This window comes from Sorex araneus, chromosome X, assembly GCF_027595985.1.
Source record: "Sorex araneus isolate mSorAra2 chromosome X, mSorAra2.pri, whole genome shotgun sequence".
Lineage (NCBI taxonomy): Eukaryota > Metazoa > Chordata > Mammalia > Eulipotyphla > Soricidae > Sorex > Sorex araneus.
Window position 1 is genome coordinate 204713745 of NC_073313.1, and position 144179 is coordinate 204857923.

Genomic DNA, 144179 nt, shown 5'->3' on the forward strand with positions numbered 1-144179 from the left:
AGGAGATTCAGTGTGAATGTGGGAAAATGATAAAGAGAAGTTAAAAATTATTTAATTTCTATATTCTTGACTGCTGAAATGTTTCAACTGTTTGAATTTTAGTAACAATCATAATGATTTACCATTTATTCAGTACTTATTAACACGTCAGAGATTTACTCATTTTATGTCATTTGAAGTTCAAAATCATCTACCAAAAAAATAGCTCAGAAGGTACCGAACTCTGTAGAGATTAAATAATGACCTTATCAATCCTTTCACGTGAAATTTGAATCTTGACTAGATTCCAATGGACTTCCTTTAAAACATTGTTGCCTAGCAACAAGTCAATCCTAGTCATTTATCCCAAAGTAGAGGAAAACAACCAATTTCTTCCTAGAAACGAAGCTGGAGGGAGAATTAGAATTTTCCAATAGAATTTCCTCAGCCAGTTTCTGTGACCAGAATAATTATTTAAGCAGTAAAACCTAGAATTAGTCAAAATCAACTTCACATCCGGTATAGGGAGAGACGTTTTCCTGGTTCGAATCACGGGTCCCTTCATTCCCTAGTGAACTCATAAGTCTTTTGGGGCGGCCTCAGGTAGGGCACCAATTCTCGCAGGATGCATTCCCAAGAACCTTCTCGTACTCTGGTTTCTCTTCAGATCGCATAAATCTTTCTCCTTTTACCAAGAAGAATCTTCTCTTCCAACTCAAGATACGCCCCCCCAACCCGCCACTTAAGGCCACAACTTTATAACCAGGCCACGCCGACCTTTTTTCCCCTTCTCTGCCGGCTTAGATGTGGACGATGACAATCCAACTCCTCTAGGTATGGACAACGGCATTCCAGTCTCCATCCCTGCGGTCCACAAAGTAACCGGAGCAAGCGCGTTGCCGACGTGCTTCCGAGGGACATGCGCCCAGTTCGCCGCGCGGACAGCGCCCACAAACGGCCTGGTTTTCCAGACCCCCAGGTCTTCTTCCACCCAGCAATTTGCCCGCAGTCCTGAGCTTGCTCAGGACCCGCCCACGCCGGGCCCCACCCTCCGCCCGCCCCCAAACTCATCGGGCCCCGCCCCCTCGGCCGCTTTCGGGGCCCGTGGCGCACTCTTAGCCCCGCCTCTCGGCCGCGTCCACCACTCACGCCTGCCGCCGCTTCCGGGCAGCACCCCGCCCCCGCTCCGCCCCTCCCCGTCTTCCGGAGCCCGCCCCGCCGCGCCCCGCCTCTCTCCTCCCACTTTGCCCTCAGCGCTCCGCGCCGCCTCGGGCGCGCCGTCTGGTCTCCTGGGCGACGCGGGGTTTCCAGCTCGCGGCTCGAAACACCTTGCGGGACTAGACGTGCGAGCCTTGAAGTCGGCCCTGCGGATAGTCGGCGTGAGCCAACCGCCAGCCGGTAAAAGGCGCCGCGGTTCACCGCCTCTCTGACCCTGCCCCCTGGGTCCCCCGAAACCCCGCTCTGGAGACCCGCACGGTTCTCTTGCCCTCCTGCAGGTTCGGACTTGGGCGCCCCACCTCGGGCGAGGCGGCGCGTGAGCAGGTAGGCTTGGCGCGGCGGCTGCGCGCTGGGCGGGCCGCGTGTCCCGGAGGGCAGCCCTGAGGCGGGGGGGGGCGGGTCGTGCGGCCCGCTGCGGGGCGCTTCCCACGGACGCGTCTACGCCGCCCGTCTTAGACCGAAGGATTCGCGCGCGTGCGCGCGCCCCGCCTAACTCGCCCAGCCCCAGAATACAGAAAGAAAGAAAAGAAGCCCACTAGGAATTTCCGACTTTTTACCCCTGTCGTCGCCTCTGAAAAAAAAAATTTTTTTTTCCAGGTTCAGATATTAACTTTCTTTTTTTTTTTTTTGGCGGGGGGGGGTCACACCCGGCGATGCACAGGGGTTTCTCCTGGCTCAGCACTCAGGAATTTCTCCTGGCGGTGCTCGGGGGACCATATAGGATGCTGGGATTCGAACCTGGGTCGGCCGCGTGCAAGGCAAATGCCCTACCCGCTGTGCTATTGCTCCAGCCCCTCAGATATTAACTTTCTAATGGGAATACCTTAGCTGTCGTGAAACGCCACTTACTCGCCTGACTCGGCTTGCTGTTTTTTTAAAAAAAAAAAATTATTATTATTTGCTTTTTGGGTCACACCCGGCGATGCACAGGGGTTACTCCTGGCTCGTGCACTCAGGAATTACTCCTGGCGGCTCTCAGGGGACCTTATGGGATGCTGGGAATCGAAGCTGGGTGGGCCACGTGCAAGGCAAAAACGCACTACTCGCTGTGCTGTCGCTCCAGTCCACCGGCTTGTTGGGCTTTAGCATAGTTTAGGATATTTGGATGACACTGTCCTAGCCCTTGTTTTCTTTTCTTTTCTTTTCTTTTTTCCGTTTTATTTTTTCCCGCGGGGGTCACACCCACCTATGCTCAGGGGTTACTCCTGGCTCTGCACTGAGGAATTACTCCTGGCGGTGCGCAGGGTACCATATGGAATGCCAGGGATTGAACCCGGGTCAGCCACCTGCAAGGCAAACGCCCTACTCACTGTACTATCGGTCCACCCGAATAAGGTCTTGTCTTCAGGGACTGGAGCCATAGTACAGCGGGGAGGGCATTTGCCTTGCAAATAGCTCACCCGAGTTAGAACCCCACCCCACCCCTACCCACTATGGTCTGCTGAACCCCCAGGGGGGATCCCTGAGTTCAAAAGCAGGAGTAAGCTCTGTGGATTCTGTAGTGTGGGTCCCCAAACTAATAAAAGTCTAGTCTTCAGCCTCCATGGAAATGTTGAAGTTGACTTGAAAACTGCCTAAATTAGGGGTGTGTTGAGTGCTTGAGGACACATGCAGTGTTGGCTGGGGACTAGAACTCTCTTGGAACTAGGGGTGGTGGTGTGGGTTTCACACATACCAGGAAGTGTCAGAAGTGTTCTACCACTGAGCCATATCAGGTCCAGAAGGTCTCTATTTGAGGGGGAGGGGAGGGCTGGAGGCCAAGGATTCTAACTGGGTCCACTGCGTGCAAGGTAAACTCCTTACCCCCCTATACTGTCTTTCCAGCTTTATGTAAGATTTCTATTTTTGAAGTGGTCTGAGTTTATCTAGTCTCTGTAGTCCTGGAAGAACTAGCTGAACTACTTGGAGGCTTGACTTGGCTAAATAAATGTGACATTTATTGTGAAACCTAACAACCTAACGGCAGGCAGTCATGCTTGCATAGTAGGTAGCATTAATCACGTCTTGCTCCCTTGGGCTGTAATAATCATAATACTCTTATTATAATGGTGTCAAGTATGTTAGCCTTTCTTGCTTTCAAGGACCATGAGGAGCTATATTAGCTCCTCTGTTTCAAACGACAAAACAATTCCAGCTGTTTGGCAAAAAGAAAGAAGGAAAATTTTAATGATCCTTGGTAAAGGCAGAATCTGAGATTAGAAACAGGTATTCAATTATTTTCAGAGGTGTCTATTTCTCTTTCTATCGCCCCACCCATCTCTTTTGTCTCCCTGTTTCTTTTGTATATTCTCTTTCACTCTCTGGCCACTTTTTAAAATTTTAATTTATTTCTAATTGAATTACAGTGAGATACACAGTTACAAAGTTGTTCATGATTGGGTTTCAGTCATATAATGTTCCAATACCCATCCCTTCACCAGTGTACGTTTCCCACCACCAATGTCCCCAGTTTCCCTCCAGGCTTCCCCTACACAACAATTCCCCGCCACCCCCCTCATAGAGTGAGGGACACACACTCTATGGCAGACTCTCTCTCCCTCCCTCCCTTTCTCTCTTCCCCTCTCTCCCCTCTTTCTTACTCTCTCTCTTTCTCCCTCCCTCCCTCCCTCTCTCTTTCCCTCTCCATTTCTCTCCCTTCCTCCCTTCCTCCCTCCCTCCCTCTTTTTGGGCCTTCTGGTTTGCAATACAGATACTGAAAGGTTATCAAGTGATTACCTTAACTTTGAACACCTGTCTAAAACAATAATTTCCATCTATTTTTTCATACTGATTCCTTCTCTATCCTAACTGCCCTTCACCCCCCAGACATTCTTGTGGCAAGCTTACAACAGACTTCCCGGGGGCCAGGAGGTCTGGTCAGTGGTTGGTCAGGGGCCAGGAGGTCTGGCCACTTTAAGAGGCAAGAACCATGCCTGCTGGGAGCACAAACCTTCCTACCTTTTTGATGATCCAAAAGTGTCAGACCAAGATAGCATGAGTTTAACTCATTGTTGACTCACTCCTCAGTCCAGTCACTATTAGCCATACTTTTTTAGGGAACAGTATTGATTGTCCTGTGATCATATAGACTGGATCTGCTAACCATATAAGGCAGACAGTGCCTTATATATTTTTTTCTTTTTGGGTCACACCTGGCGATGCACAGGGGTCACTCCTGGCTCTGTACTCAGGAATTACCCCTGGCGGTGCTCAGGGGACCATATGGGATGCTGGGAATCGAACCCGGGTTGACTGCATGCAAGGCAAACGCCCTACCCGCTGTGCTATCACTCCAGCCCCAGGCAGTGCCTTATTTTAAGGATACTTAAAGAAAGTATAATACCTTTGGGGCCGGAGCGATAGCACAGCGGGTAGGGCGTCTGCCTTGCACACGGCCGACCCAGGTTCGATCCCCGGCATCCCATATGGTCCCTCAAGCACGCCAGGGGTAATTCCTGAGTGCAAAGCCAGGAGTAACCCCTGAGCATCGCTGGGTGTGACCCAAAAAGAAAAAAAAAAAAAAAAAAGTATAATACCTGGGAATATAGGGAACCCAGAAAACAGGCTTCAGAGCTGGATTCTGAAAGTGGAAGGTTGTTTGTGGATAGTTCTTTTAATAATAGGTGTTCAACCAATGCTTGTTTTATTTAATTTTAATTACTGTTACCAGATCACCTACTGTCCACTCTTCCCAGTGATTCTGGGAGTGTTAGGTATACAATGCCAGGGATCAAACTCAGGACCTTACACATCCTAGATTTGTGTTATACACTTGAATCGTCTCCTGGAACCAGATATTTTAGTTTTATTTTGAGGGGGGTGGTGTTTGAGTGTTCAGAAATTTTTTCTGGTTATGTGTACAGGAGTGACCTTTAAAGCACCAGGGATTCAAACCCAGGGCCAATTTTAAGTCAAGGCAAGTGCCTTAACCCGTATACTGTCTCTACAACCCCCCAAATACTTGTTTTTAATAGACATCAAATGTTTCATAAAAATTGGCGGCTGAGGCTGGAGCTATAGCACAGCAGGTAGGGCATTTGCCTTGCACGAGGCAGACCCAGGTTCGATTCCCAGCATCCCATATGATTCCCAAAGCACCACCAGGAATAATTCTTTTTTTTTTTTTAATTTATTTATTTTTAATTAGAGAATCACCGTGAGGGTACAGTTACAGATTTATACACTTTTGTGCTTATACTTCCCTCATACAAAGTTTGGAACCCATCCCTTCACCAGTGCCCATTCTCCACCACCCGTAAACCCAGTGTCCCTCCCACCCTCCCCAATCCCATCTCCCCCCCACCCCACCCTGCCACTGTGGCAAGGCATTCCCTTCTGTTTTCTCTCTCTAATTAGCTGTTGTGGTTTGCAATAAAGGTGTTGAGTGGCCTCTGTGCTCAGTCTCTAGCCCTCATTCAGCCCGCAACTCCCTTCCCCCACATGGCCTTCGACTACAATGTAGTTGGTGATCGCTTCTCTGAGTTGACCTTTCCCCGGAACGTGAGGCCAGCCTCGAAGCCATGGAGTCAACCTCCTGGTACTTATTTCTACAGTTCTTGGGTGTTAGTCTCCCACTCTGTTATTCTATATACCATAGATGAGTGCAATCTTTCTATGTCTGTCTCTCTCTTTCTGACTCATTTCACTCAGCATGAAACTTTTCATGCCCATCCACTTGACTACAAAATTCTTTTTTTTTTTTTTTTTTTTTTTTTTTTTTTTTTTTTTTTTTTTTTTTTTGCTTTTTGGGTCACACCCAGCAATGCACAGGGGTTACTCCTGGTTCTACACTCAGGAATTACCCCTGGCGGCGCTCAGGGGACCATATGGGATGCTGGGATTCGAACCTGGGTCAGCCTGGGTCGGCCGCGTGCAAGGCAAGCGCCCTACCCGCTATGCTATTGCTCCAGCCCCAGACTACAAAATTCTTGACCTCCTTTTTTCTAACAACCACCAGGAATAATTCTTGAGTGCATGAGCCAGGAGTAACCCCTGAGCATCGCCGGGTGTGACCCAAAAAACAAACAAACAAAAAAATTGGCGGCTATTATGACAGTGTTTTTCCCATGACCATCAACATGAAGGACATCACAGGGGTTGACTCTTGTTCCAAGAGCCAGACTTGATGGGGTCTTAAAGGCTGAATTAAGTTAATATTGTAACATTAATCTCAGCCATAAAGTGTACCAGGCGTACACCTATATACTGTTTGTTCTGGAGACCAGATCCCAATTTGAATGGGTGCCTCAGGGTAAAGAAGGCACCCATTCAAACTGGGTAAAGAAGGTAATTGAAGTACAGAAGGCCAAAATACTGCTCTTATATCTCTAAGATATGGATAAGCATAAAGACACAGGATATGGAACATTAAAAATGATATTTTTAAAAGCATGCAAATGTCTTTTTATTATTGCTACTATTATTTAATATATTTGGGTTTTGGTTATTGCTTTTGTGTCATACCCATGGTGCTCCAGGCTTAAACCTGTCTCTACTCAGGGGTCACACCTGGCGTGGCTCAGAGCTGGGATTCGAACCAGAGTTGGCCATGTTCAAGTGCCCCACCTGCTGTACTGTTGTTCTGGTCCAATGTGTTTGTTTTTGAAAACTGGTAATACATTCATATGTGTTCAAAGTATAAGAGCTACAGTGAACATAAAATAAAAATCTCTTATCCCAGTCCTGTAACTCTTTTTGTCCTAGAGCCAATCAATACTATCTTTTATTTCTGAAAGTATTTCCCTTCAGTTTTTTTTGTCTTGATAGTTATTTGAAAAATATGTATTACTTGTAATGACTGCACAACTTACAAATCCCTGCTTAACTTTACCTATGTCCTAAATTGATGGGGGGGGGGGGTCATGGATTCAGTGATTCAGTGGTCTTTCTAAACAAGTGTCTTTACTTTAGGGATAATGTATTTTTCAACTCATTCATAATTAAAAGGCCTTAGAACTAGCCTGCTTTTCTCCTTCTTATTTCCCTAAGCAATCTTAAATACATCTTATAGACATCTTCACAGTTTGTTCTTTGATAAAATATCAAGTTGCTACCCCATTTGTCAGGCACTGTGCTACATTACTCATATCATCCTATTTAATATTTACAATGATCCAGTGAAATTAGGATCCATGCCATCCTGTTTTACAGATGGAAGAATAGAAGCCAAAAGAGTTAAGTAACAGCCAAGCTGACATAGAAAGTAGCAGAATAAGAATATGAAGTCTTTTACTCGAGCACCCTAAATTTTGATTATTACTTTTTATTTGCCCCCAAGGAATTTAATTTTATGACAGTAGATTTAATAGACATTTCCTAGAAAGCGGTAAATACAGACCTAGCAGAGCCTGGGTTTCTATTCTAGAGCTAGGAAATTTCTATTCCAGGTTTTTGTTTTTACAGGGTGAAAATGGAAGAATTATATGCACCAGTTCTAGAGTTGGAAAGGAGAGCATGGTTTTGTCTATCCAGACATAGGGTACTCATAAAATTGTGGAAATCTATGGAGTAAAAGTACCTTTCAGGAGAAGTCCTCTTACCTTTCTTTCACTAAACCTTTATTTGCTTCAATTTTGCCTTGTTTGGCTTCTGAACTCTACTGCCTTAGGAAACGAGAAGTAAAGTCTTTTTTTTCCTTAAATTTGGTCTCCTACAGTTAAGTTTCAAAAGGAAAAAGATGTTGTGTTGAGAATATGGTTCAGTGGTAAAGCACATGCCTTGCATGTGTGAGGCCCTTGGTGTGGGGATTGGCGGGGTAGGGTAGAGGGGAACTTTGCTTTTCTAAAAAGGCTTTAGTGTTCAGTGAGTTTCAATGAGGAATAATCAAAATAATATACTTAATGTCTAGTTTGATCAGAGTTCTCTAGAAAGCAAAGAGCTAAGACAAAAGTTTGTATACTACTGCTTTATTCAGGATACAAATCAGTGTGGGGAACATTTAATAGAACACTTATTACAAAACCATGAAGTTTCACATATTGTCCGCCTAATTTTGCCCTCCAGAAATCCCAGTGTATGCACTACTAGTAATTCTAAAAATCTGGCTTGAGACTGTGGCAAGAGAATCATTTAATAAAGGCAGAGAGGACCAAGGAAAAAGCTCTATGGACTTGAGCAACGCACTTCGAACACAGGAGCTCTGGTTCAGTATCTGAGCACTGAGCCAGAAGTATCCCCTAATCACCATTGGTGTGACTCAAAAAACTAAATGAAGTAAACACGGATAACTTGAAGTTGATAATTATATTTTAGGGGCTGGAGTGATAGTAAAGTGGGCATTTGTCTTGCATGCAGCTGGCCAAGGTTTGATCCCTGGTACCACATACGGTTCCCTAAGCCTGCCAGGAGTGATCTCTGAGTGTAGGACCAGGAGTAACACCTGAGTACTACTGGGTCTGTGGTTCACTCAAACAAATAAGGAAACAAAAAGAACTATAGTTTTAAATGTTTTCTTGAATTATTCAGTGGGCTAGCCAAGTATCTCAGGAGTGACACCATGGCACCCTGTGCACGACTTGGGATGCCCAAATAAATACATTCAATAAAAAGTTCCTTTAGATAAAAGCAAAGGTTAATTTTCTTTATTTCTAGGGGAGTTGCAGGAGTTGGAACCCAGGGCCTCATGCATATGAAGCATGAGCTCTAATATTTAGCTATACCTAGCTCCCTCTATTTTCTAAATATTAAAATATTTTATTTAAAATGCTGTATCTTCAAAAAGTCATGGGAAAATTCCATGTTCTGGCTTCAGATACTCCTTAAAGGTTTTTCTCCTTTTTTTGATTTGTTTTTGTTGTTTATTTGTTTGTTTCCTATACAATTGAATTACCTGTGGCAGGTGGCAGGGGATTTGGTTTCTCTGTTATTTTGTTTTGTCTAAGTATGGGAGAAAACTGTAGTGTCTTAGCCATAAGCCAAGCTGAGCTTCTGATTTCTAGTACCATCAGCTCAGGAGGAAAAGGGACTCATTAACCTTTTTCTTGACTATATTTGGATCTAGATTTAGGATTCAAGGGGTAGGTAACATAAAGTTACTTAATGCATCATTTTTCTAACAGCAAAATTATTCCTATGATTCTTTTCACCTAAACTCCCAAGAGATGTAGGGTGGAGAGAAAGGGTTAATTTCTCCAGATTTTTCAAAGCCTAATTCCTATTTCAGAAGAATGAATTTTTACCACTAAGATAGAAAGAATCTTACTAAGAACAAAATGCATACCTAATAGCCATATGACAGACTGAGTTCTGCATTGTTCTACTTTATTTTTTAATTTTTTGGGCCACACTCACCTGTGCTCAGGGCTTACTTTTAGCTCTGTGCTCAGGAACCTAGCAGGGGGTAGGGACCAGATGGAGTTCTAGGAAGCCAACCCGGGTCAGCCACATGCAAGGCAAGTGCCTTACCTACTGTACTACCTCTCCAGCCTCTACATTGCTATATTTATTTATTAATTGATTAATATATTTGGGGGCCACAAGCCACTCAGGGCTTACTTTGGCTCTGCACTCAGGGATCACTCCTGGCAGCCTCAGGACCATCTAGGATGCCAAGGATTGAACCCAGGATGGCAGTGTACAAGGCAAGTGCCCCGCACACTGTACTCTCTCTCTCTCTCTCTCTCTCTCTCTCTCTCTCTCTCTCTCTCTCTCTATCTATCTCTCGCCTGTCTCTACATTGTTTTTTTCTGTATTTATAGAAGTAATTTTAAAGACTTACAAAAAATTTTGTTTTGCAGTAATTATCTAAAGATGAATGCTGTAAAGGTAAGATTATATAAACTACTTAGATTGGTTTAGTTCTACTTTATCATCAATTCATATAATTTTTGAGTAATTCAGTTTAGCATGAAATTATACATTAGATAAAAGAAATGCTTACATAAAGGCTATGACTACGTTATTTCAGTTACTTTAAACTAATACTTTTTTTTATTTGTTTGTTTATTTCTCTTTTAGTTACCAACGTACAGACAGAACAGCAGATTGCTAGAATGTGGTCCAAAGGGTAAATGATTTACTACTTAATTAAAAAGAATATGTTTGACCACCAAATTTGGTCCTTAGTATAAAGAACATAATTTACTGGAATGGTAAAATTGAAAGACTTAAAACTTAATCCTTTATTGTCTGTCTTTCAAAAAATTGCCTACATATTTTCCAATCAGGACTTTTTATCTAGGAAAATCATGACTGAGAGTACACTGAATTTCTTTTTTTTCTCTTTCAGAAAAGCTGATCATTGAACCCAGTGAAGCAATGTCAAAGTAAGACAATGTTTCTGGTTGTACAGCTGGTCTGTCACATACCTTTAAGCCATTAGAACAAGATAATGTAACCATTTATCATCCAACTAAATTTCAGAGGCCAGAAATGCATGAATTAGTACTTCAGCTTTTGCTTTAGTCTAAGCAGTCATTACTTCAATAAAATAATATTTAAAATGAAAAATAAATTTTTATAAAAAGGGAGAGGTATATATAATCTATTTTTTTCAAATGCTGAAGCACCAACTATTATGGATTTTACTGATATAATTGTTTTTGCTCGTTTCTATTTCCCTGAAATTCTTGCTCATTTCTTTCAGAATATTTTTTTCCTTTTTGGGGGGGTAACTGGATTTCCCTATTGGTTCTCTGGCCCTGGAAGATGCTTTTTAACATGTCTCTTGAATTATAAGCTAAGACATTCTTGGAGAAGTAGATTTTAGTTCATTTTGTTGTTAGGTCCATGTTTTGTAACTGTGACTTTTGGGGTGGCATACCTGGCAGTGCTCAAGGGTCACTACTGGTGATGCTCAAGATAACTATAATTAATTTTAAGACCAAATTTAAAAATATACAGTCTGGAGGCCAGGAAGATTATACAGTAGATAAAGTGCTTGCATTGCATGCAGCCAACCTAAGTTTGATCCCTGGAACCACACATGGTCCCCTGAGCCCTGCCAGGAATGATCCCTGAACATAACTCGGAGTGACCCAAAACAAACAAAATATATAAAAATAAAAAAATAAATAAGTAAATATAAGTGAAAATATGCACTTTGCTGAATTCCCACCTGGAATCGCCTGAATTTCATCTGGGGATATTTAATTCCTTTCTTTCTTCCTTTATTTTTCTTTTTTGCTTTTTGGGTCACACCCAGCGATGCTCAGGGGTTACTCCTGGCTCACGCACTCAGAATTACTAATGGCGGTGCTTGGGGGACCATGTGAGATGCTGGGAATTGAACCCAGGTCGGCCGTGTGCAAGGCAAATGCTCTATGCTCTGTACTATCGCTCCAGCTCCTAACTCCTTTCTTTAACTTTACTGCTCTCTTTTCTTTGGAGAGCTGACATTCTCTCTTAAACACATTGCTCTCTTCTTCTGTCTTCCTCATACTCTCTAGATAAAACTCTTTTCATCAAGCACACATACTCAATGTAAACTTACTAGGCAAAGTAAATATATTAGAAGGGAGATTTCATAAATATGCCCAAATACTTATACATATATTAGGGAAGAATCATAATACTAGCTTACCTGTTACTAGCATAAATATTTTTCAGAGTAGATAACTCTAACTTTAGTAGATACTAAATTAAATGCCTTCTACTTACAGTAAAAATTCAAATCTTTCTCAATTTAACTACTTAAACAAAGCTGATATATAATCGTTCTCTTTCTGAAACAGTGGTATTGGGACTGGGAGATAGTACAGCAGTGAAAGTACATGTCTGACATGCTCCCAATTCAGTTTGATTACAACTCCACGTGGTCCTCTGAGCATCACTGGGTACAGCTCTGAAGAGCTCCCCAGCACTGCTTGATGTGGTCCTGAAGGCCCCCCAGCACCAAAGGGGTTGTCCTGGTATTCCCTACACTACAGAGCCTGAGCAGCATCATATCCTTGTCCCCTTGCATTGAACTGACAGCCCAGTTGTCCAAGAATTGCTAGTGTGAGGTCCAGGCCAATTGTACAACAGGTAAGATGTTTGCTTTGCACACAACTGACCCAAATTTGATCCCTGGCACCACATATGATCAACCAAGCCCTGCCAGGAGTGATCATTGAGCACAGGATCAGGGGTTATCCCCAAGCACAACCAGATGTGTCATCCCAGCCTCTCCTCCTCCCCCCAAAAAGAATTGTCAGTGAGATTGTCTAGATTCGAGCACCACTTGGGAGCCCCCAACCCCAAATGGCTAGTAGTATTATTGCCATAAGTAGCATCACTTTCTCAAATGAGGGTCAGTAGATTAAAATTGAAGAGATTTGACTTTTAAACTTCAACGCTTTTTTTTTTTTTTGCTTTTTGGGTCACACCTGGCAATGCACAGGAGTTACTCTTGGCTCTGCACTCAGGAATCACCCCTGGCGGTGCTCAGGGGACCATATGGGATGCTGGGAATCGAACCTGGGTCGGCTGCATGCAAGGCAAAACGCCCTACCCGCCGTGCTATTGCTCCAGCCCCAACTTCGATGCTTTTTTAAGAAAGACTAGAAAATTCACACATAAGGAAGTTATATTTTACCGTTAAAGTAATAATTTAGTTAAGAATTGATTTAAGAGGGTCAGAGAGACATTGCATGAGTAGGGTGCTTGTCTTGTACACCCCTGTTCAATCCCAATGCATACAGTCTGCCAAACCCACTCCAGGAATGATTCCTGAGCACAGAGCCAGAAATAAACTTTGAGCACAACTAGATTTGGCTCAACTCCTCCCTGAAGAAGAATTGATTTAAAACATTCATATAGAAGAAACGCCCAAAGCTAGTTGGTATTCCTTCAATTTTATTCCATTATATTACAGTGGTATGCCAGACATTTATATAATTGATTATTATGTGCTCTATGTAAAAGAATTCTAGATATTCTATAAATTATACAATGAAATGTTAATTGAAATGAGTCAGAAAGAGAGGGACAGACATAGAAAGATTGCACTCATTGTGGAATATCAAGTATCAGAACGGGAGACTAACATCCAAGAATAGTAGAGATAAGGTTTACTCCACGGCTTGGAAGCCAGCCTCAAATGCTGGGGGGAAAGGCAGCTCAGATAGAGTAGGGAACACTAGGTAAAGGATGTTTGGAGGACCTGTGCAGAATGTAGACTATAGATCAAACACAATGGCCACTCAATGCCTCTATTGGAAACTAGAACACCCAAAAGGAAAGAGAGAGCAAAAGGAAATGCCCTGCCAGAGGTGGGGTGAGGAGGGGGGGAATGGAGTGGGGGTGGTAGGAGGGATACTGGGATCATTGGTGGTGGAAAATGGGCACTAGTGGAGGGATGGGTTGTTGGAATATTTCCCCTTTTCCAGCTGCCTTCTGGAGTTTTGTCACAGAAACCTTTTGTCACAGAAACCTAGCTGATCTTTGACCCGCAGATCTAAGGTGCTAGCCAGGCTTGATTTGACATTGTAGATTCCAGGCTCTGGCCCAGCCTGGTCTTTGGGATGTAAATCCGAGTGCTTTCAGCCCAAAGTAGGCTTCAGTTTTGGTTTTGTATCTTCTTTGGGGGGGGGGGGAGCCTAGATTAATGGCCTGCAGATACAAGAGAATTATGTTGCCTCAACATTCTTCCTGTAAGATCTTTTGGTGCCTTTGGTGACGTCAATGTACTGCGCCCTTTGGAAGGGCCATGATCAATAAAAGGGGTTCGGAGAGAAGGTGAGGGGGTGGAAAAGTGTATAGAGGCGGGAAAATGTATAGAGGTGGAAAGTGTATAGGGGCGGAAAGGTGTAGAGAGGACGGAGAGTGTATAGAGGGAAGACTGGAATAAACTGCAAGTGAGACCAACCATCATGGCTCCGTTCCTTCCTTCGCCTGCCACATCTTCGCCATCAACCTCCCCGGGGTGGGGGAAGCGGCTGGAGGCTACCGAACTCGGGTGGCGGGAGAGACAGCTGCTGCCCTAGGCCCTGTGCCTGGCTCGGTGCGGTGAGCGTCCCTTCCCTCGCCCGCGCCCTTTCTTTTTATTTTTATACAATGGGTACTCGATCATTGTATGACTACAACGCAAGCATGAAAGTTTGTAAGTATGTAACTGTACCTCACATACTTGTGATTCACTAATAAATATATATATATATATACATATATACAATGACAAATGGCCCAGTAGAAATAGAATATATCAAATTTGTAAAAGTTATTTATGCTTTTCAATGAAAGGATACTGCATTTTAGCTATATAATTTACTGTAGCATGTTGTGTGTATAACCATATAAAATATAATAATTGTGACCTGGGGCTTATTTTTCATTATTTAACTTTAACATTTAGGAATAAAGTTTCTACAAAAGTTATTGAAAATAAAATCTCTCAAAAGAATATTGATAATAGAGAATCTACAAAGAGTATTGAAAATAAAGATAGAGAAACAAACTTACAATCAAAACTGCGGTCATTTTCCTTAAGAGAAAGCAAAGGTAATTACACTGATTTTATTTGTTTAATTGTGGCTTCTAATTCAGTCATTCTCCATGACCTTTATGGTTCAAGAACTGTATATACCTGAAGCAAATTATGGAAATGATGACCTTTTAAGAATTTGTGGACCAGGTGATTTGATATACAGCCAGTCACAAGATCCATGGGGTACATATTATATACAATAATGAGAATACGGAATTAAATTTTAGGATGAATTGGTTGGAGTGCAGACACTGGTTTGAAGCTGTAATAGTTGACTGGAACCCACAGTTGACATTCTAGTGGGAGAGATAGCCAACTATTAAAAACAAGAAATGAGGTGCTGAAATGATAGTACAGCAGGTATAACATTTACCTTGCATGCAACCAATCTGGGTTTGATCTCTGGCACCCCACACCCTGAGCTCACCAGGAGTGATTCCTTACCAGAGTCAGGAGTAAGCTACAAGTACCCCTGGGTGTGGCCCAAAGACAAAACCAAGAACAAACAAGAAATGAGGGGCCAAAGAGATGGCACATGCCCAGCCTGGGTACAATCCATCCCATATGGTTCCCTGAACACTGCCAGGAGTAATTCCTGTGTGCAGAGTCAGGAATAACCTCTGAGCATCACTCGGTATGGCAGAAAAAAAGAAATGAAAGATCAATGCAAAGGCAACCATAAAGGAAAGGCAATTAGAGGTTAGGATGGCTGCCTTAAAAGGATGAGAGGGCTCCCTGGATCTAGGGACCAGGAAAGTTCTCTCATGAGTTGGTGAATTGAATAAGACCATTCTTTGACATCACATAAAGTCCTTGCTGCCTTATTGTGACCTGGCCTTCCTCTGATGTCATTAGTGGGATGAGTTGGTGAATGGACTGGGAACTAGTTAGAAGATCAGGGTGCTTGTGAGCCGATGGAGACTGGAACTGGAACAGAAGCAGGTAGATGGCCTCAGTGGTCCAATCATCCTACTGGGAGGACTTGATCCTCCCTTTCAATGTAGCATTTTTTGTTTCAGGAGTTTTGCCATTTCTTCTGGTGTGGGTCTCTGTTTTTGTCAGTCTTTTTAGTTTTCATGGATTTTCTCACTGTCTTCTTTCTAGTGTCTTTCTAATGTCTCCGTTATTTATGGCACTCAGGGTCTTATTCCCATCCAAGAAGACCTCTTGCAAGACTTAAGCAGCACTCAGTCTTACAAATAAGGGTGAAGTGAGTCAGTGGGAGACAGGGACTTCCACAGAGCCAAAGGAATTGGCAAGCTCTTCAGTAACTTAGTATTTCCCAAAGAAATGTATTTTAGGAAATACATTGTAAGTGTTTAAATTACTCTAGGAGTATAATGTTACGTGTTAGAAAAATACATGCAACATGATGAAGCAGAAGGATTGGGGAGCTAAACTGACTCTAGGTATATCACTTAATTAAGTATGTGAAGTTGGGCAAGTTATTTAACCTCTTGCTCCCTTAGTTTTCTCTGTGAATGGGGATAAAAGTAGTACATGCTTTATTGAGATATTGAAAGAAATTAGGTTATAAATGTGGAGTTTAGAGTAAGGGCATATAAGTTATAAAATATTGTATTGTTTTTATTAATATATTTCAGTTTCACAGATAGTAATATTAGAACTAGCAAAAAGTCCATGTTAAAGTAGATTTAAAAAATGTTAGTGTGAAAAACACTCCGACATAGCAAAATGGCTGAAGGTAGTGTATTATCAAAGTTTAGAAACTGTGCTAATAGATTGTGCCACTGAGATTTGACCTCTTAAATTGTTCTCTGATCTAGCACTTCCTCTTCACTTTATTTTACCAGAACTTGGTCTATCACGTTTCTCTCCCCTGGCCAGTTTCTTTTTCTTTTTCTTTCTTTTTTTTTTTTTTATTGAATCACCATGTGAAAAGTTACAAAGCTTTCAGGCTTAAGTCTCAGTTACACAATGCTCAAACACCCATCCCTTCACCAGTGCACATATTCCACCACCAAGAACCACAGTAAACCTCCCCCCAACCCCCCCACTCCCCAGTCCCCACCCCGCCTGTGTAGCTGATAAATTTCATTTTACTTTCTCTTTACTTTGATTACATTCAATATTTCAACAAAAAACTCACTATTATTGTTTTGAGTCCCCCCCCCCAAAGTCAGACCTGCTGGAAAGGAAGCATTTGATAATTTATTTTCCGTTGCTGAGAATGAAGAGATATGGGGTCGTGTGGCTATAATAGAAGCCACGAGGTTTTGGATTTCTGTATTTTAGTATTTTAGTAACTAAGTCCAGTGAAATTTCTGCAAGAAGTTGCATCATTGCAAGCTCGTACCTCTCTACTACTTTATATTCCACATATGAGTGCAGTCTTTCTATGTATGTCTCTTTCTTTCTGACTCATTTCACTCAACATGATACTTTCCATGTTGATCCACTTCTATGCAAATTTCATGACTTCATGTTTTCTAACAGCTGCATAGTATTCCATTGTATAGATGTACCAAAGTTTCTTTAACCAGTCATCTGTTCTTGGGCGCTCCGGTTTTTTCCAGATTGTGGCTATTGTAAACAGTGCTGCAATGAACATAGAAATGCAAATGTCATTTCTACTATACTTGTTTGCCTCTCCGGGATATATTCCCAGGAGTGGTATTGCTGGGTCAAATGGTGTTGTGTGAATGTTCGTGCGGTCAGAGACACTTAGATAAGGAATGCGGAAGAAATGTGTTCTTGGAGGGTCTAGGTTCTCTTTGACTCTTAGACAAAGGTAGAGAGCCCCGTGATCTCCTTTTATTGATCATGGTACCTCTAAAGGTTGCAATACATTGACGTCACCAAAGGCATCAAAAGAAGTTACAGGAAGAACATTGAGGCAGTAGAATATGCATTAGTTCCTTGCATCTGCAGGCCAGTAATCTTGGCCTCCAGAAAGAAGATACAAAACCAAAACTTAAACCTTTCTTGGACTAAAAGCACTTGAATTTACCTCCCAAAGACTAGGCTGGGCCAGAGCCTACAATTTACAGTATCAAAGGTCAGGCCTGGCTAACACCATCTGCATGTCTAAGACCAGCCAGGCTTCTGTGGGAGAAGGAAAACTGCTCTTTTCAATATACTGAAATTATTTTTCTGAAGGCAGCTTGAAGGGGGAATATGTTCAGCTTCATCCAAACCAGTCCGGACACACAAGAAATCGTGCCCATTTTCATGAATCCCTATGTTCCTGTCCGTAGTACGGTACAGTACACATGGGCTTGCTCTGATAGCTCAGTCCAGCCCCAACAAAATGGGAACTCAATTTCTAATTTTTTGAGAATCGTCCATATTATTTTCCAAAAGGGCTGAACAAGTCGGCATTCCCACCAGCAGTGAAGAAGAGTCTCTTTCTCCCCACAACCACGCCAACACCGGTTGCCTTTGTTTTTTTGGATGTGGGCCAGTCTCTGTGGTGTGAGATGGTATCTCATTGTTGTTTTGATCTGCATCTCCCTGATGATTAATGATGTTGAGCATTTTCTCATGTGTCTCTCAGCCATTCAGATTTCTTCTTTGGGAAAGTTTCTGTTCATTTCCTCACCCCATTTTTTGATTGGGTCGGCAGTTTTCTTCATGTGGAGTTCAACCAGTGCCTTGTATATCCTTGATATCAACCCCTTATCGGATGGGTATTGGGTAAATATCCTTTCCCATTCTATAGACTCTCGTACTTTGGTCACTGTATCTTTTGAGGTACAGAAGCTTCTAAATTTAAGTTAGTCCCATTTATTTATCTCTTTTTTCACTTGCTTGGTCCCCTGGCCAGTTTCAAGAGCACTCTAACTCAGGGCCACTGCTGCTTTTTCCACTAGAGACCCCCTTTCATGTGGAAAATTTTTATATGACCCCAGGTATTTAGGCATATAAAATAGGTATATAAATCAAACACTGTTAATAAACCATAGCTACTTTAAAACTTTTTTTTAAATTAATGTGAGCCCATATGTGGAGTCACAACCTATAGTTTAAGAGGCTGGAATCTTAACCTTTCTTACCCCTTCAAATAGACTACCCCGCTCTTGTTACTTCAGAAATAGAAAATTGAAAAAGTTGTGTAATCTCTACTTAGATCTAGAATACCTTACATTTATCTTTCTAGGGTTGTATGTGTGTGTGTGTATGTTTGTGTGCGCACATGTGTGTGTGTGTGTGTGTGTGTGTGTGTGTGTAGTGAGGGAACATTATTACTATGTACCCAAGGATTGATATTCCCTGCCTAAGAAGAATTACTTACTTTTCCACCTTTCCAGTCTTGCCTTTTACTCTCCAAGCTATTTAGTATTTGCTGTCCTATAAGAATAATTTGTGGGGCTGGAGCGATAACACAGCGGGTAGGGTGTTTGCCTTGCACGCGGCCGACCCGGGTTCGAATCCCAGCATCCCATATGGTCCCCTGAGCACCGCCAAAAGTAATTCCTGAGTGCAGAGCTAGGAGTAACCTCTGTGCATCGCCAGGTATGACCCAAAAAGCAAAAAAAAAAAAAAAAAAAAGAATAATTTGTGGGGCCAAATATGTAGCTCAGTGGTTGAGCACGTGCCTTGCATATTTGAAGCCTTTATTTCAGTCGCTGGTACCACATGCACACAAAAATTATCAAATATATTTCTCATGACCAGAGAGATTGTATAGGGATTAAAACTCATGCTTTTCACATATAAGGCTGACTGTGTTCATATGGTATATATATTTGTATGATCTCTGGCATCACCAGGTGTGATCCCTGAGCACTACTGGGTATGGCTAAAATAGAAGAAAAGAAATACATTTCTCAAGATAGAATGGATTTATCTATATGTATGTGTTTGTGTGTGTGTGTTTGTGTGTGTGTGTGTGTGTGTGTGTAGAACCAACACCCAGCAATGCTGGGGAGCCAGGGGGCCACTCCTGGTAATTCTCTGCCCAGCAATTTGGGCCTGTGTTTGGACTCAGTGCTGCTATGCTTAGGGCCCAGATGTATTCAGAAGCCACTAGGGCTGCATCCAGTGGTGTCCAGGAGGCTCTCTGGTACCAGGGATCAAACTCAGAACCTTACACATGCCAGGAATGTTCTTGACCCCTTTGAGCTATAGCCCCAAGCCCAAAATGACATTTCATCTTTCTCAAAAGTATACTACTTACATTGTTAATGAGTAGAAAGTAGAAAACTGCCCTACTAATTAATATTTTAAATATCAATCAGTTCACATAACATCAGCTCATTGTTAATGGTTTGGGATTTTTTTCCTCTTTAACTTGACAAGTTTTGTAACCCTTTTTTTATAATGTTTGAAGTATATTTAATTATAAGGGTACAACCAGAACAGAAAGCATACATCCAGTTTGTTATAGATGTGTCTCATGTAGTGAAATGGGGCAAGCATAATTTTACCATTATTTTGTATCCATCCCAAGCATTGTGTTCTATTTACATTCATGCTGTGAATACTTCTTTTAGGAGAGACTTGCATTGCTAAGAGGAAATGTTTTGTAACCGTTTTTGGAAGTGGAAATTAAGTTCATTGCAGTGCTGTTTAGTTATTTTTTTTTGAAGTAACAGATTTTATTCAGAGGTTTCTGAGGGAAGGAGGAAGGATAAGTGGGAGAGAGAATAGTAAGAATAACGCGCTCAAGAGAGAACGTGGGCTTCTCCAAGGGTGGAGAGAGCTCTGCACACATCTTAGCACTGGACACGAAAGCATGAAAGTACACATCTCAAGGGGGGAGATGCGGGCGACACATGTGCTCGGCCACATGGCACAAGCAGCACATGGGCTCAGGCAGCATATGCGCTGTTTAGTTATTTTTAAAAAATGAATAGCTATAGAAGATATATAGTAAACATGTATATTTGATTCATTGTAAGATTTTTCAATAATGAGTAAATTGTGTATAATTATTTTTAGGTGAAATTTGCAAAGATGTTGTCATAGCAGAACAGGAGAAAAATAATGAATATTCCTATCAGGAAGCTGATGTTAAATTGTCTGAATCCATAGATGATGATGAAGATACTGGTGGTGAAGATTATGAAGATGATGGTAACTCTACTAAGGAGACTCATGCTCCACTAGAGTTAATGGCAGAAGTAAGTTTTACTTGTATACTATGACTTTAGATACTTAAAAAATACTGAGGGGCCAGGGAGAGTTCAAAGGCTAGAGCATGTGCTTGCGTGTAGAAGTCCCCACATAAGTCCCTGGCACTGTGTGGGTCATCAAGCCAAGAGTTAGTCTCCAAAGCAACTCAGGTATGGTTCCAAAAAATGCAATGTAAGAAAATACAAAATAAAAGAATATCGGAGGGTCGGAGCAATAGTACAGTGAGTAGGGTGTTTCCCTTGCACGTGGCCAACCCAGGTTCGATTCCCAGCAACCCATATGGTCCCCCGACTGAGCACCGCCAGGAGTAATTTCTGAGTGCAGAGCTAGGAGTAACCTCTGTGCATCGCCAGGTGTGACCCAAAAAGAAAAAAAAAACAAAAAAGACTATAGGGACCAGAGAGTCAGTACAGCAATTAGGGTACTTACTTGTCTTGCACACTGCTGACCCAGGTTCAATCCCAGAACCCCATGTGTTGTCCACACACAGCCAGTGATCCCTGAGCACAGAGTCAGAAATAAGCCCTGAGCATCACGGGTATGACCCAAACATCCCCCCAGAGTAAATTAAACAAACAAAAGGCAGAAACATCTACAGTGTATGACCTTGACTAATGAAAAAGAAAGGGAGTTAAAAGATCCTTGCCCAGATATAGGTGACTTCCATCTCTCCCTGCTTTCACCATTTTAGAAGATTCTGTATTTTATGAAGCAGAAGCAGGAATAAGAGAAGTTTAATTTGGATATAAAACTTATAAGGGGACCAGAGTGATTGTACAGCGGGTAGGGCATTTTCCTTGCACAGAGCTGACCTGGGTTCCATACCAGAAACCCCATATGGTCCCCTAAGAAGCATTGTGAGTGATCCCTGTGCACCAGTAGGTGTGACTGAAAAAAACAACTCAAAAGACTAATCAGTGAATAATCGAAACAAAAGTATAGCAAGTTTTTTTGCATGCAACCAATGTGTTCAATCCCCAGCACCCCAGGTGGTCCTTTGAGTCCTCCAGGAGTGATTTCTGAGACAGAGACAGGAGTAAGCTCTGAACACCGCTGGGTGTGGCCCCAAAGCAACAGCAGCAAAAAATGACTGTCTTTACGAATGCTTTCACATCAGGGCAACAGAAGATGGGTGGAGACCAGTAAGACATGCCCTTACTCATGAGAATTAAGAATCACATATAACTAGAATAATGTAGTTTGTTTTAGTGAAGTTTATGCTAAGAAATATTTATGAAGCTCTCTGAGAACAGGGAATATTTGAGTGACTGATTGAGAAAGAACCAAGAAGAAAGAAATAAAGGAAAGATATTAGAGAAAATCTTAGCTGGAATATTGGAAACTTGAAGAGGAAATGCAGGAATTCATCTGCTAAGCAAAGGGAGGAGGCACTCTTGGCATGTATTAAGGCACAGAAGCCTGAAGCATCACACATAAAAATTGCACCTCAGACTTATTGTTAATTCTTTGAAACAGAAGCTACTTCATTTTTATTTCATATATTGAGGTATCATAGCTTATTTTTGATTAATAAAATATTATACAGGTGGTGTTCAACTTATTTAAATCTGCAGAGATAGAAAGTAAGAGAAATACTTTGTGAACTGCAAAACAAATTATTTATAATAGTATTTTGTGTGTTTGTTTTTCAGCCTAGTATCATAAAGTGAAAAAATTCTCCATTGTACAGTGTGTTAGGTGGCAATAACTTTTTTTGTGACAGCAGAAAATTACTGCGGGTCAGCAGCAGTCCCAAGAATGAAGGTTGAAGCTGCTATATTATGCAATTTCATGTATATAATGAGAACTCCTTTTTGGTTTTCCTTTTTTCTGGAGGGGTCAGGGCACACCAGACTCTGCTCAGGACTTATTCTTGCTTCTGCATCCAGGAGATATTCGTGGTAGTACTTGGGAAGGGCTTGGGCAGTGCTGGGCATTGAACCCAGGTCAGCTGCATGCAAGGCAAGCTCCTTACCTGCTGTAGCACTCTCCAGCCCTGTTATGAAAATAACAAAATATGTTAACTGGATAATTGTACATTCAGACAGTATGGGTGTGCGGGACACGTGTGTTTGGTGTCAGAACTGTTTCCCTGACTGGACGGATGGAGGAACGGGGAATAAAAGAACAGGGGCCGAAGGAACAAATGGGCCACTGGCTGATTGGTAGTCAGGGACCATTTATTTCTCCTTTCTCCTTTTCTTCTCTCTTACAGCATAGTTATATAGAAATCATGAAGGGTGAGGATACACATAGATGGGATTGAACATTATCTTAACAACAAACCGATCTAAAACCCCTCCTTCAGGAGAAGTTGTTCTAGGAGATTAGTTCAGAGACAAAATCTCATATGTAGCTTTAACACTCTAGATTAGTAGGAGGTCCACTCAAGGATGGGATTCCATGTAAGGGCATTTTGCTTTCTCCTTTCCTTAGCTAGTAATCCATTTAAACAATCATATTGAATACTAGTATTTCTAGTCATTTTATATGAACACAGTAAGAGATGTATTAAGCTTAGAAAGTGGCTCTTGCTGGGGACATCTCGCTATATTTCCCAGACTACAGCCCTCAGGCCAGGTTAGTCTTTCCTAACCCCAGTTGAGTCCTTATTCAGTTACTTCTTTTTGGGTCATGACATAGTTCGTTGCATGACTGTGCTCTTAACATATACTTCTTATGGTGTTTAGCCTGTCCCTTTTTGATGCCAGGGTAGCTTACGGCTTGCCTGGGTCTACTCACGTCCCTCCTGGGACCCTCCTTTTGGGGATGTTAGGAAGTAAGGGCAACTGAGGTTTAAGTCAAGTAAATATGATGGATGCCCAGGAGTAAGTATTATTCGGAGTCAGTTAATTCCTATATTACAAAAACATAGCATCAGCTGTCTTCCTGTGTCTGTATAAAAGGGACATTACTAAACCATGCAAAGGACATAGAGGAAAGAGAAAAGCAATATAGGATTTTTAGTGCCTGATGGGCTTGGGTGTGCCTTGGGAGCACTATGGTGAGAGTCCTTAGGGAGGAGAAAGGACAAACCAATGTTATCCAACAGATAATTATAGGATCACTGTATTACTGTATCACTGTCATCCCATTCATTTATTTGCTCGAGCGGATGCCAATAACATCTCCATTTGTCCCTGTCACGTGCTAGTGGAGCCTGATGGTGTATTGAGGACTCTTTCAGGATCAGGGGAATGAAGACCATCGTTACTATTTTTGGCGTATTGAATACACCACAGTTAACTTGCCGTATGGGTGGGATACTCTCGGTAGCTTGCTGGGCTCACTGAGAGGGACAGAGGCTTTTGGGGCAGCCTCTAATTGCCTTTACAGGTGTTCCCAGTCTACCGAATGTTAGCTTGGCATGTTGTAATGATCTGCACACTGACAAACACGCACCTGCCTGTGTCTCTGGGCAGCACCTGGGACATCTGGGGCCTCGGGTTGATCTCCTTGAGGTTAATGGAGTGCGCCCGGAGGTGTTGAGCAGCTGGCAGAGCAGGACTCTGTTGTGGAGGGTCTATGCCAGGTTGAACACCTCTGCCGAGCCCCAGGTCACCTGGTGGTTGGCTGACAGCACCCCACAGTGAGTGAGCCACTGCACGCACTGCAGCCACGGCTCTATGTCCAACGGTGCTGCGACTCTTTGGCCCGGCCGGGGCAGGCGGTGACACTGTGGCCGCCGCGGTGGTTTCTCCATGCCCCGCCGACGCCATTCTGTCCGAATCTTGCAAAACAGCCAGCAATGTCCATCCGGAATCACACATAGAGTTCCAGCAGGGATCACGCGTAGAGTTCCAAGCCTGGCATGCTGAGCCACGTTGTCTAAGGCAAGATTTGGTGAGCTGGGTTCAGGAGAGGGCAAGGGGTTCAGGTGGTGTTGGCGCCATCTTGCCTCCAATCAAATATGGTGTGGTAATTATGGAAAATGAGTAGGGAGTGTCTTATGATGTGTCTGAAAGTACTGAATAAAATCTGCTATCCTTATCGGCCCACGGGTCATGCCTATAATTATAGGACAGCAGGTTTTAGTCAGTACTTTCTGGTCTAATTGTGTAGTGTTTTTTTTTTTTTTTATGTCGGGCATTCACAACCAAAAATGCTCAGGGGTTACTCCTGGCTCTGGACTGAGAAATTATTGGCAGTACTGAGGAACCATATGGGATGCCAGGGGTTGAACTCAGGTCAGCCGTGTGCAAGGCATACTCTTTACCCACTGTACTATCATTCCAGCCCCAGTGTGTGTAGTTTTAAACAAAATTGGTCTCCTAAGAATCAGTTTGTTCTTATTCTTATAATACAATACCTTGATCGGATTAAAAAAATGAACATATTCAGTAATAAGACATTGAATTTCAATTTGTCTTTAAAATGTTTTTCGTAGCTATATATTATTGAACAGTTTTATCAAAATTCAGAATTCAGTTGTTAAGCATCTACTTTAATGTCACAATTAGAGAACGTATTTTAAAAATCCTCGGGGTCTGGAGCCATAGTGCATGGGTAGGTCGCTTGCTTTGGAGCTAGCTGGCCCAGGTTCAGTCCCCAGGACCCTATATGGTCTACTAAGCCTGCCAGGAGTGATCCCTGAGCACAAGGCTAAGAGTAAGCCCTGAGCACTGCCAGGGGTAGCCCAAAAACAAAAACAAAATAAAAAAATCTTGTCTTCAGGAGTCCGAAGAGGTTTGGTTCCCAGGACAGACAGCATATCTTCCTTAAGTACTGACGGGTGATCCCTGAGCAAGACCCATGAGTAATCCCGGAGCATTGCTGGGTATGGCCCCCAAACCAGTAACAGTGAATTTAATAATAAAATAATAAAGTAAAAATCCTGTCCAGCTTAATTTTGGAGGCTTAAGTAGTTTTCATGAAAGTCCATGAGTTTTTTAATTTCAGTATCACTTGTATCACTTGTCGTCCCGTTGATCTTCGATTTGCTTGAGTGGGCGCCAGCAACATCGCCATTCATCCCATTATTTCAGTGGAACCATTTTTAAATTTTTATTGAGCCACCATGAAATACAATTGCAAAGTTTTCATGTTTGATATTCAGCTATACAATGATCGATCACCCATCCTTAAAATAAAAAGTTGCAGGGATGGGGAGATAGTTCAAAGGGCTGGAATGCATGTTTTGCATGCTAAAAACATGGCAGCACTTGATCTATGGAGTACCACCCTTGAGTACTGCACTAGCAGTTGGCCTTGAGCACTTCTGGGTATAACACATAACCCACCCAAAAGAAAAGCTGCAGACCACAGGGAACTTGTATCAATCTCTATGTGAGAGTGGTTGGGATTTTTTTTTTGGTTGGGATTTTTTTGATAATTAATATTATTTAATAATATTTAAGTACTATGTAAGTTTCAAAAGCACGTCATTGCAAACCAACACGTTTATTTTCATTAAATTCACCACTGAAAATTTAATTCGGTCTTTTACCATATATTTCTCCCCTTCTCAATTTACCCACTTACTCTTTCCTACCCATGCCTACCAGTAATTGGTCTTGTAGTCCAAAAGTTTATATGTGTTTTACTTAGTTTATTTGTTTTCTCTATAAATCACGAGTGAAATCATATTTCTTTCTCATTTCTTGTTTTATTTTATTTGGGATCCACATCTGGCTGTTCTCAGGACTTACTCCTGGCCCTGCAGTCAGGGATCACTCCAGGTAGACTCCAGCCCTGTCTTTAATTTATATTTAATGAATTAACCATGTTACTGCAAATAGCTGACTTTTATCATTTTTCTTTTTTTTGTTTTTGCCACACTTGGCAGTACTCAGGCCTTATTCCTGGTTTTGTTCAGAGATCACACTTGGCAGAGCTCAGAAACCGTATCTGGTGCTGGGGATTAAACCCAGGTCAGCTGGGTGCAAGGCAAGCACATTACCTGCTATACTATTCCTCTAGCCCTCCTTTTTCTTTTTTCTGCTGAAATACTGTTCCATGGTGTATACATTACCATTTTTTAAAAACTCATTAATTGAATTTTTTCCCCTATTCTTTGCTTTTGTAAATACTGCTGTAATAGATATGAGTGCATATGTGCCTTGGAATTTACACTTTTGTGCTTGTTGAGTAAATAACCAGAAGTGGTATAACTGGATCATATATCTATTTTTCACTTTTTAAAGAATCTCCATACTGTTTCCATGTTGATGGCACCAGTTTTCATTCCCTCCAACAGTATATCAGGTTCTCTTCTCTATATTTTCCAACACTTATTTCTTATTTTTTGGTTAGTAACCATTCTCAAAGGTGTGAGTTGATAGATAATACTGATTTTGATTTTGATTTCCCTAATTGGTGATCAATAATCTTTTCATGTTTCTCTTCTGTATTCTTCACGCCCACACATTTATTTGGGGGGGGGATGTTCTGGGGCCATGCCCAGCAGTGCTCAGGGCTTACTTCTGGCTCAGTGCTCAGGAATCGGGACAATATGTGGTGTTGGGAATTTAACCAGGTTAGGCACATGTAAGACAAATACCTTATCAACTGTATTATCTGGTCCAGTTGTTGGTTTTTTAATGGAAACAACCTAAGTAGACAATAATAAATAGTTGAGTAAGTTGTAAGTTAATAATACATACTAATTTGATTCATGGAGACAAAAATTATCATAATCAGTGATTTATTTTTAAAAATTGCTGGGACCGAAGCAATAGTTCAGTGGGTAAGGGGTTTCCCTTGCATGTGGTTGATGCAGGTTCAGTCTCTAAGGTTCCCCAAGCAGTGACAGGAATAATTCCTGAGAGCAGAGCCAGGAATAAGCTCTGAACATGGTGAAGGAATAGCCCAGCACCATTCCAATATTACTAAATAATCCTAATGTCTATAAATATGTTTGTAGAAAATCTGTTAAAACTGTATATATGGAGATGTTAAAAATATCTCTGGATGTTGGACATATACATACTTTCTAGTTTGGGACAGAATATTTGACTTTCAATTTTTCTGTATGTGACTGGAGAGAAAGATTATAGCAGGTAAGGTGCTTGTCTTGCATGTGGAATACCCAGTTTAATCTGACACCAGATATGGTCCCCTGGGCACCACCAGGAGTGAACCCTAAGCATAGCTAGATGTTACCTAAGACCCTAAACCATCAAATAAATTTCTGTCTGTAAATATGTGTTCTTTTATCACAAAAATAATGTAATAAAAGTAATACAAGCAAAATAATAAGCAATACTGGGGAAAATTGGATATGCATAATTATAATCTTAAATTTTATTTATTTATTTATTTTTGCTTTTTTGGGTCACACCTGGTGATGTACAGAGGTTACTCCTTGCTTTACAGTCAGGAATTACTCCTGGTGGTGCTCAAGGGACCATATGGGATGCTGGGAATCAAACCTGGGTCTGCTGCTTGCAAGGCCCTGCCCACTGTACTATTACTCCAACCCCATAATCTTAAATTTTAAACTAAATATAAGTTAAAATAGTGGACTTTATAGAAAGTATTGTTAACAAATGGTAGCTAAAGTGTTTATTGTCTTCATTATCTCTGCCAGTTGAATCGACCTACAAGTGTCCAAAATTGTTCAGTCAGCACATACGTATGGTATAGAGGTACCATACATATTCTATATTTCCTTGCTTTCATGAGAGGTCCTTAAATATCCTTGATTGATTATATACTTATTCCTAGGAAACCATGGACGCATATTAAAAGCAGAATAATCATTGGAATATTTTCTAAGGAGTTAAGAGTTGACATGTAATTTCTATCTGAAATTTCTTAATTGAAAATTGTCTTTGTTTTCCAGTTTCTGAGAGCAGAAATGGGTCACGACTACCATCTGGCAAAAAAATTATGTGAAATGAGTAAGTGCAAAATAGTTTTCCATTCCAATCTTCTCTTTGTTACTAAACAAATTCCATACAATATTAGATGACTAGGGAATCTTAAATCTCATGAATTCTCTGTTAGTGTCTTGATTATTCAGTGGTAGCAAGTTAGATTGTTTGTATTAAGGACTAATTTAGACTTCCAGATTAACTTGAGAGGGGTCAATTAAAATAAGTCAAAATCTTTTGTGATAATGGGTTGCAACTTTATGCTTTTAGTCTCAAAGAAAGGGTAAGGTAATGCAGCAAACTTTAATTAGCATACAATTATGCCACAGGTATTTGAGCACCTATATATCCTAAGCACTGTAATAGGAACAAGAAATGCAGATGTCAACAAGACTGATAAGTCCATTTTTACCTAAATGATGAACACATAAATATTGTGTCACAAATGAATAGAAAGTGTTGGGAGGAGGAAGGCCTCACTGCAAGAGAGGTTGAGAAACTCAGTTGTGTGGACATCTGGAGGAAGTGAGACCCTGGCAGGCTGACGGCAAATGTTCTGAGAGGCCGGTAGGAAAGCAGGGAAGGGGTGTGATGGAAAATGAGTAAGAGGCTATAAGCAGGGAATTGTGTGGATTGTGTGCACAATTCAAGGGTCTTTACTTTTGCTCTATGTGAAATGAGAAACTTTTGTCCTGAGGAGTAGGGGTGAGGTGGGGGTGTCATGCCTGTTGGTGACCAGGGGCTACTCAAGTCTTCATGTTTGGACCTCGCTGCTGGAAGTGCTTAAGGACTGTGCAGGGCCTAGGATTTTTGTTTCTTTTTCTAAATTGAACATGCATCTTTTATCTCTATATATTTGTGTAAACATAAATTACATTTTTATATATTATTCATGCATTGCAGGTATCATGTATACCTATTATGTATTATTGTGGGGACATCCTTTTATACATTGTTTAATTCTTTTTTTTTTTTTTTTTTTTTTTTTGCTTTTTGGGTCACACCTGGCAATGCACAGGGGTTTTTCCTGGCTCTGCACTCAGGAACCACTCCTGGCGGTGCTCAGGGGACCATATGGGATGCTGGGAATCAAACCCGGGTCGGCCGTGTGCAAGGCAAACGCCCTACCCGCTGTGCTATCACTCCAGCCCCTACATTGTTTAATTCTTAAAACAATTATGTGAGGACCAAGAAAGAGTTCAAAGTGCTGGAGCACTTACTTTTCATGTAGAAACTGGCTTCAATTCCTGGCACCACATGATCCGCTTAGCACCATCCAGAGAAGCCCCGAGCACCACTAAATATGCTGTGTTCCCCAGCCCCCCAACACACACACACAGCACACAGTATAGTTTTGTGACTTTGGTGTTTTTTTAAATTATCATAATTGATAATTTTGCAGTACTGTCAATGGTAGAGTTTCAAGAACACATTACAATATCATACTGCTACTGTAGTGCCCATTTCCTTCCACCAGTGTCCCAAGGTCTCCCTAGCCCCTTCACTTCACTGTTCCCATCCCACTCCCCATGTCCCACATCTTTGGAGAGATTTTTAAATTTTGTTTTGGGAACCACACCGGACAGTGCTCAGGGCTTATTCCTGGTTCTGTGCTCAGGGATCACTCCTGGTGGTGTCCAGGGGACCATATACAGTGCTGGGGATCTAACTGGGGCCAGTCATGTGCAAGGAAAAAATTATTAACCCACTTTATAGGTAAGGAAACAGACTTGTTGCATTTGTTTTGTTTTGTTTGGGACCATACCCAGCAGTGCTCTTTGGTTACTCCTGGCTCTGCACTCAGGAATTACTCCTGGTAGTGCTTGGGGGACCACATGGGATGCTGGGAACCCAGGTTGGCTACATGCAAGGCAAGCACCCTATCCTCTTCCCTATCACTCCAGCTGGGAAACTGATACTTAGCAGGGATAACTAATTTACACATAAAGCTACTAAGTAGGAAAATTAGGATTCGATCCAATCTGGTTTAAAAGCCTCTGATTTCCTTTCTTTTCGTTCTGTCATTAATCAGCTTCTATTTCCGGTCAAGCAGGCAGAGATTGGAAAAGGGAAACTTCTGGGGTTCAGTCATGCTTAAAATGACTCCTATGGTTGACTAATATTCTTATTTTCTTTACGTGTGTCTAAGGCAATTAATTTTTATGAGAGTGTGGCATTTTTTTCTCACAGAAATGTTTTATAAATTCATTTTCCTGGGGCTGGAGCAATAGCACAGCGGATAGGGTGTTTGCCTTGCACACAGCCGACCCGGGTTTGATTCCCAGCATCCCATATGGTCCCCTGAGCACCGCCAGGAGTAATTCCTGAGTGCATGAGCCAGGAGTAACCCCTGTGCATTGCTGGATGTGACCCAAAAAAAGCAAAAAAAAAATTCATTTTCCTGTGAAAAGTCTCTGGCTTCTGGGCTGTTTGCTTACTGTCATTTATGCCTTTATATCTGTAGGGCTTCCCACCTGGTATCCCAGGTGCCTAGGGATTCTTTTCTTTGTCCTGCATTTTAAAAATTTCTATTGATTTTCCTCCAGAAATTTTATCTGCTGGAAAAGTTTTAAGTTTTATTTTTTCTTGTTTGTTTTTGAGTCACACTGGTGGTGCTCAGGGCTTATTTTTAGATCTGTGTTCAGGAATCATTCCTGAGAGTGCTCGAAGAACACTAGTGCTGTAGGGTACTAGGGATTGAACCCCAGCTAGACGTATATAAGGCAAGTGCCCTTCTAGCTGTATTATCTCTCCAGCCCATAGGCTTAAATTTTGTCTTCTATACAGTTGTTTTATGATCCTAATATTTCCTCAGATGCTCTTCAGCTGCCTCACACAGAACTGCCATCCCTGCTTCATCCCATTTCCTATACCACTGAATTACTGGGAAGGGTTTGTAAATGGCACTGAAAGTTATTTTCTTTAATGGGGGGTTGGGGTCTGCCACATACCAGTCCAGCACCTCACCTCCTGTACTATCTCTTCAGTGCCCAGGTACTCTGCCTGTTTCACCTCATGATTGTGATATCTTTTACTAGTCATTCTTCCTATTTTTTAAAATTATTTTATTTTTTCCCACTATTTAAACATTGTGGTTTGCAAAGTTGTTCATGATGATTCATTACAGGTACTCAATGTTCCAACACTAATCTCACACCTCTGTCACCTTCCCTTCCACCATTATCTTCATTTTCCCATCCACCTCTCAAGCCTGTCTCCTGTAGCAGGCCCACAAAAATTTATTTTATATAGCTTATTCCATTAAATAGCTAATGGAATGATAAAAAAATATTTCAGTGTAATAAAATTCATGAAAATTGTTGTATATTGCCATGGGAACATGAAGTCCTTGTTTAAGCTGTGTTGATAGTTGAGCCTTTTGTGTTAATGTTCTTGTTGATGAGATTGGTTGACTTCTATATTACATTCCCATCCAATCTGGTGTGCTATCACTGGGATGTCAGTAAGTTAGATTTTGAAGATCTTGTGGTCCACGCTCCCAGAAAATCCAGAATATTAAACTGAGCAGTCCAACCTGAGCATGGTGGAGGCTTTGGGGAATGGATGCAGCTGCAGGGGTCTTGTTAGGGTGGGAGCTCACTCACCCCGCTCCTATAACCCCAGAGGTCTCAACCAGGAATGGGTATCTGAGAAATTTTTGCAGCTAGTTGATCTCTTTCAAGATTTATTTATAAATTTCTGGAATAAGGCCAATAGATATGCTTACATGATGGCAGTGGGACGTGACCGTGGCTGCCAGGCTATCTGAAAGTATGGGGAGATAGAGGGACGTCACCCATCCAAGTTCTCAGAAGGCCTGGAGTTTTCAGCCCAAAACCCTCATGTACCTGAAAGTTTTGGTAGATTGGGTTCTTTTTCTTTCTTTTTTTTTTTTTTTAATTTTATTTATTTTTAATTAGAGAATCACCGTGAGGGTACAGTTACAGATTTATACACTTTTGTGCTTATACTTCCCTCATACAAAGTTCGGGAACTCATCCCTTCACCAGTGCCCATTCTCCACCACCCGTAAACCCAGTGTCCCTCCCACCCTCCCCAATCCCATCTCCCCCCCACCCCACCCTGCCACTGTGGCAAGGCATTCCCTTCTGTTCTCTCTCTCTAATTAGCTGTTGTGGTTTGCAATAAAGGTGTTCAGTGGCCGCTGTGCTCAGTCTCTAGCCCTCATTCAGCCCGCAACTCCCTTCCCCCACATGGCCTTCGACTACAATGTAGTTGGTGATCGCTTCTCTGAGTTGACCTTTCCCCGGAACGTGAGGCCAGCCTCGAAGCCATCCTGAGGCAGTGGAGCTCGGCTGGAGTCTTTAGAGCAGTGATGTGGCTGCAGGGTCTTTGGTCCCTCTCCAGGCCTTCACTTACCTTTATATTTTATTTTCCTTATCTCTCTCTGTTCTGTCTCTCTATCTCTGTCTGTCTCTTTCTCTCTCTCTCTCTCTCTCTCTCTCTCTCTCTCTCTCTCTCTCGCTCTCTCTCCCCACTCCCCCTCTGATGATGTTCATGGCCTACCTCTGGCTCTGTGCTCAAGGATCACTTCTTCACTTCTGATAGGGTTCATGGAACCTTTTGGGGTTCCAGAGATTGTACCGGGTTGGCCGTATGCAAGGCAAGTGCTTTGCCTTCTGTACTAATCCTCCAGCCTACCCTACTCCCATTTTCAAAGCAGATACCTTTGTCTACTTAAAACACAATTACGAACAAATCCTGGTAGATTTTGCTTTTGCTTTGAAAATTCTTCCAGCAGTATTTATGCTAACTAACAACAAAAGTAACAAAAATTCTTATTCTATAACAAAATACAAGGGTGTATTAAAAAAAAATAAGTGAAGGCCCAGAGAGAGGCCCTAGTAGGGTCACATTTGTCTATGTGTGAGACTAAAAGCTCAATCTCTGGCCACTACCCACATCACCAGCTATCATCCCAGACACAGACAGGGGTGAATCCAGTCATATCACAACCAAGTATGACCCTAGACATCTCACTGTATCACTGTATCACTGTCATCCCGTTGCTCATCAATTTGCTCGAGCGTGTGCCAGTAACGTCTCCACTCAACCCTGTCATGGACTACACCAACACACGATAGACATCTCAACAACACAAAATTTTCTTTTCTTTTTTTTGTGTGTGTAATTTACATTTAATGGAATAAAAATTATATAGAAACAAATACTTTATATCTCTATATATTCTTTTTTTAATTTTTTTATTAGAGAATCACTGTGATGTACAGTTACAAACTTATGAACTTTTGTGTTTGCATTTTACTCATACAGTGATCCTTACCCATCTATCCACCAGTGCCCATTCACCTCTACCAATGATCCCAATATCCCTCTCACCACACCTACCCCACCCCCCACCACCCCACCCTGCCTCTGTGGCAGGGCATTCCCTTTGTTCTCTCTGCTTTTGGGTGTTGTAGTTTGCAATAGAGGTATTGAGTGGCCATCATGTTCGGTCTATAGTCTACTTTTAATACGTGGCTTTCAACCCGAGTGGATCCTCTTAATATTCTCTACTAGGTGTTCCCTTCTCTGTCTCTGCTGCCTTTTCCCCCAGAATGGGAGGCCAGTTTTCAAGCTGTGGGGCAGACCTCCTAATCCTTATCTCTACAACTCTTGGGGTGTTAGTCTCCCACTATGTTATTTTATATTCCACAGATGAGTGCAATCTTTCTATGTCTGTCCCTCTCTTTCTGACTCATTTCACTTAGTATGATACTTTCCATGTAGATCCACTTATATACAAATTTCATGACTTCATATTTTCTAACAGCTGCATAGTATTCCATTGTGTAGATGTACTAAAGTTTCTTTAACCAGTCATCTGTTTTGGGGCACTCTGGTTTTTTCCAGATTGTGGCTATTGTAAACAGTGCTGCAATGAACATAGAAATGCAAATGCCATCTCTACTATACCTTTTTGCCTCTCCGGGATATATTCCCAGGAGTGATATTGCTGGGTCAAATGGGAGCTTAATTTCTATTTTTTTGAGGATCGTCCATATTGTTTTCCAAAAGGGCTGAACCAGTCGGCATTCCCACCAGCAGTGAAGGAGAGTCCCTTTCTCCCCATATCCACGCCCACAGCGGTTGCTTTAGTTCTTTTGGATGTGGGCCAGTCTCTGTGGTGAACAACACAAAATTTTCTGAGCAGTGTTTTAGGGAAATTTTGAGCTCTTGATCAGAATACCACTAAAAGGAATTGCATAGGAATAATAAATTTATGAAATAATAAATTTATGAAATAAATTAGGATTCCTCTCTGTAAGATTCATAATAATTGGTCAAACACATGACACATTTGTATTTTATCTCTGGCATCATGTATGGTCCTCCACACTGCCTGGAGTGACATGACCCCTAATCACAGAACCAGGAGTAGTCCCTGAGCATAGCAGGTATGGCCCTGTGCCCATTCCCAAATGATTTGAAATAATTATGACCATAATAAAGGTTCTGTAAAATCCTGTAAGTACTCCTTACTGTAAGCTGTATTTACTTGATTAGCTTCATTTAACTCATTTCCCAAATATTATATATTAACTTCATAGGAAAAGAGAAATGTTTTTTTGAGCGGGGAGAGGATCTCTCAGACAACACTCAGTCAGCTGGACCAAACCATTCATGTTTTGGCCTGCCCATGTGGTGTCCCACTGGGCCGCAGTGGTACTGGGCCCTGGGGACACCCAGAGCCTCAACTGGCTGTGCTGACATCTGAGCAGGTGGTGCCAGAGATCAAACTCAGGCCTTAAGCATGCAAAGCACTCTACAGCTCTTTGAGCTATCTCCATCACCCCAAAAAATAGTATGTTAAGGAACAAATTTGAAAAACCTGCTCTAGAAAGAGTTTTATTCTCAGAAAAGAGTTTAGCCTGCTTAATTAATGATAAGCCATATTTTGCTCAAAGTTAACAAAGCATAAAAAGTTGCTTTTATTAGAACCTTGAACTATTCATAAATACCTTTAGGATCCATAAAAGATACAGTCATGCCAACCCAGACTGATATTATATTGGTGGATCAGGAAATGACACTTTTATGTGAAGATGAAAGTCATATGGGGTGGAGGCCCAGTGGGACCTTGCAGACATCACTTGCTGAGTGAGGCAAACAGCACATGATGTTTCAGTGCCCCCTGGGGGCCATCAGGATATTGCTCAGGCCTCGCAGACTTTTTTTTTTTTTTTTTTTTGGTGGTGAGTGGGGGGCGTCACACCCAGCAATGCTCAGGGCTTACTCCTGGTTCTGCACTCAGGAATTACTCCTGGCGGTGCTGGGGGGGGACCATATGGGATGCCAGGGATCGAACCCGGGTCGGCCGCATGCAAGGCAAATGCCCTGTCCGCTGTATTATCGCTCCAGTCCCAGGACTCACATCTTTTGATGCTCCTTTGTGCAGTTGTAAAAAAAGGGTACAGGTTAGAAGAAAACTGCAGAGCAAAATCTTAAATAAGTAAAGGTCTAGAAAGTTCTGTACTGGAATGTATACTCTTGAATAGTGGCAGCTTACCAATAAGTCCCCCAAAATCTATTGACTATAGTCCAAAGGAAAAATACACTTTTACACAAAAAAATCAGCTAAGAGGCATAAGTAGTATTTAAAACAATGGGTCTGATAGAGGAAATTAAGTAGGTGGTGTCAGATGTGAACTATGATATATTTTTTCATAATCAAACACCTTTTCTACTTGAAAACTGATTTTCTATTAAATATGGTGTGTGTGTGTATGTGTGTGTGTGTGTGTGTGTGTGTGTGTGTGTGTGTGTGTGTGTGTGGTGTACTGGGGGTCTAGCCAAGGACCTCACACCAACAAGTCAGGCACATTCTCACTAAGTTTCATCCCTACAGATGAAAAGGGAATTTTCTGTATTTACACTTAGATATACCTAAATTCTCAGTAGTTGGCATTTATCACTTTGTGCATCTTCAGTTAATCTGATTGACACTTTCTGTTTTGTTCTCAGAAATCTGTTGAAATGTTTTGAACATTTGTAACACTCATTCTGTTGTCCATTTGCAGTCCTGATCTATGAACCAGAAAATCCTGAAGCCAAGGAGTTTTTCTCAGTTATTGAAGAAATGTTGCAGATGGGTAAATATTTTTCTCAGCATTACCAATAGTCACTATGATAAAAAAAAAAACATCATCTCAGAAGATTAGAGAATTATATCCCTATGAAGTGGATTAATAAAAGGTTCAGTGGTTGCCTTAGAGGGTATAATGATGCCCACTCGCCCTATCTGAACAAATGTAATATTCCCTTTTTTTGATGGGGCAGGACCACCTAGCAAAGCAGGCTTCCTGGGCACCAGGTACCTTCAGAGGAAACAACATGCTAATCACCCCCACATGTTGAAAGGTTGATACCATGGTCCCAAGGAAAGCCTGATCCCTCTAAATTGCCCTAAATCTCACTAACTTTTACCCTACCTAAGTATGAATAACTTTGATGTTAGTGAAAAAATACTTTTACAGAGAGGTATATTTTAGTTTTTTACTTTATTTGGATTTTTGAGCACACTGGGGCCAAACCCAGAGGTGCTCAGGGAACCAAGCCAGGATGAGCAACATGCAAGGCAGGTGCCTTAAGCCTGGTACTATCACTTTGGCCCCATTCATTTTACTTAAAATACACAAACATGTTTATGCTAGTAGGGATGTCTTTTAGCAAACTTTAGCTCATTTTTTGGTTTCAAGGTATTTCTTTGTAGAGGGAGAAAAAAAGAGAATTAATGATTTTTTAAGGAAAAAGTGGTCCTTGTAATCAAACTCTCTCTGTGGTAGAGAAAACTCAGAGTCCTGAGGAAGGTGATGAAGAGAGTGAAGAGGACAGCAGCAGCGAGAGTGACGAAGAAAGCAGCGAGGACCCCAGCGAAGAAAGCTCTGACGAATGCGAAGACGACTGACCAGACTTGCTGCTGTGCTATAATTGCTGTGTGTTTTCATTACTGCTTGCATGAAAATATAAAGGATTCTGGGATTTTTTTTCATTATTTGATATAGAACTCTCTTGGATTTTTTTTAAATTTTGCTTTGTTTGGCTCCCAAGCAGTGCTCAGGGAGCCCAGGAGACATTCCCAGTGCTATTTGACTCAGCTGTGTGCACCTGAAGATTCAGTGTTCAGGCCAGTAAAGTGCTTCTTGGGCCCAGGGATGTTCAGAGCACCACACAATGCCAAGGATCAAACTTGGGGGTCCCCACATGTGGTGTATGGGCTCTACCCCTTTGAACAAGCTCTGCAACCCTGTCAGAGTTCTCTTGATTTATATCCATATTCTTAGCTTGAACTCCTTAGTATTGAGGTGTTAGATTAGTAAATTACCCAGAGAAGAAAGTAATCACTGAAATCAGTTACATACCACCGTATGCTAGTTACTGTTCAAACAGCTTTTCCCATGTTGATTCAGTCCAGCTACCCCATAGAAGTACTATTTTTGTATTCGACAGACTGAGAAAATGGTCACAGAGGAGAAAGAGGGTAGTTTTTACTGCATCATACAGTTATTGATTGGTCCATGGACATTATAGTCTATAATCAAGACTTTGAGCATCTCCCATAACTACCACTTCAGTCACTTCTATCTCCAGGCCATTCAGCTGTGTTTTATACCACTTGTTTTATGTTCTTTGTAGCATAAATTAGTACCTGATATTATTATTCATTTTTACTTTCCTGCAAAAAGTAGTTTCCTTGAAGCAGAATTTTGTCTTTCTCTGTTACATTCCTAGCAATTGGACAAGTGTGATCAATAATGGGAGAGAGTGTGTGCGCTATATGCACATACACACCAAGTAAAGAGAGGGGTTTTGTTTGGTTTTGGGTCTTGGGCCTCACCTGGCAATGCCCAGGGGTAACTCTTGATTCTCGCACTCCGAAATTATTTCTGATAGGTCTCAGGAGACCATATAGGATGCTTGGGATTGAAACCAGGTCAGCCACATGCAAGGCAAGCACCCTACAGTCAGTATTATTCTCCAGTCCCAAAAGAAGTTATTTTCCTCTGTGAAACATTTATAAGACTTTATATTTTTTTATTGCTCCCTTCCCTTCATTATTATTATTAAAATTATTATTATTATTAAAATAAACTGATTTTATTTTGGGGAAGATATCACATGTAGGGCTGGCTGGAATGCTCTCAGTTTAGGTCTGATGCTCACAGTGGCTCACACATCAGATTGTGGTGTTCACACTCAGCTGCCATGCTGGCCAGCCTTGCATTCTTTCAGCTGTGATGCTTGCCCACATTCTGACCAGAGTCACTCTCCTTTAGTTATGCACGTGCACAATATGGTTGTGCTCACCAGCAGTTACCTCAGTGCTCACACGTGCTCGAAAGTGGTCATATTTCCTGGTGGAATGTGACCAGAAATATCAACTCAGAGCTTTTAGTTGACTTCTTGCTGTCCAAGGACCTCACTCACCCAGCTACGATTTGGCTGGAAATCACTTGTGGGGCCAGGGATTATAGGCAGCTGTCAGGCTCACTCGGTCATGTGACATTGAACACAACCTTATACTTGAAGGCAGATGTTATAAGCTACGAGCTGTTCCTCCAGAATATTCTAATATTAGAATATTAGATATTCTATAATAGTGTCGCGCGCCGCTTCGTCCAGCGAAGAAACACGCAACTCGGAGATCCTTTTGGCTGCGATTTATTCAGGAACTTTCTCATGCGTTAGAGAAGAAATCAGGACCGGGGACGAGGAGGAAGGAGGAAAAGGGGGACGCATGAGGGAGAACCGACTAGCTAGGTGACCTCCCCCCTTATATACCTCTGCTGCCTGCTTACGCCCACGTGTCTGCATCTGATAGGTTAGTTACAGCTTATGGGCGTGGCAAGACATCCTGTTTCCTTATTAGGAGTTGTTTTCGAAGCACGGTGCAATTAACAAGAAACAGGTGTTGTTTACGAAGCATGGTCCCGTGGAGGCTCTCCACATAATAGCCCCTCAATATTCTAATTTTATACTAATAGAATTTAGGCTTTTTTTAAAGGTTTATTTGAGGGACTGATTTGCAGTACTGTTAATGATAGGATTTCATTCATACAGTGTCCCAACACCCACCCTCCACCAAGTGGTTCTAGTTTTAACATGTTGACACCTTCCTGCCATTTGTACTAGTTAAGCCACATTCAAGTGTGAGCCAGCATCAGAATGTTAAAGGAATGGGAAAATTCTGAGGAAGGAAGTCTCACTAAAAAGTCATAGTATCACAGACCATGGAATAATTAAATCTAGGAAGTTCAAGTTTTGTTACACATGAAAGATAATCAGCATCCTTCTGTTCATATCTCCATCCTACTCATACTCCTTAGTGAAGTAAGAATGTCTGCATAGTCCAACGCAGGCCTGTCTATGGTATGTTGTGATAACAACTGAAGAATAACCTGCAGGGTATTTCTATGTTAACTCATTGACTTCACAGTACTTTAAGAACATGTGTTACCACTATCAGAAATTTAATGGGGGATATTCAAAGATAAATGTTAATTAGCGTATTGGAATTCAGATGAGATTAAAGCTGAAAGATAACCAGATCTATTTTACGAAATCCAGTGGAACCTTACCACCCCCACCACGTGTGTGCTCGGGGAAGGGGGGCATGCAGGGCATTGAACCTAGGCCCTTATATGTACACAGGGCAAATGCTTTGCGTCCTGGAGTGTAGAGCTTCATCCCCAGCACTCTAGCAGATTTTCAATCCAGGTTTTATGCATAACTAAATGCTAGAAAATGTTTAATGCAGCAGCGAACAGGCTGTTGATATAAACATTTTAGTTTCAGACTTGCACTTAAAACTCTGTTACACATCACAATAGTGGGAAAGAATCTAGATATCAACAACATGGGCATGTGCAACTGGAATGTAATTCCATAACTATTTTGAGAGCTCAGCAGGTAGAGATTATGGGGGATCAAAACCCAGTTCTGCTCTTAGCCAGGACTTTGTATTGAAATAGAGTGAGGAAGTACAGAGTGCTGAGGAAGCTCTCAGAAGGGGTCCCTAACCCAACCAGCCCCAGCACCCTGGGGAGAGAGAGTGAAGCCTAAACTGATAACTAGGAACAATTCCCACAAGAAGAGAATGTGGACGACTCTGCTATCAGTAGATGTCCCACTGTTAATGCCCAGATAAATTTGAATCCAGCAAGTAAGTAGATACATTGAATAGCAGAATAAAAATGAACCTGTTAGTGACATGAGCCCATCTGAAAGGGTTGGGCAATGGAGGATCCTATGAGCCATGTTTTAAGTGTAAACTTAGAGAAGGAGGCTGTGGAGGAAATTTGAAGAAAACAAGGATTTATTTCAGAAAGAACATTCTAAATGGCCAGATGGGTGTGTGTGGGAGGGGGAATAATGTTTTCTCAAACTCCTAGTCATAATTCATTGATCAATTATGAAATCATTATAGTGATTCACAAATAGGGTTGTTTTTGTTTTTTTGGTTTTTTGGTTTTTTTTTAAAGGAGGGCCCAGAAAGATAGTACAATGAGTAAGACACCTTGCGCTTGGTTGACCTGGATTTGTATTCTTGACACCCCACATGGTCCCCTGAGCTAGCCAGGAGTGATCCCTGAGTGCAGAGCCAGGAGTAAGCCCTGAGCACCACTGCCAGGGAGTTAAAGAACAGGAGGGGGCTGGAGCGGGTAGGGTGTTTGCCTTGCACGTGGCTGACCCGGGTTAGATTCTCAGCATCCCATATGTTCCCCTGAGCACCGCCAAGGGTAATTCCTGAGTGCAGAGCCAGGGGTGACCCCTGTGCATCACCGGGTGTGACCTCCAAAAAAAAGAACAAACAGGAGGATATGTTTTTCATTCAGAAGCTTTGGGTTCTATCCCTGGCACTATATGGTCCCCTGAACACTGCAGAGAGAGATCCCTATACACTATCAGATGTCCCCCGCCCCCCACGCCCGCCCAAACAATGTAGAGAACATCAACATATATTGTAAAAGAGTTAAGGAGTGAGATTTGTTAGAGTACACTGTGTCCTAGATCTTTATGTGAAGGTTAGCTCACTGGAAGTGAAGCAAAGAGTGGAGCAGAACTATGGTGTTACATGGTAATTCTAGCAGCTCAAATTATGGCATTAGCAGAGCTAATAGAGATGCAGTAGAAAGGAGAGACCTTTTGAGAAAAGGGGCAGTGAATTATATGTGGGAGAGAGGTGGAGGGTGAAGAATGACTTCCTATTGGAAAATTCTATGGATAGAGGTGCTAGTCTGAGAAAGGAACACAGAAAGAAAAGCAGATTTGATGGTTCTCCATCAAAGTGGCAGTTTGCTTATAGAAGTTGAGTATGGGAAGGACATTAGTTTTCTGTGACTGCTATAACAAACGGCAAACAGTATGCAACACGCAAACTTTGTTTAGGAGCCACTCCTAGCATCACTCGGCGGGGAGATTCCTGGCTCTGTGTCCAGGGGCCACTCCCAGGTAGTGTTTGGGGGAACATGAAGTACCAAGAATTGAACGCTGGTCTCACATGCAAATCATGCACCCAGTCCATTGAGCTAACTCTCTGGCCCCAACATACAAATTTCTCATAATTCTGGAGGTCAAGCGACCCACAATTCACCTCACTAAACCAAAACCAAGGTGTCAGGGAAACTGAAACCCCGTTCCTTGCCATTTCTATCTTCTAGAGCCCATGTGTGTTTTTACCAGCGCCCTTACCTTCACCTTCAAAACCATTGATGTGTGATCAAGACCTCATACTTAAGCACTCGGATTCTCTCGCTGCTTGGTTGTAGTCTTTGTTAAATTCATGTTTGATAAGTAGTGTGATAAGTAGGTGTTGGACAGTGAGCCAGTTTGGATTCAACAAAGACCACAAAGGGAAAGTGAAACAGTTGACTTCGGGCCTGGAGGAGGCACTGGACATGCCTTAAGGGGCCACACTGGGAGGCAGGTCACAGCAGGGATAGCTGAGGAGCAGCAAGACATGGTGCAACTGCTTGTGTTAGGACCAATGGCAGAGCACTTGTGTCCAGTTAAGGAGCAGTAGTGATAGTATAGAGAATACGGTTCTTGCCTTACACACGGCCAACTTGTGTTCGATCTCCTGCATCCCCTATGGTCCAAGCATCACCAGGAGTGATCCCTGAGCATAGAGCCAGGAATAACTCCTGAGCATCAACAGATGTGGCCAAAAAATAAAAAGTGTCTAGGTTAAGGCCAGTTTGGTCAATTCCACCAGAAATTATGAGTTCAGTATGCTATGCTGGGGACCAGCCCCAGGTGATCAGAGCATTACATAAGACTTACTTTCTTAATAAGTCCTCTGAGAAGAAAGTATGGGGGACCGGGAGTCTAACAGCCTCATACACTGAGACCATCCATTGAACTTTATGCTCAGTATTTATTCCTTAGAACAAGGAATCATTACAGGAAAAAGGGGGCAGGACATTCTATAGTCAGATGCCAATCTATACTAATTAACCTGGCTAAACTCTTTATATATTCAAGGGGTCTGCATTGTGTGACAAACATTTTTGAGCTGCTCTTAATGATTGCTTCCTCTGGGAAAATGAGCAGAGACCAGCAGTCACAAAACACTTCTGGGTATGGCTCCCTCCCCTCAGAAAACTAGTGTTGAAATAATACTACTTTTGCCTTATGTGTCCACAACACTCAAAGTATGAGAAAAGTCCCTAGTGAGAATAGTCAAAGTCCTATCAAATAAAAGTTATGTCAGATAAATGAAGACTTAGTCTCATTTGAAACCCTACTGCTATACTATCTCTCAAGTGTCAAGATTAAATAATTTTAATAATAAATCAAAATTTATTTTGATTTATTATTAATCACTGTCACTATAATCCCATCAATCATTGATTTGTTTGAGGGGGCACCAGTAATGGCTCCATTTGTCTTAGCCCAGCGATTTTAGCAACCTCTCTTTATTCGTCCCAGCAGTGCCGCATTGGAGGCTCTTTCAGGGTAAGGGGAATGAGACCCATCATTGTTACTGTATTTGGCATTTCAAATACACCACGGAGAGCTCGCCAGGCTCTGCCGTGCGGGCAGAATGCTCTGGGTACCTTGCCAGTTCTCTGAAAGGGAGAGCTAGGCTATAAGAGGTTGACAGGCCGCTGATGGGATTACACGGCACCTGGGGCAGTTTGGGTGTGGCTGCCAAGCTATTGGAAAATTGGGGGTCTGAGCAGGCTTGGAGATCTCAGTCCCGGGTTCCGCACACCTGGATTCCTCTTCCATAATGCGTGAGACTTGTCTGAACATGTGGAGAGGGGCCTTGAGCATGGCTGTGGCTGGGTTCCAGAGACTCTGCTCGGGTCAGGGAGGGAAACTCAACCCACCCTGCTCCAAGGATCCCCGGTGAAGATTTATTATTAATACATCAAATAAATATGATGTGATGAAGTTGGAGGTCTCATTTCAATGTACACGGCATCAGGACTGACAAAGAGTTGCCAGGCCAGAGAGATGGCTCAAAGTGCCAAAATACATTATTTGCATGTGGGAGCTCTGGATTTGGTCTAACAGCATAAGAACTGACCCTTTGCATCATGACTAGCTCTCGGTGCAACATTGAGTGTGCTTCCCAGCCCTCAAAAAAAGACTTTCCAGCCCATTTCTTACTATGTGGTCTAGAAAATCCTGAAACTTCTCTGGACAAGTTTTTTTCACCTGCAAAATGGAGACCTTCAGCAATAAGAATTCATACAATGCAAAACTCCTAGTGGTCCCGGCCGCTGGAAGTCACGCCCTCGACCCACCCTCGGCGCCATCTTGCCACAATCCACAGAGAAGTGGCAGGCATTCTGGTGAGCAACGTGGCCCGGACAATGCTCCGGACCCGAATCGGGGCCAGCAACACCGGGGGGCCGGAAGGAGGAGGTGCCGCCAGCACGCCTTCTCCAGATGGAGCCCTGGCGACACTGAGCAGCAACTAACAGGGCTCCAGGATTCGGGACTGGGACACATCCGAGCCGCGCGGCCTGTTCTAAAACCTGAAAACATACAATCTTTTAATGGAAAACTAATTATCAAATGCCTCCTTATTAGGGTTATCTTGTTTGGGGGTATAACTCCCACAACAATAGTGAGTTTTGTGTTGAAATATGGAACATAATCAAGGTGAAGAGAAAATGAAGTGAAATCCATCAGTTATACAGTTGAGGTGGGGGGCGGGGGGTATACCAGGGATCTTGGTGGTGGAATATGGGCACTGGTGAAGGGATGGTGTTTGAATACGGTATAACTGAGACATATACCTGAGAACTCTGTAACTTTCCACATGGTGATAAAATTTAAAAAAAAAATAATAAAAAAAGAATTCATACAATGAACACCCCAGATTATTTTTATGAGGCTTATGTCTCATTCTTATAGCTGCGTTTGTTCATCATGGTTTAAAAGTATGAGACAGTGGGGAGGATTAGATTTTGAATGACTGCATTCATTTGTGGCATGTAAAAGAAAAATAGTATGAGACTAATATCCAAGGTCAAGTAAAACAGGCCAGGAGGACTGGTCAATAGTTGGAATCTACCACAAATGTGGGGAGGGGAGGGCGGGAGGGTGGGACGGAGGATAGATAAGACAGAAGAGACCAGTATGACAATCATAGTTGAAAATTATTACACTGGATAAGAACTGAGTATTGAAAGTAGGTAAAGGGGTATACATGATAACCTTTCAGTATCTGTATTGCAGATGTCCAAAAGGAGAGAGGGAAATGTCCACAATGTCCAAAAGGAGAGAGGGAAAGGGGAGGAAGGAAATAGAGAGGAGAGAGAGAGAGGGAAGGAGAGAAGAAGGAAGAGAAGGAGGAGGGGTAGAAGGAGGAGGAGGAAGGAATAAGGAGAAGGAGAAGGAGAAGAATGTCTGCCATAGAGGCAGGCTGGGTGGGTGGGAATTTGGGGTGGGGTGGGAGGGAAACTTTAGAATTGGTGCTGGGAAATGTACACTAGTGAAGGGATTGGTTTTGGAACACTATGACAGAAACCCAATCATGATCAACTTTGACGTGGGCTATCATAGTGATTCAATTAAAAAACATTTTAATGATAAATAAAAGTATGAGACAGAGATGTCTTAACACCCTGCCTTGCTATTCCATACCACCACCACTGACCACTGCTGGACCAGACTGAACCCATGGTAAGCAACCTGGGGTAGTCCATTCTTTCTGCATATCACTCTGGTACTCCCTGACTTCCTAGGTATAAGAGGTTCAGCTGATTTGTCAGATATTTTTCACTTTCCAAAACAAATGTAACATCACCCCCAAACTCACTGGTCTAGAGTTCCGCTCCACTCCATGGTGCACCATACCCAACATGCAGAGAGTGGAGATGGTCATAGACAGTCCTGCGCTAGGGATGAGGGAGAAAGCTTTACCAGTTCAGATGTTCCCATGCTGTTCAGGGCTTGTTGCCTGTAACTCCAATAAGAAACTGATCGTTACTTAGTCTGCACATTTAAGTTCTACTTGAAGACTCAGATCACATATTGCCAAAAGATCCCTACCTTACCCAAAAGCAAAGAAAATAGAACCTCAGTCCTTTGAAGAAGGTAAGCTAGAATGAGCTCCAGAGAATGACTGCTTTGGGAATATCCCTGACAGTGACTTGCAGATGTTAAAATCTTGGTCATGAATAAATTTTGGTCAGCTCTTCTTTTTCTCCCTGTATTGCCAGGGATAGAATCCAGTGCCTTACACATGCAGGACAAGCTCTTTACCCCTGAGCTACATTTCCAGCCTTATATGTAAGTATTTGGCATGAAGTGGACTGAACTAGAACAGCAATAACAAATCCCTCCTTCCCATTAAGATTCCAGTTTGCTTACTGAGTAACCAGGATTAGGGAAAGAGTTCAGTCTAAAATTGGTATTTGTTATATTCTCCCCTACTAAATTAGAACATTCAAGAACCTTCTCACAAAAGCACCAAGCAACTAAGTCTGAATACAAGGAAGAACTACTGTCAATTGTAAATAACTGAAGATTATTTTTCATGGAAAGAAAAGAATACAATATTACTCCTATGAGACCCATACCACATTATGTTGCAATTGGCAACTCCTAGGAAATTCTTGCTTGCATGGTCCACTCCTTTGGGAAAGCACTGATTTTCTTTTATCTTGGTTTTTGTTGAAAGAACAGACAAAAGGTACAACTTAAAATCTGTCAAAACTGCAGTCAAGAGCTGATAATTCTCTGGTCTCCTGTTTCCTAGTAAAGCCCAATACCCTGGTTCTCTTCCTATGGCTGCCTTTAGGGTGCAGCTCTAGGGAAGGAAATATTTATCCTCATCTTCTTTTTCACCCTATGTGTTCCAAAACACATCTAGTATCATTACTTAGTATTAAAAAGACGAACGAAAACAAGCCCCCCCTCAAAAAAAACCCCCTGATTTATGAAATAAGGCCGAGGAGTATGTATGAAGGAAAAGGCCTGGAGCTTTCCTTCTCAGAAATTGTAATCTATCGCCACCTGGTGGTCGCACTATAGCGCTTGCAACAGCAAGGTGGGCAGAGAATTTGCACATGACCAAATACAAACCACTCTGCCCTCCTTGATTAATTCCTTTAATATTAGCGTATTTCCATCTTCTGAATATCAAGGGGGGTGGACTATTTGATGGTTATTCGAGGAACTCAGCTCTTTAGAAGAAAAGGTGGTAATTTTCGGAGTACTTTCCAGTCTTCTGGCTGGAATTCTGCTTTTCTCTTCACCCTTTTAACCCTTTCCTGTTTCCTGGGAGTGCGGAATGTGGCTGTAAGGAGTGAGGAAAGACTGTAAGGATCTAATGTTTGGGAAGGTAGGCAGCGCGTGTCTAAAGTACCCAAACGCTTAATAAACCTAAGCCTGGTGTAAGGTTAACTCCGCTTTCCACGGCCCTCATCTAAGAAATAGGCATTTAAAAAGCAAGCACTGGGGCTGGAGTGATAGCACAGCGGGTAGGGCGTTTGCCTTGCACGCGGCCGACCCGGGTTCAAATCCCAGCATCCCATATGGTCCCCTGAGCACCGCCAGGAGTAATTTCTGAGTGCAGAGCCAGGAGTAACCCCTGTGCATTGCCAGGTGTGACCCAAAAAAGCAAAAAAAAAAAAAAAGCAAGCACTGCCATTTCTCCCGTTTCTTATTTGGGGGATGCGGTGGGGTGGTGGTGGTGGTGTTATAATTTGGTTACTTAAAGTAGACATAAAGAGTTGGCTGCAAAGAACTTAACACCAGTGGTTCAAAATCATCTTTCCTGGAGCCTAAAACTGTTAAAATGCGTCCCCCAAAATGTTTCTTAATTACTCACCATGATGTGAACCATCTTTTTACTGAAGAAGGGAAAAAAATGTCCCTCTGCAGCCTGTTGGAACACCCTTCCCACCCCTTACTCTGCGCCTGCCTTTTTCCTTTTTTTTTTTTTTTTTTTGGCCGAAACGTACCAAATCCGGTTGGTATATCTCTAAACCTGCCTAGGAAAGAACATTGTGGGCGGAGGGGCGTGTTCCCAAATACCAGGCACCCTTGACCTCTTAAAGGAAGGTAGCCTATGGCTAACAGGGTGGACTGGGGACAGTCTTCAATCCAAATCCCCAACCCCAGGGGAGAGAGCAGGGCCAAGACCCGGCGGATTGCACTCGCCCCCTCCTTCAGCCTCTGGGGGTCACGTTGCTCTTCAAAGCTTCAAAGCTTCAAGCCTTAGACGAAATGCAAACGAAACAGTCAAGCGGATGCCACTCTTTTCCGGGCTACCCCAGGCCACCGCCTCCCGTCCCCGGAGAGGATATCTCTCTTCCACCCCCATGATCCTGAGCATCCTCCCCCGGGAATAATAACAGATAAAAAGAACTGTACGAAAAGGACAAACAAAAACAAGATTCCAAAGGTTCTCAAGAGCCAAAATTCAGTCACAATCACCCTCGGTTTGCAAATCCTGACCGGGGAGGAGAAAAGGGTGGTGAAAAATACCCGCCCCCGCCCCCTACCACGCCGCAACAAGGGAAAACAAACCGCGGTCGGTGCGGGCACAGACGAGGGCGCGGGCAGCTGGGCGGATGGGCTCCGAGCCCGAGCCGGAAAGCACCTACGCGAGGCTTCAGGCCCCGAGCCTGTCCTAGGGCGGGCGCTGTCCGTGGTGCTGAAACCCATGTGCTGAAACGCGTGCCTTCTCCAAACTCAATGCGGAGCTGGATGGATTCCTGGGTCTGGGTTCCTTACTCCCTTTCTCCGCTGAATCCAGGGCTCTGGGTTCGAATGCTACATGGCCTGAAATCAAAGTCAGTAGGCCCCTAATACTGTTATTCCCTCGTCCTAACTGAAAAGCCAATTCTGGGTGCGGTGTTCATGCAAATGCTGGGGCTGGGGGGAGCATAGCATATGGAGAGATAGTATAGTCAGTAGGGCACTTGCCTTGCACGTGTCCAATCCGGATTCGATCCCCATCATCCCATATGGTTCCCTGAGTTCTATCAGGAGTAATTCCTGAGTGCAGAGCCAGGACTAACCCCTGAGCATAACACAGGTGTGGCCTAGAAACAAAGAAAGAAAGAAAAATTCTGGGGCCCCTTGAGAATAGTGCTGCCACATAGTAAGTAGTTAATAAATACTTTCTTGAAAATGAAGGTTGATCAAAAGCTTTTATTTCTTCCTCCTCCCCTCCACAAAGTAAAGGGAGGGAAGGTGTCCATGCCACCAGACAGACTCCCATTTGAGATTCGTATAAGATGTCTCTTTTCAGCGAGATTCTTCTCCTGGTTCAAATATCAGAAATCGGGGGTGTCTTTTGGACACTGGAGTCAGCAAAGAAAGTGGTTGGCTCTTTTCTCTGACAGATGTCACAGGTTGAAGGGAAAGGAATTTTCGTTTGCGGACCATGTTGGATCTGGGAAGAAACTGGGGAGACCGAAGATGAAAAACGAGTGTCTTCCTGGGCCAGCGGACTTGGAGGGGAGCCGGGAGGTGGCACCCTCTCCTACCTTCTCTCCTGGCCTGGCGAGTCTTAAATTCGATTGTTGGTTCAGTTCCCGCCCCCGGGGAAACCTGATTGGTGAAATCATCTCGGGGAAGGGGGCGTGGGTAGGATTCGAGCTCACCTAGGTGTGAACCATAAGATTCCAGCCTCTGAAAGAAGGGGTGCACTGTGCGGTTTGAAGGGACACTTCCTGCCCTGAGCGGGCACGCCCCCTTAGCTCCCGTGGCCCGGACGTTCTGGGTGCTTTTCTATCCTTGAAAGGTGCCCAAGCTCTTGGTGTAAGATGGAGAGGAGAAGGTAACATTTCCTTTAGTATCAAGAGCAAGGTGGTTTTTTCAAATCCCACAGCGAAATTCCGTTTATACTGGCGACACTATATTCACTCATCTCACGCTCTCCCTTATGGAAATTTTCAGCCATTTGTAAGATTTTAGGCATCCACTGTGTCTTGGGGAAAGATGATGAGACGTTCACAGGGGAGGGACGGGGTTCCGGTGGATCGGCGAAGTCACAGACTGTGCCATAAATAACCCATGCCGGCTGCACCGCTACGGGGTCTGCGGGGACAGCGGGGAGCGTCACTGTGAACCAAGTAAATCACTGGTTCCACCGTGTTAACCCCCTACACATAGAAAAACCGACGTTGTCTTGCCTTAAAGAGAAGGAAACGGGGACAGAGGAAAGAACATAAATTGGTGATCAGTGGCAGAGAAACAGCTTGAAGAGACCCGAGTGTCACAGAGCCTGGCCAGGTGTTGGAGGGGGCGCGGGCGGAGCGTCTAGACTCTGGGCGCTTGGCGCCCCCTGCTGGAAAATTTACCGCTATAGCCTTTTCCCGATCTGGGGACTTTTCCCAGCGCAGACAATTCGGTTAACCTGCTTCAAAAAAACGGCAAAGAGAGAATGGTTTTAAAAGCGGAGGGAGGGTCTGGTGGGTCTAGGACAGAGAGGACCGCTCTCTCTCCTTGCAGTCTCCCCTTGCACCTCCCTTGCACCTCCCCAGGGCCGCCTCCGTGCTTGGGTTCCCCGAGTGTGCGGAGCGCGCTCGTGCGTGTTATTAACCTTCAGATGTGATCAATCAAGAGGACTTTCCCTATTACCGAGGGAACCAAAGCTAGGAGGAGGTGACGCCTGGTGGATGGGAGATTGGACCCTTTTCTCTGCCGAAAGGCGCTGGGGAGGTGTGTTCAGGTGAGGTACTTTGGAAGGCCCCGAGATAGATGAGAAAACTGAAAAGAATGAAAAGAGGGAATGCTTGAGTGTCCCCCCCAGCATCTCTACCTCCTCTGCTTCTCCAATAACCCTGGCCCAGGAGAGAGTCAGCGGAGACACGACCCAGAACGCGTTTTCCCCGCAAGGAAGGTCACAGACCTGGGGAAACCGCTGGGAAGGCAAAGTCACGGCTTTCGTCTGCTCAAAGACGTGGGCGAGGGAGGAGGAAAGCCAGTGGGAGGGAAAAGCGCTCAGCGAGGCAGAATTCTTCATAGGAACAATCTTATCGCAACACCCTTCCTATTAAAAAAAAATAGAGCGTGTTGAGTACGTTCTGGATTACTCATAGGGTGCTTTGGGGGAGGTGGGGGGATGTAGGCGCAAAACCGTGATCTGGATGTATAATCGCCCTCTAAAGCCCCGGAGGCGTTCAGGCACCTGCAAAGGAGCCCCGTCGCTTTGCCGACAAACTGCCCCCGCGAGCAGCGGCCTCGTGATTCCCCCCGCCGCGCCGGTCCCCGCCTCCCCACTCCGCCCGCCCCCGCCTCCCCCGAAGCCGAGCTGCCACGGCTCGGGATCACGCTCCTCTCCTCCCTGCGCTCGCGTGCCGGCCGGTGCTCACAGCTGGAAGACAACGCCGAGCAGATTACTGCCGGTGCCAGGGCCCGAGCGAGAGAGCGAGCGGAGCGGAGCTCCCGGCGCGGCGCAGAGCAGCAGCGAGCGTGCCCAGCCGACTGTCACCCAACCGAGGTAGGTTCGGGCTGCGCGGCCGCCGGGACTTGCAGCGGCTCGGACTCGGGGATTGAGCTGCGTCTTTTTCCTCCGCGGGGCTCGGGCAACCTCCTCTCCTCCCCACCCTGGGCTATCGCTCTCCACCCTCCCGAGCCGAGCGCTTCCCGCCCGGCCCGGGTCTCGGCTCGCAAGGAATGAGAAGGCGCAGGCACTCCCGCGCTCTCACTCCGCTCCGACCCACGAGACTCACGCCCCGAGGGCGCCCCGACGCTAAGGCTCCTGCAGAAGTGGGGCGAGAGCGATCCTTCCATCTCACCCTGCGTGTTGCCACCGCGAGCGCAGGTCTCGGCGAAAGGTCCTCGGCTAGCGGCCGCGAGCGGCGCGACTCGGAGCGGTAACCTGTTACTTGCGCACACGCAGCGGCGGGTACCGGCTGCCGTGCGTGGCTGTGCTCCGGCGCGCGCGAGGTTTAATGCAGGCTGCCGGGGAGGGTGCGGAGCCCGCGACGCGAGGGAGATAAAGTGTGGGGTCTTCAATCGACCTAGATGGAATCCCTGGTATCCGTATCTCGGGGACGCCAAGGAGCCAGCGCCGTGCGCCAAGCAGGAGCGCAACGCTCCGAGTCTTGTCCGCCAGCTCCCGCGTGCTAGGCGCAAATCTGTTTCCCCGATGACATCCAACCCCTCTCCTTGCCTTCTGGCCTCCTCTCCCTCTTCGGGTCTATACGGGTTTGACTGGGGAAAGGGGGAGTAATGGTGGTGGTGGTGGTGGTGGAAGTCGGCGATCTTCGAAGGATTGGGTGAAGGGTAACACAGGAACGCGGGCCGAGCTTTGTCCTAGGCTTCGAGAAGGGTGGAACGAGTGGGAAACCAGACTCGCTGCTCGCTGGCTGTCAGGAGCGCAAGGTGACTGGAGTTGTTCCCCGAGCAAACCCGAGGGAGAACGTGAAGATAACAACCCGATTTTCCTCTTACCTTGTCTCACCAAAGCCCGCGTCCCCGGAGCAGTTAGCCTTCTTCTTTCCAGGGAATTAGCCAGACACAACAACGGGAACCAGACACCGAACCAGACGTGCCCGCCCCGTGCGCCCTCCCCCCACCCCCACGGCTGCTGGGAGCCCAATGGGGCTTGTCGCGGCCGGACTGGAAAATTGCTCACTGAGCCTCCTTTGCCCTCCCCAGCCCTGTCTCCCGCACCCGACCGTCCCGCATTAGTCTTGCCCGCCACCCCATACCCCACCGCCTAATCTCACAGCCAGGCGCCCGTCTCCCGGCTGCGCCGCCAGACTGGAGAGCCGCCCCGGGGCTACGTGGACTGCGCCCGAGTCCCCGAGCTTGCGCGCACGTCTCCCCCACCCCCACCTCCGCGGGCGCACCCCGACCCAGCTCGCTGATTGCCCTTGCTCCAGCCTCTCTCCCTAGCTGGGACTAGAGGGGGACGGTCCGCGTTCGCCACCACTACCACCACCTCCTCCCGCAGCTCGGGGCCTCCCGCGCTCCGGACTCCACGCACAGCTCTCGCTTCTCTTTCCAGACTGTTCGGGAGCCCGAGGACCCCCTGATTGCACAGGCCCCGGGACGACCGAGCTGATGGCGTCTTCCACCCCTTCTTCTTCGGCAACCTCCTCCAACGCGGGAGCGGACCCTAACACCGCCAACCTGCGCCCCACAAGTAGGTCTTGTCCCAGTTTCCTAATGAAACGGACTGCAGGAGAAGATGGGGGCGCGGGAGGTGGGGAGACTGCGCTGGCGAAGGGGAAGGGGGAGCGCCGAAAGGATGGAGGCTGAGAGAGCCGGGGCTCTGACCCGGGTCCCGGCCAGAGGTCGTTCCATTATCGAGGGTGTTGGAGGACGCCTGGACGCCGCCGGAGAAGGGGGAGACGCGGGGGGGCGGTGACCGGAGACCTCTGTTTGGGGGCTTTGTTACGGGGGAGGGGCAGGAAGCGAGACTGTTGTTTTTGTTGTGTTGGGCGCGGGTTTCCTTGCTAGGTGAGGCGACGCGGGTCCCGGTGAGAGGAGTCCCAGCGGGGAAGAGAGTTTTTCCGTCTCGGGTTTTCGTTGAGCCCAGATCTGACCCCTCCTCTTCCCCCCTGTGCTGTACTCTAAGTCTGTAATCAGCGAAAATTTAGACGTTAATTGCAGCTTTTAGAAAACTCGAAGTCCCTAATTGCCCCAAATTTGCTTCGAGCTATTGAGGGAGAAGCCAAGGGCGAGAAAGGTGCATTTAACGGTTTGAAGCTAAGCCTCGACATTTTCAGGCAATTAATTACATCTCAGAGACAAAAAAAAAAAAAAAAAGAGGGCGGCATCCTGCGTGTGAGCGATGGAAATCAGGAGGGAAGAGAGCACCTTTCTCCGGGAAGACTTGTTAGCAGCTGGCACGTCTGGAGAAAAGGGTGGGGGGAAGACCAAATCAGTGGGGGCTGCTGCTCCATCCCAGCCGAGTGCGCTGCTCAACTCATTTCCAGACGGTGTTTAAGTCAGATTGATTTTATACCTCTCTGGGAGAGCCTGTGAATTGTTTCGTTTTTCCCCTCAACCATTTGAATTGAAATATTACCATTTAAACATTACCATCACCACGCCCCTCAAATCTATCAGTTCCAGATAGTAATGGCTCCAAAATTTCTATCTGAGGGGCTCAGGGGTGGGAGAAGGTTTAAAAGGAAGGCTTTTGGCTGCGCTTTTATGGCACTTTGCACATGCTTGAAAAAAATGTCCAATTGTTCCCATCAATAAAGCCAGGGGCCATTATCTGTAAACCCCTCCTCCACTTGCTGCCCCAGACTCTTCCACCCCACCCCAGGCCTGGTCTTACTTGAATCTTTAGGCAGCATTCCAGTTCCCTGGGCAGACCCTTCTCCATCCCAGCCCCCTTGGAGCTAGAATTATGCACACAACAAAGGGACTCTGGAGAACCATCAGCCTGAGCAGTGGAGAAGCCGGGCGCACTGGTCTCTGAAACAGGCTGAAAGAAAGGTGAGGCTGGCTCGCTTTGTCTGGTCTTGTTGGATTTATTTTTCCAGTCCTATCCAAAAGCCCCAACCCGTCTTCTTACCACCACCACCACCACCTTTGTTTTTCTACCAGACTGATCTGTGAGGCCCCTTGCATAAGACTTGAGTCTTCCTACCTGCCACCCTCCCCTCCCCCCCCCCCCCCGCCATCAATCAAGCTACTGCCAGGCATGAAGCACAGGTACCCAACCTGGCACCCAGATCCAGCTTAGAGCTTGAAGGTGGGACACTAAAGTCAAGGACCCACCCAGCCTGTGGAACAATGAGGCCTGAGGCCACTGTGCTGAGCTGCTCTGACCTGTCTCCCACCAGCTCCTATCCTGGGCGGGGGGACACGCCCTCACCCACCTAGCGGGTCCAGCTTCTCCTGCACCTTCTGAAGTCCGGGGTGATGTGGGGGGTAGCCTATCTCTAGCCCCACAATTTTACTTGAGTCTCTTCCTCCAGCAACCTACCTCCTTGTCCTTAGCCATGGCCATTCCATCTCTTCTCTCCTGCTCTCTCCTTTTCTTCCACCGCTATCCCAGTTTGGCCTCTAAACATCAATGCTTAAACTAAGTGACCTTGGAAAAGTCGCTCCACCTCCTTGAGCGTCAAGCTTTATAATTGCATGGTGAGCCTTAAATGGACACTCTCCTGTCACAAAGTTGTTACTAGGATTTGATGAGATGGTGTTTAATGTGAAAGCACTTTGTCGTATTGGGTGGAAATATCCTTCTATCTTGCCAGATATGAGAAGGATTCAGCTGTCCCAACGGATTTCCTGTCGGTGGCAGTATGGTGACATGCTGTCTCCCTCACGTCGGGCCATTTTTCCCCCCGTGCTGGGGCCCTGTGGTGCCTGGTTTGAATGGATGTCGCTATGCTTATCACTATTGCCTGCGCAGGCTGGATTGAAGGCAAGGGGCACACAACAGGGGTGCTACAGGGGGGATGGGAGTGGCTGAAAGCATATGGTAATAAGTGATCCTAAGGGATATGGATACTGCCCCACTCCCACAAACCTCAGCTCGCCTGTGGGCCCTCAGGCATGAGAGAGCTTTCCACGCTCCTGTTGGAAGTGGATCCCTGAAGGAGGGGTTTGAGAAGAGCCTAGCAGAGAAGGAGCCTGCAGCTGCGTGTGACAGCACTGTGCTGGCCACCCTTCGTTTCACCTGCCTCTGAGATGTCCATGGGAAGAGTTAATAAATGGAGGGGGGGCAAATTGGGAAGAGGGGGCCAGGGATGCAGACTGGGATGATCGCTATTGTCTTCCCTCTCTCCGGTTTCTCCCACTGAAGAGCAGCCATGCGAGCCCGATCATCTAGTCAAAAACTATTTTTCACCCAATTAATTCCTGAACTCTTCAGCGACCCCATTTCATGCCAGTTTATTTTAAGCTGCCACTCGGCTGGAGACCCGCCAAGAAATGATGAGATGTTAGGGCCCCAGATGCCTCTGTGTTCCCTTTCTCCACTGCTGTGGTAGCCTTTCGGGTCTTGGGGGGAACCAAGCGACTGGGTGTGGAGGGTAGGTGCAGGGGAGGGGGGCACCGAGCAGCCTGACTGAGCCCTTCGCATCTGGGTAGTGGCCATGCATGGAGCTGGGTGTGGGCTTCACAGACACTTCTGTGGACCTAAAAGTGGGGACAGCGATGTGATCAAGGTTTAACAACAAGATCTGGCTCTTTAGACTCCTAAGGAAAAAATCGTTCATGAGTAGCAATGGGGGAAGATCCTCCCCCCCACCTCACCCCCATCCTACCCTTTGCCCTGGTTTCAGGGGTCAAGACTCACTGTTCAAACCTCTCTTACTTTCTAGCATATGACACCTGGTGTGGAGTGGCCCATGGATGCACCCGGAAATTGGGGCTCAAGATCTGTGGTGAGTGATAAATCCGCAGGCCTCCGCGCGGCTTGGTTGCAGGTACTGCAGGGTGGGAGTGGGGGCAGAATGGGACGCATTTGGATTGGCCCTAGGCTATCGGGTCTGTTTTTCTGGCATACTTACGGCCAGCCAGACACAGTTCCTCTGCTATCACTCACTGCCACTCCTCTGCCTTGTCCTGGTTCATCAGGAAGGACCAGGTGAACTAGTGCAGGGGCTCCCCCTGTCTGTGCATTAGGGCTTGAGCCTAGCAGCCCCATTCGGCTTTGAGGCTCTTCTTGGCGTTTGCGAGGGGGGATTGGAGTGGGGGGTGGGGGCGCTCTGCCTGCTCGTCGAGAAGATCTAGGTGGAAAAAGGTGGACATGGCCGACTTTCCTGGACAGCGGTCTCAGAGAACGCCATCCATCTGCTCCTTCCTGCTTCTCCCGCGCGCGGCCACTTCAACCACCCGACTTCTGGGGCAACCCCGAGTTTTTGCCCAAACGGACTCCAGTCTCATGCTTCGGGGCTTCCGCGGCCAAGAGAGCGGCTCCGCAGCGGCTGCCGTCAGTGGCCCGGCAGAAGGAGGTGCGGGCAGCCGCCCTGGGGTTCACCCGAGCTTGCAGGAGAGGACGGCGTGGGGGGAATGCGGGGCGCCCAAGAAAGAAAGAGAGAGTGTAAGGCACGATTTGCAGGAGACGACGGAAAATGAATCTGGGGGCTGGAGAAAAGAATTGTCCCTTGGAGACGTGAGGGTCTAACCAGAAAACGCCCAAGGGATGCGATTTTCCATTTTTTTTTCTTTTAAGGGAAAACGGAGATTTGTTCAAGGGGACACAGCTCAGTGGCTGCAGCTGAACAATGAGGCCTTGGTTTCCTGGCCACATTTCACCGTCGAAAATCTCTAGCCTTATCGGGCCAGAAAATACGGGCGTCGCGGGCAGAGGGCGGCGAGGCGGAGGAAGATTAACGACGGGCTTATTAAAGCGCCATCCGTCAGCGGCTGCGCCCGGGAGATAGCGCCCAGCCCAGCCCCGCGCGCCGCTCCTCCGCCCGCCCCAGCTCCCCCGAGTCCGGCAGTTGGGGGCGGGGGCAGTCAGGGGTCATTTAACACCTTTTAGTAAATTCCCTCCCGGGCTTTCGGGGGCCCGCTCGAGAGGCACCGACTTGGAGGAAAGGTTGCTCCGCTCCGGGACTTCCAGGGAAAGCCCAGCCTAGTGGCTGGGGTGGCCCCGGGCCTTGGCCTGCTGCCCCAGCACGCGAGGCCCGGGGGCCAGGCTGGATGGTTGCAGGGTTCAGGGCAGCCGGAAGCAGCGGAACGGGCCCAGCTTTGTTCTATAAATAGCCCTCTCCCCCAGCCGCGCCGCCGCCGCCGCCGCCGCCGCCGGTCCACGCTTAATGGCCCGTTTCGCGCCAGGTCCCTTCGGCTCCAGCAGCCGTCATTGTCATTGTCATGCAGCCGGGTGAGCTGAACTGAGCGTGCCTGGGGCGCCCGCCGGGCTGGAGAGTCTGCTGGCGGGGATGGGGGGCTCTGCCATCCCGGGGGAGAGGGGGGTCGTGCCCACCCGCTTGCATCCCTGCCGCCAGATCTGCCGCCCCCTGCTGTCGTAACTGCACCCCACACTCACGCGCTCACCCTCGGCAGAAAAGGACCTAAACCCCCGCTGGGAGAATCACACCTGAAGTGCCCTCATAAGGTGCAGAAGGGACGGGGAAAGATCTGTGCTTCTGCCTAATCTAGGAGCTGCAAGGGTCCTGGGGTTCCCCGACAGCCTCCCCCGCTGCTGCCGGACTGTGAAATGAATGAGGAAGCAGCACGCTTGGGCAGGAGCAGGGTTTCCATCCGGGAAAAGATCTCCCTAGACACCCACTTTTCCCCAGCAACCCTCCCCCTTTAAACCCTGATTTCTGGTAAATTGCCATCTCTGTGCCTGTGATCTGATGACTGGAATTTGCCGTCTGCTAAAATGCATCGCTTCTGGGAAGTGGGTTCTGAATCTCCAGGTCGCTGACTTTTCATCATCCGTAAGAGGCCTGGTGGTGTTTGGTTTTTGGCCCTGAGTTCCCAGATGCCACCTCTCCTGCATGCACGCACTTGGAGACCTTCTCGGGCTGGGAGCCTCAGGAGGGATGGATGAACAGCTCGGGAATGAGCATGTGCCTGGAGCTGGCAGTCTCCAGCCCTTCTCTGTTCGCTGCTGCTGGTGGCTGCATGCTCACCTCAGGTGGCAGAAATGTCCGTTCCTTTCGAGGGGCAGATGTGAAGAGCTGCGAGTTCCATACTGGCCTTGGAGGTCACCTCTGCACTCTGTTGCTGGCTCTCTGGCTTTAGTACCGCCCTGGTCTCCCCCTGCCAGCCTGTCAGCTACAGGAGGTGCGCCCTGCCCCACATAGTTGTCCCTCTGTCCAGAATGTTTAGCCAAGTGCTTATTCCCAAGAATTCATATTTTAAGCTTTCCCCTTTTCTTTTCCTAGTAGCTTTATGCAAGGAGAAGAGGTGGCTCAGGGAAAACTTCACTTCCAGATATTTGGGGGAGTTGAGTTGGGGGGGGGCAGCAAATAGGCTTATTCTAAGCCTTGAGCCTTAGTTGGTGCTGAGAGCATCTTCCCTAAGCCCGGGTGCTGTCCTCCTTGCAGCTTCCTGTGAGTCTTCCTGCTCCCTCTGGCTGCCCAACCCAAAGCCCAGCGACAGTCACATCCTCTCAGATCAGGTTCTGCCCCCTCAAAAGCTAATCCTGGGGCTGGTCGCTGGAGCAGAAACTGTCCAGTGGACTTAATTCCGAGTTCCCTGTCACATTCAGAGAGGAGAATGGGCTTTATTCACTGCTTTTCTCTCTTGCATGACTGGACCTGGCTACTGATGCTACTTGGCACAGCCCCCCTCTCTACCCGAAGGCCCAGGCACCAGAGTCCCTCTCCAGTAAAAGGCATGCAAGCTGTTTCTTCTTAGGACCAGCCAAAGAGGGCCCAACGGCAGCAGCTCGACTTTCCCTGGGCCAACAGTTCAGAGTGTTCTCTCTGACCCTGCTTCTTGTCCCTAGGCTTCCTGCAGAGGACTAACAGCCTGGAAGAGAAGAGCCGGCTCGTGAGCGCCTTCAAGGAGAGACAATCCTCCAAGAACCTGCTTTCCTGCGAGAACAGCGACAGGGATGGCCGCTTCCGGCGCACGGAGACTGACTTCTCCAACCTGTTCGCTCGAGGTACTTCCCTATCCCCGGCCCTGTCTGTAGCTGAGTGCTTTCAGTGGGTCCTTTCTTTGATAGCCATGGACTTTTCCCTCAAACTTCACTTCTTTTACCTAAAAAAAAAATGACAACATTCTCTTGAACTGTCCCCATCATCTAAATATAAAATTCTTTCTCCCTCCCAGGCCTCTGTCATTTTGGGAGCTGGATGAGATAAGTCAATAGAACAGTCAATCCTACCTAAATACACTTACAGTGGCAAATACGGATTCATAGACTCTCAGAACCAGACTTAGGTTTAAGAAACTCCAAGCAGTATAAAACTACCATAACATGAGGCTGACACCCAGTAGGCATAAGGGTCAGGAAGACTGCTCCATAGCTGGAAGCCTGCCTCATGAGTGGAGGGGAGAAGGCAGCTGGAATAGAGAAGGGATCACTAAGAAAATGATGGCTGGAGGAATCGGTCGGGATGGGAGATGTGTATTGAAACTAGATAATAGACCAAACATGATCTATGTATCTTATTGCAAATCATAATGCCCAAAAGTAGAGAAAGAGTATGGGGAATATTGTCTGCCATGGAGGCAGGGGGAAGGTGGGAAAGGTGGGGGGTATACCGGGGATATTGGTGGTAGGGAATGTGCATTGGTGGAGGGATGGGTGTTTGATCATTGTGTGATTGTAACCCAAACATGAAAGCTTCTAACTATTTCACGGTGATTTAATACAATTAAAAACAAAAAAAGGAAGAAACTCCAAGCCCAAAGAGAGAGTTCCATGGGCTGAGTGCACATTTTGTTGTTTTGTTGGTTTGGGGACACACCTGGCTGTGCTCAGGGCTTACTCCTGACTGCACTCAGGGATCACTCCTCGTGGGCTTGGGGAACCATCTGAGGTGCCAGAGATCACCCACTTTAGCTGTTTGCAAAGCAAGCACCTTATCTGACTTTCCTGAATACACATTTTACATGCAAGAGGCCTAGGTTCAATTTCCAGAACCAGATGGGCCCCCAAGCAGCATCTGGAGTAATCCCCAGCACCTCCAGGTATGTGCTATCACTTTCTAAATAAAAGGAAACTACAGTGATTTCCTGAATCCAATGATTTCCAGTGATTTTCCTCCAAGACTGGCAACAGTATTAGCAAAGTCGCCGCCTGGTGGGCAGCTGTGTAGTTTGGCTTCCTACCTAAGTGCTGTCTTGAAAATCGGATTCCCTTTAGAGATCTTTCATTAAGGACTCCTGCCCCCCAAATACTGCTGCTTTACCTGAATCTTTCAGAGAGCTTGGAGGTAAACCTCCCACCATAGACTTCCTGAGGTCAGAGGTCAGATCAGACAGTACAAGATGATGTCACTAAACCTCAGAGGTCATCCAGGGTGTAGACAGTTAAGTACAGTCAGTCTGTACTTGAGCGTGGGATGGCAAGTTGGAGTCCCTTACTGCTTTCTGCCTGTGCTAATACCCTGAGTCAATAACCCTGGGGTACCTCTCCTAAATTCCTGCCCCAAAGGAGGAGGTCAGGAGAAAGGGAGGAATTCCTTGCCTACCTCCCGGAGCTTTGGTCCTGTTTCCTGTATAAAGACACACAGAGACTCAGCTCCAGCCCCACAGAGGCCTTACCAGAGCAAGCGTATCTTTATGCCACACCAAAAGCCCAATGTCTAATCAGATGTCTTGGGACTTCCTAAATGGCAGTGGAGGGAGACAGGCACCCTTCCATTTGCACTTCTGACTGGTACCTCTGCCGACAAATGCTCTTCATCCCAGTAGGCTAATCCTGACTTCTTGGAGCTCTCATACCATTTATAAATAGCCTAAATATCAGGATATCTATGAATTTCCAGAATGCCTGTGCAGAAGTCTGGATACATGAATTTGTGCATTTTTCTGGGCAGATGGTGGATCAAATTCTCAATAAATTTAGGAATGAAATTTGACATGTGACTCCAGCACGACTGATGTCAGAGAATTGAGGGAATGAGGAACATCAGATATGAGTTGGGGTATAATAGGTCCTTGACTGCCTCCCCTGCAGATCTGCTTCCAGCCAAGAATGGTGAGGAGCAGACCGTGCAGTTTCTCCTGGAAGTGGTGGACATCCTCCTCAACTATGTCCGCAAGACTTTCGACCGCTCCACTAAGGTGCTGGACTTCCACCACCCACACCAGCTGCTGGAGGGCATGGAGGGTTTTAACCTGGAGCTCTCAGACCACCCCGAATCCCTGGAGCAGATCCTGGTTGACTGCAGAGACACCCTGAAGTATGGGGTCCGCACAGGTAAGGGTAACAGACAGGGGGACGTGCCGCAGCATCTTAGTGTGAGGGCAGCAGAGTGGTGGTAAAAGAGAAGCCCAGACCTGGGGAGGGAAGGTGACCAAGTTCTTTCTGTCCCCAGAACAACCATGGACAGTGATAACTTCAGGCAGACCCCCTTGACTTTGGCCCAAACAACCCCCTTTAGTATTGCAAAAATCATTTTGTTAAGGCACGAAGACACAGTGCTGTGTGAAGTTTTGCAGCCTAAAGAAAGCAACATGACTTATCCTCTGCTTCTTTTCATTCCTCTGTTTTGCGGGACTGCTATCAGGGGTGTTCAAGTTGATGATGCCAGGGAGGAGATACCAGATCTGCACCCATTGAGGGGAAGGGAAATATAGTGTCAGGGATCAAACTCAGCCTCACAAGCAAGCCGTGTGCTCTGCCACTTGAGCCCCCAAGTTACTGAATTCCTGTTTGCAACCAGGAGCTCTTAGGCTGCCCCTTGCCTCTTTGTCATGCTATTGGAACGCTCTTTAATGAACAATCCTGGCCAAAGTGGTTACTTTCCAGTTGTTCTAAGATGGACTTTTGTTTTGTTTTATTTTTGGCTTTGGGGTCACACCTAGCTGTGCACAGGGTTTACCCTTGGCTCTGTGCTCCAGGCTTAGAGATCATATGAGGTGCCAGAGGTCAAAGCGGGGTCAGCCACCTGCTGTACTCTCTGGGCCCCTCAACGGCTTATTAAATCTTGGTCTAGCTGTTTCTCAGCCTAGGAGCAAAGCAATAGTTTTGTCCCCACGTTTTTCTATACAGTAGCCTGGCTTTCCTGGCCTCCTGGGCAGACTGATGTACAGGGACTGGCATTTCTCAGAATGGTTGCCTCTGCAGGGTGGGAAAGGAATTTGCCCCCACTCTCTGTAATGTTTGGCCCAAGTAGGTGCCCAAGGCTACCCCCAGCAGTGCTGTGGTGGGGTTGACATGCATTGCTGGGGATCAAATCTAAGGACTCTCCCATGCCACGCCTGGATACACTGCAACACTGGAACTATACCTCCAGTCCTCTCCTGTACTTATATTTGAAAGCCTTTGTGTTCACAAATCTTTGTCCATCTTTTTTTTATTTTGGGGGGGGTCACACCCGGCGATGCTCAGGGGTTACTTCTGGTTCTGCATTCAGGAAATACTCCTGGCAGTGCTCGGGGGACCATATGGGATGCTGGGAATTGAACCTGGGTTGGCCGCATTCAAGGCAAATGCCCTACCTGCTGTGCTATCGCTCCAGCCCCATCTTTGTCCATCTTTTGTCTCTACAGTACTTCCTACCTTTAATTCCTACAAGCAGTATGATTGCATTTATTTTTTTATGCAGTTTCATCTTGAAGTGTTCATTGTTTTACTCATGTGTTCTGTTTGTTTTGGGGGGGGATAATCTGGTGTACAGGGACTAATGGTGGTGTTCACAGTTACGTCATGTTGGGGGGTGAGACTTCAGGCCTCCCACATGCAAAGCATGCACCCCAGCCCTGTGAGCTGTCTTCCCATCCTCTCATATATTTTAAAGCACTGTAGCACTGTCACACTGTCGTCCATTGTTCATCAATTTGCTGGAGTGGGCACCAGTGACGTCTCCATTGTGAGACTTGTTGTACTATTTTTGGCATATAGAATAGCTTTAAAGAAATTTCAAAAAAGGGTAGCTTTAAAGAAATTTCAAAAAAGGAATTAATTATGTTGCTTGAAGATCTCAGATTTTGTTGGCACCAAGCAGAGTGAAGTGAAATTGGCTGGTTTGGCCTATTTAAGTCTATGAAATGTCTGGAATCTGGCCCCAAACTTATAGTATGGCTATGTTTCTTCTTATTTAATTAATTCTCTTTCTAGAGATCAATGTTATTTTTTAAGAACTTGGCATGTAGAAATATTGTTATTCTGAATGAGAAGTCACAGTCCAGACATGCTGCATGGGTCCCATCTCATCTAGGGCAGGGTAGACATCATCAGAGGGTGAAGGCAAACCAACAACATTCAAATCCAAGCACTCTGACAGTTATTTCAGAAGGAAAGACAGTTTCCACAGGAAGAGCAGCAGTCAGCATATCTTTTGAACACCAGTTCTCTGTCAACGCCCCTTGATAATCTATTGCATTGACTCTTCTGTGACAGCTGGGCTGAGCCTGCTGATGTGGGCTTGAGATTGTCTGTGCATGCCAAGTTGGTCAAAACTTGGCAACAATCCTGGATTTTCTGAGAACAAAGTCTGTTAAATCATCCCTTGTGCTTCAGAGGGGCTTTAGAGTAATAGCAATGATTTTACCAACCACCAATGAGTGAATGAGGCTGTGTCTACTCCTGTTTCACAGAGAAGATGCCCGTCCTCTAACCAAAATACACCAACTCTTCTGTCTCTTTTACCTGACATAGACCGAGAGGGTGATGGAGCATCTTTAGTGTCAGCATCAGACCAGAAACTTTCCGTGGTTTATTTTGGTTCATGAAGACAACCTAGTCTGAGGCTTGCAACCTCTCCTTCATCAATAAACCTTGATTTGAGATTTCAGTCCTTGTGATGTCAAATTAAAAATGAGATGTTTGGGGAGAAAGTCATGAGTACCACATCCTAATTTGTAACTAAGAATAAATACTACATAGGAATTCATTTGTAAATCAATATATAAACCCTAGACAGGTGATTTGCTGGAGCTGGAGAGATAGTACAGCAAGGTTGGCGGGGGGGGGTGCGGGGGAGCACTTGCCTTCCATGCTGCCAACCCAGTTTGATCCCCAGAGCCCCATGTGGTCCACTCAGTCACTCCAGAAGAGATCCCTGAGTGAAGAGCCAGGATATAGCCCTGAGCACTGCCATGTGAGTCCCCCAAACTAATAAATATAATTTGTTTTATGGCTTTTTAAAAATTGAATTATTTAAAAATTCATTTAAAAAGTATGGTGTCCTTTATTGCAAACCACAACACCTAATCAGAGAGAGAGAACAAAAGGGAATACCCTGCCATAGTGGCAGTGTGGGGTGGGGGGAAACGGGACTGGGGAGGGGGGGAGGGATGTTGGGTTTACTGGTGGTGGAGAATGGGCACTGGTGAAGGGATGGGTTATCAAACTTTGTAAGGGAGAAACATGAGCACAAAAATGTATAAATCTGTAACTGTACCCTCACGTTGACTCACTAATTAAAAATAAACTATTAATTAAAAAAATAAATAAAATAAAAAATAAAAGTCTCTTTAAAAAAAATAAATAAAATAAAAAGTATGGTGTCTTAGACACACTAAGTTTGAAATACAGCATGAATGCTAAAAGTTGGTATAGATGGGTCAGCCTGCCCTTTTATCCCTAGTAATTTGGGCCATTTGGATGGAGGTCTCACCAATAGACCTTACTTTTGCTATGAAAATAATTTGACTTTTTTTTTGCTTTTTGGCTCACACCCAGCGATGCACAGTGGTCATTCCTGGCTCTGCACTCAGGAATTACCCCTGGCAGTGCTCAGGGGACCATATGGGATGCTAGGAATTGAACCCGGGTCAGCCTCATGCAAGGCAAACGCCCTACCTGCTGTGCTATCACTCCAGCCCTATGAAAAGAATTTGAAATCAGGGTTTGCCTTGATTTTTGTCTGTTACCATCTAGGTCATCCTCGATTTTTCAATCAGCTCTCCACTGGATTGGATATCATTGGTTTAGCTGGCGAGTGGCTGACATCAACTGCCAATACCAATATGTAAGTCTGGCATATTATTTTCATATAATCAAACATGATGTATGATTATGGATTGTTGCTTTAAAAGTGTAATGGTTCCGTGGTTCTGGGTCTGAAGAGATAGTTCAAGGGGTTGGAGTGCATGCTCTGCAAGCAGGAGACCCTGAGTTTGCTTCCTGACACTGCATGGTCGCATGAGCACTACCAGATATGACCTCTGAACACTGAGCTAGGAGTAGTCTCTGAGCACCTCTAAGTCTAGCCCAAATACCAAAAGAAATTTTTTTAATGGTTCTGTAATAATTTCTTGCCACATCATTAATTTCATTGCCTAATGGTATCTTCCAGTGATAAATCTTTTCGGTTGATCACAATTCTGGTTTAATAGTAGATAACTTGATAAGCTATTTTTGAATTTAAAAATATAATTTAATTAGAACATTAAATTAAATGAGAAATAATAATTCCAGTTTTCAAAATAAAGTGTGAGATTTTTATCTTAGAAGATTCTGTATTTATTTTGTTGTTTATGGGAAGGGTGTGTGGGGGGAGCAGGGTGAGAAGAGGGAGGAATCCCAAGGGTGTTCAGGAAGTTTAGGTTCTCCAGTGGTAAATCTCAGCTAAGTGGGCCATGGTTCAGTGCAAGGCCTGACTATGTGAGCTATTTGGGCCCTATGGTACCAGGGGCCGATGGTTCTGGGGCCTCCTGGGCCACACCTTACAGTACTCAGGGGTCCTTCAGGGCTACACCTGGCTATACTCAGGAGACCATGTGGTGCCTGGGAATAGGCATGCGCTGTACTATATTCCAGCTTCTGTAACTATTAATAATAAATATATCTAAGAGGACCGGAAGCAATAGCACAGTAGGTAGGGTGTTTGCCTTGCATGTGGCCGACCTAGGTTTGATTCCTCCATCCCTCTTGGAGAGCCTGGGAAGCTACTAAGAGTATCCCGCCCACACAGCAGAGCCTGACAAGCTACCCTTGGTGTATTGAATATGCCAAAAACAGTAGCATCAAGTCTCACAATGAAGACATTACTGATGCCCGCTCGAGCAAGTTGATGAACAACGGGATGACAGTGCGATAGTGTGATATCTAAAGAGATCTTGTTTTGGAGTGTGATCTGGGTTCATTTTCCTACTTAAGCACAGGGATCCTTATCCTTTAGAACATACTCCTTTTCTATTAGGGTAACCATAAAATCACAAACAACTTTGTCACTTGATCAAAAACTCCAAAACAGTAGTGAGGCATTATATAGCCCTTTCAAATAATTAAGATTCTTGTTCTAAATTTTTCTTTTTAAAAATATTTGTTTGGGGGGCTGGAGAGATAGCACAGCGGGTAGGGCGTTTGCCTTGCACGCAGCCGACCCCGGTTCAAATCCCAGCATCCCATATGGTCCCCTGAGCACGGCCAGGGGTAATTCCTGAGTGCAGAGCCAGGAGTGACCCCTGTGCATCGCCAGGTGTGACCCAAAAAGCCAAAAAAAATATTTGTTTGAGTAAGCAACATCTGTTTCTATGTTCTTGTAGATGTTTATAACATTTTTATTTACTCTAAGGTTCTGGCAGGGTGCAGGGTAGGGCAGATATTTTGTAGGTCATCGTCTTGCAATCATCTTCTAATTTACTGCATGTACGTCTCTGGAGGCTCCACCTGATGAAGGGTTATCATAGCCTGCAGTAGATTATTTTTTCTCTGCTCACTCTGTGATTTTCTACCACTATCCATACACTCAGTGGTACCACATTTTACAGCAGAATACAGGGGGAAAGTGAAATAAATTTCTTCCAGTAATTTAAAAATAAGTATAGAAATTATATGGCTTTAGAGACTCTGTAGCTAGTTCTCTCACATCAAGCATGTGAGAGTTTTTTGGTTTGTTTTGTTCTGTTTTATTTGGGGATCACACCCAGTTGTGTTCAGGCCATACTCCTGGTTCTGAGCTTAAGAATCTTTCCTGGCAGGCTCAGGGGACCATATCAGGTGCTAGTGATCAAATCTTGGTCAGCTGCATGCAAGGTAAATGCCCTGCCCACTGTACTATCGCTCAAATCTCTAAGCATGCGTTTGACTTTTCTTTCTGGCACTGCATGCCCTCCAAGCAACTTTGGGCATGGCCTCTGGTTTGGTTTTGTTTTAAGAAAAAATTATGAGTTTTCTTCACTGTGGAAATACTTAAAATAACTATCCATTAACTTCTTTATACTAACTTTTTTAATTGATAGTAAAGTAGATTTGAAGAACAAATTCATATGAAAGGATGCTATTATTGAAAACAAGGGACCAGAGAGATTGTAGAGTAGGTAGGGTACTTGCCTTACACATGGCCAACCTGGGTTTGATCCCTGGAATTCCATGTGATTATCTGAGACTGCCAGGAGTTATTTCTGCATGCAGAGACAGGAGTAACCCCTGATCATCACTAAGTGTTACCCAAAAATATAAAAGAGAGAGAGAGAGAGAGAGAGAGAGAGAGATTTTGTTTGACATCAAGGGTTGTTCAAGTTCAAGTTATTCTTTTTTTCTTAAACTACCAGTCTCAAAACTTCAACAGGCACTTTAAAATTGTATATTGATTTGTGTGTTCCCAAACTATTTAATGATCTGACTCAAAATACTTAAATACATTTTAAAAAGTTTCTATTAATTAAGGATTTCTGCTTGCTTTGCTAATTTGAAACAACAGCAACAAATTTTAAAAGGCAAATGTGACAAGTGAAGCCTTTAGTGCTAAAAAGCATAAAGGACTAAATTGATTAAAAACAAAAATGGGTTTTATGCTTTCTGACTGCCAGTCATGGTTAGCTTCACGGCATCTGTGTTGGGTCTCCAGGGCTGCAAAGGACTAAGGAAATCAGGTCAAAGAGAGACTCTCATTGTGGCCTCCTTAAATTAAAAAAAAAAAATCTAACATTTGCAATCTCTGCCACGATTTCTGAGATTTGAAAAAAAAAATACCAGCCAACAAAGACTGTGTAATACATGAGTTAATACTTGAAAACAGACACTAATGGTTGAGTAGAGCATCTTACCCTAAGGAACAATTTTAATTAGAAAGTACAGCTTTGAATTAAAGAAAAAACAAAACTATTCAGAAAATAAATGAGATTGATAAAGTAAAAAGTATGTCGTCATTAAGACCCAAGGACCCAAACTAATGTGGGTCCTGAATTCACCCTGTTCCTTAAAGTGTCTCTGTGCCAGTTTCCTGATAGATGTAGTCTAATCTCAAGGTCAATAAAAGGAACTCTCCCCCATTGAACCTTTTATGACCAGCTTCTCTCCTAAAAGACTTTTTCTTCAGCAAGATCTCACAAATTCTTCTTTGGTGTATATGTTCCTCCTAACAGCGCAGTCCCTTCCTTGTGCCTTTCCTCAGCCCAGCCACAAAACACTAAAGCCTGTCCAGCCGTCTGAGGTCAAGGCCACTCTCAGCAGCACATTGTAATTGCAGCTGTGCTGAACAGTGGATATTTATAAAATATGAGCCGATCCACACAGATCGATCGGGAAGGTTATTTAAAATAGTGAAATAGTTCCTGTCAGTGCTGGAGACAAGTCTTTGTCTGAAGAAGTAATAACTATTATGGAGAACTTGTTCTAAGCCAGTTCCTCAGAAGATCATGAAATGCAGCAGTGCGGTCACGTGCTTGGGCGGAATAGCATGCCTTAGTGACAGTTCCTTCTCTGATGGGGAACCATGTTCAAAGCAAGTCAGCAGAGAGAAGGGCACCGGAGGTTTCTTTAGCCAAGCAGGGTTTAGTGAATTCGTGGTACTGTGCTCACTTGCTGCGCTCTTACTCACTTTGTGTGGCATTGGTAATGGAGATGGAAAGTTCTATTCCTGATCGGAGTTTTGTTTGCTTAAAAAAACTCTCCTAATTCAAGAGAGGGGTTGTGTGATCAGAGTGGAAAGCGTTTTTTAGAAAGAAAGCACACTTCTGTTCATGCGTTTATACCCGCCTGTGCATATCACCTTACCACCTCGAGATAGATTTTTCTGAACAAGAACACGGTGAAGAGTCAAAGAAAACTTCATAAGGGTGGAGCTGAGCAGGTGCCCACAGCCCTTTGCTTGCTGAACAGGCACTGCTGGCAGGGTCATGCGGGCTGAGCTGTGTCTAAGTCCCGGCAGCTGATCCTCATGCACCAGCCAGCAATACTAAATCTAAATGGCAAGATCTGGCACAATGCTTGTTATGAGTTATGCTTTTAAGTATCTAGTACTTTATTTTCATAAAAATTTCCCAAGAGGCATTTTCGTTGGAAGATATCAGTCCTTTCAGACCACTGGGCAGGCAGTCAGTGAAGTGCCAGCAGCAGGCAGTTGTCATTTATCAGGAAAGCCAATGTGATAAACGGGACTTGGAAATTTGAAACATCCTCATCGTGGGATCCCAAAGCAGATCACTTGGATGTATCTGAACCTCAGTTTCTTCTTCTTCAGGAAAATGGGAGATAGTAAAAATTCAGCCTATGGAATATACTGTGGTTTCTAGTCTTAAGTGTAGGAACCAAAGAGTGTGGTTCTGAAGTCTGAAAGGCTCTAACCTGATGTGCACCCAAGAAAATGCAAGTGCGCGCCCCTTGTAAAGGCTGCCACTTCAAGGTCACTATTGTCATGCAGGGCTCCTCCCTTTAGCCTCTTAGCTTTTGGGTTTATATATGTCATTATTACAAGATGTCAAAGAGATCACACAACCCCTCTCAGATGTGTTACCTTTCAAGGTGAAGTTGTGCTATCTGCCATATCTGAAAGAGGCGCATAGAGAGTAAACACAGATAATTCACTTTATTCTCTCTTTAAAAAAGTTCCCAGACTAGCAGTTACCGGGCTTCTTTTGCCTTTCTGATCCCTATTATAGCACCTAGCTCTTATCTTCAAAGTGACCTAATAGTGTAGGCTGGCAACTAGAGCTCCAGTCATTACTTCTTTGTCCCAGAATTAGAGATGGAGGTAAAATGGAAGGATGGGAGGAAAAGAGCGAAAGGTTATACACAATTTTCTTTTAAGGAGGATCAGAAACTCTACACATTTCTCACAGTGTCTTTTTAGCTAAAATAGCCCATGCCCATCCTGAGAGAAGCTCAACGTTGTAGTCTTTGATGTGGGAATATTGCAGCCACAAATAAAATGGCATGAAACAAGAGAAAATTAATATTGACTAGCAACCAGCTCTGCCATGAGACAAACACTTCATCACAGTAAATTTACCTTCATTCATCAATACTGCTGGGAAAGTGAGATGACCAATTGAAAAAGAGCTGACTTACTGCTCTACTCAGAATATTGAAAGATTTAGAATTCCCCTTTGATGTCACTTCAGACATATCACTCTCCTACTATTTTACTTACTTACTTCCAACCCCTGTTCTTTTGTTTCAACCCAGAGTTTTTTTGCAGGCTTGGTTTCTTGTTCTCTGATTCTGAAGTGTAATCTTATCCTCGAACACTAGTGTCCAATCAGCTTCTTCTGAATCCTCAATTATCCCTTTCTCTCTTGACTTTACCACTCAGGGAATGAGTATCTAATCTGGACTCCAGCTTGCAGGAGAATTTCCTAGCCTTATACACAAAATAAAGGACATGTTCTCATTTTCATTCTAGAGGACGGACCCTAGTTTTCTCAAGGATTTCCAAAAAGGTGTATGACTACCCCTCCTCATGTAAATTAAGAACCATTGTTCTTGGGTAAGCTTCTATAAGACTTTGACTAAAGGCAGACTCATAGTTATAAACACAACAGTATAGAATGCAGCATCAGAGGAAATAGAAGAAATGGAAATATAAGTGGGCTCCTAGCCCACTTATTAGGTCTGATCTAAATCAGCAGCCATGGACCAGTCTACCAGCTTCTAGAAGAGGAATCAGGACTAAGCTTGTGAATCAGAATAAGCTTATTATTAGCTATGGAATAACTGTTTCTTCATATCCAGATGGGAAGGCCGGACAGAACTCAGCTGTCCAAGAACCAAATGGTGAATTTATTCTCATAAGCTTTTCCTCAAGGTTCACAACAGTCTTCTAACATCTTTATCTCATTATATAAAATGTCACCTGGAAGAGATTAATAATTCATTAAGTTGATCCAAACAGAAAGATTTAGGGATCTGTGTACATGACACAGATAAAGGACCTGAAATAGATGAAATCCGATCATAACATGACCAAACTCTGTAGACTCTTGCTCCTACTTTGGAGACTCATGGACCAAAATTTTCCTGGTCCACAGGTAAGAAGACTAATTCATGCAAATATAAATGGACAAAAATCATGAAATTAACCCCTGGTCTTGAGTGCCAGCCCTTCTCTCTTTCCCCATGTGACTGAATTCTGACTCCATTTTCTTCAGATAGATAATAAGGCACTGATATTAAGGCTTATAATCCCATTTGTCCCCTGTTTTATCCCCAACAGCCTTCTCTTTTGGTATTGTGAGATTCCAAGACGCACACTACCGCCCAAACTCTTCATCCTGAAAACATTTTGCCATTCCAATGTTTCCAGATATCAGTGGCACATATGTTCAGATATTCCCACGTCCAAATCAGAAAGCAACAATGTTCAAGAATAATCGGTTAGAAGCACATCTTGAGTTTACCTCTGGATTCACTCAACAGCACAGGCTAAACCAGGAATCCTTTTCTTCTTCTTCCTTTATCAGGCCATCAGACATGAGGGAGTGTTGGTTGCTACGGTGATGGGGCTCAAAGCAGAACCAAAGCATGATTGTGACCTCCAGAGGTGATGGTAACTGAACACATGGTTTCCAAGGGTCTCCTTTCTAAATTTCAAGGGTTCTCTCAATTAAAATGGACATATTCTTTTTGAAAATGAAAATCTTCTACCAACAGATATATCCTGAGGCTCCTCCAGGATCTTTTTTGTCTTCTTCTATCACCATATGATTAATGCGATTGCTTTTTTCTCATGATTAAAACTTGGTAGCTTCACCTATGTCTTATGTACAACAATTGTTATCTCATCCTTGCAAATAGCTTTTCTAAATCATTAAGACTGCAAGAATTCCCATTAGTCCTCAGCATTGGCATTCATTCAAAAACACTCTGACCAATATTAAAATCTCTGCCTAATATTTAGCTTGGTCAATTTAGGCATCTCTCTTCAGCAAGCATGATCGGAGCCAAGCCCACAGACATTAATGTTTAAGAAGGCCAAGAGATAAGAAAGACAAAGAGCCTCAGATTCAGTAAATGTCTTTTTGTTGTCTGGCTTTATTTTCTGTGGATGCACCTTCTTGGGTTTCTCTTAAGCCCTATGCTTGGTATCACGATTCTCATTTCAATGACTTGTCCATCAGATCGTGCTTCAATTTTGTGTTGCTTTGAGAAGAGGCATGGCTGACCACTTTAAAATTGGTTTGTTAGAAGACAAGCAAACTTATCAGTATCGTTGATGACCACAATTAGCTGTGTATGCCAGTTGAGTATCTTCTTGAAATTTAAAATTGGTAATTAGAAGATCATCACTTTTAATTATTCTTGACAGATATTGACCTCAGAGAATTATAGAAACATAGTTATCCTTGGGAAATATCAGTAAAAAAAGCCATGTAGATAATTATATTGAGATCTTTAAAACCTGGGTCAATATTTCCAATTATCTTCACAGTTAGCTTTCGGATGTTTACATTGTTTTCAAGATAGACTTTGACTGTGGGTTTTATAGATTCTACAACTGTGAAATTGGCTGTCAGGATTTTTTCTAATGTTGCAGGCCAGTTTTACATAGAACTTAGGAATTTTTTTTCAATTAGTATTTGTGTCATCCTACAGTCCTTGAGGTGAATTTTCTCTCCTCCTATTGCTGTGAATGGAACTTACCTATGACTTTCCATTCAGACGAGAATCCATTTTGTTAAGAATCAAAGAGCAAGTGCTTTTACCACCTCTCTTGGTAACCCAGTCTGGCTTCTGACCTTTTATGACTGCCAACTCAATACACTTACAGGAAATAAATATTTCGGTGGCTTTGAGCATTCTTAGAGCCCATGTACAAATATAAAACCACTCATCAGTGCTCCCTAAATAAGTGGTTTGACTTCTTTATTTTCATTCTTTTTGTCACCTCCTTTCCAGGTTTACATATGAAATTGCACCCGTGTTCGTTCTCATGGAGCAAATAACACTTAAGAAGATGAGAGAGATAGTTGGATGGTCAAGTAAAGATGGTGATGGAATATTTTCCCCTGGTAGGTGACTTCTGTTCTTTCTCACTTGCTGTCTTCAAGTTTCACAGTATGACTCCGTGAAATCCTTGGGCACACTGAACACAAGGGTTTGTGGGAGAAAAAGACCTTAAAATATTTTTCTGATATGCCCCTGCCTTCCTGACTGGTCAGGATGAAAAGATAAGGTTAAATAAGATAAGGTTCCTAAGAATTTTCCTCCTATGAGTACTTAGACTTTGCCTGAACATACACAAACTGATGAAAAGTATATCTAAATCAGGTTGCATAATTCCAGTCTATAAATAGCATGCTGATAAAGTTTTGAATCAGTAATACTATTTTGAATCTCAAGTTCTAACTAGATACAAATTAATCCTAAACTCAAGATATTCTTAGTGGTAAAAGAAAGTTTGGATGGTATCATAGACAATGTGATGGTGTACAAGTGGAAAAGAAATAGGAATCACAATTGTTGGGCCATAAATGTAACTCATTGATACAGCATGTGTTTTGCACGCGCAAAACCTTGTTTTCAATCCTAGGCACTGAAAAAAAGGCAATTGATCAAGCAATTCAAGCTGACACAAATGTGTTTGTCAGCTAGTTAATGCAAAAGTGTTGACCAGATATACCTAGAGAGTTTCCCCAATTCTCCTTGCATCTTTATTTCCATAAATGTGAGTTTGGCTTAATTTAATTAATTTAGAACACTCTTAAATAACTGAATGGCTTAGTTGGACTGTTCTTTCAGTAAAGTATCCAGGCAATGTCACAGTTTCCTTCTGTATTCGCCATTATTCTCTCTTTCTCCATCTATCTAACTCAGAGAACAAATTCATCTTTGTTCAGTAAATAGACTGAGCCAAATGTGGAAGCAGCAAGGTTGTAATTCACCTATCTCCTTGCAACCTCTGCCACTACCTCCTCTTATATTTCCTCCTAGACTTCAAATAGGATGAATCCTGGAGTAAATGAATCACGGCTAACCAAATTGCCTCAGTGGCTTTGATAATGAGTGTGATTACTTGTATCCTAAAGGCAAAAAGTGTCTAGAGAGAAGCCTTGGCAATAGGGAAGCCAATAAAATTTACCAGGATATACTTCCCATCTCTCTCTCTCTCTCTCTCTCTCTCTCTCTCTCTCTCTCTCTCTCTCTGTGTGTGTGTGTGTCTGTCTGTCTGTCTCTGTCTCTGTCTCCCTCTGAGGGGCAAGGGTGGACCATACTCAGGGCTTACTCCTGGCTCTACACTCAGGGATAACTCCTGGCAGGGCTTGGGGAATGATATAGGTCAGCTGCATTCAAGGCAAGCAAAACTCACTGTCCTATCACTCTGGCCCTTCTTCCCATTTCTGACCTCCTTGAGCTGTGTCTTAAAATACTACATCAACCTTTGCTGTTAGACTAATGAAGGTGCCCCCACACCTGGCAATGTGTCTTCTTGCTGATAGGGGGAGCCATATCCAACATGTACAGCATCATGGCCGCTCGCTATAAGTACTTTCCGGAAGTTAAGACAAAAGGGATGGCAGCTGTGCCCAAACTGGTCCTCTTCACATCAGAACATGTGAGTTGTATGACTTGGTCTTATACTGTGATGTTTACCAAGGGTCTATCTAACTTCTAACCTCAAACCTCTGTTTGTTGCAGAGTCACTATTCCATAAAGAAGGCTGGGGCTGCACTTGGCTTTGGAACTGACAATGTGATTTTGATAAAGTGTAATGAAAGGTAGGCAGGGGAGAGTGAATATTAGGTTCTTGATATATTAAATGTGTTCATCTGTTAAATTTGTTTTATTGTGTTTAAGGACTGACTCAGTACAGTGTGCCAAGCTGCTAATGGTCTGTTGAAAATATCCGATTAAATTGCTTTTTGCTGCTGCTGAAGTGGTTTTTTTTTATGTGCATCTCACTGAATCTTCATTTTAATTTTCTCCTTTTATAATAATTACAGGGGGAAGATAATTCCAGCTGATTTGGAGGCAAAAATTCTGGAAGCCAAACAAAAGGTATATACTATGGTGCATCTAAAGTTTGATAAATATAAAATCTTTCAAAATAGCTTCTTCCCTAGAAAATAAGTCTTTCATAATATAAGAGATAATTTTACTGTGTTTCTAAAATTTTATTTTTGTGTATTTGTTTGCTTCTAACTTGTGATGTGATTTAGTTTTAAAGCTGTGTAGGTATGGTATCAATCTTTAAAAAAATTGAGAAATGAAAAATTCAGTTATTAAATTATTTGTCCTACATTGTGCCAAGTGGTTAGTTTTGTGTACTTCAATAAACTCACTAGTATTATAGAAATCTACCTAATTGACATTTTGCTTGCTAATTTTTAGGTATAATCTCATTTTAACTAATACCATCTTAGCTTGTGATTCTGTTGAGCAAAGTGTGTCCACATGCTGGCAGATGGACCATGATACTGGGTGAATTCAGTCTCCATAAATCGTACTATACCAAAAAATGATAATAATCTCATAGGGCAGACATATCTACAAGGTCCTTCCAGGTAGCTGCCAGGCTATTTACCAACCTGCTGTCATTTTGGTTATATTCTTTAGTTACCTCTTTAACTCTGACTGTTGACTGGGGTCTCAATACAGCAGATAAATGAAAATGTTCTTAGGACTGAGCAAGGAGCAGAGGAGGAGCTGGGCTTCAGTAAAACCAAGAATTCCGAGATTTCCTCAAACCTGAGTTCTGTTATTCTATTTACTCATTTATTTCTTGCTCATATCCAAGATTTATCTTAGCCACTATTAGTGTATTGACCTATTGTATATAACCAAACAATGGTTCAGTCTAATCCATCCATTTTGAACAACACAACCTCTAAAATATACCCAGATGATATTCAAAGCTACCTTCCCATCATGCCAACACTTATTACTTTTTTCTACTTTATTTTGTCATGGAACTCACCAGCATAAAAACACAGAATATTTTGGTCATTTAACTTTGTTTACTGTCTCTCTCCCACTAAAATATAAAATCTCACAAAGATAAACATCTTGATTTTTTTACTCTCACTGCTCTAGTCCCAATATTCCTATAAGACCTGCATGTGAAGGTCACTCAAAAAAAGTATTTGTTGACTAAGTGAATGAGGGAATGAATGCACAAAGAATACTCCCAGATTCTTCCAGATATGAGAAACTTCCAGAATCAGCTCGCTGAGGTGTTGGAAATCTGCTACAGTGATTCTTTTCTATCATGTGGGAGTGGGAAGGCTTAACCAGTCAATCAACCTTCCTTGTCTTACACTATAGGGATATGTCCCTCTCTATGTCAACGCAACTGCTGGCACCACTGTCTATGGAGCTTTTGATCCAATACAGGAGATTGCAGATATTTGTGAGAAATATAACCTTTGGCTACATGTTGATGTAAGTAATGTAACTAAGAGGGTGAACCAGTCCATTTTGGGGGTGAAAGTAGTTCTTCCTTATTACCTGTCTAAGCTGTCTTCCAGCGCTCCAGCCAGTTCACTCTCCAAGCCTCATTAGTTCTCACTCTTCTCTGGCCCCGAGCCCATCATTCATTGCTGTCCGCACTCAGGCTGCACTTCCTGCTGGCCAGTTGTTGTCTTTTGGTTCATTTCTAGGCACTAGTTAGAATATTGTTTTCATCATCTTTCCCACTAGCTTTTGTCTGGACAAAGAGCTGCAGAGTTAAATAGAATTGATTTTAGAGGATTATAGAAAGTGACCATGAATCTGGACACTCAGTGATTGACTACTATCCAGCCATCTAGGCATTTAAAAGAAAAAAAACAACCTTTGATACATGTGGAAAAACTAAGGCTGTATAGGTAAAGTTTTATTAACTAAGATCTTTAGTCCCTGATCTTCCCAACAATACAAAGGTACATTTCACACGTGTGCCTGGATATGCTATCCCCCTATTCGCACATATTTTCTCACATTTAATTTCTCACTAGTAGATAGTGGGTGCTCTGCCCTCTATAGAGCAGATGCCTAATAAAAGCTGTTCTATGTCACTATGTCACACATTGTCTCATGGGGGTTGGGGGGCAGTTATCATGCATTCAGGGTGCCAAACAAAATGTTTGGCTGCTGTGAAACCCATAAGTCTTCTCAGTTTTTTAGAAATCTGAGAGACTGTCAGAGAGATTGACGGCCCCCCCCCCCCCTACCCTGCAAGGACAGGGGATGGGGCTCCTGGCTTATCTCTGGCTTTTGACTCTGTTTTGTGCATCTGAGACTGGGCACCCAGGCTCAGATACTAGATAGTTATCACCCTGGTGCAGCTTTTCCCAGGTGAACTTGGTGGAACTTTTGAAGATGAATCTTTCCACCTCTTTCCACCTGCCACTGATTGAACCATAGCCATGGGTTACTTTTGCCAAAGAAGCTCATGTTATTTACTTTATATCTCCTTCCTTCCCTCCTTCCCTCCCTCCCTCCCTCCTTCCTTCCTTCCCTCCCTCCTTCCTTCCCTCCCTCCTTCCTTCCTTCATTCCTTCCTTCCTTCCCTCCATCTTTCCTTCCTTCCCTCCCTCCTTCATTCCCTCCCTCCTTTTCTTCCTTCCTTCCTTCCTTCCTTCCTTCCTTCCTTCCTTCCTTCCTTCCTTCCCTCCTTCCTTCCTTCCCTCCTCCCTTCCTTCCTTCCTTCTCTCCTTCCTTCCTTCCTTCCTTCCTTCCTTCCTTCCTTTCTTCCTTCCTTCCTTCCTTCCTTTCTTCCTTCCTTCCTTCTTCCTTTCCCTCTCTCCCTCCCTCCTTTCTTTTTTCCATTTCTAAATTTTATTTTAAAGTACTGTGGTTTATAAAACTATTAATTATGGGATTTCATGCATTACACAATTCCTTACCATACCCTCCACCAGAATGTCCATTTTCCTCTACCATTGTCCCTGTGGTCCCCATTCTCCAACTAATAACCCCACCTCCCTCCCTTAGTTGTCATTTCTGGTATTTATTAGATAGTGCAAAATGACTGATTTGAAATTCTCTTTTTTTTTGCCATCCCCAGAAGTGCTCAGGGCTTACTCATGGCTCTGCACTCTGGGATCACTCCTGGTAAGGCTCAGGGGACAGTATATAATGCCAGGGATCAGAGTCAGGGTGGCACATACAAAGCAAGTGCCCTACCCACTGTACTATCTCTACAGACCTTGTCTGAGGTCCTTACAGCCCCTGTCTCTCTTTCCACAGGCTGCCTGGGGCGGTGGGCTGCTCATGTCCAGGAAGCACCGCCATAAGCTCAGCGGCATCGAAAGGTAAGAACAGTGCCGGGCCACTTCCTTTCTTTTTTAAAAATTTTTAAATTTTTTTAAATTTTATTAAATCACCATGTGATAGTTACAAGCTTTCATGTTTGGGTTACAATCGCACAATGATCAAACACCCATCCCTCCACCAGTGCACATTCCCCACCACCAATATCCCGGGTATACCCCCCTTTCCCACCCTCCCTCTGCTTCTATAATGCCCAAAAGTAGAGAGAGAGTATGGGGAATATTGTCTGCCATAGGGGCCACTTCCTTTTAAGTACCAAGTATGCTGGGCCTGTGAGTCTGCTTCAGCCACCCCTCCTTGACTAGGGCACCTTTACTTCCCTCTGTGTAAGCCCTTTCTCTGTATATTTATGGGCCATTCGTTGTTTTTTGTTATTAGTTTATTTATTGATTTATTTATTTGGTTTTGGGACCACACCCAGTGGTGCTCAGGGCTTGCTCCTAAGCTCCAAGGATCACTCTTGGCAGTGTTTGGGAGATCATATGTGGTACCAGGGGTTGAACTTAGTTGGCCATGTGCAAAGCAAGACCCTTACCTGCTATCCAATCTCTCCAGCCCTGGAGCATTTGTTGTATGGCTGGCAAGGGAAACCAAGGATGAGGATTTCTTAGTCTAATGAGTCCTCCACAATGTGATACTTTAGGAAAGAAAGAAAATAGTTCTGACACAGTGCGATAAATGCAACAGTAGATGGAATGTCAAAGTAATTCTATCTGGATAGGAAAGGAAAGCCCGTACTGGGGCAGAGAGTGATTTGGAAGTTCCATGAGAGTTTGCTAAGGGGATAGGAATCAACTCCAGTTCATTTTACTCTTTTTGTCACTCACTGTACTGCTTGGGAGCAGAGTTGGGCACTCAGCTCAGTCTATTGGTTTCCTAAGGATAGTATGATTTTGACCTGACTCCTAAGTCTTAATCCAAAATGAATTCACATTCATTAATTCTTTGAGCAAATCATTACTGAGCATCTATCCGGAACCTGGATGTGAACACTTGGTTAATGTCTTCATTCCAGCCCTGTACAACACTTGAGTCTCAAAAGTGCTGTTACATGTGGGAAGAATAAAACCATTGATGGAAGATGTTATGAACCAGGAGTCCCATAACTTGTGCTCCAGTGGGTTTAAAAATGGTACACGAAGGAAGGGATTTTCTTTTGGAGATTTTGTTGTTGTTGTTTGGGGGCCATACCTGGAGGTGCTCAGGGCTTACTCCTGGCTCTGCATTCAAGAATCATTCCTGGCAGAGCTCAGAGAACTAAATAGGATGCTGGGGATCAAACCCTGGTCAGCTGTATGTAAGGCAAGCACCTTAGCTGCTATGTTATCTCTCTGGCCCCAGAGATTTTGTTTTGTTTTGCATGTCATGCCAGACAGTGTGAAAGGCTACTCCCAGCTCTGTGCACAAGATTTACTCATGGCGGTGCTGGGAATAGAGCCCAAAACTCCTGCGTGGAAAGCATGTATACTCCAGCCCTTTGAGCTATCTCCCCATCCCCAATAACAACAAAAAAATTTAACCTGCATGGTAATAAAGAAAAGTGAAACAAGGTTTAATAACCATGATAGGGTAGTGAGAGGATTCTCTAAGTAGAGTAGGAGGTATTGCAGCTAAAGACAGGAAGGAAATATTTTAAAATAATAATAATAATATTCTGGGCTGGAGCAATAGCACAGCGGTAGGGCATTTGCCTTTCACATATCTGACCCATGTTTGATTCCTCTGCCCCTCTCGGAGAGCCCGGCAAGCTACTGAGAGTATGGAGCCCGTACGGCAGAGCCTGGCAAGCTACCTGGGTGTATTAAATATGCCAAAAACAGTAACAATAAGTCTCACAATGAGAGACGTGACTGGTGCCCGCTCAAACAAATCAATGAGCAACAGGATGACAGTGATCAGTGATCAGTGGATAATAATATTCCAGGTAGCAAGACCAGCTCTTGGCTAGTCAGAGGACTATCAAAGAAACCAGTGTGGCGGGAGCAGAATGGCCAGCGGAGAAGTGGACAAGGCACAGGCAGAAAGCCGAGCACACAGCCCTTACTGGGAGCAGGGATTCTGCTAGAGTTCCTGGTGGCTTTTATTTTGGGGAGTTGTCATTTTTTATTTGGGGCTTCATCACATCCAGTAGAGCTCAGGGGCTCCTCACAACTCAGTACTCCAGAGATCATGTGGTGCCAGAGATGAAACCTGTGCCTCCTGCATGCAAAGCCAGTGCCCCCGCCTGGTGCCTCCCTGGCTAGAGTTTCTGTTGCCTCTCCTGAGCTGTTTTCCATCATTTTCAGCTGAAAGACCAGCAATTAGGGGAATGGGATGGAGTTTGTGAAGCACAGTCTTATGAATTTGTAACTTGACTCACAGTTGATGACGAGTTCATGAGCCAGTCTGCCTGCAGTTCAGGTGATTTGCATTTCTGTCTCTAACATGAAGAAAACTTGAAATATTTTGGTTCAAATCAAAGATTCTCTTTCCTAACATTTTAGAGCACTTATCTCTTTGTGAAGTGATAGGAAATCAGATCTTATCACTTTCCATTTGCAGCAGCAACAAATCATTTATTTCAGTTCCTTAGGATAACAAGAGGAACATTTAAAGGGACTGAGATATGGCTCAAATTTGTGAGGTCCTGGGCTCCATCCCGTTTATCACATGGCTCTTGAACACTGCCATGCATAGCTCCTATACAATAATTAAAAAACTTATTTTATTGATATGAGGACATAAATTTAAAAAATAATAACCCACTACTTTTTAAATATGGCTTAACACTGATATCCTTTCTCCATTTTGTTTGGGGACTCACACATGACAGTGCTTAGACCTTATTCTTGGCTCTGTGCAGGGGGGCCACTCCTGGTAGTGCTCAGGGGAATATAGTGGTGCTGGTAATCCAAGTGGGGTCGGCCACATGCAAGGCAAATGCCTTATATCCTCTGTCTCCAGTCCTATATCTTCAGTTATTTTTCTCCCTTAAATATAATAAAGCAATAGCACATTAGAATATTAAAGAAGTTGTAGGCAAGCATCATTGAGAATCATCTGGTGTACCCCTTTTGATTCAATTTAGACACAATACTTTTTAATGAGATAAGCATTTAATCATCTTAGAGCTTTTCACAAGATCTTTCTCAAAGATTTTGGGTTTTGTTTTTAAATGTGTTTGATGGGAAATTCCTTAAACCTTTCTCTGAAACCCAGCACCTACCCAGTCACAGATATACTCAATGATTTTCTCTCTAAGACACCTAAGCAGGATGAAGAGGGCATTTGCCGCAAGGATGTCACTCCAAGACAAGCAAAAGCAGTGTAATTCTGAGCCCATTGCTCTGTCGGGGAAAATATTCTTCTTAGGTATTTAGATGCAGAGCCCAGCTATAGCCAAGGCTATTAGGAACAAGTCTATAAACCACTGAAGCAAGTTCCCCAGGTTTTAATCATCAGACATTACACTTCGTTGTTTCTGTAATGTCCTAGCTAGTGTGCTCCTTAACCATTTAATTGTGTCTGACAGCACGATAGGGTTGCTAGGAAACTGCTTGTTAAGCGATCATGGCAGCCCAGAACTGACAATATCATATTCAGTTAGCATTGAAACAATGCTGCCAAGCAGCCCAAGTCTAGACCATCCAGCTGACTTTTGAGTGCCACACTCTGCACACAACCCATTTTGCCAATGAGGAGAGGATGACTAAGAGAAGGCCGAGTCTGTCACTTAGAGCCTGTTTGATGGAGGGGTCCTGAGCACTGGCTGGGCAGTGAGTTTCCGGACTTGAATCTTGGCTTCAACACTTCCCAGCTGTGTGCCTGTGGCTGCTATACTTACCCCTTTTCTATCTCAGTTTCCCAACATGACATTAGGGAGTGATCCTGGTTCTTACATCATTGGCTTGTTGTAAAAACAAACTCTTCTTGGTAAAGTTCTCAGCATTTGTCATTGACTCAATTTCTGCTTTATTCAATTCTGTGAGGTAGACAATCCAACCCATTTTTCCAGATATGAACAATGGAGGCACAATGAGGTAATGTAACCTGCTCAAAAGTGCAAATATCAGAGTTAGTCTGGTGGAACCATCCACCTTCAAAGCCTGCGTCTTTCACAGTACTGCTCTGATGCCGGTGAAACTCTCAGAACAGAGAACACATAATAGTTGCTTTTCACAGAGGTTAGCTCTGATTATTAGGAGTTTGCTGAAGAGGCAGTCTGCGTCTCTGATTTAAGCCAGCCGTGCAGGGGGCTGGGTGTGTTGAAAGCATGTATGGATGTGGTTTTCCTCCCGAGGATAGTTGCCCCTGTGACATGCTCACCTTCTCAAGGCACTGTGTGATTCTTTCAGGGCCAACTCTGTCACCTGGAACCCTCACAAGATGATGGGTGTGCTGCTGCAGTGCTCCGCCATTCTCGTCAGGGAAAAGGTTTGCACTCCCCCCAAAGATGGATGCTCCCAGAGGGAATAGACTGGGGGACTTGCTAAGGGCATTTGAGGGAGAGGAAAATGGGCAAAAGTTATTTGAGAGAAGGATGTCAGAGCCCATGCAAAGCCTCATAGCGATGTAAGGAGGATGGTCGCCTGGAACCCCAAGCCCTCACCTCTGTGAGCCTGAGTCTTGGTTTTCATAACAGGGAATACTCCAAGGATGCAACCAGATGTGTGCAGGATATCTCTTCCAGCCAGACAAGCAGTATGATGTCTCCTATGACACAGGGGACAAGGCAATTCAATGTGGTCGTCATGTGGACATTTTCAAGTTCTGGCTCATGTGGAAAGCAAAGGTACGAAGAAGGGGATTCAAAAAGTACAGCAGAAATATAATTTTCACAGGCTTCTTTGCAAAATAAAAAGAGATATATAACAGATAATTCATAGTATGTGTAATCAATATCTAGATAATTGAGTTAACTATTTTCTTTTTTTATGTGTGAAATCACTTTATCCCAACTGACAAATCTTCCCTCCTTCTATTCAATCTCCTCAACTTCAATTAGCATAAAATTTTCTTATTACAACAGAAAATTATGCCAAGACAAGGACTTGTACAGCTCTCTTTAGGGATGCTGAAATTATTTAATGCAGATGTAGAGAAATATAAAGACAAAACTACTGCATTATTCTATGCAGTGCCCTGAATTCAATTATAAGGGCTCCAAACATGAATATATATGACAGTTCTAAGTTCTGTATAAATAATGAGTTCCATATTACTTGCATTCTGTACATTTTTCTTATTTTTTTTAATCTGAGCAATTCTACTCCTAGAACAAGGAATGCTTTTAATTATACTTTCAGTTGCATTTCTGTGTTTAGAGATAGAAAGCAAACTACGCAGTTTCCCCACAGATGTGAGTATGGGGGCTGGAGCTATAGTACAGCGAGTAGGGCATTTGCCTTGCATGCGGCCTACCCGGGTTCGATCCCCAACATCCCATATGGTCCCCTGAGCACCGCCAGGAGTAATTCCTAAATGTAGAGCCAAGAGTAACCCCTAAGCACCGCTGGGTGTGACCCCAAAAGCAAAAACACAAAACAAAACAAAACAAAAAAATGACAACAAATAAAAATAGATATGAGTATGGGATAAGATTACTACTTATCATTTGTTTCAAAGGTATTTTTATGTAATCACATAAAGAAATTTTGATTTTACAGTTTTGTAACACACTCATTGTATTTACCTACTGTGAATTAACTTTAGTAGTTTTCATATTTTGTTCTGGGGCCACACCTGGTGATACTCAGTGCTTACTCCTGGCTTTGCATTTAAGGATCACTCCTGGTGGCTTCAGGGGACCATGTCGGGTGCCAGGGATTGAACCTTAGTTGGCCTCTTGCAAAAGCCTTACCTGTTGTTCTATCTCTTCACTCCTTGGTTTTCATATTTAAGGTTGAGTCTAATACAAAAATAACAAGATTTCGGTAAAACATCTCTAAGTATTTTTTTCTTAGGAATAATTTAATGGATTATTAGTGGGGTTTTTTTGCTTTATTGTGTCATTTTGTCTTAATATAAAAATTGTCTGAAATTGGGCCAAAGAATTAGTGCGACAGATAAGGCCAACCCAACTTTATCTCCAGCATTCCAGATGGTTCACTGAGCATCACCAGGATTCATTCATGAGTGCAGAGCCAGTAGTCAGCCCAAAGCACTGCTAAGTGTGACCCCAAAACAAACAAAAATGTCTGAATTTGGTTTCTACCACCAAGTAATCATAGGTATTTTGAGCACATAGACAGCCATGAATTGCAACAAAGGAAAAAGCCCTATTATTCGAAATATAATAACTACCTAGCTTCTATCAGTAACTTGTATCTTTATCATGCCTAACAATAGTCTCTTTAACCATCTGGCAGAAGTTTGCCTCCTAGTGCTCTGGGTGCTGAGGTGGGACCCTGGCTTGGGCTTCACTCCCAAGAGGAAAGTGCCCACTGGCTAGTGTGCACACTCCTGGTACTCAAGGAAGCTTAGGCTCTGACAGTGTTGGACTTCACCCAGGCCCATTAGCAATCTACAAGCCAGCCTTCTGCATCTGTTCTTGTTAACACAGACCCACTCAACAACCCGCTCGCTGCCGTTATTAATCAGCCATGATAGCTTTTGAAGCTTCGTGCTCAACTAGTTTGTCAACAGTTGAAGCTTATGCAATTCCAGGGCATGTACTGAGACTGATGGCTTCTCCATCTGCTTCCCTGCCTGTCACCCAAAGAGATAATCCTGTGTTCTGTGGAAGGCTGCCTGCCTTCAGAACGCAAGGGATACATTTAGCCAGGGCATGTTTAGGGGGAGAAGGGTGGCTTCTAGGTTTGTGTTTCTCAAACTATCGCTGGTGAAGAATCAGGTTTGTTTCTGTGTTTTTCCATCTACCAGACACTGATGCAATAACAGTGAATTGCTAGGAAAATGAAATTTAAAAACATACAAAGTGCACACACACCTATTTCTTTTTTTTCTTTTTTTTTTTTATTGAATCACCAAGTGGAGGGTTACAAAGTTCACAGGATTATGTCAGTTATACAATATTCAAACACCCTTCCCTTCACCAGTGCCCATCTTCCATCACCAACCCCCCCAGTATATCTGCCGCCCCCTCCCACCTCCCTAGTCCCCACCCTTGTACGTGATAAGTTTCACTTCATTTATGCTTATCTCGATTACATTCCATGTTTCAACACACAACTCACTACCGTTGCTGGGGTTTCCCCCCAAAAAGAAAAAGACAGTCCTATTGCCAATGAGGCATTAGATAGTTCTCCATTGCTAAGAATATAGAAATATTAAGTCCTGCTGTTTGTTACATAACTTTTCTTTTTCCCCCTTGCCCCGCGCCACCGAGTTCACGCCTGTTTAGTAATCGCCACGCTGTCTGACAAAGGGAAAAAAACCGAAGAGGATGATTATTTCCCGTCATCAGCCGGCGACACACACCTATTTCTAAAATTAGATTAAGTTGTCATAAGACTGTTCTGCCTAATTGCTATATAGCTCAGTCCCTACACTGATTTTTATCACAAACTGATTATGAATTGGCCTTAGTCCATTGACACATCTTGAGTTGTATCGTCCTTAAACAAACCAAATATAGGTTTTGTGTTAAGGTTGTCAATTCTATCAGGATGCTAAAAGTCTTCAAGAGAATAAATAGCAAGAGTTCTTTTATTATTTTTAAATTTTTATTTTGTTTTCTGGTTTTTGGACTTCACACAGTGGCACTCAGGGCTTACTCCTACCTCTGCATTCAGTGATAAATTCTGGCGGTGCTCAGGGGACTATATCGGGTTGCTGGGGATTGAATCTGGGTCAGCTGCATGCAAGGCAAGAACCTTACTCACTGTACCATCTCTCCTGCCCCTAAAGTGCCCTTAAACAAGAGTAGGCATACTTCTTTTTTGCATGTGCTGTGAAGACGTTGTATGTATTTAATTGGATGGTTTTTCATAACCACCTCCAAGAATGTTCTTCCGTGTACTTCCAAGAGCCTTCTCAAACTCTACTCCCCTGGAAATGCAACTCTCATCAACTAACATGACTTTTGTTTAAACAAACAAAAACAGGGCACAGTGGGATTTGAAAATCAGATCAACAAATGCCTGGATCTGGCTGAGTACCTCTATGTCAAGATTAAAAACAGAGAAGAATTCGAGATGGTTTTTGATGGTGAGGTAAGTTGTTTTCACTCTTATGAACTCTTTATTTAATTCCCTTCATGTCCATGAACTTTTTTTCTGTCAGCATTGGCATGGTACTTTGCCTTTTCTTCTTCAAAAATGATGTAGCCAGTCCATTTGTAGACAACACATCTGTCTTTGGTAGGACTGAATCCTTTGTCATTCATGGGTGTCTCTTATTATTTTGCCAAATTTACATGATAAAGTTTTCTAGTTCCAGGAAACTGATGGGATGGGAACATTCTTGTCTTCCAAGACTGTTTCTAAAATGAAGTTCTTCTTTCTATAGTGTCATTTAAAGGAAAGCAAGATAAAAATTGTGTCTTCCCTGAGTTCATATCTACATTGCACAGCAAAGGGCTTATCACACCAGCATTGACTGAGTGTCCACGTTTGTCAGGCCTCATGCCAGTAGCTTGATCGTATAGTAATGACCAAAATAGATACTGTCTCTGTGTTAATGGAGCTTGCAGTTGGTTAAAGAAAGATGGAGTAGGTGCCATGTTGAATGAAAGGAAATCCACTGATAATGCATTATTACGTTCAACTAGTCCATTTATCAGGCAACCTAAATTATGAGAAACTCACCAGACACTGAGTGAGCAAAAAAAAGAGCCCTGAGATGTTCACTCTGACCACTTAAACTATTTTTAATTTTTGTGAGCATATCTGAAATAAATGTGATGTCTAAAGCCGGCTAAGGACAGGAATGGTGATAGAAAACAGCAACTGGGAAGGAAATTGAAAAACTATAGCAATATAGAAGAGATTTTTAAAAAGGCATAGATGAACTTTAAGTTGGGGATCCTGAGTAGTTCTAGACATCTCAATAAATTTTATGGTAGTTTAGAACCAATATTGATGTCCATTATGATCACCCTGAGTCATTAAGACAGGTTTAAGCATTAATATAAACTAAATATTAACTAAGGAAAGTGTTTATTAATAAAATGTAATTTCAGGTGTCTTTTCAAACGGCAAGATGGAGAAACAATTTTTCGAAAAACTACTAAAATTTAATCAATGTTTAACATTTAATTGTTTAAAATTTGTGGCATTATTCATTTTAAAAACTTGTCATAAGAAATGGCTCTCCTATGTGTGCTGAAAGTAGACTGTAGACCGAACATGATGGTCACTTAATACCTGTATTGCAAACCACAACACCCAAAAGGAGGAGAGAGAGAGTAAAAAGGAATGCACCTGCCATAGAGGGGGACGGTGTGTGAGGGGGGGGGCTGGAGGGGATGGAGGGGAAGGATACTGGGATCATTGGTGGTGGAGAATGGGCACTGGTGGAGGGATGGGTACTCAATCATTGTATGACTGAAACATAAACACGAAAGTTTGTAAGTCTGTAATTGTACCTCGAGGTGATAAATTAAAAAAAAAAAAAGAAATGGCTCTCCTAGGTCTGATTGTACAAACTGGGCATCATTCGGTGGGCATGCAGTCCTCTTTTATAAATCTAGATAATGCCATCAAGTGCATGAAAGGGTGGGAAAACAGCTTTCTCTCAGATTCTTATCATTTTATATTTTGTTTGTTCCTTTATGAAAATGTCTGCAGCCTGAACATACAAATGTCTGTTTCTGGTATATTCCGCAAAGCCTCAGGGGCGTTCCAGACAGCCCTGAGCGACAGGAGAAACTGCACAGGGTATGGCATCTCTTCTTGTCTCATCTAACCCTTGGCAATTTCCCTGGTGGGTCAGAATGTCCTCACACTAATGTGCCTTTGTGGGGAGGAGAAATGGAAAATAATGGTAATTATGGAAGTTACTAATCATGGGGATCCATCTTCTTACATGCTTTTTGGAACATAATTGGCCTATAGCACTATATTTGTTTCAGGTATTCAGAATGGTTTCATAATTGGATATATTGTGAAATGAAATGATCTCCACAGAAAGTAGAAAATATATTGCCATACATAATTAGAATTTTCTTTTTTCCTTTCCTTTTTTCCTTCCTTCTCGCCTTCCTTTCTTCCTTCCTTCCTTCCTCTTTCTTTCTTTCTTTCTTTCTTTCTTTCTTTCTTTCTTTCTTTCTTTCTTTCTTTCTTTCTTTCTTTCTTTCTTTCTCTTCCTTTCTTTTTCTTTCTTTATTGCTTTCTTGCTTTCGGGGTCACACCCAGAGATACTCAGGGTTACTCCTGGCTCTTCACTCAGGAATAACTCCTGGCAGTGCTCAGGGGACCATATGGGATGCCCAGGGATCAAACCTGGGTCGGCCACCTACCTGCTCTACTATTTCTCTGACCCCACTACAGGTTTATTTCTTGTGATAAAGTCTTTGCTTGTTCTGGGTTTGGGGGCCATGTCTGGCATTACTTGGGAGCTACTCCTGGCTCTGTTCAGGGGTCCCTTCCTACAGTACCCAGGGGACCTTGTGGTGCTAAGGATTGAATCCTGGCCTTCATCATGCAAAGCATCTGCTCAGCCTTTTGATTTTTTTTTCTTTTTGGGTCACATCCTGCGATGCACGGGGTTACTCCTGGCTCTGCACTCAGGAATCACTCCTGGCTGTGCTCAGGGGACCATATGGGATGCTGGAAATCGAACCCGGGTCGACCACATGCAAGGCAAACGCCCTACCCGCTGTGCTATCACTCCAGCCTTGATTGAATAGATTTAAATAGTTACTGGATATTAACTACTTCTTCTGGAAGATATCTGAATATAAAATATTACTTTGTCTTGATGTCAGTATAAACATAAATACAGCAAGCAAATTGACCTTTTTGTCCAAGCAAGAAATGCATTGCTTTGCTAAAAGCAAAGTATTATTGATATTAATCTTTTTTTCAAAATTTTATTTTATTAAACACCATGAATTACAAAGTTATCATAGCTGACTTTTTGACACACAGTGTTCCATCACCAACCTCCGCACTGGCATCAGCCTCCCTCTACCAATGTTCCCAGGTCCCTCTCTTACCCACTGCTACCTCAGCCCCAGCTCCCATCTTGACAGGCACTTTTTAAATTTGCTTATTAGGGGGCCAGAGCGATAGCACAGCGGGTAGGGTGTTTGCCTTGCACGCGGCCGATCTGGGTTTCGATCCCCGGCATCCCATATGGTCCCCCAAGCACTGCCAGGAGTAATTCCTGAGTGCAAAGGCAGGAGTAACCCCTGAGCATCGCTGGGTGTGACCCAAAAAGCAAAAAAAAAGAATTGCTTATTAAAGATTGGGTGTCGTGATTTCAGTGTTGTTGACTCTGTGGTTTAGATATTTAACTCTATCATTTCTTAACACGACCAATTTGTGAGGAGTTTTATGTTTTATGTTTAGTGAAAACTCCCTTTTAGACTTCTGTATGTCAGGACTCCTGAAGGCTGAATGAGTTCAGGAAGAGTACGTAGCTACCATGTCATAACTAAAGATGTTACTGCCCTTAAACAGAAATATTCTTCTAACCAGGCCAAAGATCCAGAGACTGAGTCCAGCCCAGGTTTTTCTAGGTTTTTGTCTTTCCTGGGTCCCTTTAAACCCTACCCCCGTTGCTTCTCATCTCTCTTTTCTCCCCTTTGCCTTCACTCTATTTCTTTCCTTCTGAGGCCTATACTCTATCTAGGCATTGCCCCCCACACACCTTTTAACCATTGCAGTTCCTCATCCAGTTACTCTAAATACCACATATGAGTGATATCATCTCTTCCATGATACACTGGCAAAAGCAACAGAGCCAAAAATAAACATATGGGACTATATCATATAAATATCAACCTTGAGGGGTTTCTGGCTTTTAAAGTTTTTTTATTCCAACAATTTTGGGAAAAATAGAAAAGGAATAAAAACAAATAGTAGTTTACAAAGGTCTTAGCTTCCAGATTGTGGCTTGAAATAATTTTCTGGAAGCTAGTTTTTTGTTAAAAAAAAAAAAAAGTATTTGTTCTGGGAGCCCGAGAAGCATACAGCATGCAGGGCAGGGCACTTGCCGTGCACATGTCCGATCCAGGTTTAATCCCTGGTCCCCACTGTGGTCTCCTGTGCCTGCCAGAAATGATCGTTGCACACAGAGCCATAAGTAAGCCCTGAGCACCATAAGGTGTGGTTCAAAAAATAAAATAATTTTTTTAAAAATTTATATGCAGTGCCAGGAACCAAATCTAGTACCTCACAAAAACAAGGCAACGTCCGGTTAAACTTTAGCCCTTTCTCTGATCCATCATGCCTTTAGATTCAGCCATTATAACTTCTTTTTTGGGGGGGGGGTCACACCCGGCGATGCACAGGGGTTACTCCTGGCTCTGCACTCAGGAATTACCCCTGGCGGTGCTCAGGGGACCATATGGGATGCTGGGAATCGAACCCGGGTCGGCTGCGTGCAAGGCAAACGCCCTACCGCTGTGCTATTGTTCCAGCCCCCATTATAACTTCTTGAGTCTTGAGTTTTGTGTTGTGTTTTCCGTCTCCAGGTGGCTCCCAAAATCAAAGCACTGATGATGGAGTCTGGAACGACCATGGTGGGCTACCAGCCTCAGGGAGACAAGGCCAACTTCTTCCGGATGGTCATCTCGAACCCTGCCGCCACCCAGTCTGACATCGACTTCCTCATCGAGGAGATAGAAAGGCTGGGCCAGGACCTGTAAATCCCTCCCAAGAATCCAAGTCTACAGGAATTCCCTGTCCCCTCTGGCATTCTAGCACAACCTCTATATGTTGCTGAACCACTTAGGCCATTTCACAGAGGGGAACACACGCTCTCTTGAAGATTACTGTTAAAAACCTTACATATGCTTGTTATAGTTAGCTGGAAATAACGTTCTTTCTAAAAAGTCACACATTAGGAGCACAGTATATATGTACAGTTCTAAATACCTCTCTCATATCCGTGCGTGTAGTGAGTGGGACTTAGTCATAGATTACAGCATGTCTCTCGTTCCACGCGAAATCACTCCATCTCCAGCGGTTACTGGGGGGCCATACGGGCTGCAAACCAGCTTGCCCAGAAACCACGGGACAGATGTTTCCTTGTAAATGTCATGTCATAGGGACCAGGGGAAATGATGGTGGTGATCACTGACCTTCGTGTCAGTTTCTCCCACCTTCTAAAGCACTAATGGATGTCAAGAGACACCCCCTACCCATTAGTTTCCTAGTAGGGGAAGTAGTAGCTGAGTCTTTGTTACGTGTGTGCTGCTGCTGTGTTTTTAGAGTTCATTTCTGTAGATTGGGTATATTACTGTCATCAGCCCTTGGGTTACAGGGGGAGGGTGGGGGAGAGAGGAAGAATGCACATGATGATTCAATAACTGTTTAATTGTAGGTAACTGAAATATTTGCTTATTTATATTCAGAGATTTACTGTGTTAAAGAGGCGTCTGTTTTATCTTTTCATTTGTAAGGTACTTTATTTATATATTAATGCAGTGAGTTCTGAAAACTGTTTATGGTATTTCTGTGCATTTGTGAGCCAAAGAGAAAGATTAAAATCAGTGAGACTTGTATTTCTATTAGAGTGCCCTTAAAATTTAAGCCTAAGTTTACTGTCTGTAAGAGAATTCTGATATTGTACATAGAGCCTATCTATGAAAATCCCATTACTTAAGTAACCCCTGCTCTTCTATTACCTTCTCTATCTGCCTGTATGTCTGGTGTTCTCAAAGCTTTTCTAGTAAGTGTTGGATAATAACTAGATCTGTAATTTTTTAGTAGCTCATGACCAATCTCTGTGACTCGCTTCGCTCCAACCTAAGGCAGTGTTTTCCGAAGACCTTCTGAAAATCTCAGATTAATTGACCAGGCTCGCAACTGTTTTTGAAGAAAGGAAATTCACACTGTGCGTTTTAGAGTATGCAAGAAGAATATATAAATAAAAGTATTCTCTGTGGAGAATTTGAACAAGATTTTCTTCTTTTGTGTTTTATCTATATAGGGAGAGTCCCAGTTAGGATTCCTCAGAGCACCTCAGTCACCCTCAGGGTCTTTCAGGAGCACTCAGGACCCTCACTAAGCTGACATACATTCCTGAGATTTTCATTTTAGAAAGACCTTTATTCTTCACATGAATTTCAGACTCCAGTGTCATATATTCCTGAGTTATAAAATTGTCGCGAATGTAATTAGATAAACTGGCAGGTGAAACATCAAGGAATGAAAGTCACACATTTCTCATTTTCCAGGCATCCACTTCCAAGTTCTATTCAGACATTCAACAAATTTTTTCTTCCCTTCAGCAGACACTGTTTTAGAGACTCAGGTGACAGTGATGTATATGCCAAATCTTCTTTCCAGTGAGTATCCTGCATCCTTCCTTGTCTGTGGTATCTGTGGTCCCCTTAGATGCAGAACTTCTCCTTCCTGCTGCTTGGGCCTATGCGGAGGGTCTGGTCACATCCTCCAGAAATATCCTTTGGAACCAGATTGTTAGGAAATGGGATCTATTTCCCACAATATTCTGTTAAACTCAAATCCCACAATCTCATAAGGCATTCCTTATTTAGCACATGTAGAAGATTAGATGATGTTCATTTGTAATTAACGTAACAGTTGCATAAACAATTGTTGCAGTATACAAAATTCTATACAAACTGTTATATTATACAAATGTGTTGAATCATTTCCACAGAGAAATGATCATAATAATTTGATCTTTTTCTTCTTGATTCAATTTCTTCACATCCCTCTGAGGGCCTATTTGTTCCATGCCCTTGTTTAAAGTCAGACCCAGGTTGGGGATATGGCTGTGTAGAAAAAAGAACATAACTCACATGTGTGAGGCCCTGAGTGCCCTCCTTGGCACCACAAAATAATACAGTCAGCTCCAATGCATAGTTGTATCTGGCCTCTCTACCATAAGAACTGCTTCATTTTAGCAACCAAATATACTGCTCTGTGTAATTAACCAGAAGTAAAATGTTATTACTCTTGTCTCTGACCATCCTTACCTGGTGCTGCTTCAGGTGTGAGCCCAGAGTGGGAGTGGGCAGGCCGGGCTTGGGGTGAAGTCAGGCTCAGTGGATGTCCTAGGGACCTCTCCTCTGACCAGGATCAGGCTGAAGAGGAGAAAGTTAAATAGACGCAATTCTCAGTAGCTTTTAAACTGTTGTGGCATCAGGGATCCTGCTCCATGAGATTTTTTTTTTTTTTAGTGAGTCACAGTGAGGGTACAGTTACAGATTCACACCTTTTCGTGCTTGTTTTTCCCTCATGCAATGTTCAAGAGCCCATCCCTCCACCAGTGTCCATTTTCCACCACCAATGAACCCAGTATCCCTCCCACCCCTCAATCCCATCCCCCCCACCTCACCCTGCCTCTGTGGCGGAGCATTCCAATTTGTTCTGTCTCTCTCCTTTTGGGTGTTGTGGTTTGCAGTAGGGGCACTGAGTGGCCATCATGTTCAGTCTCTAGTCTACTTTCAGCACGCATCTCCTTCCCCTCGCAGGATCTCCAATCACATTTTACTTCGTGTTCCCTTCTCTATCTGGGATGACTTTCCACCAACATGTGAAGCCCGCTTCCAAGCTATGGAGCCAACCTACTAGCATTATATACTACTATTCTTGGGTATTAGTCTCCTACTCTGTTATTTTATATTCCACAGATGAGCGCAATCTTTCTATGCCTGTCCCTCCATGAGATTATTTTTTATGGGACAAGTTTTTTCTCATGGGACAACCAAATTTGAAAAATTAAGATTGGGGCTAAAAGTTGGGATGAAAAAGAGATTACTAAGTCAATGATGGTTGGAGGGATCACTCTGGATGGGAGATGTGTGCTGAAAGTAGACTGAGAACCAAACAGGATGGCCTCTAAGTATCTGTATTGCAAACCATGATGCCCAAAAGTAGAGAGAGCATAAGAAGGAAGGTACCTGCCACAGAGATAGGATGTGACAGGAGGGATACTGGGGACGTTGGTGGTGGAAAATGCACACTGGTGGAAGAATGGGTGTTAGGTCATTGTATGACTGAAACTCAATCATGAAAGCTTTGTAACTGTATCTCATGGCAATTCAATTTTTAAAAAATCAGTAAAATTTTTTTAAAAGACCAGGACTGGAGCAATAGTCCAGCAGGTAGTATTCTTTTTTTTAATTAGTGAGTCACAGTGAGGGTACAGTTACAGATTCACACATTTTCGTGCTTGTTTTTCCTTCATGCAATATTCGAGAGCCCATCCCTCCACCAGTGTAAATTCTCCACCACAAATGAACCCAGTATCCCTCCCACCCCCCAATCCCACCCCCCCCACCCCACCCCACCTCTGTGGCAGGGCATTCCAATTTGTTCTATCTCTCTCTCCTGTTTGGTGTTGTGGTTTGCAATAGGGGTATTGAGTGGGAGTTTTTCCCCCAACAGTCAGACTTGTCAGAATGGCATCAATAGATCATATGTTTTCTATTGTTAAAAACAATGAGCATATGATGTTGCACAGTCGTGAAATTGGCCGCCGAGTTTTGGGATTCTGACTGAGTCCACAGGTATTTCTGCCAGCAGCTGCTGCATTCCGAGATTGGTTTGTGTGCCTCTGGGATCATGGCTGTTCAGGAGCTATTCATGGGAGGCCGCTGGGTTCTCATTTGGGCAGGAAGCAGGGCCAGTTCTGCCCCCCGCCCCATCACGAGATTCCCCATGTGTCCCATCATTGCAAGCTCCTACCTCTCTGTCCAATTGGCATGAAACGGTGGTGGTTACCATGCTGTCGAGAGGGGAAAAGGATGGGGACAAAAACCTTTTCCCTCCCCAGGGCTGCATGGGACCCTAGTTTAGTTTAAAGTCCACAAGTGAAGCTGCCAGCAGCCTCTGGGTTTCTGTGCCTCTGATATAATGGCCGCTCAGGGGTGGCGGAGCCGTTCCTGAGCGTTTTCTTTGGATATCAGGAAAGGTTTGGAGAGATATCCCAGTCCCACAAACCGGAGCTGTCTTAGTGAAGCTCCGTGTAGCTGGGACTCCATCTGGAGAAAGCGGGGACTCTGCACCTTCTCTGTCTGGCGCCCAGGTGTTGTTGACCCTGTCTTGGGTCCAGAGCATTCTCCAGCTTGTGGTGCTGCCGGCCCGGGTTCTTACTGCTGACTGTTGCAGCAAAATGGCGCCAAGGGCGGGTTGAGGGCATGACTTCCGGCAGCAGGGCGGGCTGGAGACTGGGCTGGCGCCACCCTGTTCCAGTGCCCCCACGCATTTTGGAGAGATATCCCAGTCTCACAAACCGGAACTGTGTTAGTAGAAGCTCAGTGTTGCTGGGACTCCATCTGGAGAAGGTGGGAACTCTGCACCTTCTCTGTCTGGCGCCCCGGTGTTGTTGGCCCAGTCTTGGGTTTGGAACATTCGGAACATTCTCATGCAGTGCTGCCGGCCCAGGTTCTTGCATATTATATATATATATATATATATATATATAAGCCTTTGTTTCTTATGTGCTATGCACAGTCAAAAAAGATTTAAGCACCCTTTTCTTGAAGAACAGGCATGCCTGTACTAGCATGTGGCACACGGCCTGTGGAGCATCCACCAGATTTGAGTGACGACCAAACTCACTGCCTCAGCCTGTAAACGGCCTCATGGGGTGGTGTCATGGTGTGTTTTGGTTTTTATTATTATATGATTTTGTTTGGAGGCCATTAGTAGCAGTGTTTGGGAGCTACGTCCAAAGCAGTGCTGAATAATGCTCACAGGACCCTGCAGTGCTGGTCATTGATTTGGGGGCTGGGGGCAGAGGTTAAGGGGACAGTGCTAAGAGGCTGTTCCTGGTTCTGTACTCAGGAGTGCTTCTAGGGTGCTCCGTAGAATATATACGGTGCGGAATTGGAACCAAGGATTGGCTGCATGCACAGCCAGAGCCTTAAACCCTGTACTATATCTCCAGTTTGGTACTGGTGATTGAACCTGGGGGTCCTGCACACAAAGCATATGCTCCAACTCTCTGAGACATCTCCTTAGTTCAGTCTCATATTTATTTTGTTTTGTTTCGTTTTGGTTTTGGCTCACACCCAGCAACGCTCAGGGGTTACTCCTGGCTCTGCACTCAGGAATTACTCCTGGCAGTACTTGTGAACCATAACCATAAGGGATGCCGAGGATCGAGCCTGCTTTCGAGGCAAAGGCCCTACCTGCAGTACTGTGGCTCTGGCCCTGTATCACTGTGTCACTGTCATCCTATTGCTCATCGATTTGCTGGAGCGGACACCAGTAATGTCTCCATTGTGAGACTTGTTACTGTTTTTGTCATATCGAATGCGCCACGGGCAGCTTGCCAGGCTCTGTCGTGCGGGCAAGATACTCTTGGTAGCTTGCCAGGCTCTCCAAAAGGGGCGGAGGAATCAAACCCGGGTCGGCTTCGAGCAAGGCGAATGCCTTACTCGCTGGCCCTAGACTCATTTTTTTTAATATTCACTTTTGATGATGATTCTTGCTGAAATTAAATTTGATATGATTGTGATGCTATTTCATTGCATAAATATACTTTGGCTTATCCATGCAATTGGTGTTTAGGTGTATTATTGATGGTGAGGTTTTTCTAGGTTTTTGTCCTTTGGGCAAGTGTTGCTGTGAGCATTCTTGTACTTGTTTCCTGGTGCACATAGTTAAATATTTTTCTAAGCTGTATGCATAGAAATATGGACCTGGGGCTTGTATTTTTATTACTGGGTCCTGAATTACTTGTGGAGCAGAAAAGTCATGCTGAGTTGCACTTGGATCAGCAGTATACTACTCTTATTCCATGACTTCATTATCACTTGGCCTGAAAATTTTGCCAGTCTGATGAATATTAAAACTTATTGTGATTCTAATTTTCCCACTCTGCTTTCAAATTAGTCATCCTTTTATGTTTTTGTGGACATGTGTTCTCTCTTCTATACAAGGCCAAAGTCATGCCCTTTGTCCAATTTTCCATTGGGTTCTTTATTTTTTTCATGAGTTTTGAGGTTTTGTATATCGCCAATATTAATTCTTTGTGATTAAATGTTTGGGAAATATCTTCTGACTTGGAATTTGTCTTTTCATTGATTAAAAATGGTTGGAAAAGTAAGTTCTTTAATATATAATAATTTATTGATATTCATCTTTATAGTTTCTGCAAACACTTTTGTATCTTCTTTAAGATATTTTTCATATATATAGACAGAAGTTTTGTGATTTCATTCTTCTCACTTCAGACTTTAATTCAATTTGAATTGATTTTTGTACTTGATCTATCTTCGAGAGTGAAAGGACTATTATTAGCCCTTTTGCTCTTCATATGAATTTAATTCAATTTAATTTTTTTGATTTGAGGCCACACCTGGCAGACTCAGGGCTTACTCCTGGCTCTGTACTCAGGGAACCAAACCTGGCAAAGCTCAGGACTTACTCCTGGCATGCTTCAGGGATCATATGGGATGCCAGGGATCAAACCCAGGTCAGCCGCATGCAAGGCAAGTGCCTTACCGACTGAACTATATCTCTAGCCTCCCTTTATTGCATTTGAAACGCTTATTTTTATACCTCATCTGCTGAATTTCTGTAATAAACAAATATCTAATTAATGTAGTATTACTCATAAACAACTTAAAATTTTCCTTTGTTCTTGAGCCAGTTTTGCTTGTTGCAGTCTTTCAGAAATTACTTTTTAGGGAAAGTTCCCAAAGGTCTTGGGACAGGGGCCGTTCTTGTGATACTCATTAACTAGGCTGGTGGTTCAAGGCAACGTCCAAGGATACAGTACAGCTCTGGTTCTGTAGTACTGCGGCCCACCAAAGCTACCCTGGAGGTTTGGGACTTTACCTGGTGATGCTCAGGAGTCATATCACAATGGGGGATGGGACCTGGGTCCAGGACAAGTATCCTAAATACTGTAATGTCTCCCAGTTCCAGTAATTTATATGCATTTTTAAGTTTCAAATTTATTGACATAAAGTTATCCATGGGCTGGAGCACAGTGGGTAGGGCATTTGCCTTGCACATGGACAACCTAGGTTCGATTCCCCCATCCCTCTCGGAGAGCCCAGCAAGCTACCGAGAGTATCCCGCCCGCATGGCTGAGCCTGGCAAGCTACCCATGGTGTATTCGATATGCCAAAAACAGTAACAATAGGTCTTATTACCCTGACCCTGAAAGAGCCTCCAATCGTTGGGAAAGACAAGTAAGGAGAGGCTGCTAAAATCTCAGGGCTGAGCGTAATAGAGACGTTACTGGTGCCCGCTCGAGTAAATCAATGAACAACGGGATGACAGTAACAGAGTGATGTATACAATTTGCTTTCTTCTACTTTTTTTCCAGTGTTAATCTGGTGTGTCTCCTTGTAAATTCTCAAGCTCTATGCATAGGTAATTGATCATATGGTGTGCATAAGGAGGCCTGGATTTTATCCCCAGCTTTTCTTACTCTCAAATAGGAACATTTAGACATACATGCCTATAAGTATTCCTTTCATGATATATTACAAGTTTCACCCACAATGTTTTATCATTCAATTCTAAAAATGATGGGTTTATTAATTATTTTTGTTGTTTGTTCTTGAATATAAAAAAATACATAACTTATTTTTCTGGTGTTTTTAAATGTATTACACAAGCCAGAAAAAGAACTCAAAGGGCTGGAGCATTTGCTTTGCATGCCAGAGGCCCGAGTTTGATCCCCAGCACCACATGATCCCCTGAGCACCGCCAAGAGTAACCATTGAGCAAGCACTGAGTTGGGAGTAGCTCCCAAGCACCATCAGGTGTGGCCTCCAAAATAAAAATGAACAAAGAAAATGTATTACATATTTTTGCAATATTTTTCTATTACTAATGTAGCTGTTTTTATTTCTAACCCTTTGCCTAATATCTGTTGTCTCCTCTTTGAGTTATAATATTTCTGTAGATCTATGCGTTAGGGATGTGTCATATAAGTAATTTTTGTTTACTTGTTTGAGTATGTGAGAGTGTTCGGAGCTTACTCCTGGTTTTGTGCTCAGGGATCACTCTTGGTGGGCTCAAGGGATCATATGCAGTTGAGCCCAGATTGAGTGAGTGCCAAGCAGACATCTTACACACTGTACTGTCTCTCTAGCCCAGTTTCTGTATTTTGCCCCTCCTTTTTCCTTTTGTTGTTCCAATAGCCAGGGGTCTCATGCTTGGTTGTGTTGCTCAAACACCCTTGGACCATGGTGGGCAAGAGATGGTCAGATGCCTTTTTGTGGCCCTAGGGATCACAAGATTGCACCTGGCTTGTAGGTGTTTCAGGAGACTGAATCCTGGCCTTATCCTGCAAGGCAGACAGATGCTCTGCCACTGGGTTAGATTGTGGGGCCCAGTCTGTTTTTTAATTTAAGAATCATTTCCACCTTTTCCATTTAACCAAGAGATTTCATATATAGTAATAACTAATAGTGTTTGAACTTGGTTCCATTTCATTTTGGGCCATAAATTTGTCTGACTCTTTTCTTTATTTTTTCCCTTCTCCTTTCTTGCAAAAGACTTGGTTTATTCGACATTTGGATTTTGTTTCTGTTGTTTTTTTGCTGTTAACTTCTTATAGTACAACTGCCCATAAAGTAATTTGCCCATCCTAAGTATTTACTTCTCCTAAATGTTAGCATGAATCATTTACATTCCAGGACTTAATGATTTTATTTTTCTCCATAAATCATAGAAAAATCTTAGACTACTTTAACTCCAACCCCCCATCCTTCCAATTTATATGCTATCAGTACATGGGATTTCAGCTTTATTTTATCTCCCCTGCAGTCTACACATTATCAATAGTTTTATTCAGTTGAATTTTTGCTTAGCTCTATCCTTGCACTCACCACTTTATTTGTACATGGTTCCTTTTTATCTCTCAGACCTACCATTTGGGTCTTTTTTTTTTTTTACCTTGATCTGGATGCATTTGAACTGTTCTTTATTGAAGCCTGTTAATAGCCCCTCTCTGAGAGCGGAGTGCTGCCTTGTCTGCTTCCCGGACTTCATTTATGAGGTGGGTTTGAAAGTGCAGTGATTCAAGTGATTTGCTGCCTTGAGGCTGGAGAGGATAAGTAGGAGATAAGGCAGACTTTGTTAAATAGGAAACACCCCGGTCACATCAAGGGGCTCTACTTCTAGGCAGCAAGGAGATTCTGCTATCACTTACGGAGAAAGGAAACCAGATACATGAAGCCAATTTACCTGCCAGCTCTTAAAATCCTTTCATCTGAACAAATGATCTAAAGCAATTTAATAAGACAACCACATAACCTGTGAGGCTGAAGAATGGGATTTTTCTTTTAATAAACAAGGTTGCTTCAATATTTCAATGAGACTCCTTCAAAACTCATTTTCTCCATCTCCGTAATGGGCACCTGTGTCTTATGCGTGCCATCTGTTCTCGCTGCTAACCCCATTACTCCGATGTCCCCGGGAGAGACTATTCTTTCTTTGTTCTCACCCAGTGTCTTTTGGAGCAGTGAGTTTTCCCATTGCTTGTTGCAGAGACTTCTCAGACTCAGGAGACATGGATTAGTCAAGGCATGTCATATCCAAAGTGAATACTCACCCCGATTGATGAGGCTGATGAGATTCCTAAAGTCTGGGGAAATCAGGAACCCATGAAATGAGCAACAATAATAAGCCTAAGTAATCTTTGCCTCCAGACGATGGAATGGTAGCCTCATGCTGAAAGCCTGTACCAGCCACATCCTAAGATTCTTCAGTGGTGTCTCAGCTGGTCTAGAAGACTGTTTTTCTATTGCTGCTGTAGCTAATGGTCACAAATTGAATTCAAAAACATACATTTGTTTTCTTACTGTTCTTATTGTTCCTAACAACACATCCAAGGCCTTGCATATGCTTAGCATGGGCTCTGCCACTGAGCGCTCTGCCTTACGCCTCCTGGAGGAGACCCTGCTGCCTTGCCTTGACCAGCTTCTACAGGCTGTCTGAGTTCCTACTGCACATCTTCATCCTTGTTCCCACTTTCCAGTTTAAGGAGTCTTTTGAGAACATTCACTGTGTCACTGTCACTGTCATCCCATTGTTCATCGATTTGCTCGAGCGAGCACGAGTAACATCTCCATTGTGAGACTTGTTGTTACTGTTTTGGGCATATCGAATACGCCATGGGTAGCTTGCCAGGCTCTGCTGTACAGGCAAGATACTCTCAATAAGTTGCCGGGCTCTCTGAGAGGGACAGAGTAACCCCAGGTCGGCCTCATGCAAAGCAAACGCCCTACCCACTGTGCTATCACTCCAGCCCTTTGAGAACATTAGATTCACCTAAATAATCCAGGGTTGGCCCAGCACCGTGGCACTGAGCTCAAGCCTTTCAAGTATATGGTGACAAGTTCAAATCCCCAGTGTTCTCCGTGTATGACTACAGTTCTGGCAGCTCTGCTCCTTGAGCCGAGCAATGCTACTGTCTGTCATCTCCAGTGCCACAATTTTTGACCACACTGACAGCTGTGTCTGAGCACCATAAAACACAACCGCAACCCCCACCCCACCCCACACCCCTGAGTGAGCACCACAACTAAAAAGGTGTGTGAGCACCAAGGCAGCCCCTAGTGGGCACCACATCCTTAGAGTGAGACCGTCCTGTGACTGAGAGTAGAGCGCCACAGCCTGATGTGTGAGCCCTGGCGAGCACCACAGCTAAGATAAACATGCAACTCCTGAGTATAACAACAACTATAAAGGAACAATAAAAGTAATTGGGAAACTGGGGAGATAGTATAGGGGTTAAGGCACTGGCCTTGCAAGTAGCTGGTTCAATTCTCAGCACTGCATATACAAACCCACCCCATACAATAATAATAATTGTTCAGAAATCCAGGATAATCTCCCCTTCTCAAGTCCTTAACTGCATCTGCAAACTTTTTTTTTCCTCATTTAAGGTAACAGACTCAGTATTTCCAGGAAAAAACTCTGTGTGTGTGTGTGTGTGTGTGTGTGTTGATGGGGGTTGGGGGGAGGTAGTCCAGGAGCGGGGAGTAGGGATGTTTGTAGTATAGGATCTCTGGGTAGAATGTACCGTGAACAATGTACCACTGTTCATCTGAAACTGAGGTTCTAATCATGGTGACTTCAAAGTGGTTAATTGTCACACATCAAGGGACATGAAAGGACATGTGCAAAAGGACAAAGATACCCCCTGAGAAAAACCTCTGCTAGAGACAATTGATGGTTTAAATAAGTTGTGAGCAGGAGTCTGTTAAATTCAGCAATTTGTGTGTAGCTGAAATCAGTTTTTGAAGAGGGATTTCTTGAATTATTCCTCAGAACAAATATCATATTCTTGTGAAGAAGAGGTGGTAAGAAATGTAAACAGTGCTGAGGATGGAACCGGGTGAGCTACATGCAAGGCAACTACCTGGACTCCTATACTATCTCTCTGACCCCCAACAATTATTTTTTATTATACCTTCCCCTTTCTTCTTCCCTTCATCGTTGTGATAACAAGGGGTTGCACACATATCTAGCTGTGGTCTTCTTACACGACAAAGTGTAAGAAACTTTTGGGCCAGGGGGGAGCTCTGGATTCAAACCCCAGCACTTCCAGAAAGAAGAAATGTAGGGGACAAGCTGGCAGGGCTCTGCAACCAAACAGAACTGAAGTCACATGGGGCTCTTAGAGGAAGAGTCAGGGACTCTGTGGAAGGGCCTCTGCCTCTTGGACTTCAAATTATTGTTCATCTGAAACTGAGATTTTAATCATGGTGACTTCAAAGTGGTTAATTGTCACACATCAAGGGACATGAAAGGACAAACTCTGCAGTGACCAGCTGTGCAGGTGCTGGCACCCCATCATGTATTCCAATGCCAGGGTAGTCATCATGGCATGCCCCACACGCTCCCTCAGGCAGAACTCAGCATCAGTGGCCGCCAAAGCATGGGAGGACATAGTCTGGGGAGCCCTTTCAGAGTTTCCCTGAGCACCCGGGCCTTTGTGGGAAAGTGGGTGTAGGACGGTTTTGTGCACTGTGTAGAGTTGTTGCTGTTTTCCATCCCCACAATGGTGCTAAGGAACAATTACAGAGAAAAAAAGTCCTGTTTTGAAGGAAAATACTGGGTTGCTCACCTGGCTTGCAGCTTAGGGGCGAACCAGCCCCCTAATGTCGGCTGGAGCCCAGTCCCACCCAATGGCTTCCCAGAGAGAAGAGAGGAGGCGGGGCTCTTGGTGAGTCGAAGCCCCACATCCAAAACAGGAAGAGCCTGAAGGTTGGTGGGGTGGGCACAGCCCCAAGGAGATGGACCTCAAGATATACATAGACAGGATGAGGCTGGAGAGATGGGAACACGCAGACCATGGCCTTGCCCTCCTCACAAGTCCCTGAGGTCACATGCTGGTTAGCACAGAAAAGGTGCACAGTCTTCTTTCTTATTTGTTAAGTTCTTGGGATTTTGTTTGGGGTCATACCTAGCGATACACTAAGGAATTACTCCTGACAGTGCTCAGAGGACTTTATGGGGTGTCAGGGAGTCAAACCTGGGTCAGCCATGTGCAAAGTAGCCTATCCACTGTAACATCACCATCACTCCAGCAACCCCCCAACCCCGCTTATTTTTTTTTACTTAAATAAAAGCACACACCCGATGGTGCTCAGGGGTTATTCCTAATTTTGCACTCAAAAATCACTTTTGGGGGCCGGAGCAATAGCACAGCGGGTAGAGCGTTTGCCTTGCACGCGGCCGACCCAGGTTCGATCCCCGGCATCCCATATGGTCCCCCAAGCACTGCCAGGAGTAATTCCTGAGTGCAAAGCCAGGAGTAACCCCTGAGCATCGCTGGGTGTGACCCAAAAAGCAAAAAAAAAAAATCACTTTTGGCAGGGCTCAGGGTACCGTTTGAGATGCCAGGGATTGAACCTGGGCCAGTTGCATGCAAGGCAAGCACCCTACTGACTATACTATTGGCCCAGCTCCACTATTTATTCATTTTTTTAAAAATTTTTGTTTTTGGCAATCTTGGAATGCAGCGGCTGCTGGCAGAAATACCTCTGGACTTAATACCAGAATTCCAAAACTGGGCAGCTGCTTTCTCAACCATGCAACATCATATGCTCTTTGTTACCAACAATAGAAAACATACAATCTAATGATGCCATTTTGACAGGTCTGACTATTGGAGGAAAAACTCCAAATAATGATAGTGAGTTTCCTGTCGAAAATTAAATGTAATCAAAGTAAGGAAAGAGTAAAGTGAAAATCATCTGCCACACAGGCAGAGGGGGAGTGGAAGGCGGTTATGCTGGGGTTATTGGTGATGGAACATGTGCACTGGTGAAGGGATGGGTGTTTGAGCATAGTATGGCTGAGACTCGATCCTAAAAGCCCTGTAGTTGTTCTCACGGTGACTCAATTAAAAAATAAATTAAAAAAATTTTTTAAATGGTAAGTAAACTCACCAATAACCATAATTATCTGGTTCTACATTTTACCATGAGTCAAAATTTGGCAAATGTTTTCCCTAAGAAACTAGATAAAAAATATTTTCATTTTTGCCGGGAACACAATTTGTTACAAATATTCAACCATGACTTTGTACCTAAAAACTGTCATATAGATAATAAAAATATAAATCAATGGACATTGTGCTCAATAAAACCTTATTTCTAAAAAAAAAAAATTTTGGTTTTGGGGTCACACCCGACAATGCTCAGCTGTCATGCCCACTGTACTCTCAGTCCAGCCCTGTCTTCTCTTTAAAATTTTCCTTTCTAGGGCTAGAGCAATAGTACAGCAGGTAGGATTGGGCATTTGCCTTGAACACGGCTGACCCAGGTTCAATCCCTGGCATCACATATGGTCCCCTGAGCACCACCAGGAGTAATTCCTGAGTGCAGAGCCAGGAGTAACCCCTGAGCACCACTGGGCATGACACAAAAAGAAATAAAATAAAATAAAATAAAATTTTCCTCCCCTGCCCTTCTTTTTGCTATAGTTGTGATGTCTGAGGATCACACACATTTGGTGGTGGTGCTCACACACACACTGGCTGCAGAGTCCATGCATTTTGAAGTTGTGGTCACACACTTTTTTGTGTTTCATTTGTTTTGGGGAGCTCTCAGGACCTCGCTCTTGTCAGGCAAAATGCTGAGATGGCTGTAAATATTTTCTTCCGCACAGCACCTCCTGCCAGGGCAAATTTCACATGGAAGAACTTGAAAGAGATGGACAAAGGAGGTAAGAGAGGAAGGGGAGGGATGGGAGCCGGCCTAGGGTGGGGCCCAGGGGCAGTGCAGCTGTGGTTGAATGCAGGTGTGTGGCTTGGAGAAAATCAGATGAAAGCAAGAACTGGGATGAGGGGAGAGTTACTTCGGTTCAGCCGGTTCCAGTTACAACTTCATGACAAATGAAATGGGTTGAGTGAGCCTTTTAGATTGTAGGTAAAAATCAGCCTTCTTGTCTTACTCTATCAGAACAGTCTGAGAGAAGCCAGAATCCTCTAGGGAAGTAGAAGTAGAAAGATTCCTTGTTTGAATGTTCTTTTTAGGGTTGAAAATGGCAGGGGGTGGTGATGGTGGCGGGTGGAATAAATAAAAGGGGGGGGAAAAGCCAAAGAATACTTCCTTTGTGGTTTTTTTAACCGCGCGCGCGCGCGCGCGCACACACACACACACACACACACACACACACACACACACACACACCTTATTTTCTCCAGAGAATTAAGAGGCGCCACCTGGTGGTCATACAACCAGCTCACACTAAGCCAGGGCCCAAAAGGGTCCAGTTTAACCATTTCCCATCTTCCCTGTTTCACTTGTCAAACGCAGGTGCAGGACGGTGTTTTCACCCCTCAGAGACTGTCCATCCCACAGGTGTAGAGGAATCTGCTTGTCTGTGCTAGTGAGAAGTGAAGTGGTCTAGGAGAACCAGAGAGCCCCCAAAGCTGGAATAACCAAAAAGGCCCCCTAGCTAGGAGAATGGGAGAAAAGCAGCAGCACCTTCCTGTGATCAATAGGAATCGGAGTGCCTGGTGAGAAAGGTTGAACTTGGTGGTCCTTAAGGCACGGATCTGAAATTTAGAAGTTCATTATTCATCCAAGCAGGGACATAATGGCAAGGGATACCGTGGCAAGATTTGTTCTAAGCATGAGCATCTGTCCTTGGACCCAAGACAATTTTACCACTGCTTCTACAATCTGGGTCTGAAGAGCTCTTCTGCCGTCTGCAGGAGTTTGAATCTCAGACAGTCCATCTAGATTAAGTCTTTATTGAAAGTGAGGTATAAAATTGATAGGTAACATTAGTTTTGGGTAGCACTGTCTGTAGCACTGTTGTCTGGTTGTTCATCGATTTGCTCTAGCAGGCACTAGTAAATGTCTCCATTGTGAGACTTGTTGTTACTGTTTTTGGCATATTGAATACGTCACAGGTAGCTTGCTCGGCTCTGCCGTGCAGGCGGGATACTCTTGGTAGCTTGCCGGGCTCTCTGAGAGGGACGGAGGAATCGAACCCAGGTAGGCCGCATGCAAGGCGAACGCCCTACCCACTGTGCTACCGCTCCGCCCTAGTTTCAGGTATACAACTTAATTTGTTATCTGTACATTGCACAATGATTACTAAAAATGTCTATTTAACATCCATCAGCTTTCATGGTTAAATTAGTTTTTTCATGACAAAAACGCTACTTTCTTAATTTTTTTTAAAAAGATTTTCTCTGGGAGACTAACACCCAAGAATAGTAGAGATAAGTACCAGGAGGATTACTCCACAGCTTGGAAGCTGACCTCACATGCTAGATGAAAAAGCAGCTCTGATAGAGAAGGGATCACCAAGCAAAGGGTGCTAGATGGTGAAAGAGCGAGCAAATGGGAATGCCCTGCCACAGAGGCAGGGTGGGGTGAAGGGGATAGGGTGGGGGTGGTGGGAGGGATGCTGGAACCATTGGTGGTAGAAAATGAGCACTGGTGGAGGGAAGGGAACTCGATCATTGTTTGACTGAAACATAAGCATGAAAACCTGTAAGTCTGTAACTTTGTCTCACGGTGATTTACTAATAAAATAAATTTTAAAAAATAAATTTAAAAAAATATTTTCTCTTTTAGCAACTTTCAAGTATGCAATGCAGTATTATTATCACCATACTGCTTACTAAATCCTCAGACTTGCTTACTTTATAACTGGAATCTTGCCATTTTGACCACTCTTTTGCAATTTTTGAGATCTCTTTCATACCCCTTTGTCATCTGCCTAACAGACATCAATCTATTCTCTGTACCTATAACCTTGGTATGAGTTTTTTAAAATTCCACATATCAAGTGAGATTATATAGTATTTGTCTTTCTCTTTCTGACTAATTTAACTTAACCTAATGCCCTCAATGTATATCTGTGTTGTTGCAAGTGTCAATATTTTATTCTTTTTTTGTGATTAATAATATTCCTTTGTGTATATGCATACACACATATATATATTACATTTTCTTTATCCATTATCCATTGACCAACATTTATGTTGTTCCCCTAAATTGGAAATTAAATACAATGCTGCAATTAACATGGTGGTGCATATATAGTTTTGAATTAGTCGTTTCATTTTCATAGGATAAATATAGAGAGGTAGGATTGAAGGTCATCTGACAGTTCCATTTGTAATGTTTTGAGAAACTTCCATATAGTTTTGAAAATATCTACTCCAATTTATTACTCCCCAACAGTTCATATGGGTTTCCTTTTCTCCAACCCTTGACAGTGTTTGTCATTTCTTCTCTTTTTTGATAATAGACATACTAAAAGATATGTGGCAATGTCTTGTGGTTTATATTTGCACCTCTCTCCTGACTACTGGTGTAGGGAATCTTTTTATGTACATGTTGATGATTGTATGACTTCTTTGGAAAAGTGTGTATTTCAATCTTTGACACATTTTAAACCTTATTGTTTGTTTTTAATGGGTTGTATGAATTTTTTATATATTTTGAATATCAGCCCCTTATCAAATATGAAATTGTAATATTTTCTTCCACTAACTAAGTAGGTTAACTTTTCGTTTTGTGGATGATTTTCTTTCCTGTGCAGAAGCTTCTTGTTTTGATGTTGTCTCACTTATTTTTACTACTGTGACCCTTGAAATTTTAAAATTTGCTACAACTTGGTGTCAGGTCCCAAAATCATCACCAAATTCTCTGTCATGAAGCAGGACATTTATGTTTTTCCTCTATGGCTTGAGGTCTTACATCTAGTTCTTTAATCAATTTTGAGTTCATTGTGTGTGTTTGTGTGTGTGTGTGAGAGAGAGAGACAGCAATCTAGTTCCATCTGAATTGAGTTTATGACCCTTATAATCAAAGAAATCTTACTTAATTTGACAGTGGGTGCAGTGAGGCTTATCCATATACAGAAGTATGAAGCTACACTCCTGAAATTCATATTACATTGTAAACCCATGGAAAAGATCAATTTAATTAAAAGCAAACAAGAATATTCTACCTAATAGAACTTTTCAATCCTATTAAAAGCATTGTGGAGAGTGCCAGTAGTCTGAAATAAAGTGGGAGTAAGGTAAAAAGTAGGATCACTCTGCCTGCCAGCCCCAGCCTCATCTAAGGGGTTGGCTGCCTAGAATATCTCACTGAAGGTACTCAGATGAATTTCAGCATGTTACTCTAACCCAGTACTTTGGCCAAGCTAAGGTACTGGACCCCTGAAAAACCAGGAAGGGTTAGGTAATGCTGCCTTAACAAATAATAGCCGTGCTATTAGTGATTTGAAAGAACGTGGGTGGCCCCAAACTCAAAAGCACTAATTAGGAAAGATATATACACCTATGTTCATTGTAGTGCTAAGTACAGTAGCCAGGATATGGAAATATCTCAAATGCCCAACAATAGATGAATGGGCAAAGAAGCTCTAGTAAAAGCTGGAGAGATAGTACAGGAGTTAAACTGCATGCATTGCATTCAGCTGACCCCAATCTGATCCTTGGTACTCCATGATAGCCCAGGTATGGCTGGGTGCAGCCTTAAAGGTCCTCAGGCACCACCGACTGTGACCCTGAAGACCCTCAGGCACTGCCAGGGTGGAGTAGGTAATACTGGCACTTCAGGGCCTGAGGAGCATCACATCCTGGGGTTCTCATATTGAACTGCAGGTCAGTTCAGTTTTTGGCCAAGAATCACTGGGAGGGTACTCTGGGCTTCCTGATTACCACTTGGAAGACACCCCTCGCCCCTGTCCCGATTAAAAGAATATGTGATATATATATAGACAATGGAATACTATGTAGCACTGTAGCACTATTGTCCATTTGCTCGAGCGGGCACCAGTAACATCTCCATTGTTAGACTTGTTATTACTGTTTTTGGCATATCGAATATGCCGTGGGCAGCTTGCCAGGCTCTGCCATGTGGGCGGGATACTCTCGGTAGCTTGCTGGGCTCTCCAAGAGGAATGGAGGAATTGAACCCAGGTCGGCCCCATTCAAGGCAAACACCCTACCCGCTGTGCTATCACTCCAGTTGGGAGTACTGTGTAGCTCTAAGAAAAGATGCAATCTTTCAATTTGCTACAACTTGAATGGAACTGGAGGATATCGTGTTAAGCAAAAATTGTCAGAAGGAATATCACTGTATCACTATCGTTGAGCATCGATTTGCTCGAGTGGGTGCCAGTAACATCTCCATTCGTCCTAGCCTTCAGATTTTAGCAGTCTCTCTTTACTCATTCTTCCCAGAGGTGCCATATTGGAGGTTCTTTCAGGGTAAGGGGAATGAGACCCATCATTGTTACTGTATTTGGCATATCAAATACGCCACAAAGAGTTTGCCAGGCTCTGCCATGTGGGCAGGATGCTCTTGGTACCTTGCCAGGTTCTCCAAGAGGGAGAACTAGGCTTCTGGGAACTTTGTTTATCCAAGTCTTTGGATCTTAGCCATTGATGGGATTACATGGCGGGGGGGGGCAGTTTGTGGGTGTGGCTGCCAAGCTACTGGAAAATGGGGGATCTGGGTGGAGAAGTCTCAGTCCCAATCCAAGCAGGCTTGAAGATCTCAGCAGAGTCTCTTGACCCCACGCCTGGCTGTCTTCACGGGGCCCCTCGGAGGGGGGCGGGTTGAGTTTCTCTCCCCACCCCAATCAGAGCCCTGGCAGACGAAGGCCTCAAGAACCCAGCCACAGCCATGCTCAAGACCACTCTCCACATGCTTGGACGAGCCTCACACATGAAGGAACTGGCAGAGGAACCCAGGTGTGCGGGACCCTGGGCTGAGATCACCAAGCCTGCTCAGAAGAAATATATGGGGGGAAATTGTCAGCAGGAGGACAAATACCAAATGATCTTACCTATCCATGGAATATAGAGAAATAAAACAAGGGAATAGATGATATCAAAAGCTGACAAACTGAGATTACCATGCAATGGGGAAAGGGGGAAATGACAAGGAGGCTAGAAGTAACATAAAGACATGGTCTTGGGCACGTTGCTAGGAGTGGAGTTGTACAAAATGGGATGGTAGAGATGTACAAAATAGTTTTGTACATCAAAAGCATAAATCTTACAACTATTGCAACAATGTTACTTAAATGATAATTTTTAAATTAGCTTCCGAGATTTAAAAACAAAAAGAATGGCGTAAGACCTATAGTACAGTGGGTAGGACACTTGCCTTACATGCAGCCAACCTGGCTTCTATTTCTGGCACTGCATATGGCCCCCTGCGCACTTCCAGGAGAGACCATTGTGCACTACTAGAAGTAATCCTTAAATACAGTTGGTTGTGGCCCCCAAACAAATTAGTAAACAAAAAGGTAGAGAAATGTCACAAAGGGAACCACAGTTTTGATCCCCCAGGCCCACATGGTACCCCAAGTACTGCCAGACATGCCCCCAAACATAAAATAAAATAAGAATGAATGTTTTTATAAAATATAATAAATAAAAGAACATGCGGGTCAAGAAAATGGGTTTATTTCTTGATCACACTTCATAACAAGTTAGTTTGAAATTTCTCTCCAAATTGTTCTCAGTCCTGGGCCAAAGAATTCCCCAGGCTGTGTTCATGCTTTGCACGGCACTATCCCTTTATTTTTTTTTTAATTTTTAAATTTATTTATTTTTAATTAGAGAATCACCGTGAGGGTACAGTTACAGATTTATACACTTTTGTGCTTATACTTCCCTCATACAAAGTTCGGGAACCCATCCCTTCACCAGTGCCCATTCTCCACCACCCGTAAACCCAGTGTCCCTCCCACCCTCCCCAATCCCATCTCCCCCCCACCCCACCCTGCCACTGTGGCAAGGCATTCCCTTCTGTTCTCTCTCTCTAATTAGCTGTTGTGGTTTGCAATAAAGGTGTTGAGTGGCCTCTGTGCTCAGTCTCTAGCCCTCATTCAGCCCGCAACTCCCTTCCCCCACATGGCCTTCGACTACAATGTAGTTGGTGATCGCTTCTCTGAGTTGACCTTTCCCCGGAACGTGAGGCCAGCCTCGAAGCCATGGAGTCAACCTCCTGGTACTTATTTCTACAGTTCTTGGGTGTTAGTCTCCCACTCTGTTATTCTATATACCATAGATGAGTGCAATCTTTCTATGTCTGTCTCTCTCTTTCTGACTCATTTCACTCAGCATGAAACTTTTCATGCCCATCCACTTGACTACAAAATTCTTGACCTCCTTTTTTCTAACAGCTGCATAGTATTCCATTGTATAGATGTACCACAGTTTCCTCAACCAGTCATCCGTTCTGGGGCATTCGGGTTTTTTCCAGATTCTGGCTATTGTAAACAGTGCTGCGATGAACATACATGTGCAGATGTTGTTTCGATTGTACTTTTTTGCCTCTCTGGGATATATTCCCAGCAGTGGTATTGCTGGGTCAAATGAATCCCTTTATTTTTTTATTATATATACATATATATATATATATTTGATCTTTGGGTCACACTCAGCAATGCACAGGGGTTACTCCTGGCTCTGCACTCAGGAATTACTCCTGCCGGTGCTGGGGGACCATATGAGATGCTAGGAATCGAACCCGGGTTGGTGGCGTTCAGGGCAAACACCCTACCTGCTGTGCTATTGCTCCAGCCCCTGCACAATCCCTTTAGCACCGTTGGGTGTAACCCCCCAAAATTAATTGTTCTCAATCCAGGACAGAATGAGGTGGGAGCCACTTATCATAGCCTTGCTTGTCACCACATCAGAGGGAAAAAATTAAGTGGTTGAAATAATACCAAAAATTGAACTGTCGAATGAGACTCAGGGGAAGAGATCTTATCTAACACTAAAACATAATTCAAAGGATATATACGGTCCCAAAACATAGCTCAATAGAATAACAGAGTAGGAGGCTAACACCCAAGAATAGAAGAATAGTAGAAATAAGTACCAGGAGGTTGACTCCATGGCTTGGAAGCTGGCCTCACATTCTGGGGAGAGGGCAACTCAGAGAAGGGATCACCAAGTATAATGAGGTCGGAGGCCATGCAGGGGAAGGGTGATGTGGGCTGAATGTGGTCTAGAGACTGAACACAGCGGCCACTCAACACCTCTATTGCGAACCACAACACCTAATGAGAGAGAGAGAACAAAAGGAAATGCCCTGCCACAGTGGCAGGGTGGGGTGGGGGGAGACGGGATTGGGGAGGGTAGGAGGGATGTTGGGTGTACCGGTGGTGGAGAATGGGCAATGGTGAAGGGATGGGTTCTCAAACTTTGTATGGGGGAAACATGAGCACAAAAATGTATAAATCTGTAACTGTACCCTCATGATGATTCACCAATTAAAAATAAATAAATTTTTAAAATACTAACAAAAAAAATAGCTTAAATTTGGGAATACCTATGTAATTCTTTCTTCCTTTCTGTATTAGATAACATTCTTATTCCAATTAAAAATTGTAATTTCTTATTTTGTTTTGGTTTCTGTCTTTGGGTACATACCTGGCAGTTCTCAGGGCTTACTCCTGGCTCTGTGCTCAGGGATCACTCTTAGCCAAAGATTAAATCCAGTTCAGCTGGATTGGGCCTGCAAGAGCCCAATTGTACCATTGTACTATCTCTCTGACCCCTAAAAAATTGGAGGGTTTTGTAAGATAACATTGGTTTGCCCTTCCTCCCTGGCTGCTGGAACTTGTGTTTGTTGATTGCCCCCCAACCTGTCAATTACCTTTGTCTCCTGATCAGACTCTGACTTGTAAATATTGTCTCTCTCTTCTTAATGCCCTTTGCATGGTTAGCTATTTCAGAGCAATTGCTTTTTGTATGGATACAGGAAGACAGTTAAAAAGACAAGCCTGTGGCTTGGGAGTTGATTGACTCCAGATAATATACCTCTGGGACATCTACTCTATTGACTTAAGTCTCAGTTTCCTTACTTACTAAGTAGTAAGGGTTCCGATGAGGGACTGGATGGACCCAGGGCAAGCGGTGAGCTATGAGCTACCCTGGCATCAAAATGAGCCTGGCCAAAGTGCCCTAATGCTTAACTATAAATTAAGAGCTCGGTCATGAACAAATTCTGTCATGATCCAAAAGTATAACTAGATTTGGACCCTGCTGGGGTTAGGAATAATTGATCCAGCCTGAGCACTGTAGTCTGAGTCTGTGGTAAGATGTCCCCAGAAGAGTCACCCTATAAGCTTAAAAGTCTATTACTGGTCCATAAAGAATGGTAAATATTAGGAGAATTAAAGATGATAATTAAGTTGCTGGTCTAAGGAAAAGAGAACCACACACCTAGAGGCTGTTTTGCCATCGTGGACTGCAGGCGGTCGGGAAGTCTGGAAAAACATTTTTGGTCACACTTCCCTTGGGGAGGCATGTTCGGGGAGGCATGGTGAGAAGATGAAAAAGAACGGCTGCGGGGAGGAAGGGGAATTGTTGGTTGTTTGATTGATTGTTTGAAAATGGATTGATTGAAGGTTGCTGTGGATGGATTGTTGGTTGGATGGATGGATGGATGGATGGATGGATTGATGGATTGAAGGAGAGAAGGAGAGACAGCAGAGAAAGAGATAGAGGAGACGGATACAGCGGGAAGAAAGAATTGTGCTGTTAAACAGAGTTAGACACGGGGAAGCGGGGGGGAGGTGTTGGAGAGAGCTAGGAGAGATGAGAGATTTAATGAACGGCAATTAGTCAGCAACCAGTGTGGCCCTCGTTCTTCCTTTGTCCATCCAAGGAAACAGCCTTTCGAGGTGGAGAAGCGGCTCCAGAGCACCGAACGTGGTTGACGAGAGAGACCCGCCTGGAGAGTCCGGAAACATCCTTTAATGTGTAATCTTCACGCACGTGAGGGGCTTACACAGCCCAGTGCTGTGGGGATTTTCACTGCTCCTCGCGAGTGTGTGGATATTTTTAACAGAGGTTTGCTTGTTTGTTTGTTTTTTAAGAAAGGCTTCACTTGGGAAAAAAGTGTCTTTTAGTTATAAAATTCCTTTAATTTATACCTTAATTATTACATAACTGATGACACTTTTCCAGTGAACTTTCCCACATAAATATATAAATTCTAGATTTGTTCACCCGAAGAAACCTAGCCAATACCTCTGGCTAAAGCATGCCCTAGGTACAGTGGGTAGGGCGTTTGCCTTGCACATGGCCCACTTGGGTCGATTCCCAGCATCCCATATGGTCCCCTGAGCACCGTCAGGGATAATTCTTGAGTGCAGAGCCAGGATTAACCCCTGTGCATCGCCAGGTGTAACTCAAAAAGAGAAAAAAAAAGTCTAAAAGCATACCCTAGATGAGGCCTCTCCATTAGCTGCCAATGAGAAAAGTGTTTACACATTTACAGTGAATACTTCCTTTATTTTAATCCACTGAAATTGCTCCATTATACTCCCAGTAGAAGGCAAAGCACCTCTTTCTTTGTGATGATGAATCCTATTTTGGTTCTACAGTCTTCCAACAGGAAATAAGCCTCATTTCTACTCATATTTCTTGGTCAAAATAAGTCATATATATGGCTAAGCCTGAACTCAAGGGTGGGAATGTATGTATAAACCTTCTTCAGAGAAGGGGATCAGATGTTGTTTAATAGATCTTTTTTTCATTGGCTAGTTGGTTCGGAGGTGCTCCAAAGAAGTGCTCAGAGGGCCAAAGGGACATTCCCCACAGTATTTAGACAATCATGCCAGATGGTCCTGTCCTACAGCCTAAGAGGGCAGCTGGACAACTTGGGTGCTGCAGGCCAGGGACCACCATGGCCACCCTACTGGAGCTCTGAGGCCACCAGAGTTATACCTCATAATATTCCAAGGGCCACGGAGGACCAAGGATTAAACAGGGTTCCTGTGCATGCTTTATCCCTTGATCCCTGTGCTCTCTCCACTCCTTCAGAACATTTTTATGGTTTTCCACAGACAGTCAACATATAATTAGGAAGGGGAGCCATGATAAACAGATTTGCATTGTGTTAGGGTGTTACTGACTTCTCTAACAGGTAACCTCTGAAAGAATGCTAATTTCATGTTCATGTTATAATTCAATGTGATATTTGGAGCTATTATTAATTCATTTAACTATCTAACCCAGATTTTATGCATGCAGGACATGAGTTTACCACTGAGGTCCAAACCCTGTCCTCAATGTGATATTTGATAACTTCAACTGGAAGTTACCTTCTCTCCAATTATCCTACTGTTCACTGTGGCCTCAGGGTATTCTTCCAGTTAACTAGCAGAGAAATAAAGGAGAAGTGAAAACATGCTTCTTATGAGCTTTAGTTCATGTATGACACAGTTTCACCACTATACAAGTTAGACTAGGAACTGAAGTTCCAACATGTACAGTGACTTACCAACCACAAGTCCACACAGTGAAACAGGAACAAAATCTCAGAAGGAGCCAGCCAGCTCTTCTGGGAGTATGAAAGGGTGGAGTTAGCAGGATAATTGTCTTGGAAATTTCAACTAGCAGCAAATTTGTGATAGAGTTATAGTTGTTGCACTGTCATCCCATTGTTCATAGATTTGCTCGAGCAGGCATCAGTAATGTCTCCATTGTGAGACTTGTTGTTACTGTTTTGGGCATATCGAATATGCCATGGGTAGCTTGCCAGGCTCTGTCATGCAGATGGGATACTCTTGGTAGTTTGCGGGACTCTCCGAGAGGGAAGGAAGAATCGAGCCCGGGTCAACCATGTACAAGGCAAACACCCTACCTGCTGTGCCATCACTCCAGTCCAGAATTATAGCTAAAGGAATATATTATTTAGATGGTTGTGTTATAATGGGAAGAGGATTGGGGGGTGGGAAACGGCAGCTTTTAAAAGTTTGTTCCTGGTTATACTAAGTGAAATAAGAAGGTGAAAGACTATCGGGCTTTTTATAGAGAACTATTAAAAGCTAAATCAAATTAATTGACAAAATTAATGCAAATAAATACCTATACTTGATGAAAACAATGGTGGTTCCCAGGGGGAAGTGGTGAGGGGGGAGAAGTTACCAAGATGACACCCAAAAGTCATCTTTGGGGCTGGAGCAAGAACTTCGGTGATGGGTGTGGGTGTGATAAATATACAAACAGAGTGTCGAGCTAATCCCTTGAACTTCCATAATATGGTAAACTAGTAACAAACAAATGATAAAATAAGCGTTTTTAATGGGGAGGGGGTGGAGAGTGTGTTACTTAGATGTAAGAGCTTCCATATGAGGAGCCCAGCACTAGTATTATATCTCTCTCTGCTACATGAAACACTCAGAGGTGAGTTTCCTTTTATCTTGTGGAAGCATGCCATCTGTTCTCAACGATGGGTCTCTCATCAAAAATGAAGGAATGATGTATAAAGGAATCCTGTCTTGTCATATTCCCTAAAAGGTTTCTGGAAATCGCTGCAAGATGATCTGATTCCATTTCTCTGGTGAAATATGGCCAGATGTAGGTGCAAGAGAGCTAGAAAATGTGATCTTAATTCTGTAGGCCAGGAAGTTGACAGGCAGTAGGATAACCATTCCTAATTTAATTTTTATTTAAAGGCTTCTAGCCTCCAAAGCAGTGTGCAGGGGGTCTCTGTGGCCACTCCCAGGGTTATTATTAAGTTCAGTGCTACCAGAGCCAAATAATTCTTTAGGAAACCAAGATCACTCCAAGTAGTATCTGAGGGGAACATGCAGTGTTAGAAATCAAACCCTGTGTGTCTCTGCATGTCAGGAATACACTTCAACCCTTTGAAGTCTCTCCCTATCCCTATGTTTCAGGAAAATATCCTAATAGAAAGGCTTGCTTACGAAACACGAGGTTCCTTGCAGATGCATCTGGATGTGCAAAGGGTTAAAGAGAATGCCTTTTCTCTCCACTGTAAATTTTAGTCACACACAAAAATAATTGTAATCTTCCTTGACTGTGTAAAAGGACAAGATTGTGGGAGGAAAAGAGAAAGGTCTTGGTGGATAAGGGCATCTGGCTACAATGGTGTACTGTTATCCTAGGACTGCCCTAACAAAGAACTACAAAAGAAGAATCTTAAATAACAACCAAGAACTTAAAGAACTTTAAACTTAAATAACAGCAACCAAGTAGTTAAATATCAGAAACATACTGTCTCAACGTCCAGAATGTAGAAGCCCAAGATGCTGGCACTGACAGGGCTGTTTCTTCTTGGGGCTCTGGTGGAGAAATATACTCCAGCCATTTTTTCTTATTTGTAAGTGGGCCTTTTTCCTACTACATCTCCTAACTTCTCTCTGCTCTGCATGTCCATGGGTGTCGAAACGTCTCATTCTCAAACAGACCCAGTGATTAGAGCCCACTCCATGACCTGTGACCTCATTTTAACTTCATTTTCTCTATCATGACATTGTCTCCAATTCAGGTTATATTCTGGGGTACTGGGGATTTGACTCCAACATATATTTTGGAGGGCCACAATTCAACTCATAATTAATGGTGAAGGGAAGGACAGCTGGTGGGAAAGTCTCTGGAAAGTGAGAGAGATAGCAAGGACTAACAAGAATTGCAATCTCAAATGTTCTGTTTAAATGTTTATTTACAATCAATATATTCATGATAAAAGCCAAGACAGAAACAGACTGTCAAGAGCAGGAAGATCAAAAAAGGAATTTTTGTACAAAGGAGCTCATGTAAGAGCTACAGCAAATCTATCAAGTGAGACTCTACAGAAGAAAATGGGGGCTGGAGCAATAGTAAGGTGGGTAGGGCTTTTGCCTTGCACATGGCTGACCTGGGTTTGATTCCCAGAATTCCATATGGTCTTCCAAGTACCACCAGGAGTAATTCCTGAGTGTAAAGCCAGGACTAACTCCTGTGCATTGCTGGGTGTGACCCAAAAAGCAAAAAAAAAAAAAAAAAAAAAAAAACCTACCTATACAGAAGAAAATGGTTGTAATTTTACAAATCAATGAATGAAATGAACAATTCATCATGGATACTCTACCCAACTAGATTATCATTCAGATTTGAAGGAACTATATGAAGCTTCATGGACAAATAACAGCTTTGGGTCTTTGTAGACTTGTAACTCAGTACATTTTTTTTTGTTTTTGTAAATGTGTCTACAATTTTGATGGTAAATGTGTTTACAATAAGCACATTTAGATTTTTAAATATTTCTGTGCATTTGCACCTTTAATTTTTAAAAAGTCTGCCTTTGGCCAGAGGCAGCACAGCAGGTAAAGAGCTTATTTTGCTCATGTCCAATCTGGGTTCCATCCCCAGTTTCACAATAGGGTTCCCTGAATATCTCCAGAAGAGATCACTGAACAGAGAGCCAGGAGCAAGCTCCAAGCACCAGGTACCTTATTAAAACAGCACTCAACTCAGAGATGCTTGGACAAATATGTTTTCCTTTTTCTTCTTTATTTTTTGAGGGCTGAAGGTGGGACTGCAGCTGGGACTATTAATATTTGTGGCTACTCCTGGCTCTGTGCTCAGGGTTATTCTCCACGGTATTTAGAGGACCCTGGGTAGTGCCAGGAATCAAACCAAGGTCAGTCACATGCTAGGCAAGTGCCTTTTCCCCTATATCATCTCTTAATCTCAACAAGTGGTTTCTGGAGGAAACTATTTCTTTACTGCTTATCCCACTCTACCTACTTTCAATGCAAACCTGTAGAGTTAGTGCCCCTAAGACACCCCTAGATCAGCTGTTGGTAGGTGAACACTCCCTCTTCTCCTAACCTTGGTTGAAAGAACTTGAAGATTCATTCCTCATGATCGCCTGATTCCACAGTGGCACCAGACATCAAGTGCCCCCAGGTTTCCTTGCCTTCCTTCCCTCTGGATTTCATATCCTGAACCCTCACTGCTGCTTCCTGAGCTCACCTTCCAGGGAAACCACTTATGATCCAAGTTTAATCTCAGGGTTTGCTATAGTTTGGACAATGACCAAAAATCTGAAAACTTAATCTTACATATTTCTTAGATTAATGTGCATAAGTCAGAGTGTCCTAATGCTTCTAATGTGTATTAATGTCTTGGGGCAGGCTCCTGTCCTGGTAAACAATTTCATACCCAAGTCTCTTGTTCTGCTCATGAGCTTTCAGCTTAGATTTGAAAAGGTAGAAACAACAAATGTTATGTTTTTAAAGTTCTTTTTTTTTTACTTTGCTCTTTGCTAGCACCTTGAAACAGATGGCACCCATTCAAATGAAAATGAGGTAGAAAAGCCATTTTTATTAAAATGAACATTCAATTTAAGTTTTGCTTTATTATGCATGCCACAAATAACTGTGTGAGTTCCCTGTAAATAGATTGTACATATGACATAATTCCTAATTATTTGTGCTCTACCAATTACACTGAAATTATGACTGGAGTTACCACAGAATCTCAATAATCATTACTAAGTAATTTGCAGTTTTCTGGATTAGGAAGCTCTTTGGAAGCTGCAAGTAACTTGCCAATTGTTTTTAAAGAGTACAGTAATGACTGTTATTACTGACGAGTTGAATGAACCTCCTCTTTATGCCCTGAAGATTACTTGATAATTACACTTTGATGCTATCATTTTAAAAAAAAGTAACCAACAGATAAACAGACAGCAAACTAACTATAATAACGGCCCCATAATGTGGGCCAATATTGTTGGCTGTGAAAATTAACACAATCTTCCATTGATTTTTATTTCTCTAATGGGAACACCTGCCTATACAAGCACACTTAATTAGATGTATTGCTTTGGTGCCTGAATGGCATTAGAAAAACAATAAGTGAAATTAAAGGGAAGATTTCTGAGATTTTGTTGATTCTGTGAAATAGGCCACAAGGATAACTCAAATGAGACTCCTGCTCTTCACACAAAACAAATGAGCTTTATCCTCCCTCAATGCTCCTGGAATATGGCACTCAGATTCACACCACACACACACACACACACACACACACACACACACACACACACACACACACACACACACACACACACCATGTCCATTCAGTAATCTAAAAATACCCTAGAATGAATTACTGGGGCAGAGTGACAGTACAGCAGGATAGGGCGTTTGCCTTGCATGTGGCCAACCAGGGTTTGATCCCAGATATCCCATATGGTCCCCCTAAGCACCATAAAGAGTAATTCCTAAGTGCAGAGCCAGGAGTAACCCCGACCTTCGAAAAAGCAAAAATTAAATAGATAAAAAAAAGTAGAATGAATTATGTTGCCCCAGAAAATTATTCTTCTATAACTGCAATCCATTAAAAGATATTTTATATTTGTACATGAAAACAGTACTCTCTACTTTTTTCCCTTTTATACTAGGTCTAGCAGACTTTCTGCAGACAGTATGGTAGTGCTGGTGATGTGTGTGTGTGTGTACGTACACGCATGCACACATGCTTGTGTGTGCACACCTGCAAGCAGAGAACCATCTCTTGCTCAGAACTGACTACAGACTAAAGTGTTACACAGTCAGAGGTTACTTTGGGCTTCCCAAGCTTTTTGTCGTCCTCTTCCTCTATCCAGGCGCACTTGAGGAAAGCCAGCTGTTAGGACAGCACTTGTGCTAACAAACCCCTGTCATTGTTACATTTCCCAGGAAGAGTTACTCTGTAAAATTACCTCTAGGGAGTGAAGAAAAGACTTTGTCGCATCTTAAGTGACTGCAGCCAAGGGAGGGCTGAGTGGCTTCTGAGGTCTGGAGTCTTGGGCTGCTTGGACCGCCTGCCATTCTTCTGGCTTCCTTGCTGAAAGAAAGCATTGCCTGCCTGCACACAGACACCACCATGGCAGCCATGCCTCACCTTCCCTGCCTTCCCTCTGCAGCAGCTATGCCAAAATAAAAGCTCTTGCTTTGCACAGATAAGTTGCCAGGGAAACCATTTTATTAAGTCTGTTAACATCATTGTTGATGCTGTCGAGCTACTAGTATTGGCTCCTATTTCTAATTTTAATAAGATTTACACTAGTCCTTTGATTGAAATAGCTCTCCTCTAGTTTTATGCAACAAATTAGCTCCAACTGTTTTATGATGAAACCATTTCATTTAACTGTCTCCAAAAGTACCCCATAAAATGCTTCATGGGTCCTTCTTGGGAATATTTTAACAAGTGAGAGCTACTAAGCTTTCAAAATTTCTGTGATCAAAGTCTCGTCCGTATCCAGAAGATGCCAATGGGTAGAAATACCACTTAAGGAAAATACACTGACTAAAAGTAACTGACAAGTGGGCTAGAGCAATAGCACAGCGGGTAACATGCTTGCCTTGCACGCGGCCGACCCGGGTTCAATACCCAGCATCCCACATGGTCCCCCCCGAGCACCTCCAGGAGTTATTCCTGAGTAGCAGAGCCAGGAATTAACCCCTGTGCATTGCCGTGTGTGACCCAAAAAGCAAAAAAAAAAAAGTAACTGACAAGTCTAGGGCATGAATCAAAAGGTTGAAGACAGCATATTTGGGGTGTTTGTTCAGAAAAACAGATGAGTACCTCTATTCCTCTTCAGGAAGCTACTTTTTTCCTCCCCTTCTACAAAGTTGATTCACTGATAGCCATGTTGGAAATCCACACCCTCACTGCCCTGGCCACAGCAATGGGATGGAACACCTACCCAAAGTCAGGCCAGTCTAATTCTCCGGTCCAGAAAATCAGAATGGAGACTGAACATTCTGACATTCAGATAATTTGTTTATGTTTTGCAATTTCAGGGAAGTGTGTGTGTGTGTGTGTGTTGCATGTTTCCATGTGGACAGGAAAACAAGACCATCAATCTGAAAGAGAAAGAATAATGTCAATGGGAGGAGAGAACTAAAGACAAACATTTCCATCCTTAACCCATCTGAGGCTCAGCTTCAACATTTCCGCCTGCCTTCGGCTTCTAGGAGCTCCCTGCAGCCTTATCCTCAAGCCCTTACTTCTGCTTTCTCTAGCCTTTCAGCCTTGGTGATACTTTTAAACTATAGGTGCAAGCACTTTGGCCCTCTTCCCCGCACATGGTGAAGTGAATTCCCCCTCTGCTGGAATGAATGTGTTGGATGAATAACTTGCATCTAACACATGAAATGGGGTGGAATAAAAATTGTGTGACTTCAGGGCTGGAGAGCTAGATGAGAGGGCTAAAGCTCATGCTTTGCGTGCAGAAGTCCCAGGTTTGATCCCTAAGTACCACACGGCCCCTCAGCACTGCTGAGCACAACCTGAGCAGTGAGTCAGGAGTCGCACATGAGCACTGCTCAGTGGGGCCCCACACATCCCCCTACTCCTCTAATTTACCCCCCAAAATGAAATGTGTGACTTCGGAAGCCAAGTCATGAGGGTGTTGCCTCTCTATCCTGCTTTCTCGAACTCACCCTTCCTGTGAAACTCTGGCCCCCAGGTTTTGGGGAGACCCGGGAAAGGAGACATGGGGTGACCCAAGTGAAGAGGAGCTAAGGTCTCCTGCCACCAAGCAGCAACTCTTATCAGCATGTAGATGAGCCACCTTGGGAGTGGATCTTCCCAGCCCCAGCCAAACCCTGGCTGACGCTATGTCTAAAAACTCAAGCCAGAAGCACTCCACTAAGTTGTTCCAAAGTCTTGATCCAAAGAAACTGTGAGGATGATGTATTTATTGGGTTTTGTTTTGTTCTTGATACACAACCAGCAGTGCTTCGGAGTCACTCCTTGTAGTACGCAGGAGACTAGAAACTAAACCCTGGGCTCCTACACGCTAAGCAAGTGCTCCAGCCCATCGAGCCTTCTCCCCGACCTCGTGTTTACTGATTGAAGTCACTATGCCTGGGAGTAATTTGTTTCACACCAGTCTTCAGTGAACCATAAGATCAGAGCATGATCAGGCCCTTCCCAGCCTCCCCCCCACACTCTTATCCATTATTCCAACCAGACATTTTTATCCATATATTTCCTTCTGACCTGCACAGATAATATTCCTAATACCTAAAATCATCTTCCCCCAAATCATACCTTCTCACCTCTGAGGTCTCAGCATAAACGCCAAGACATCCCAAAGATATTCTCATACACACACACCTTACACACCCTCCTGTTCCCCATGGCCTGTGCCAGTCTTTATGAAGAGTTTTTTTTTTTAACCTCCATTTCTCCTGGTTGCTATTGTGAGGATGAGGGGGTCATCCCCTTTTGGCTGTGGTGCTCACTCACTTTAGTTGCCATGCTTACACATACGTTCAGCAGGGGTCGCACTTGGTTAGTGGTGGTGCTTATAGAATTTTCGGCTGTAGTTCTTCCCAGGGGTTGCTGTGGGATTTACATACTTGCTTACAAAGATTGACATTTCTTTTGTGGTCTGTGCACATAGTTGGTGTGTGCACCAGGACTCATGCACTGTGGAGAGACGAGAGCCGCAGAGCAGCAAGACTGTGCTCAGTGCATGTGATGGAACTGGGGGTCAAACTCATGGCCTCGAGATTATTAGGCAGACACTTTTTGTTTGTTTGTTTGTTTGTTTGTTTGTTTGTTTGTTTGGGGACTACATCTGGTGATGCTTAAGACTTACTCCTCCCTCTGTGCTTAGGAATCACTCCCACAGGAGGTTCTGGGAAACCACATGTGGTGCTGGGGATCAAATCTGGATCAGCCGTATGCAAGACAAGAAACTTACCAGGTGTACTCACTTCAGCTCACAGCACAGACAGTCTTAACAATTCAGCCATCTATTCCCCAGACCTCCTGTATAGATTCCATATTAGCGTATATTTACTTGGTTAAAACTTTTTTTGTTGATATCTGTTTTTCTACTTTAAGTCCAGGGCCAAGTACATGGAAGACTCTCTGACTATAAATGCTGTAAATGAAATGGGTTCTATTGGCTATGACCAAGAAGTTCTAACTAATGGCCCAAGACAGAAACACTGGGCCGAAGGATTCCAGATCTGTTTCCTCATTTGCCCAGTGAAGTAAAACCTAATGTCCTTTCCAGGGTGCTTTTAGTTCTGCAGAGTCATTTTTAGGACAGTGTGATGCTCACCTAATGAAGGCCCCCGCCTGAGGTAGCTAGGGAGTCGTGGGCTAAAAGGTTACAGGGCAGTGGACAGGCTCGCTGGGTAGTGCCTGGGATCATGGGCCTCTCCATAGCTCATTTCCAGGGACTGGGCATAGCTGTCTGTCCAGCATGTCCAGAACAGTGGGCCTTGCCCTAATCCCAGAGTGTTGGAGTGGCCTTGTAGCTTCTGCTGCTATGGACTCCTCCCATGCTGGGTACTCTTCACCGTGGCTGTCCTATCCTCTGTATATCTCTCAGTATCTGTCTCCTTCTGTGTGTGTGTGTGTTCTCTTTCTGTCTTTCTCAGGACAGTTGGTCTCATCCCATCCTATCCATGCCTCTATTTCCAGGCCTCCACTCTCAGCCGGGCTGGAGCGAGAGTACATCAGTAGGGCATTTGCCTTGCACGCAGCCAACCTGAGTTTGATTCCTCTGCCCCTCTCGGAGAGCCCAGCAAGCTACCAAGAGTATCCTGCCCACACGGCAGAACCTGGCAAGCTACCCATGACGTATTCGATATGCCAAGAACAGTAACAAGTCTCACAATGGAGACATTACTGATGCCCGCTCGAGCAAATAGATGAGCAATGGGATGACAGTGACAGTGACACTCTCAGCCAGACACCGCTCTCCACTTACCTTGTGACCCCCCCATTTCTGGGGTCAACACCACAGCTCACTTGCCTTGTGTCTTTTAGCTCCAATTCCCATGGCTGCTTGTGACATGTTCAGATCATCTTCAGGCCAAGCTCTGGCAATTGGGGTGCTGGCTCGCTCTGCATGGTGGCCTCGGGGCCAATGACCTGGGACCAGGCAGGAGCTGAAATGCTCCTGGGCAGACTAAAAGGCGAACGTGTAAACACCATTCCTCCACCCAGATGTGCCTCTGAGGAGGGAAAGTAGAATTTCACCTAAAAACTAAAATAGATCCTCCATCTACCTTTGGGGCTCAAGGAATAGCTCCAGAAAATCCTGCTGCTAGACATTATGTTATATGAGACCGTAGCTTAAGGTCTCATGAATTTGTGCTTTAGAAACCGTCTAGTCTTGGAGAAGCAAACTGGACTCATGCACTCAAGCCAGCACTGACTGCCTGCACGCTGTGTTAACCAAACAGCAGCACGCGGCATCACTGGATATTTGACAGAGCATCCCCTCTTTGGGGGGCCACCTTCTCCCAGCATATGTGGAGGTCTATACCTTCCCTCTGTGATGTTATCCAGGTCTCAGCCAGGTTAAACCCGACATGGTCCACAGTCGCTCTGGCCCCCATGAGTGGTGCACAGGAAGCTATGTGACTACACCCTGAACCAAGATCATTCTGGGCAGCAGCTTTCAGCCACTTGCCACGGACTTGTGCCCTTCCATTGGTATAAAATGGTTGAGCTCACTAGAGTCCAGTCTTGTTTTTAGATGGGGTGAGGTAGGGTTGGGCCACACCCAGCACTGCTCAGGGCTTACTCCTGGATCTGTGCTCAGAACTCACTCCTGGTGATGCTCAGGGGACCATATGAGATGCTGGGGGATCAAACCAGAGTAATCTAGTTTAAAACTAGATTACTAGAGGGTCAGCTGCTCTCTTCTTGTGACAGAAGAGCTTGAAAACAGAGGAAGAACTGTGTGCGTGCACACACACACACACACAAGGAGAGAGAGAAAGGGAGAGGGAGAGAATGAAACCTCAGTGATGGAGTTTGACCTGCTGGATCTAACTGTGCCCAAAGAAGTCAATGAATTATTTATCCTCTGTCTGCCTTTTCTGACACATGCAGCTCACATCATCTACCTGATAATCCTATTCCTTTATTTACAAGGATACTAAGAGATTAACTGACCTAAAACCGCGCATCTATTCAGCTAGATAATCAATTGGAAAATAGCTTTTTAAAATATGGACTATAAATAGCCTCTTCTCGCTGGGCCAGAGACAAAGGCCCTGCTGAAAGCTAGTTGTTTGTTGTTGGCTAGTTCCCCATCCTTTGTTGTGCTGGGGGTGGGGGGCAGTACACATAAACTTGGCTGTGAGGGTCCCCCAGGGGTCACATCTGAAAGTTGTCTAGATGCTGATTCTGTCACTCTCTCTTCACTCTAATGTCATCTGAAAACTGATAAGCATTCCTAAATGAAATCAGACTTAGTAAATGAATTGAAATTAGATTTTAACCACAGAAACATTGTCCAAAGGGATCCATTGACAATAGTCTTTTAATACAACCATTCAATTGCTTACAAATGCACCTAACTATTAACCTGCAGTTTACACCCTCCCTAGTCAATGAGGCTGTGACTAGGAGCTTGTTCCAGTGCAACTTCCCAGACTTCGGGGATGACCAACAAAATCAGAACCTGCATTTTAAACTGATCCTTAGTGGAGTCACAGCACAGTAAAGTTTGAGAAACTTGGGATCTACCTACCTGCCTATACACACACACACACACACACACACACACACACACACACACACACACACCTTTTGCCAAATGCCTTCTAACTCTAAAAGATATTTACATGAATGCTCTTTATCTAAAAACCAGACACTCCTTTTGAAATGTATTTAGTTTGAAGGGGATTTTCTCCTGTTGAACCTGTGCAAATTCCTATTGATCACTGTCAATAAATCAGGATTTTAATACAAATAAATATTGCCTGAATTTAATGCCAAATTGCCAGAACTATAAATTTGAATGCTTTCTCTTTGTGTTTGTAGATTGTTGTTGTTGTTGTTGTTGTTGTTTATCTTTTAACTTTTTGAATGTTGGATCATGTTTGTCTATCTCCAGTCTTTCCCAAACCACATAAAACAATCTCCTAAAACATACCTTGTGGTTCCTTAATTTCTCTTGCAAAGTATTTTCAGTACTCAGAAGCCACTCCACCTAAGTTGGAGTTTATGGGTCAGTAAATTTCAACCCTGGTTATCCATTAGAATCACAGCTTTAAAGCTACATATCTTGGTGCTCTCCTCACAGAGGAGATCCTGAGAAGCCACACACAAACGGCTCCTCCACTCCTAATAGACCATGATCCCGGAGGAACACTAACTACTTTACTTTACTTTTGGAAGCTGGATGCTTCCAGCGGCTTCTTGCAGAAATGCCTCTAGACTGTGTCTAAGCTATGGCCCCATGCCATCCCAGGAGGGGAAAGATTTTTCTCTCTTGACTTTTCCTCTCAGCAGCAGAGTGGTGACCGCCATCTTATAGAGCCCACTAACCGGAAGTATGAGCTTGCAGTGATGCGACTTCTGGCATAAATTTCTCTGGACTTAATTACTAAGATACCAGAAATCCAAAACCGTGAGGCCGCTGTACGGCTGCACGACCTCATATGCTCTTCATTCTTAGCAATGGAAAACAAATTATCAAATGATGTCTTTACAGCAGGTCTGATTGTTGGGGGGGAAATTCCAAATAACAATAGTGAGTTTTCTGTTGCAATATTGGATGTAATCAAAGTAAAGAGAGAGTAAAGTGAACATCATCAGCCATACAGGTGGGGTGGGGGGGGTGGGATGGGAGGTATACTGGGGTTCTTGGTGGTGGAACATGTGCACTGGTGAAGGGATGGGTGTTTGATCATTGTATGACTGAGTCTTAAACCTGAAAGCTTTGTGACTTTTCTCGTGGTGATTCAATAAAAAAAATGATAATAAAGCTACCTATCTTAAATAATGATGATGATGATGATAATGATGATAATAATAATGATAATAAAAGTTATGTGTCTTGGGCTGGAGAGACAGTATAGGGGTAAGGTACTTTCATTCCACACAGCTAAATCAGGTTCAACCCCCAGCACCACATATTGTCCCAAAAGCCCTTTCAAGAATGATATCTGAGCTAGGATTAAGCCCTGAATACAGTCAGATATGGTCTAAATTCCACCCTTTTTCCCAACTTCCACCCAAAAAACACTAGTCTTGGGCTTCTTTCACAGGCTAATTGAACTAGCATTTCTGGGGTGGAGCCAACAAGGTTTTGCATTTCTCAATACCCTTATGTAACCCTAAAATTGCTTTTGTTGTTGTTTTCAGATCAGGCCAGGGTCATTGGGATGAGAATTTCTGTGACTGAGCCTTAGTATCAGTAACATCAAAAATGACCCTCAGGGGGAGGCAGCCCCCAGGAAATACTGAAAGGCAGCCAGAATGGACCACCACTAAGAGGGGTAGACTTGTTCACTCTTCTCCTCTGTTAGAGCTCCAGTGTTCTCAGATCAGTACTGGTCCTGTATTACCTTTCCTTTTCTTGACCAAGAAATTCCAAACCAGACAAAGTTTTTGATGCCACACCCCCCCACCCGCAGCCCCAGATGAAACCCAGCAGCCCCAAACCTCCAGAACCCAATTGCCGCCTTCCTCACAACTATCTTCACAGGCTCATCCTGGGCCCCCCAAGCAAGAGAAAAAATCCGCTGACAAACCCAGGCATGCGGGACTAGTGAATGAAAATGCCAGGCTTCAAGGGGTCAGACTGGGCCATCCCTTCCCCTCTCCCCGCCCTTCAAGGGTCCTGGCTGTCATGCCCACAAACTGCTTCTGGGTGCCATTTAAGCCCATTAACGGCCATGATCCAGAGACTCACAAATGAATTTCAGAACTGAGCAGCTTGCTGCAGAGATGGCTCCAGACCCCAATTATTTTAATTTTTAGAATCTCAGGAGCACATGGCTGCAAAAGTGGCCATGTGATATCTCATACCATTTTTTTAATCACTCTGAGATAGACCCTTACAAACATCCTTTACTATTTATAAGAAGCAATACAAAATAAATTATCTTGAATCTGCTTGTGGGGCAGTCGAGTGGTGATGGACAACTTCAAAATAATGGTGGTGGGAAGGTGTAATGGTAGTGGGATAGGTGTTGAAATATTGAATGTAATCAATTGTTGTGAACAACTTTATGAAAATAAAATGTTTAAAAGTTTCTGATGCCATTCATAGTCTAGTTAACTTTTTGTTTTTTTTAGGCCACACCCAGTGAAGCTTAATGTTAATTTATGGCTCTGTACTCAGGAATTATTTCTGGTGGTGCTCAGGGGACCAAATGGGATGACAGGGGATCTAACTCAGGTCAGTCATGTATAAGGAAAACACCTTACCTGCTGTACTATCACTCCAGCCCTTAGTTATATATTTTTAACCCAGCACTTTTCTCTTTTCCCTAAATGTTGTTTGAAGTCTTGATTTAACCAACTGTTTTCTCTAGAAATTCACTGCCCAGTCCTCATGAACCCTTCCATAAACCTCATTTTTAAAGTATAAAACCATAACTGAAATCAGAGATTTCTAGTTAACTTCCTTGGTGCAATATCGTTTTTTAGATTCTCCCACCCCTCCCAAAAAAATCTGTAAGTGATGATTGGCAATATGGTACATATGAAGAAACTGAGGCTCAGAAAATTTTTCTCTGCATTGAAATTTGATAGACAAATGTTTGTAAAAAATTCTGCACCAGGGAAGAATAATACTTTACAGATCACTGTATTTATAACAATTTCTCTGGCCTCAGTTCCTCACAACTCTTTCCCTTGTAAGTACATACCTAAATAAATACATAATATCTACTATATTAACCATAGTATAATATTTTTTCTGATATTTAAGTCTGGGTTGTATGTGAGTTATGTTTGAAGAATTTACACTAAATATAAGGACCATCTTTACAATGTTAATTATAGGAGGAAAAAATTTTGCTTTTCATCTCTAAGAGATGTTGCAAGGAAAATCAAAACTGGAAAAAAAAAACGTGGAGGGAGAAAGAGGAGCTCATTCTCCTTAAGGAATAGTCTGCTATTGCATTGGACATTCTGAGTAGGTTGAGATGCTTTAGGACAAGAGGAGGAATCCTGGAGTGATACTTAGAGAGAGGCAAGGTAGTGACTTTACTCTGAGGTAATCCGAAATTATAATAAGATTCCTCTCTAAGAATGGTAAGTGAGGGAAATGTCTGCATTTTAGAGGCTAAAATGCAAGAGAAGCACATTCTAGATCAGAGTGGAGAGAGGAAAAGTCAGCTGAAGAAGGGGGGCTTCCTCCTAGCAAGGGCCCCCCCCCCATACCCTGCTCCTGGCTTCTCATCATTTGTGCTCTTTCTCCTTCCTGCTCCCTGGGTGCACTGACATGCTACAGCTTTCTCAGCTCCCTTGGATCAGGAGATGACCTGGGAACAAATATGCCCCGGTTGAAGACAGGACATAAAATATAAAGGAGCTTGTGTCCAAAGACACACAAAAAAGCTACTGTGATGCTATACGTAGAGAACTGACTTCAGACCACAAATTGCTCTCCATATTAGCCGGATATTTTACATTCTCCTCTTACCTGCAGCTCAAGCCAAAATAAATAAGCCAATACAAGCAGTACTTGCCATTTAGGTAAGTTCCGCATACATAATTTGAGCACTCCCTAGTAACGGGCTCCTGGAAATTATGGCGAAAAGATGAGTTCAAGTGGGAAAGTACAAAAGATGAGTTCAGGAAGAGTACGTAGCTACCATGTCATAACTAAAGATGTTACTGCCTTTAAATAGAAATATTCTTCTAACCAGGTCAAAGAAGGAAAGAAGATCCTTTACTTGACTGTAAGGTGATAACATAAAACCTTATTATTCCTGGGGTTCACAGTGATGGAGGAAACTGGGTGAAGGGGTGAGAAGAAGATGTGCTGTCCAAGAGCCGTTCCCTCACAGGCTTATTGCCCACAGTACAGATGGAAAGGTGCAGGAATTAGTATGCCCCCAGATCCCAAAGCTGAATTTTACCTGTTGATGTTACCTGGAAACTGTTGCATGGCCAGAACAGCTCACGTGAGTAAGAAGTTCTAATGATTTTCGGTTTCTATTGATCTCCTCTGGTCTGTTATTTGGTCCAAACTGCACTGAACAGAGGCCATATCTCTTCGTTCCCTCCTGGTTACAGGACTTGCTTAATTATTCTTGGCACATAATTACTTACCTTAGTGTCTTCCTGATGAAAGATGTCATTGACATCAGGGATAATGGAATTCTTTACAATAGAGCATGTCCTGAAAAGAAATGCATGTGCCAAATGGAAAATTACAGCTTGTCCAACAGGTTGGTCAAACATTTTTTCATGCCCAAGTTTTCCTTTTTATTGTTCAGCAGATTGTGGTATTTTGCAGGGCATACACAGTGGTTCTCATGGATTACTCCTAGTTCTGTGCTCAGGAATCACTTCTGGTGGGACTATGGGGTATCAAAGATCAAACAAACTTGGATCAGCCATGTGCAAGGTAGGTTTAGTAGCTGCTGTACTCTCTCCAACCAATCTGTACCATTTTCAAGATCTACTGTGAGCCCGACAATGGCTGTGCCCACAGACTGGCTGCATCTGCCACGTGGATTTCCTGGAACCTCCAGGAAACACTGCTGGGTGGAGACCTCATTCCTAGGTGCATGTGGCTCTATAAAGTGTGCTTAGCTGCTACTTGGGCTCTGGCTCCTAACTATCTCCTTCCTATGGGTCTGATACTTGCTTTGGGCAAGTCAGTTAACTTTTCAATCTGTTTAATTGACAAGTAAGGGGTTAGACTATTCTTTAAGAAGCTTTAGCTTTAAAATATAAGGGGGTTTTGGAGAGGGGTTTCCTATAAGAAATAGAAAAATTAAAACATCCAAATATTTTTCGTTTTGTTTTACTACTTGAGTAGAGCTCATATTTGCACCAACACAAAAAAATAATGTTCATATAAATCTGGGGAGATAGTACATCAGACTGGGCATTTGCCTTGCACGTGGCCAACCCAGATTCAATCCCTGGTCCCGAGAGTCCTCCAGAAGTGACTCCTGAGTTCAGAGCCATAAGTAAGACCTGAGTGTCACCGGGTGTGGCTCCAAAGCAAATAAAGTAAGTAAATAAATAAATAACAGCATATGTTAAAATATAAATCTTGGAGCTGGAGCAATAGCACAGCCAGTAGGGCGTTTGCCTTGCACTCGGCCAACCCAGGTTAGATTCCCAGCATCCCATATGGTACCCTGAGCACTGCCAGGGGTAATTCCTGAGTGCAGAGCCAGGAGTGACCACTGTGCATCACTGGATGTGACCCAAAAGGCAAAAATAAATAAATAAATAGATAGATAGATAGATAGATAGATAAAAATAAATAAATAAATCTTGAGCTGAGAAGATAACTCCAAGGGCTGGGGCATGTGCTTTGCACGCAGATGCCCTAGGCTCACTCTCTAGTACTGTGTACTCTCAGAGCATCACAGGGAACCAAGAATTAACTCCCAGCACTGAGCTGGGTTTGGACCAAAAACAAGCAAAAGAATGTAAATCTTCTACATTTTTACCACCTCTCACATTTCTTTTTGTTTTGTTTCGTGGCCACACTCAGCAAATGCTCAAGAATTTGGAGTATGTATAGAGTCCTAAAAATGGAGTACTGCTACACTTAAGGATTTCACTTTTCCTGTTTCTGCACTCAGGAATTACTCTGGACAGGGCTTGGAGGAAACTATGGGATGCTGGGGATTGAACCTGGATGAGCCTCATGCAAGGTAAGCGCCCTATTATCACTCTAGCCCCATCCACCTCGCATATTTCATATATCCAGACATGAACATGCTGGCAATCATGTTCATTTTTCACATAGAATCAGCTGTTCTGTGGTCTTGTTTTTCATTGAACACATCTCACTGAACACCATCTTTTATATATATATATCATCACAGAAAACATCATATGCTTTTCCATTGAAAGAAAGTGGCTAATTCATTGAACCCAACTCTGTTACTATTGCCATACATCCTTGTGTAAGCATCTTGTGTAATTTGTTTTTCCTTAGGAAACCCTTCTAAAAGTGAAATCCCTAAATGTAGCAATACTCTATTTTTAGGATTCTATACATACTCCAAATTGTCCACTAGTAAGTTGTATAAATTTACTTCCCCCTAAAGATGCTTTTTGTTCTCCTCCATTACTTTTCTATATTTCTAATAGACAGATACCACTACTTTCAGTTGTTAACATTTGACATTTATTCTTTTTGTTCATTTTTCTTAAAGGTTTGTGTACTTTCCCTAGAAAACTGTCCACCCATGGCCTCTGACTACCTCTGGGTTCTATTGCACAGGTGTAGCTGCAGCTTCCTTAAACATGGCAGATGGCTGAAACATGAAAGGTCTTCATCTGTGAGAAGGCAGGTAGTTCACAAGGAAGGTCTCTGGGGCTGCCTTAAGTTTATGGACAAATCTATGTGCTCCCAACATCCTCATCCTGTATCCAACACCTCAGGACAGCTCACTCCAGAACACAGAGGCAGTGCGTGGAATCCATGCCACTGAGGATACAGGGTACTGGTGCTTCCAGGCAGCTATCTGAACCTTGGCTTTCATAGCATGTCAAGGTCATAGGGACACCAAGAGTCATCCACAAGTTGTCATCTGGAAAAGTTACTAGTGACAGTGAGTGACAGCATGGAAGTAAGGGATTATCTTCTGAGTATACAGCTATACTTCTGAGGGCCTCACATATTTAGACCTTTGTTATTTGATAAATATTTGTTAAAGGGGTTTGTTTTTGGTTTTGGGCAACACCTGATGATGCTCAGGGGTTATTCCTAGCTCTATACTTAGGGATCACTCCTGGTGGTCCTCAGGGTACCATATGGGATGCCAGAGATTGAACCCAGATCGATCATGTGCAATGCAAGTGCCTTACCCGCTGTACTATTGCTCCAGCCCCAAAATATTTATTAAGTTTTTACTATCAAAGTAAATAGATACACTATGAGTCATGTTACTACTTACATAACCATTGGGGGTGTTGTTTGTTTCTTCAAAAGGGCTCTGTTTCTAGTATTCAGTAGGCTCAGAGTATTTTATTTTAAATAGAATTAATAGAACCCTGAACAGAATAGGACATTAATGGAGGAGACAAATTACTTCCTGAAATGCTAGGTTGTCTTTATAAAACCATATAATTAGACAAGGACTTGACGATGATGTGATACTTGCAACAATTCCCTAGATGTTTTTCTTGGAGTAGGAGACATGAATATAATTCCATTCTTATCCAGTTTACCATGTGGGTCTATGTATACAAAAAAGGCAAACTTAGCAAAAGTTTGTAATGATTAGTGATAGAAGCAATATTGATATTGGCAGTGGACCATCTGTCCATCCTTACAGTAAATATATATGATACAGCCTGTATTACATGTGTAGAGATAATTTTTTATTGAATCACCATGTGGAAAATTACAATGCTTTCAGGCTTAAGTCTCAGTTATACAATGCTGAAACAACCATCCCTTCATCAGTGCCCATATTCCACCACACACACACACACAAAAACCACTATACCTCCCATCCCTCCCCTCACCCCCTCCCCCCCAGTAACTGATAAATTTCACTTTACTTTCTCTTTACTTTGATTACATTCAACATTTCAACAAAAAACTCACTATTATTGTTAAGAGTTTCCCATTAGAGTCAGACCTGTGGTGAAGAGATATGAGGTCGCACGACCGCAATAGCTTTGGATTTCTGTATTTTAGCAACTAAGTCCAGGGAAATTTCTTCCAGAAATTGGATCATTGCAAGCTTGTATCTCTCATTAGTGTTCCTCATAGTATGGTGGTTGCCACGCCCTTCCCCCAGCAAGGAAAAGGAGAGAGAGAGAGAGAGAGAGAGAGAGAAACATTTCCCTTCCTGGGCCAGGATGGGGCCGGGGCTTAGTTCTCAGTCTGGAGACATTCTGTAAGGAGCTGCCGGTATCAAAAGTAGTTTAGCTGACCTCTGGAATCAGGCTCATGCAGCTGCAGTGAGGCCGCACACGTGTGGCCCCTGGGATCACATCTCAGCGGCGAGCAGGACAGGTGCCGCCCACCTTCCCGAGAGCACCCTCGTCCCTTTGCTGCCGCTTATACCTCTCATCAGTGGTCCTCATAGTATGGCAGTCGCCACGCCCTTCCCTCCCCCTGCAAGGAAAAGGCAAGAGAGAGAGAGAGAGAGAGAGAGAGAGAGAGAGAGAGAGAGAGAGAAACCGGAAAGACATTCTGCAAGGAGCTGCCGGTATCAAAAGAGATAAAATTTTTAATGTGAAAGTCTCCAGACTATTGATATAAGAGCAATGGAAACTTCCTGGAGCTGTACAGTCATTCACTCCAGCTGACTCAGGTTTTCAAAAGCAGAGTTCAGTACCTCTTTATATCCTGCACCCTTTATATCCCTGTTCTGGTACAGTCAAAAATCAATCATTCAGTTATGTGGATTGTCTCAAAGGTTTGAGGTAGTACATAAGACCTGTCCTATGTATTTCTTGCTCATTCCCTGTGTGTCTGGGAGGTACTTTTCCATTTTATCTGGGCTTCCCACCTGTCTGGGGCCATTTGTCTCCTCACATAGTTTCTTTCTTGTGGAATCAGAGATTCCTTTTCACCTTGGGTAACTTCCAGGTCAAAGGAAAGTCATAGGGGACCGCTTTGTAGCGTCTCTTGCAATCCTCCAAATAAATAATAGACATTCATAAACCCAGACCTCTGTTTCTACAGTTCAGGAGAATTCATTCTTAGTAGGAAAAACTCATTTGCTCATGGCAGTGATTCAAGCTGCTCACTTCACAGAGATTATTGCCAGTGCCAAGTTCTTTCTCTGTTATGGAGGTCAGGGGTGAAGCAACTGTGCTTACAGGGCAAAGCTGTTTTGTGGATTCCCTGGGCTTTCTGCTTTCTTCTTCACAGCTGATTAACACCTAGTGGCCATTTCTGTTAAAAAAAAAAAAAAGAAGAAGAAGAAGAGGAGGAGAAAAGAAAAAAAAAAAAGGAAAGGATTCAGTTTCTTGGTTTAATTAACTTCCCTACCACAGTGCTCGCCATAGTCTCCTGGAATTCAGACAATGACTGGAGATTCCGTTCACATTAATTCACTGCCATAGCTCATTCCAAATGTCACTTCAGGATTGTGTAGTCAGAAGAAGGCGAGACCCAGTCCTGTGTGAACAGCTTGGGAGGATTCCTGAAGGCTGAGTAGTTGATTTGTGGTTGGAGGGTAGATGTTATAGAGCTTGACTTTTTTGACCTAAACTTGACATTTAGCCTCAACTTCATGGTCTTCATGATCTTAAAACCAATCTTCTAACCCTCATTAATCTCAGACTCAGTGACATCATGAGTTTTGCTCATGTTAATTTGAAAACACTGTGGGTGACTTCCTTCTGCCTCATTTTTTGAACTATCAATTAATAGTATTTATTTAAATCCAGAGAGCATGGGGTGCTTTAAATACTGTGTATCTTTAGAGCTGGATAATCATATGCTTATTAATTTTTATGATACAACTCTTTGGTATTATATGGTAGAAGTAATAACATCTGTTTGGGGGGTTAGTTTTGTTGTTGTTGTCGTTTAACTACATTTAATGGTGCTCCGGGGCTACTCCTGAATCCGTATTTGGGGGTCCATCTGAGAGGTGTTTGGGGGAACTAGTGCAATGCTAAGAATTGAACCCAGAACTCCTGCATGCAAAACATGAGCTCCAGCCCTTGAAGCCATTGGTCTGGCACCATAAAGGACATTTTTTTGTTTTTGTTTTTTGGGGTCACACCTTGCAATGCTCAGGGGTTACTACTGGCTCTGCACTCAAGAATTACTTCTGATGATATTCAGAGATCGAACCCAGGTCATCCACATGTAAGGCAAACACTGTATCCATTGTACTGTCACTCCAGACCAAGGACAATTTTTTTTTGAAGAACAAGTTTTAAATGCTTAAATGGCTAAGCCATATTGTCTGGGCTCAAACCTCTTTTACATTTCTCAGCTCTGTCTCAGTTTCTGCATGTAAAGTCTGGGTAATAGAAGTATCCATCTTGGATTTTTTAAATAGAAAACTAATTAATGAGTATGGATTTTTTTTTCTTTTTGGGTCACACCCGGCGATGCACAGGGGTTACTCCTGGTTCTACACTCAGGAATTACTCCTGGCGGTGCTCAGGGGACCATATGGGATGCTGGGATTCGAACCCGGGTCGGCTACATGCAAGGCAAACGCCCTACCCGCTGTGCTATCGCTCCCAGCCCCAAGTATGGAATTTTTAAACAGTGCCTGGACAACCGCCCACCCCCGTGAGTCCTTATACTGCTCACTCACAGCAAGATTTTTTCACATTGTTGAAAGATCAGTATTTCATGGAGCAGTGAGGCTGTAAATAATCTACCACTAATTGTCCTGCCAACTGTCATTCATTACCTGTTCTGTGCAAGGCACAGTGGGTGTTGAAGTCATAGAACAAAATCCTCTCAAGAAGCTTGGGAATTTTTCACATATCCTGCAATTTTATGATGAGGAAAATTTTATGTCTATAAGAAGTTGCCAGTTGCACCAGCCTGGCAAAGACCAAGTCAGGACCCCATTTATCACAGGATGACATGAAGTGTCCCAGTGCACTGATCTCCAGAATATTATTTCCTTTCAACCTTCCTAAATTACCTCACCTTTGTTGATGATCTCTGCTCTTGAAAAAAGCCTAGGCTACAGGACAGGAAATAATTCCCAGTGTCCTTTAAAAAGAACCTTGAAGTAGGTGTTATTGTATGTCACTGATTACAAGGTGCATTTTCCGCAAGCCCCCCACCCCCACAACCCTTCCACTCTGAAATCAGATGCTGGCCAAAGCATTGCTTTTGCCTTCACATGCACAAACATGATGATAACTGCACACAGCTGTCATTTCAGTTGAGTTATGTGCATTGTCAGTACCACAGGACTTGAGATTTATTGTCCTTAAAATGTCTTCCAAAAGGTTACAGTATGATTCACTTTGAAATAAAAAGTTAGAGAACATACAGGAAGGCAGAGAAACAGAGCTCTGTGTTATATGGTAAAAACTGTGCCTTAGAAGCCTAAAAGAGAGTTTTCACTAAACATAAAACAAAATTCAAAGTGCAATGAAAGCAGGGGCCCAAGTCTGGTTGGCAGCATTTTTATGTTTTTTCATGGTACATAAAATAATGGTTCATTTTACAGTTAACAGCTTCTTTAGATTTGATGAAATGTTTTAAGCATTTTATACTATAGATTAAATGTTATCTCTCTGTTGCTATTGTTATGACAGTGGGTCGTACACATTGGTTGCGGTGCTCACACATTTGGCTTTGGTGCTTTTATGTGTGGCTGTGGAGATTGCCAAGGGTCATACTCATTTAGCTGCGGTGCTCATACACATTCTGGCTGTAATGTTCATTAGCTGAAGGGTCACATTCTAGCCCGAGATGCACCAGGTTGTGTGCTGGAGAGTGCATAGCCTGTTGTGGCCACTGAGAGCTCCAGATAACACAGCCACGAAGTCTGCCCTACCTGCAGGTGGGTGGCAACAGGAATCCAACTCATGGCCTCGTGTTTGGTGTTTAGTCACAAAGTCATCTCCTGTGTTGAATTTTAAACATTTCAAAGCCCTGGAAATATTAAAAGATCCTAAAAGAATTACCTTGAAAATTTCTCCAACATTTTAAGTTTGCCAATTTTGACAGAACCAAGTTCTATCAACACTCACATTCAAGTAATTTAATCTCATCTGATTTTTTTAGTTTTGTTTTATTGGGATCACACCTGGGAGTGCTCAGGGCTCACTTGTGGCTCTTCACTAAAGGATCACTTCTGGCAAGCTCAGGGAACTATAGAGTGTCAGGGATCAAACTGGCTTTGGCCATATGCAAGGTAAGAACCTTACTTGCTATACTATCTCTCCAGTACCCAATAGTCATTTGTTTTTTTAAACCTAATTGTATCACTTGTATCACTTGTTATCCTGTTGCTCATCGATTTGCTTGAGCGGGCGCCAGTAACGTCTCCATTGGTCCCTGTCACGTGCTAATGTAGTCCAGTAGCGTCTGCTCGCTCCAGGAACATGAAGAGCCTCAAACCGTTCATTCAGGGTCTTGAACGAAGAATGGTCATGTGTTCTTTTGATGTCCCGTGGAATCCAGTTAGTAACAGCTCTAGTCCAGCGGTTGTCTCCAATTCATATTACATGTCTGGCCGATTAGATTTTTTATGCCTTGGCAAACAAGATTCTACTACTCAGATCTGTTTTTTCCTCCCAGATACTTCCACTGGGGCCTTACCACCATTTTCAGATACTCTTGTATTTGTTTTCAAGTTTATACTATTTTAAAAAATATGTTGGGGCTGGAGAGATAGCACAGCGGGTACGGCGTTTGCCTTGCACGCGGCCAACCCGGGTTCGATTCCCAGCACCCCATATGGTCCCCTGAGCACCGCCAGGGGTAATTCCTGAGTGCAGAGCCAGGAGTGGACCCTGTGCATTGCCAGGTGTGACCCCCCAAAAGAAGCCCCAAAAAAATAAAATAAAAAATAAAATAATATGTTGTTGGTGTGGAGGGCCACACCTGATTGCACTCAGTACTTATTTCTGGCTCTGTGCTCAGGGGTCACTCCTGGCAGGGGACTATATGGGGTGCCAAGCATTAAACCTGGACATGTCAAGAGCAAGGCAAGTAACCTAACCATTATGCCATCTCTCTGGTCCCAGGTGCCATGGGACCCTAATGCCACCACGTGTACTAAGCATGGTAGAAATAGTTTCTGCTGTTTGCCTTTTGCAACCCTCAGTGCTACAACAAAAGTGTAAGACCACAGCTTCAAAATGCATGAATGGGCTGGATCAATAGTACAGCAGGTAGTACAGTGTTTGCCTTGCATGCGACTGACCCAGGTTTGATTCCCAGCATCTCATATGGTCCCCAGAGCACTGCCAGGAGTAATTTCTGAGTATAGAGTCAGGAGTAACCCATTAGCATTGCCCGATATGAGCCAAAAAGCAAATAAATAAATAAATAAATAAATAAATAAATACACGGATACCACAGTGGGGTGTGGGGGAGCACCACTAACCAAATGTTACCCACTGGACTCTCTCCAGCCTGACATACGGAAAAATCTTGACTTAACTGAGATTTGTTACCAACTTAATGTATGACTCTTTGGTACCCATATTTCCCATGCTTATTTTCATAACCAGAGCAACAAAGTTTTTATATCCTACTGGGCTTTGATGACTGACTGAATAGGCTTTGCTATGAACTCTTACCTTTTGACAACAAAATTTTGACAACAATTTTGGACTTTCTGGTGAGGAATCTAAGGAAATCATTTTTCTGCTTGATACTCGTTCTTCAGCTGACTTTCAGTTTGTAAACCCTTTTTTCACTCAACAGAACAGTACTTTCACGTATAGGCAGGACTCTGGATCAACAAGCAAAGGAAGTTCTATTTATCAGCAAGTCATGCTTTCCCCATTTTGCACTTCCTACTAATTATGGCTGTTGTGTTTTCAGGGTCCTATCACAAAGAGTAGCTCATTAACTTTAATTATTTTTGAAATTCATTGGCTTCTATATAGAGTAAAGCTGGCAGGTGCCAGAGGGTTATGGTTGCAGAAATTAATTAACAAATGAATTGAAGCCTTGTTAATGCTGGGGGCTTTCTGCTATAGTTCTTTTTCTGATTTAATGAGTTCAAAGTGGGCTGAAGACCTGCAAACTGGAGGCAGGGGCAACACTAAGCACTGAAACTCCAACGCCGAAGAAATTCAAGTCTCAGACCTTGACCAGGAGTAGAACTCTGGTCTCACCTTTCAACTCTCCACAACTGGGCCTACATTAGGAAACCCACAGATCCACTGGTTCCCAAATCATCTCTAACTGGTATTTATGAGCTTGACCCCTCTGCAACACATCCTGTTCAGGTGGGATTTCAATAGCCTGTGGAGAGGTGATTCTTTAGGATATCCATTTAGAATATCTATAGGAATATTGGAAATTTAATACAGAGAATTTGCTGCAAAGAAAGAACTGGAGAGGTAATGGGAGAAGAAGGTTACACTCAGTTTCATCCTCGACCTCTCTAGCTCAATTCTCCATCTCTATGTTCAGGAAACTGTGCAAACTGCCTCACTGGGCTGCCTTAACCTCTGACTTCCAGTTGGTTTCAGCACTGAGAAGTGCTGGCAAGAGACTGAGGAGAAGGAAGAGAGCAAAGTGTTTACTTGGGACATAAAAGGTTGGCACAAAAATCACCACTAAAAGTACTGAAATGTTCACATCCATCCTCCCCTGCCTATTGCTGCTGGCACCCTGGCAAGCAGCACTGTCAGCAACAGAAAGGAGAATCTTTCCCTTCCTCCATAATTCCAATTTCTCTCTGTAGGAAGCATCAGCAAAACCTGACAGGAAACCAGGGGACAAAGGAGTTGGCAAAATGCTATTGAGTTTCCAGCCTTTTGCAGTTCAGGAAGGAGGTGGATTTGGATGAAGTGCCCATGGCATGTAACTAGTTCAAGTGCATAGTATTTTCTGCATAAAAATTAAAAACTCTTAGAAATTGAGCTTCCATTTGACCCAGCAATACCACTCCTGGGAATATATCCCGGAGAGGCAAAAAGGTATAGTAGAGATGGCATCTGTATTTCTATGTTCATTGCAGCACTGTTTACAATAGCCAGAATCTGGAAAAAACCAGAGTGCCCCAAAACAGATGACTGGTTAAAGAAACTCTGGTACATCTACACAATGGAATACTATGTAGCCGTCAGAAAACATGAAGTCATGAAATTTGCATATAAATGGACCAACATGGAAAATATCATGTTGAGTGAAATGAGTCAGAAAGAAAGAGACAGATATAGAAAGATTGCACTCATATGTGGAATATAATGTAACTGAGAAGTACAAGTTGGCAATGATGCAACTTCTGACAGATATCTCTCTGGACTTAGTTACTAAAATACAGAAACCCAAAACCGAGAGGCCACTAAGTGTGGTCACTCGACCTCATACCTCTTCATCCTCAGCAATGGAAAACAAATTATCTAATGCTTCCTGTTCAGCAGGTCTGACTTTAGGGGAGAGACTCTCCAAACAATAATAGTGAGTTTTGTTGAAATATTGAATGCAATCAAAGTGAAAGTAAAGTGAAATTTATTAGTTACACAGGTGGGGGGCTAAGGGTGGAGGGGCTAGGGGCGTGGGGGGGTTAGGGGTGTGGGGGTGCGGGGTGGAGCTATACTGGGATTCTTGGTGGTGGAATATGTGCACTGGTGAAGGGATGGGTATTCAAGCATTGTATAACTGAGATTCAAACCTGAAAATTTTGTAACTTTCCACATGGTGACTCAATAAAAAATTTAAAATTAAAAAAAAAATTAAAACTCTGTGGCGATACTATCGTGCTATATATCTCTTACCTTATATATTACTTTTCAAAGTAATTACCATATATTCACTTTATATTTTTGAGATCTATTCATGTTGATATATGTGATTCTAGTTTGTTCATTTTTAAAAAAAAAATTGTCTTGTTTGTTTTGGGAACCACACCTGGCAGTGCTCAGGGGCTATTTCTGACTCAGTGTTTTGGGGTCACTCCTGGTGATGCTGTAGAAACTTGTGGTGCTGGGGCTCAAATCTGGATCCTCAAGTGCTCCAGTCCGTAGAGCTTTAACTTCAGCCCTAGATCATCCATTTTAGCTGAAAAACTGTATTTAAGAATGGTATTTCTGAGAGGTTGGAGAGATAGTACAGCAGGTAGAGTGCTTACCTTTATAGGCAGGTGACTCAGGTTCAATCCCTGGCATTCCATATGGTCCCCTGAATGCAGCACAATGAGTAAGCTATGAGCTCTGTTTCGTGCTGCTCCCAAACCAAAACCAAACAAAAATTATATTTCTGAGTGAGACCTAGTGGAGATAGTAACATAGATGTCACTGGCTTTGAAAAGTAAAAGGACAAAATATGGCAAAATACCAACTGTCACTGTCATCCCGTTGCTCATCGATTTGCTTAGGCAGGCACCAGTAACATCTCCATTGTGAGACTTGTTGTTATTGTTTTTGGCATATT

General features: G+C 43.6%; 3 protein-coding genes across 4 annotated transcripts; all 3 read left to right on the forward strand.

Moving 5' to 3' along the window:
• The first annotated feature begins 1228 nt into the window (after positions 1-1228).
• On the forward strand, positions 1229-39101 carry ERICH2 (glutamate rich 2). 2 transcript variants are annotated; one of them, XM_055121778.1, is made up of 10 exons: positions 1292-1377; positions 1476-1521; positions 9912-9939; positions 10132-10180; positions 10403-10439; positions 14447-14592; positions 20483-20664; positions 28461-28518; positions 36537-36608; positions 37302-39101. In XM_055121778.1, the coding sequence occupies exons 3-10, from the start codon at positions 9925-9927 to the stop codon at positions 37421-37423; spliced, it is 681 nt and encodes a 226-aa protein (XP_054977753.1). In that variant the 5' UTR covers positions 1292-1377; positions 1476-1521; positions 9912-9924; the 3' UTR covers positions 37424-39101. The 2 variants fall into 2 exon arrangements, with proteins under 2 accessions (XP_054977754.1, XP_054977753.1); XM_055121779.1 differs by lacking the exon at positions 1476-1521 and having other exon boundaries at positions 1229-1377.
• A 12112-nt stretch (positions 39102-51213) lies between these two features.
• GAD1 (glutamate decarboxylase 1) lies at positions 51214-92918 on the forward strand. Its single transcript, XM_004601145.2, has 17 exons — positions 51214-51433; positions 52949-53086; positions 56232-56294; positions 59318-59476; positions 61502-61744; positions 65372-65462; positions 73553-73665; positions 75094-75209; positions 75293-75372; positions 75598-75652; positions 76919-77035; positions 78824-78888; positions 83242-83320; positions 83529-83678; positions 86953-87060; positions 88636-88725; positions 91488-92918. The coding sequence occupies exons 2-17, from the start codon at positions 53005-53007 to the stop codon at positions 91659-91661; spliced, it is 1785 nt and encodes a 594-aa protein (XP_004601202.2). The 5' UTR covers positions 51214-51433; positions 52949-53004; the 3' UTR covers positions 91662-92918.
• LOC129399962 (glycoprotein endo-alpha-1,2-mannosidase-like protein) lies at positions 56618-57696 on the forward strand. The gene is made up of 2 exons (XM_055121781.1): positions 56618-56864; positions 57635-57696. The coding sequence occupies exons 1-2, from the start codon at positions 56660-56662 to the stop codon at positions 57673-57675; spliced, it is 246 nt and encodes an 81-aa protein (XP_054977756.1). The 5' UTR covers positions 56618-56659; the 3' UTR covers positions 57676-57696.
• Positions 92919-144179: the final 51261 nt, after the last annotated feature.

Bases quoted from the DNA above. Each gene is read 5' to 3' on its own strand.
- ERICH2 (XM_055121779.1), top strand. The intron at 28,519-36,536 runs GTAAGTGCAAAA...GTCCATTTGCAG, and splicing joins AAAAAAATTATGTGAAATGA to TCCTGATCTATGAACCAGAA. The intron at 36,609-37,301 runs GTAAATATTTTT...TCTCTGTGGTAG, and splicing joins TGAAGAAATGTTGCAGATGG to AGAAAACTCAGAGTCCTGAG.
- GAD1 (XM_004601145.2), top strand. From the start codon at position 53,005: ATGGCGTCTTCCACCCCTTCTTCTTCGGCAACCTCCTCCAACGCGGGA. The intron at 75,373-75,597 runs GTAGGCAGGGGA...TAATAATTACAG, and splicing joins TTGATAAAGTGTAATGAAAG to GGGGAAGATAATTCCAGCTG. The intron at 83,321-83,528 runs GTTTGCACTCCC...TTTTCATAACAG, and splicing joins CCATTCTCGTCAGGGAAAAG to GGAATACTCCAAGGATGCAA.
- LOC129399962 (XM_055121781.1), top strand. From the start codon at position 56,660: ATGGCCGACTTTCCTGGACAGCGGTCTCAGAGAACGCCATCCATCTGC. The intron at 56,865-57,634 runs GTGCGGGCAGCC...CCTCTCCCCCAG, and splicing joins CAGTGGCCCGGCAGAAGGAG to CCGCGCCGCCGCCGCCGCCG.